Below are 125,470 nucleotides of genomic sequence, written 5' to 3' on the forward strand. Positions count from 1 at the left end.
ACGATTAGGAGACAGGAGTACCTCTTCCATGAGGAAAGCCTGAGAGAGCTGGGACAGTTTATCCTGGAGAAACAAAGGCTCACGGGGGATCTCATCCACATACAAAACCATATGAAGGGAGGGTGCAAAGAAGGCAGGCCCAGGCTCTTTTCAGTGGTGCTCAGTGACAAGTCAAGAGGCCATGCACACCAACAGAAACACAGCAGGATCCATCTAAACATCAGGAAACACTTTTTCACTGTCAGGGTGAGCGAGCACTGGCCCAGGTTGCCCACACAGGCTGTGGAGTCTCCATGCTTGCAGATATTCCAAAGCTGTCTGGGCATGGTCCTGGGCACCTGGCTCCAGATGGCCCTGCTTGAGCAGGCGCGATGGACCAGATGCCCTCCTGACGTGCCTTCCAACTTCATCCTTCCTGGGATTCTGTGAAAGACTCACACGCACATTCGCGACTTTGCAGGTGATATGTGCCAGGGCAAAGCAGAAAACTGAAACTCAGACTTTGCTACGTAAATTCAGCTCTTCACTGGCCAAGGAGGGAGGGAACAACATTTAGCACAGGAATTTATTGTTCTATATTTTAGCTATGCCCATAGCGTTGCCCCAGCCTAATGCATGTTGGACCCCAATAGAGAGGAAAGCAGGGTTTATACCTGTGGCTCAGCAGTGACTATTGCTCAGGTAATTGGTATGTACTTGTCCTATGCTGGATCAGTACATGGTTGTCCCGTACAGGTAGTACAGACGTATGGCCAGTGGTGTGTGAATCTTCATTTTTCTAAACCAATGTCCCATGCAGGCAGCAGGCTTTATCCTGGATTTGAGTCAATTGCAGTTCTGGCTGTGGTTACATGCCAGGTTTCATTGAAGGCTAAATTTTCTCTTGTTTTATCATCGGTATGGGGTGTTCTGAGTTGGGAAAAGCTGGCTTTGGTTGGGTCATCAGGTCACATTGACCCTGAGGTAAAAGCTCACAGTCTCAGGATGTGTTTGTTCTTCTAAGCAAGTGGTATTGCAGTGAGCATGTAGCCTTTCAGAGCTAGGGCCCTGATGACTGCCAGAAACAGATTTCTACAGGAGTGCTGAGGAAAACTCACTTTCCTCTTCTGCCTACACGTTTCAAAGCTGGAACTCAAGAGAGAAATATGCAAGTGATACACAAGTAATATGGGCAGGTAAAACAGTAGCACGCAGAGGACTGGGCAGAGCTATTCAGCATGGTTGTGTTTGCTGTATTTCTGGCGTCTGCTGTATTTATGGTGTGTGGTCTTCTGTTAGACCTTATGGTGTGATGTACTTTTGTAAAGTTGCAGATACAGCTACGTACGCATGTGACAAGCTTGGACAACCACGTACACGAACCCAGAGCCTGGCTTCAGAAGGATGGGCAGTAACATGCATCCCCATTTGACCGGTTGACTGGCTGCTCCCTGGAGCCTGAGAAGCCAACTGTGGGCCACAACTTGTTGCTGTGTCCAGGGTCCCTGCACAGAGTGGAGGGCAGGGAATTCAACCACAGCCAAAGGCCACTGCCAGAGGATTGCAGGGGGTCCATGGCAGCATGTTGGCAGCGCAGGAGGTCCGGAGCAAAGACTAGAGGTCTTTCCCCAGTCAGAAACCCAAGGACGCAAGAGTACGCCCAAAGCATTTCCAGCTCCCACAGCTGTCTCTTCAAAGCTCTGGCTGGCCATCAGGCCTGATGCTGTCCTTTCAGGCTCCCCAGAAAGGGCATGAGAAAGTGGAGCAGAAGAGGAGGCAGATTTGCTCCCAGAATGGTAGAAGAGCTGAGGCTGTCATGGACCTCTGCAAAAGGTCTGGTTTAACCGTCTTCCTCAAAGCAGGGACAACTAAAGTAGGTGTACTGGGTCTCCTTGGGATGGAATTAATTTGCTTCATGGAAGCCCGTATGGGCAGACACGATGTTTTGTGACAAAGACCGTGTTGATATCACACTGATGTTTTAGCTGTTGCTGAACAGTGTTCACACAGCATCAAGGCCTTCTTGTACAGCTCACCACAACCGGCCAAAGGGATATTCCATACCACATGAAACCATGTGAACCAATAAACCTGGGGGAAATAAGGAGCACGCGGGGACATTCAGAGTTAGGACATTTGTCTTTCCCAAGTAACCACTATGGGTGATGAAGCCCTGCTTTCCTGGAAAGGCCTAAACATCTGCCTGCCGTGTGGACGTCGGGAATGAATTCCTTATTTTCCTTGGTTTGCGCATGCAGCTTTTGCTTTGCTTATTAAACTCTCTTTATCGCAACACACAAGTCTTCTCACTTTTACCCTGCCAATTCTCTCCCGCCATCCCACTGTGGTTGACTACACGAGCAGCGGTGTGGGACTGAGCTGCTTAGTGGGGGTAGGGATGGCAGGCTGCCCACAAACTTGTGCTGTTCAGTTTTGAATACCTCCAAGAATGGAGGCTACACAGCCTCAGGTATTTACACACACTGACAAATCCCCCTAGCATTTCCTTCTCCACGCTAAACAAACCCAGTTCTCTCAGGCTCTCCTTGTATGTCAGATGCGGCCTTCCTCATCTTCATGGCCCTGCATTGCATTTGCTCTGGTATGTCCATGTCTTTCCTGTGTTGGGGAGCCCAGGACTGGACGCAGTAGTCCACAGTCTCACCAGTGCTGAGCTCAAGAGCAGTCCATCCCAATGAGCAGCTACAATTGCCAGGAGGCCTCCATGGATAAGCAAGGCAAGGGAAAATGCAGGCCCACTGCTGAATGGGGTGGGGACCTGGTGACACAGCACATGGAGAATGCCTGAGGTCCTGAATGCCTTATTCCCCACAGTCTTTACTGGCAAGAGTGGCCTTCAGGAATCCCAGGTCCCAGAGTCCTGGGAAAAAGGCTGGAGCAAGGAACATGTCACAGCCCACTTATCTAGTCCAGAATCAGTAGCTTTGTCTCTGATGTTTGCAGGGAGGCCAGTGCTGAAAGCATAACTAAATTCAGAATACACAACATCCACTCGCTCCTCATCCACCAAGACTCATCGTCTTACTGTAGAAGGCTTGAAATTTGGTTAAGCATGGTTTCCACTTCACAAACCCATGCTGACTGTCAGTGAGGAAGGAGAGGGTGCTGTTGGCAGAAGCTGCAACTCTTCAAGATAAGAAAAGGAATGTCCTGCTTGGAGACAGGGAAAGGATCCAATGAGGAACAAGAAGACCCCAGACCCAAATATTACTATTGGACCCAACCGTCGCATGACGGGAGGGGAACTTAGTCTGTAAGGGTCTAATTGCCCAGGGATCTCTTTGTTCGGGGTCCCTCCCTGGAGGCACCCAGCTCGAGCTGCTCTTCACCACTGTACCACTCAATATATTCACCTGGCATACGCCATGGCGGAGACACTGCTTCGGGGAAACCTAGGGTCGAGCCTGAAGGGAGAAGAAGCGCACAAGGGTGAGTGTGTGTGTGTGAGTCGAAAAGGGGCACCCGTCAGCTCAGTGGAGCTGCCTGCTGCGAAGGGACTCCGGTCCTAGCAGTTAAAGTCTCGGGTGGTGAGTGTGTGACTCCCGGGATGGTGTGTGAATGCCCGGGCGGCTGCTGCTCACTTAACAGTCTGGCACCCCAGATGGGACCTTAGGCCAGCACCCTCCGATCCTCCTACCTCCAAACATCCAACTGCAGGCAGCAGGTGTATTTACCTGGGACCTTTGGAGAGGGAGGCTCCGAAAGGTGAGTGGTAAAAATTCCCTGAGCAACCTTGAGACTAGTGAATTAGGGGGTGCGTGGCCTGATCAGCATAAATCACACAGAAGGAAAAGAAAAAAAAAAATGGGGGGGAAAAGGGGAAAAAAAAAGGGGGAAAAAAAACCCAAAACCCAAAGGCGGTGCATGGCTGGATCAGTGTAAATCGCACATAATTGAGGAAAAGAAATGGGAAACATACCCAGCGTAGAAAGGGGGACACCCTTAGCTGAGGTTTTACAGAATTGGGAAAAAAATTTATGGTACAGTCGAATTATCTAAGAAGTGCGCAACCAAATTATGCCAAGATGAATGGCCGTTTATTACAAGAATGGCAGGAGGGAGCTCCCTGCAGTCATGACCGGGGAGACATTGGAGACTGGACGATAGGTACCCACACCAGATGGATTACTGGTATGTATGGCATGCATGACCCGGGGAGAGAAAGCTTCCAGGACTAAAGTCGAAAAAGAAAAAGGGGGTAATTTTAGCAGTAGAAGAAGCTACCACACAAGAAACTCCTGTACGTAGTTCAGCCCCACCTTATGTCCTCTCTAGCTTCTGATTCTCCTCCTGTTTACCCACCGGCTGCCGGGCTCTTTCCTAGCACTATGAGTCATGTTCCTAATCCTACTGCTGTACAGCCTGGGGCCTGGTGGAGACTGGGACAGTGCTAACCTTTTATAGGCACCAGCCTTGGAAACCTAGTGAGGTAGTGGTGTGGGGAAGTACGATGGCCCGCCTAAGGGTCAGGATGCCAAGAGGTGAGCCCAGCTACTCTCGAAAATATGTGCAGAGTGGAATGTGAATTGAAGTGACACCCAAATACCATCAAGGGAACTCTTTCACCCTTTTGAAAGAGAATAAATAATCAATAAGGATGCTGAATTGCCTCAACAGGCAGGAGGAAACAGAACCCCCTGGAGAGCAAATGATCCAAACGGGCACTATAATCATGCAGGAGACCTGATGAGCCTCCTGGTGATTTTTGGGGACAACTCCAGCAAGCTCTGCTAAAATACGGAGGAATGACGCTGCAGAATTTTAATGATGCGCTCACGATTAGCGTCTTTGTGGGCCAGGCAGTGCCCGATATAGGCGATTACTTTAAAGAACACATGCCTGGGTGGCAGGGAGAGAATTTGGAAAAGATTTTGAGTATTACTGTGTTTGTATATGATGGGTGCGAGGACAGGCAAAAAGCTGAGCAGATTAAAGGGGAAAAAAAAGAAAAAAAGGCAAAAGAACAGGAGGCAAGTTTACTGGATGCGGCTTTAGCAAGGAATTTGCAAGTGAGAGATGGGAGCTGGGGGGAAGAAGACTGGATAGGAGGTCTGAGCTAAGACCAGGAAAAGAAGAAAGAGGAACGGGAAGGAATGGTGAAAAGGAGTGCTAGTATTGTGGGAACTTCGGGCATAGAGAGTGGGAATGCCCACTCTGGCCGCGGGAAAGGACGAAAGAAGGAAATGGTCACCGGGAAGAATTCCTCGGGAAGATTCGCAATCACAATGACTGGAAGAAAGAGACCCTGCGCATCTTGAAGCAGAAAGATTACAAATTTTTAATATGTGGGTAACCCAATGTGGGTAAACCAAGAGACATATTATAGGTAAAGCTGAAGGTCGTGAAGTTGAATTCTTGGTCGATACGGGAGCCACATTATCCCTTTTGAATTTTACCCCGAGACTGTCTCACACCACAGACAGAATTTTAATATGTGGAGTCACAGGACAAAGATAGCAGAATTTGAGTAAACCCCTATTAGGAATTATGAGAAACAAGAGTATATGAGGGTGATTTGTATTGGCGGGGGACTCCCCAGCATGCCTGTTTGTTAGGGAGAGATCTCTTACAGACGCTAGATGTAGAATTACACTTGTCACCTGAAGGTACAGATTTAATAATCATGGGAATGACTGTAGTCACTGGAAGCCCAAATAATGAGCTAAAAATACCGGAGGTATTGAAACCAGTACCAACAAAGCTGTAGAGGAAAACTAGCACTGATGTAGGACTACTAGTTTCAGCTTAACCCGTAAACAAACAAACAAAAAAAAACCAAAGGGAGGAGAGCCCCCTCCGGCTGTGAAACAGTATCCGATTCCTCAAGAAGCTGAGAAGAACATTCAAAAGCAAATAGACCGGTATTTAGTCAAAAAGATGCTGAAAGTGTGTGTGTGTCTCACCATATAATGCTCCTAGACTCCTCGGAAAAAAAAAAAAAAATAGATTAGGTGAAGCTGGGGACCTGGAATATCGTTTTTGTACAAGATGTACGGGTGGTTAATCAGTACATAGTGACTCCTCATCCAGCAGTGCCCCATCCCTCTACCAGACTTTTACAAATACCACATTGGGCAAGAGATTTTATGGTGATTGATCTAACCTCTGCCTCCTTTCGCATCCCCTTAGGTGTGAACAGCCAACTTTTGTTTGCCTTTACATGGAAAGAACAACAATTAACCTGGACTCCTCTCCCACAAGGCTTTGGAGCGTCTCCTACAATTTTTTTGCGAACACTGACAAATTATTTGAGAGATATAAAATTACCGGGCAAATTGGCTCTTGTACCATACGTAGACAATTTGCTAATAGCGAGTAAAGATGAGGATGCCTGTATAAAAGACACTATACATCTATGTACTGCCTTAGCAGAGAAAGGTCATCGTGCATCTCCATCCAAACTTCAGCTGTGTCAGAAGGAAGTTAAATCTTTAGGGTTTATCCTAAGGGAAGAGCAGTGAGTAATAGACTCAGAAAAGAACAGAAGCTGTAATAAAGCTTCCATGTCCAGACACAAAGAAACAGCTGCGAGGGAGAATTAACAAGATCACTGACAAAAGTAACAAGTAATGAGTAGGTAGAACCTATTGCATAGGGTCCGGAAAAGGAGCAAGCTTTTAAAACAATCAAAGGAGATTTGGCATCAGCTCCCGCTCTCGGACTCTCAGACTATACCAAACCCTTTCACTTGTATGTACATGAGCGAAAAGGATAGCCAGTGGAGTAATAACGTAACAAAGGAATGTCCTGCCCAGAGACTGGGAAAGGATCCAATGAGGAACAAGAAGACCCCAGACCCAAATATTACTATTGGACCCAACTGTCACATGACGGGAGGGGAACTTAGACTGTAAGGGTCTAATTGCCCAGGGATCTCTTTGCTCGAGGTCCTGCTGCAGAGGCACCCAGCTCGAGCTGCTCTTCACCGCTGTACCACTCCATAAATTCACCTGGCGTACGCCATGTCAGAGACTCTGCTTCGGGGAAACCTCGGGTCGAGCCTGAGGGGAGAGAAAGCGCCCGAGGGTGAGTGTGTGTGTGTGAGCGAGGGGTCGAAAAGGGGCCACCACTGGCCAAAGCTGAGCCCATCAGCTAAGCCGATGGTGCCTCTGTGAAAGCATATTTACAAGAGAGGTAAAAACCACTGCACAGTGGCTGTGAGAGAGAAAAGTAAGAAGAGCTGTGAGATAAACAACTCTGCAGACACTAAGGTCAGTGAAGAAGGAAGGGGAGGAGGTGCTCCAGGCGCCAGAGCAGACATTCCCTGGAGACCATGGTGGAACAGGTTGTCCCCCTGCAGCCCATAGAGGCCTACGTCAGAGCAGACAGCCACACTGCAGCTCATGCAAGACCCCACGCCACAGCAGTCAGATGTGCCCTGAAGGAAGCTGGTGCACACAGAGAGCCCACGCAGGAGCAAGTCTTCAGGCAGCAACTGTGGCCCGTGGGAGCCCACGCTGCACCACTCTGTTCCTGAAGGACTGTACTCTGGGGAGAGGCCCCACACTGGAGCAGTTCATGAAGGACTGTCTGCTGGGGGAGGGACCTCAGGCCAGAGCAGGGGCAAAATGGGAGGAGAAAGGAGTGGCAGAGAACAAGGGTTATGAACTGACCCCAACCCACATTCCCCAACTCCCTGCACTGTTTGGGCTGTGGAGGAGGTAGAAGACTCGGGGACGAAGGAGCCAAGTAGAGCCTGGGAAGAAGAGGTGGCTGGGGGAAGGTGTTCTTAATCTTGTCATTGCTTCTCCTTATCCTACTCTAGTTTTTATGGGCAATACATTCATTTTCCCAAAGTCTGCTGTGCCTGGGATTGGTGAGCAGCCTACCTGTCTTTATTTTGACTCATGAGCATGTTCATCTTATTTTCTCCCCTTGTCCATTGCGGAAGGGGAGTGAGAGAGCAGCTCGGTGGGCATCTGGCTGCCACCCAACGTTAACCCACCAGAATGGCAAAGGCAGGTAATGGTATCCTGGGTGGCACCAGGAGGAGTGTTGCCAGCAGGGCGACGGAGCTCATGCTTCCACGCTACTCAACACCGGTGAGGCTCCACCTGCAGTACTGGGACTGCTTCCGGGCTCCACAGGACAACAGAGACATGGACGAACTTGGGAGAGTCTGGCAGAGGGCCACCAAGATGCCAAAGGGACTGCAGCAACTCTCCTATTAAAAAAGGCTAAGAGCTGGGACTGTTTAACCCGGAGAAATGAAGGCTCGTCAGGGGATCTCAAATCAGAGATCCCTCATCATCAGCAGAGCTGCTGACTTGGGTCTGCAAGGATGAAGCAATGTGCTGGAGTCCCGGGAAAGGATACTGCAACGCTATCTGCTGCAGCTCTCTGCCAGGAGCCTGCCGGATCCAGTCCCAAGCGTAGCTGCTGTCGCTGATGGGGACACCAGAGATGTGGCAGGTAAGCGTGAGAGACTCTGAGACCTTCCCTACCATGGGGCCTGAGGCCTCTGTCTGCACCTCAGAAAGGGCACCTGCGACCCCAGGAGACAAGGATGAACCAGCAACAAGAGATCGATCAATTGCTTCACCTACTCCACCACTTCCCTGGGCTTCTGCTTGTCACGTCCGAGATCCAGAAGCTGCAAACACACAAGGATCACAAGCTCTTGCTCCCATTGTAACGTCAGATCTGGGAGAGAAACGCAGACTTCCTACTACCTGAAGAGAAGGGGCACATAAAGGCGGGGCCAGGCTCTTCCCAGTCGTTCCCAAGTGACAGCACAAGCGGCCATGGGCACAATCTAAAACACAGCACGGTCCCTCTCAACATCAGGAAACACTTCTGCACTGTCAGGGTGACTCAACACTGGCACAGGTTGTGCAGAGAGGTTGTGGAGTCTCTCTGCTTGGAGGTATTCCAAAGCTGCCTGGGCATGGTACTGATCAACCAGCTGTAGGGGGCCCTGCTTGAGCAGGGCCGTTGCACCAGATGACCTCTGGGGGTTCCTTCAACCCTAAACCATTCTGTGAAACCAGGGTTGCAAGAGCCTTTGGGCACAGAGATGGGCTGTGACCCTCCTGTACTGGGCTTCCACTGCAAGGTTTTGGGAGCCGGGCACTGCAGCGATGGCCTCTGTGATGAAGCCAGGGACTGCCTCATGCCCGACACAGCCTGTTCCAGCCAGCTCGGCAGCAGACCCGTCGCTGGCCAAAGCTGAGCCCAGCACTGAAGATGGCAGTGCCTATGGGACAACATAGCTAAGAGTGGTCCAAAGAGGGTGCAGCAGTCTGAGAAGTGAGGAAAGAAAGCGTGAGAAACGATCCTGCAAACACCAAGTCAGTGAAGGAGTGGGAGACCCTCCAGGTGCCAGAGCAGAGATTAGCCTGCGGCCTGCGGAAGAGACCCCCGTGGAACAGGGATTTCCCTTCAGCCTGTGCAAGATCCCATGCCAGAGCATGTGAATATGCCCTGACTGGAACTGGGGCCTGTGGAGAGCCCAGGCTGGAGCAGGTTTACTCTGAAGGACTATGGCCCTTGGGAAGGAGCCACCCTGGAGCCATTGGTGAAGCACTGCAGACCATGGGAGGGAGGAAGGAGCAGGAGACATGACGTGTTGTGGACTGACCCCACACCCCATTCCGCCCACGCACTTTGGGGACAGGAGGGAGAGAAGTCAGGAATGAAGGACTGAAGTTGAGCCTGGGAAGCGGCGGGGATTCGGGGGGGGCAAGGTGTTTTAAGGAGGCTTTTTGCTGTGACTCACAATTCTGCTCTAATTTAATTAGAAATAAAGTAAAATTCCCAAAGTGTGCAGTGAAGACCAGGAACGCCTGCGGTGCACAGTGGTGGCACCTGACTCCTTGGGAACAGCCCTGAGACCTGCCCTCTCCTCACCCCTGCCAACATTCACCTTCCCCACATCTAATGCACCCTGAGCTGGGCCCCAGCACCTTTCTGCTCAAGCTCAGCTGGATTTCCTGTCTCCGTGCCAACAGCACAGAAGTAGCGGGCAGAGTCCCGCGGGTGCAGGGCACGCAGGGACAGAGATGACTCGGACTGCGAATTGTCCCGGGACACCGTGGCTCGACCCTCCACTGCTGCCCCATACTTCTGCATGCTACCCAAGATGTTGATGTAGGACACCCACTCGAGTGTGCCACCGGGTGCCTGACGGTACCATAGAACATAATATTCCTGGAAGGTGAAGCCGGACCCGCGGCAGGAGAGGAGCACGGAGTCCCCGGGCGCTCGCAGCCCTCCGCCGGCCTCCACCAGCCTCAGCTGCGCCCACACCCCTGCGGACGGAGAGCGCTCGCAGCCGGGCAGGGCGCGCCCACGGCCCGACGACCTTCACCCGACGCCCCGACGCCCCCCGCCCCGGCACAGCCCCAGCCGCCACCCCCCTCTCTCCCGCCAAAGCCCCGCGCCCGGGGCAATGCCCCGCCTGCCCCCCTCGGGGCTCAGACGCGCCTGCTCCCGACACTGCGGCCCGACCCGCTGCCCGACAGCCTCCCCCTGCCCCTGCCCCTGCCTCTCCCCCTCCCTCTCCCGCCCACGCCACCCGCTCCCCGCTCCCCCGCTAACGAAGGCGAGCGCCAGGCGACAGCGCGCCCGCCGCGGCAGCAGCCGCAGCCCCGCAGCCCCGGCACGGGCACGGCCGCCCGCGGGCAGCCCCAGCCCCGGGCCCAGCCCCGGCCTCGCTCCCCTCCCCGCCCGCCTCTCACCTGCCGGCCCCGCGGCCAAGGACAAGGCCAGGAGCCACGGCCCCAGCCCGGGCGCCATCACGCCCTGCCGCGCCGGGGACGGACGGCGCCCAAGGGCCCGGCCCCAGCCGCACAGCAGCCCAGCGGACCCGCGCTCCGCACCCATCCTCATCCTGCGCCTGCCCCTGCCCCTGCCCCTGCTCCTGCTCCTGCGCGCCCCGCCGCCTCGGCCCCTCGCCGGGGCAGCGCCGACGCCTCTGCCCGCCCCCAACCCACCCGGCCCGGCCCCCCGGGGCCGCGGCCCCTCCGCGCCAGGAGAAGGGCGGGCGCGGGGAGGGACGCACCTGGGGAGCAACACCCCCATGCACCAGGGCAGGCTGGGGGCCACCCAGCTGGAAATCGCATTCTCACAAAAGCACCCAAGGGTTCTGGTGGACCACAGCTTGACCAGGAATGTGCCCTTGTGGCAGAGAAGGTCCATGGTATCCTGGGCTGCATTAGACAAAGTATTGCCAGCAGGTCGGGGAGGTGATCCTTCCCCTCTGCTCAGCACTGCTGAGGTCACACCTGCAGTACTGGCTCCACTTCTCTGCTCGCTAGTACAGGAGAGACTTGGGCATACAGGAGAGAGGCCAGTGAGGGCCAAGAAGGTGACAATGGGACTGGAGCTCCTCTTATTTGAGGAACAAATGGAACAAACCATTATGCCATTATGCAGCACGTGCAGGACAACCGAGGGACCAGGCCCAGCCAGCACGGGTTTATGAAAGGGAGAGCCTGTTTCAGTAACCTGGTCTCCTTCTATGACAAGGTGACCCGCTTAGTGGATGATGGGAAGGCTGTGGATGTTGTGTACTTGGACTTAGTAAGGCCTTGGACACTGTCTCCCACAGCATTCTCCTGGAGAAGCTGACTGCTCACGGTGTGGATGGGTGCACTCTGCGCTGGGTTAAAAACTGGCTGGATGGCTGAGCCCAGAGAGTGGTGGTAAATGGAGTCAAATCCAGGTGGCGGCCGGTCATGAGTGGTGTTCCCCAGGATTCAGTGTTTGGGCCGGTCCTTTTCAGCATCTTTATTGATGATCTGGATGAGTGAATTGAGTGCACCCTCAGTAAGTTTGCAGACGACACCAAGTTGGGTGGAAGTGTCGATCTGCTGCAGGGTAGGAAGGCACCACAGAGGGACCTGGCCAGGCTGGATCGATGGGCTGGGGCCAACTGTATGAGATTCAACAAGGCTCAGTGCCGGGTCCTGCACTTGGGTCACAGCAACCCCATGCAACGCTACAGGCTTGGGGAGGACTGGCTGGAGAGCTGTCTGGCAGAAAAGGACCTGGGGGTGTTGGTTGATAGTGCCTGTAACATGAGCCAGCAGTGTGCTCAGGTGGCCAAGAGGCACAATGGCATCCTGGCTTGTATCAAGAATAGTGTGGCCAGCAGGACCAGGGAGGTGATAGTGTCCCTGTACTGGGCACTGGTGAGGCTGCACCTCAAGTACTGTGTTCAGTTTTGGGCCCCTCACTCCAAGAAGGACATCGAGGTGCTGGAGCGTGTCCAGAGAAGGGCAACGAAGCTGGTGAAGGGTCTAGAGCACAAGTGTTATGAGGAGAGGCTGAGGGAACTGGGGTTTTTTAGTTTGGAGAAGAGGATGCTGAGGGGAGACATTATCGCTCTCTATAGCTACCTGAAAGGAGGTTGTAGCAAGGTGGGGGTTGGTCTCTTCTCCCAAGTGACAAGGGATAGGACAAAAGGAAACGGCCTCAAGCTGTGCCAGGGGAAGTTTAGGTTGGATATTAGGAGAAACTTCTTCACTGAAAGGGCAGTCAGGCATTGGAACAGGCTGCCCAGGGAAGTGGTTGAGTCTCCATCCCTGGAGCTATTTAAAAGATGGGTAAATGTGGTGCTTGAGGACATGGTTTAGTGATGGACTTGGCAGTGCTAGGTTAACGGTTGGACTCGATGATCTCAGAGGTCCTTTCCAACCTTACCGATTCTATGATTTTACGATCCTATAATGACTTTTATGGTGGCTATACGCCATATCAATGGTATTACAATAAGAATCACCCAGATTAATGAAGAAGGAACTTTGATGAAACTGAGCAAAGTGCAGCAATGGTAGAACTGGACAAGTGCAGCGATAATGGAATCAGAACTGGCTTCAGCATGCAACAGCCCAACACCACACACCATCTCTCCTGCCCTGAAGGACTGTTATGACAGGTGGAGCCCAAAGTCATGGTCTGAATGAACTCAGTGGATGTTTTAGAGGGATGGCCCATACACTAAGGGAATGCTATCTGTCTGTATATATGAAAAGACAGGAAAAGTGGTGGTGATTAATTGGAATATATTGGAAAGTGTTGGACCTGGGCATGATGCAGATGGTATAGAACAAGGGCTGGATACTGTCCTGGTTTCAGCTGGGATACAGTTAGTTTTCTTCCTAGTCGCTGGTATAGTGCTGTGTTTTGGATTTAGTATGAGAATAACATTGATAACACTCTGATGATTTAGTTGTTGCTAAGCACATCACCATGTACCAGTACTTAAAGGGTAGTTACGGAGAAGATGGAGACTCCCTTTTTCCAAGGAGTCACATGATGAGGACAAGGGGTAATGGGTACAAGTTACTCCCAGGGAGATTCTGACTGGACATGAGGGGAAAATTTTTCACAATGAGAACAGTCAGCCATTGGAATAATCTCCCCAGGGGAGTAGTTGACTCCGCTACACTGAACACGTTTAAGACTCAGCTGGACTGGGTGCTGGGCCATCTCGTCTAGACTGGGCTCTTGCCTAGAAAGGCTGGACCAGATGATCCTTGAGGTCCCTTCCAACCTGGGATTCTATGATTCTAGTGCTTACACAAGTCAAGGCCTTTTCAGCTTCCCATGCTCTGCCAGGGGCACAAGAAGCTGGGAGGGAGCACAGGCAGGACAGCTGACCCAGACTGGCCACAGGGCTATTCCATACCTTATGACCATACCATATGCTCAGTATATAAGCTGGGGGGAGTTGGCTGGGTGGCAGTGACCACTGCTCGGGAACTGGCTGGACATCAGTCGGCAGGTGGTGAGCAATTGCATTGTGCATCATTTGCTTTGTAGATTCTGCTGTTATTACTATTATTATTACTACTACTATTTTACTTTATTTTATTTCAGTTATTAAACCGCTCTTATCTCAACCCATGACTTTTCTCACTTTTACTCTTCCTATTCTCTCCCCCAGCCCACGGGGGCGGGGGGAATGAGCGAGTGGCTCTGTGGTGCTTAGTTGCTGGCTAGGGTTAAGCCATGACACTATATTACACACAGTGACCTGCTGTGACCACAAGAGAACCATTACTTAGAAAGAGACTAGTAATAACAATAGAAAAATAGAACCTCTACTGGGAATAAAAATAGAATAACAGCCATTAAATACAAATCAAACCATAAAAAATACGATAGTGCAACCATTTAATTAAGCAGTTATGGACCTTCCTCCCAGTATTGGGAACTGGAGGCTTCCTAAACAATCTTCTTCAGTTTACTGCAAATTTGGACCATGAAATACTGTCCTTGCTGGACTCTGATGAACAATGCAATCAAGCAGAGGTAGTCAGCCTACTGAATGAGCAGCTAGCTGTAGGAAGATGTGAGATTGTGTTTTACTTTGACGAGGTGCAGCTGTGCCCTTGAGGCTTGTTACAGGTTCGCAGGAATGCAGCTGTGGCCTTGAGGCTTGTTACAAACAAGTTTGTGAAACTTAGAGGCAGAAAAATAAGGATGAGATTGGATACATCCCTGAAAGAGGAATTCGCGTGCACCAGATTGAAGAACCAACAAGTAACGCTGAAGAGACGCGTGGATGAAAGACAGTAGCCAATGAAATGGGTTTTGCTTGCTCATGAACACTAGATCATATTACAAAAGGGATAGATTGTAAAAATAAAGTGTCTTCGCTTGTCTTTGCCTGAACTCATATGCGGAGTCCGTGTCTCATTCCCTTCAACTGGTGACCCCGACGTGATTCGGAGGAGGCAGCGCTGCAAGTAGCGTCCGGAGGGAACCCCAGCTGAATGACTCAAGCTGACGGCAGGACCGCGGCTTTAATCCCGGGACATCACCTTAAGAAACAGGTGAGCAGCCGGGCAGGAGTCATGGGAGCTAACATATCAGCTGAAGAAGAAGCTATAGTTAAACTTTTAATGCAGCTATTAGCAAAACAAGGAGTGAAGTATGACGCATGTAAAATAAAATTATTACTGAAGTTCGTACAAACGCAAGGGACTCCCTCTACAGTCTCTGCAGTATTTGATGTGAAAACTTGGGAACAGGAGGGTAGACGATTTGGGAGGCAGCGTCCCGAGGGGACACCACTGCCACCGAAGTCATGACCACTTTGTGATTAGTGACTGAGACCTTGTGCTAATGGCAAGCTGAAAAAAAAAAAAAAAAAGGTACAAAACGCAGTCGCTCAAGCGGCGCAGATAAGGAATGATGAACTGAGTGAAAGCAAGCCCCAAGACAAGGAAGCTCTTATAGACTTGGGGGAAAAAGAAAAGAATGAGAACTTGGGTGAAACAAACAAGGGAACAGGACTCAGACCGCCTCCCCCAAGTTCCATTCCAATGAAATCCACTCCGTCCTGTCCCCCGTGTCTGATGCAGTCGCCCGCGCCGCAGGCTGTACCACAGCCTGAGCGAGCCTTCGACCCCTGGGATCGGTGGGAGCAGCTCCGCAGTTGAAAGATGGAGAAACCGCGGGGTTCGCGTTTCCGGTGCGGGTACAAGACAACAGCAGCCACCCCCCCCGCGCCGCCGCTACCCTCCGCGCCGTTTTCTCCTTCACCTGCTCCTATGCCTTCAACACCTCTGCTGGCCCTTCCGATCCCTGCAATCAGTACCCCTCCACTTCCCCGCCCGCCCGCCCCGGCCCCTGCTGTGGCGGAACTCGTACCGCCTTTCTCTACCGCTCCTGATGCCGATACTCCACAAGCCCATAATCAATTGCCGCCCGAGGAATGGGGGGCGTCAGCCGCTGCTACAAGGTGGCAAAAGATTAGACACCAAGCATTGCAAGCGGGGGATACAGCTTTTTGTTCAGCGATAGCGTGTCCCATCATACGCAGCAATGCAAATGTCCCCGATGAGCATGAACCTTTTGGCTATAATGTTTTAAAAGATCTACGACAAACAGTTGCCATGCATGGACTGGGTTCTCCTTTTACACAATCCCTGCTATGGGGAATATTTACAAATGAAATAGTACCATTTGATATAGGCACGCTTACTAATCTTACATTGACCCCAACGCAAAAGGTGATCTTTGAAAGCACCTGGCGTACCGCCTGCCAAAACGCCACAATTCTCAATATGCAGCGACAACAAGGCGACCCTTTACAAGGGGCAGGACTCCCACAGCTTATGGGGGATCCGCCGTTAAATCACCCAACGTTACAGGCACGATTACGACCAGAGATATTAGCACAAGGCAGAGACCTTGCTTTACAGGCATTACTAAAAGTGTCGGATGCCAGAAGAGCGACAAAATCATTTACATTAATAAAGCAAGGGAGAGGAGAGGGATATATCTCATTCTTAGATCGTCTTAAAGAGGCTTTGGAAAAACAAATCGAAAATGCAGAGGCAAGACAGGTCCTGCTCTTAAAATTAGCCTTTGAAAATGCGAATACGGACTGTAAAAAAGTGCTTTTGCCTCTAAAAAATCCCTCCTTACTGGATATGATAGAAGCTACCCAAAAGGTGGGGTCAATGTCCCATAATATGGAAACATTAGCTACAGCTTTTGCCGCCGCAATGAAAGTACAGAAATCATGTTTCTTCTATGGAAAAACTGGACATTTTAAAAGAGATTGCCCACAACTAAGAAAAAGAGATACGACGAGCTCTAAACAGATATGGACTTGAAATAGCCCCTGAAAAAGTGCAAAAACCTGAGCCTTGGAAATATCTGGGCTGGAAAATCTTGCAAAAAACAATTGAACCTGCAAAAACAAAAAGGGGGAACGCCAGGAGCCACTCGAGCAGACAGACTAAGTAAAGTCGTGTATGTGTTAAGCTACCTGAATATGTCTGAAAATAATATTCCAGTTATTATCTCTCATCTTCTGTCTCTTCAATCAAAAGATTTAATAGCCACCCCCACAGAGGGCTTGATTGGAGTCGGCGGCCTTTCGCAAACCTTTCAAAGTACCCACCTGCTCAATATCAGTACCCAAGAAGGGTCTACGTTTACTGTACGGCCATATGTGACAAATTTGCCCATGAGCCTGTTGGGACGAGACGTAATGTCCCAATGCGGCTTCACCTTAAATTGCCCTGAAAATTTTCAGTAGCGGCCGTTGATGAGCGACCGACAATGAAACTTATTTGGAAAAAAGAAACACCCATTTGCATAGACCAATGGCCGCTCCCCAAAGAAAAGGTCGCTGCCCTTCAAGAACTGGTCAAAGAACAACTTCAACAAGGACATATCACTCCTACAACCAGCCCCTGGAATTCTCCTGTATTTGTTATAAAAAAGAAGAGTGGAAAATGGCGACTGCTACATGACTTGAGACAAATAAACGAAGCTATGGAAGAAATGGGAGCGCTCCAACCCGGCTTGCCCTCGCCAACAATGATACCCCGAAATTGGGACATAATCATAGTAGACTTAAAAGACTGCTTCTTTACTATCCCGCTACATCCTATGGATGCACCACATTTTGCGTTTTCGGTACCAAAAATTAACCGAGGCGAGCCAACGGATAGATACCACTGGACTGTCCTGCCTCAAGGAATGAAGAATTCTCCAACGATCTGTCAAACATATGTGGCTAAAGCCATACATCCTGTATGACTAAAATTCCCGGAAATGTACATCTATCACTATATGGACGACATTTTACTAGCAGGCCCCACGAACACCGTGGTGCGTGAAGCACTACCTGTTTTAAAATATGCATTGCAAAGCAAAGGACCGCAAATCGCACCAGAAAAAATTCAAATGGAAGCACCATGGAAATATCTTGGGTGGAAAATCTTACAACGAAGTATCCAACCCCAAAATGTGATCATTTCAGCAGACATAAAAACCTTGAATGATGTACAAAAACTATTGGGAAACATAAATTGGATTAGAGCACAGTGTGGTATTGATAACTACACATTAACACCCTTATTTGAGCTACTTAAAGGAGATACCAATATTAACGCACCACGCCAATGGAAGACTGAAGCAAAAAACGCACTGAGAATCATAAATGAAAAACTCTCACTGCAACAATGTCACCGACGACTTGAAAATTTACCCATACAATTATATATCTGCAACCAAAACCAACAGCCGCTAGCAATCATCGGACAAGGGAGAACAAAGGAATAGACCCTCGCATAATGTTGGAATGGGTGTTTTGGCCACATCAACCTGCGAAAACTCTGGCTACTCATATAGAAATGTTCACCACCTTGATAAAAAAGGGCAGAGAACGAATTGTAGAAATGGCTGGAGAAGAGCCTCATCTCATTGTCCTTCCTGTTGTAAAGGACTACTTAGATTGGTGCTTACAAAATAGTCTAGAACTTCAAATGGCCTTAGCAGGGTTTAGTGGAAAAATTGATACTCATCACCCCCCCCCCCCTAAAATGTTCACCTTTTCCAATAATGTAAAAATTGAAGAGGCGCCACTATACCAGTGGCAACGGGTTAAGGGTCAAACGGTGTTCACCGATGGCTCAGGGAAAACAGGAAAAGCAGTCATCACGTGGCAAAAAGGTGGTCAATGGCAACACAAAATAGAACAAAGTGAGGGTTCACCTCCATTAGTCGAGTTGCACGCCATTACCATGGCTTTTAGAGAATGGCCTCTAACTCCACTAAATATTGTATCAGACTCACTATATGCTGTAGGAATTGTGCAACGCCTTGAAAGGGCACAACTAAAACATATACTGAAAGAAGTCTTGTTTTTGAAGTTTAAGGAGCTATTATTCTTAATAGAACAACGAAAACATCGCTATTGTGTAATCCACATTAGAAGCCATACAAACTTACCCGGGTTCTTTACAGAAGGAAATGCACGAGCCGATTACCTAACAAACATTGCATTACATACCCCAGTACCAAACACACTCTCTCAAGCTCAATTATCGCATCAATTTTTCCACCAATCTGCCAAAGCTCTTGTGAAACAATTTGCAATCTCTATGGGGGATGCAAAACTTGTTGTGCAAACATGTCCAGGCTGTCAACAGCAACCATCCCACCCATTGTTTGCGGCAAACCCTAGGGGACTGTCCTCCCTTCAGCTCTGGCAAACTGACGTGACTCATGTACCCGACTTTGGTCGGCAGAGGTATGTTCACATTTCCGTAGATACCTACTCCCATGCAATCTGGGCCACTGCAATAACAGGTGAAACTAGCCGGCACGTACAAAGCCACTTCCGAGCTGCCTTTGCAGCGCTTGGTATTCCAAAAGAAATAAAAACAGATAATGGCCCTGCATATGTCAGCCATGCGACAAAAATTTTTCCACACATGGGGTATCACTCATAAGACAGGAATACCTCATTCCCCCACAGGGCAAGCTATTATAGAACGTGCACACAGAACCTTAAAAACTCTATTGCAAAAAACAAAAAGAGGGGGAAGCTCAGGAATCTCCCCAAAACAGATTAGGAAAAGCTATATATGTACTAAACCATTTATCGCTGCCTTTTCAACATGAAGATGTCACACCCATAGTCAAACATTTTAAAGCTATGGAGTCAGGAATGGCGCATATATCACAGGAGAAGGTGATGGTAATGATGAAAAATTTAAACACTGGATGTTGGGAAGGGCCATATTGGCTGCTAACTTGGGGTCAAGGGTATGCTTGTGTCTCAACAGATGTAGGACCTAAGTGGGTACCCGCAAGGTGCATAAGACCGGCTCTTGCATCAGATAACAAGAACGAGCAGCAGAAGACACTGAACTCTGAGAAGACTGATGGGGAATGACTTATCAGATAACTCCAAATTAATCCATAAAGCAATCAAAGATCTGAAGTTAGCAAATTACAAGTCAGTGATGGATTTGATTGGCTGAATCACTTACTAACAAGTTGTGGAATTGGCGGGTGGATAATGTCTCTAATCAAAATGGGTTTTTTCTTGTTACTAATATTTTGCGCTATAATAATGATAGTTTCTTGTCTAGTGTCTTGGGTATAGAAAATGCTATAGAATATGATTAAACAAGCTTTTGTGTTAAAAAAAAAAAAGGGGGATTTGTAGGAAGATGTGAGATTGTGTTTTACTTTGACGAGGTGCAGCTGTGCCCTTGAGGCTTGTTACAGGTTCGCAGGAATGCAGCTGTGGCCTTGAGGCTTGTTACAAACAAGTTTGTGAAACTTAGAGGCAGAAAAATACGGATGAGATTGGATACATCCCTGAAAGAGGAATTTGCGTGCACCAGATTGAAGAACCAGCAAGTAACGCTGAAGAGACGTGTGGACGAAAGACAGTAGCCAATGAAACGGGTTTTGCTTGCTCGTGAACACTAGATCATATTATAAAAGGGATAGATTGTAAAAATAAAGTGTCTTCGCTTGTCTTCGCCTGAACTCATATGCGGAGTCCGTGTCTCATTCCCTTCAGCTAGCATTGCTGTTGCTACATGGTAGGACATCTCTGGTGGTTTTACCTCCAACACCGCTGCCTTTCTAGACCTGTTCTCATGCCCATTGTTCGTTTCCCTTGCCACTATACTAGTATTAATTGCTCTGTACAGAAAAGACCTTCTGACTGCCAGGCTGCCCTGCAAAGGTGATGGAGCAACTAATCCTTGGAAGCATTTCCAGGCAGGTGAAGGACAAGAATGTCATCAGGATTCACCTAGGGGAATTCACACATGACCAACAGGATAACCAACTTCCGCGATGGAATGTCTGGCTTTGGAGATGGCAATATTGGCTACTGTGACTTCAGGAACCCTTTCAAGACTGTCTTCTGTAAGATCCTCCTAGAGAAGCTAACCAAGTCTGGCCTGGATGAGCAGACAGCGAGGTGGATCAAAAACTGTCCCAATGCCTGGGACCAGATGGTGGTGATCAGTGGCACACAGTCTAGTTGGAGGCCGGCAACTAGCGGTGTACCCCAGGGGTCAATACTGGCTCCAGTCCTGTTCGACATCTTCCTTAATGATCTGGACGATGGGACAGAGTGCACTCTCGCCAAATGTGCAGATGACACCCACCTGGGTGGAGTGGCTGATATACCAGAGGGTTGTGCTGCCATCCAGAGGGACCTCGACAGGCTGGAGAAATGGGCTGACAGGAACTTCATGCAGTCCAACAAGAGGAAGGACAAAGTCCTTTGCCTGAGAAGGAACAACTCAAGGCACCATGGAAGGCTGGGGGCTACTCAGCAGCCATAAAGGACCTGAAGGTTCTGGTGGACAACAACCTGAGCGTCACCCAGGAATGTGCCCTTGAGTCAAAGGCAGCTAATGGTATCTTGGGCTGCACCGGGAGGTGTGTTGCCAGCAGGCTGAGGGAGGTCATCCTTCCCTCCCTCTTCAACACTGGAGAGCTCATATCCGTAGTACTGGCTCCACGTCCTGGCTCTCCAGTACAAGGGAGACATGAACATACTGGAGAGAGTCGAGTGAGGGGCCACAAAGCTGATTATGGGACTGGAGAGAGAGAGCTGGTACGGTTTACCATGGAAAAAGGAAGGGCTCAGGGGGGATCTCATCAATGCTTAGAAATACCTGAAGAGAGGGTACAAAGAAGGCAGGGCCAGGCTCTTTTTAGTTGTGGCCAATGACGGGTCAAGACGCAGTGCACTCGAAACACAGGAGGCTGCTTCTGAAAAAATCAGGAAACATTTTTTCATGCTGAGGGTGACTCACAGGGACATTCCCGACTTTGTAGGTGATATGTGGCAGGGCAAAGGGGAAAACTGAAACTTGGACTTTGCTCCTCCCCTTCCAGGGAGGATGACTTCCAGAAACAGCTTTTTACAGGAGCATTGAGGAAAATACACACTTTCCTCTTTCAGCTACAAGTTTCCAAGCTGGAACTCAAGAGAGAAACATGCAAGTGATACAAAAGTAATATGGGCAGGTAAAACAGTAGCACACAGAGGACTGGGGGGAGCTATGCAGCATGGTTGTGTTTGCTGTAGTTCTGGCATCTGCTGTATTGATGGTGTTTGATCTTCTGTTAGATCTTATGGTTCTTCTGTGAAGTTGCAGACACAGCTACATATGCATGTGACAGGGTTGTACCGCTCCGTACAAAAACTCAGAGCCTGGCTTCAGAAGGAATGAGAATAACATGCATCCCCATTTGACCAGTTGACTGGCTGCTTCCTGGAGCCTGAGACACCCACTGCTGGCCACAGCTTGTTGCTGGAGGCAGGGCTCCTGGAGACAGTGGAGGGGAAAGAAATCAACTGGGAAATGATTGGTACAGGCGCTCTCTTTCTCACTCTCAGGGCTGGCAGCTTCTGCAGGCAGCCTGCAAATTACAGTATCGGTGAAAAATGGTCAACGGTATGTGGTTCAAGGGGCAGAGTGTAGTGGTGCTCACAGGAGGAGTCTTGCCCATCAGAGACCTAGGGATCCACATCACAAGTGCTCTGGAGTCAGTGTAGCCATGTTTTGTGCCCTACTGTACTGCCCGTATCACCTGACCTTCATGCCTGTGCTAGGCCACACACATCCCTTGTGGCAGGATGAACTCAGCCAACTAATCATAACAACAGAGCCTGGAGGAAGCAACCAGTTGTCAGTAGCGCATGGAGAAGACTGTGGTGAAGCAGGCTGTGTCCGTGCGGCTCATAGACAACTATGCTGTAGCAGATATCCACACTGCAGCCCATGGAGGACCCAGTGTTGCAGCAAATGGAGATGACCTGAAGGAACCTGCAGCCCATGAAGATCCCACGCCGGAGCAGGCTCCTGGCAGGAGCTGCAGCCCATGGAGAGAAGCCTAGAGAGGAGCAAGTTTTCTGGCAGGAACCGTTGCACCCACACTGTAGCAGTCTTTTCCAGAAGGACCATACCCCAAGGAGACAACCCACACTGAAGCAGGGGAAAAGTGTGAGGAAGAAGGAGTGGCAGAGCCAGTGTCAGGAACTGACCGCAATCCCTCTTCCTCATCTCCCTGCACTGCCTGGGGCAGGGAGCAGGTAGAAGTCTCAGGGATGAAGGAGTAAAGTTGAGCCAGGGAAGAAGAGGGGGGCCCAGGGTGGTGGTGGGGGGTTGTTAATTTTGTCATCATTTCTCATTATCCTACTCCATTTTAAATTGGCAATACCTTAATTCCCCCCTGTTCTTCTTTGCCTGTGATTGGTAAGCAATCTACCTGTCTATTTTGTCACAGGAGCTTTTTTATCTTATTTTCTCCTCCTGTCCCATTGAGGAAGGGGAGTGAGAGAGCAGCTTGATGGGCATCTGGCAGCCACCCAAGGTTAACTCACTGGAGTGGTGGAGGCAGCTAGTGGGATCCTGGGTGGCACCAGAAGGAGCGTTGCAAGTAGTTTGAGGTAGGTGATCCTTCCCACCTACTCAGCACTTTTGAGGTCACACCTGGAGTACTGAGTCCAGCCTCGGGCTCCCAACTACAAGAGAGATATGAGCATAGTGGAGAGACTCCAGCAAAGGGCCACGAAGAAGATTAAGTGTTTGGAGCATCTCTCCTATTAGGAAAGGCTGAGAGAGCTGTGACCATTTACCGTGGCGAAAAGAAGGCTCAGGGGGGAATCTTATCAACGTACAGAAATAGATAAACAGAGGAAGACAGGGCCAGGCTCTTTTCCATGGTCCCCAGTGACAGGACAAGAGGCAATGGCAACAAACTGAAACACAGGAGGCTCCATCTAACATCATGAATCACTTTTTCAGTGTGAGAGTGAGCAAGCACTGGCGCAGGTTGCCCACGGAGCTTGTGGAGTTTCCATGCTTGGAGATACTCCAAAGCTGTGTGGACGTGGCCCTGGGCAACCGGCTCTGCTTGAGCACGGATGTTGCACCAGGTGACCTCTGGAGGTCCCTTCCAACTTCAACCATTCTGTGAAAACACAATACCCTGGGCACAGCAGGGTAAATGGAAGCAGGCAACTCCCATCACCTGCCTTCGGGGACAAGGGACAAAGTGTGGAAATGACTCCTTTCGTACGACTTTGCCCCGACATCCTGCGCCACAGAGATCCCTGTCCCTCCAATCCCCAACCCCAGGTATTCCCTCCATCTCTTGCAGAACGTTTTTGCCCTTGTTTCCTGCAGGGCTGCAGGGCTGTCCTGCTGGGGACCAGTGCCACTGGGCTGCGTCCACTGTCCATTCCACGCTGAAGAAAGAGCAGAGGTGGGCAGTGGGAGGTGCTTGTAGGGAAGTACTGGGGCTGCAGGGACATGTGCAGGTCCTCAGGAGATGGGTCTCCTCATCCTGCTTATCTAGGATGGGAAAAACCCCATGGACAGAAGAGTCCACATAGCCAGAACAGCTTCATCTCACCTTCCCATGGCATTGCCTACATCCACTCTGTCTTTTCCCCTGTCACCCCTGCCTGGCCCACCATCGCCCTACTCTATGCCCCAGAAACAGCCCCATCACACGCTTGGTGCTGTTCTGTCTTGAGACTACCCTGAACCCAAAAGCCAAGGTGTGGTAAAGATAAAGTGGCTGGCATTGCCAGGGCACCCTTGGGTGTCGTTTCCTGCCATTCCTGCCAGGACACTAGAAGGTGTACTTCAGCTGCAGTGTGGTGATGCCCAGCTGTCCTGGTTTCAGCTGGGATAGAGCAAATTTTCTTCTTAGTAGCCGGTAGAGAGCTGTGTTTTGGATTTAGTATGAGAATGCTTTGCTTGCATGTGTGGCTTTTGCTTTCCCTCTTAAACTGTCTTTATCTCAGCCCATGAGTTTTCTCACTTTTACTCTTCCGAGTCTCTCCCCCATCCTAACAGGGGGGATGACTGAGTGGCTGTGTGGTGCTTAGTTGCTGGCTGGAGTTAAACCATGACACCAGCATACGGCAGTTATGGTTGGCATTGTGGGAAAACGTCTTGTGGGTGACAGGGCCTAGGTGGCTGCAGGAGGCTCCCAGCCCTTCCTCACAAACATGTGCCCTGTGGGCCCAAGGGGACACTGCCAGTACCAGGCCACAGGAATACAGCAGAAGACAGACCTGGAAGCACAGCACAGGCTCAGTACATGCCCTACTCACCCCTGCCTGGCAGAGCTCCTCGGCTGGATCTGGTCACCCTTAAACATGCCTGAACCCAGCAGGGATGTTTGCCCATCACTTCACTCCAACCGGCTCATGGCAACAGGTCAAGTGGAAATGATGGGAGCGGGAAACACGGCCGCCAAAGCCCAAGCGATTTGGGTGATTCTAGTGGTCCTAACCAGAAGACTGTTTTCCAGGAAGGATGGTGGTGATCCACCTCCTAAGTTGACCTGAGTGGGCGCAGGCTTGTATTGGGCTGCACATAGCTCAGGACTTTCTGCAGTGCTCTGTGCTGTACATTCCCCTGTCACAGGATGAACTCAGGAGTCAAATGATAGTGGAGCCTGGAGTTGCCACCCATGTGGTGTCAGCCCCGATGGATGTTCTTCTCTTCTACTACAGCTCCAGGTGCTGGGTAACAGTGATGTTGCTGTATCAGCTGGTGAATAAAACTGTTGCTACTGTCTCACCTCTCACTCACTCTGTAAGGATAACTTGAAACTGGACATGGAAGAAGGATGAGACTCCTCTGAATCATTGCTCAGGACAGAGCTACCCAACTGAGGACATGCCGCAGGAGTAAGTTTTTCTAGACCTGGTTAAATGTTGATAAAATTGGGCCTTGTATTGTGGGGTACAATACAATGTACAATGTGTTGTGGGAGAGTCCACATAGTCCCCAGAGTGAGAGCATTCGTAAGCCATCTGTAGTGGCTGATCATGCTATGGCTACCAAGTTCACACGGGAAAGTCCTGAAAAGGAAACCAATATCAGCCTTCCTGGGACTGTGCCCATAAGTGTCCATAATTCCTCATATCCTCCAAACAGCTAAGAATTACAGCTAGCAGTTCACTCAGAGCATGCAAAACTTTGCATGGAGAGGTGGCTGGAGTGCTAGGATTGGGAGAGGGGACCCTACGTCCTCTGGACAGTCAAACTCTGAAAGCCCGCTCCCAGCTGCTCAGTCCACCAGCGGCACAGCAAATCCACACACTGGCATCTGCAGAGGTCAGACTGCAAACAGCTGCCTTAGCAGCATTGGCCAGCATGTAGACCACAGGATGCTGGGCTGGCACGGGCACATGCCAGAGCACGTGGCCTAAATAACAGTGCGCAGCCTCCTTACATCAAAGTAGGCAACCAGCTGCTACGAAACAAGAATTGCTGAGTCTGGCCCAGGAACAGCCCTGGCACCAGAATCCAGGGCTCATGCAAAAGGAGAAACCCCATTTCCCTCCCCCCCTCCCCCTGAAGACCGTGAGCTTTTCCTCGCCTCCCCATGGGAGGAGGGTAGATCTTGCATGAGAGACAGTTTCCCTTTGTCCTTGCCAAGCTGGGAGTGGCGAGAGCCCCTTTTCTGCCCCTAGCACAGCCCCGCACCACCCCAGGAAACACAGGGAGCTCTCCAAGAGTATTGTCCCGCTGTCCTTCTCCTTGCCGTCGATCCTTCTGATGTGCTGTGCCCTTGGTACCAAACTGGCCTGTGACGCTTGTGTCCATGAAAAGGGAGGGGGTAGAAGTGGGAGAAGCAGAGAAAGCCCTGAAACAGGACTCCAACCAGAGCAGGACTGTTCACCCAGCAGAGCAACCCGTCGAGGGGGCGGTTGGGGGGGTGGAAATGGGAAACGTTACAGGAAACACCCCCGATTAGAGGTGAAGCCTGTCCATGGGCCTGCTAAGGAGGGGAGGAGAGGTGGGCAAAAGGACCTGTCTGCAGCACTGCTGGGATCAGCCCGTGGTGTGTAGTGATGCCTGGACTCTCCCGAGGCCTGCCAACACTGCCCTCCCGCTGCTGTGTGCTCAGGTGGCCAAGAGGGACAATGGCATCCTGGCTTGTATCAGGAATAGTGTGGCCAGCAGGACTGGGGCAGTGATCGTCCCCCTGTACTCAGCACTGGTGAGACCACACCTCGAATCCTGTCTTCAGTTTTGGGCCCCTCACTACCAGAAGGACATTGAGGTGCTGGAGCGTGGCCAGAGAAGGGCAACAAAGCTGGTGAAGCGTCTGGAGAACAAGTCTTATGAGGAGCAGCTGCGGGAGCTGGGGTAGGTTAGTTTGGAGAAGAGGAGTCTGAGGGGAGACCTTATTGCTCTCTACAGCTAAGTGACAGGAGGTTGTAGTGAGGTGGGGGCTGGTCTCTTCTCCCAGGTAGCAAGCAACAGGACGAGAGGAAACGGCCTCAAGTTGTGCAAGGGGAGATTTAGATTAGATATTAGGAAAAATTTCTTCACGGAGAGAGTGGTTGGGCATTGGAACAGACTGCCCAGGGAAGTGGCGCAATCACGGTCCCTGGAAGTATTCAAAAAACATGTGGATGGGGTGCTTAGGGACATGGTTTAGAGGTGGACCTGGCAGTTAGGTTAACAGCTGGAAGGCATCAGCGAAGGAACAAGACTCGCGGGGGATTTCATTGACATACAAAACCATATGAAGGGAGGGTGCAAAGAAGGCAGGGCCGGGCTTTTTTCAGTGGTGCTCAGTGACAAGTCAAGAGGCCATGCACACCAACAGAAACACGGCAGGATCCCACTAAACATCAGGAAACACTTTTTCACTGTCAGGGTGAGCGAGCACTGGCCCAGGTTGCCCACAGAGGCTGTGGAGTCTCCATGCTTGCAGATATTCCAAAGCTGTCTGGGCATGGTCCTGGGCACCTGGCTTGAGCAGGCGGGATGGACCAGATGCCCTCCTGACGTGCCTTCCAACTTCATCCTTCCACATTCATGACTTTGCAGGTGACATTTGCCAGGGCAAAGCAGAAAAATGAAACTCAGACTTTGCTACGTAAAGGCTTTATCCTGGATTTGGTTTGATTGCAGTTCTGGCTGTGGTTACATGCCAGGTTTCATTGAAGGCTAAACCTTCTCTTGTTTTATCATTGGTATGGGGTGTTCTGAGTTGGGAAGAGCTGGCTTCAGTTGGGTCATCAGGTTGCATCGAGCCTGAGGTAAAAGCTCACAGTCTCAGGACGTGTTCATTCTTCTAAGCAAGTGGTATTGCAGTGAGCATGCTGCCTTTCAGAGCTAGGGCCCTGATGACTGCCAGAAACAGCTTTCTACAGGAGTGCTGAGGAAAACTCACTTTCCTCTTCTGCCTACACGTTTCAAAGCTGGAACTCAAGAGAGAAATATGCAAGTGATACACAAGTAATATGGGCAGGTAAAACAGTAGCACGCAGAGGACTGGGCAGAGCTATTCAGCATGGTTGTGTTTGCTGTATTTCTGGCGTCTGCTGTATTTATGGTGTGTGGTCTTCTGTTAGACCTTATGGTGTGGTGTTCTTTTGTCATGTTGCAGATACAGCTACGTACGCATGTGACAAGCTTGGACAACCACGTACACGAACCCAGAGCCTGGCTTCAGAAGGATGGGCAATAACATGCATCCCCATTTGACCGGTTGACTGGCTGCTCCCTGGAGCCTGAGAGGCCGACTGTGGGCCACAACTTGTTGCTGGAGGCAGAGTTCTTGGACAGAGTGGAGGGCAGGGAATTCAACCACAGCCAAAGGCCACTGCCAGAGGATTGCAGGGGGTCCATGGCGGCATGTTGGCAGCGCAGGAGGTCCGGAGCAAAGACTACAGGTCTTCCCCCCAGTCAGAAACCCAAGGACGCAAGAGTACGCCCAAAGCATTTCCAGCTCCCACAGCTGTCTCTTCAAAGCTCTGGCTGGCCATCAGGCCTGATGCTGTCCTTTCAGGCTCCCCAGAAAGGGCATGAGAAAGTGGAGCAGAAGAGGAGGCAGATTTGCTCCCAGAATGGTAGAAGAGCTGAGGCTGTCATGGACCTCTGCAAAAGGTCTGGTTTAACCGTCTTCCTCAAAGCAGGGACAACTGCTGTTCAGTAGGTGTACTGCGTGAGGTTGGGATGCAGTAAATTTTCTTCATGGAAGCCTGTATGGGCAGCCACGATGTTTTGTGACAAAGACTGTGTTGATATCACACTGATGCTTCAGCTATTGCTGAACAGTGTTCACACAGCATCAAGGCCTTCTTGTACAGCTCACCACAACCGGCCAAAGGGATATTCCATACCACATAAAGCCATGTGAACCAATAAACCTGGGGGAAATAAGGAGCACACGGGGACATTCAGAGTTAGGACATTTGTCTTTCCCAAGTAACCACTATGGGTGATGAAGCCCTGCTTTCCTGGAAAGGCCTAAACATCTGCCTGCCGTGTGGATGTCGGGAATTAATTCCTTATTTTCCTTGGTTTGCGCATGCAGCTTTTGCTTTGCTTATTAAACTCTCTCTATCGCAACACACAAGTCTTGTCACTTTTACCCTGCCTATTCTCTCCCCCATCCCACTGCGGTTAACTAAGCAAGCAGCGGTGTGGGACTGAGCTGCTTAGCGGGGTTAGGGACAGCAGGCTGCCCACAGCCTTGTGCTGTTCAGTTTTGAATACCTCCAAGAATGGAGACTACACTGCCTCAGGTATTTACACACACTGACAAATCCCCCCCTAGCATTTCCTTCTCCACACCAAACAAACCCAGTTCTCTCAGGGTCACCTTGTATGTCAGATGCTGCCTTCCTCATCTTCATGGCCCTGCATTGCATTTGCTCTGGTATGTCCATGTCTTTCCTGTGCTGGGGAGTCCAAAATTGTACGCGGTAGTCCACAGTCTCACCAGTGCTGAGTTCATCCCAACGAGCAGCGAGACAGCTACAGATGCCAGGAAGCCTGCATGGATAAGCAAGGCAAGGGAAAATGCAGGGCCACTGCTGAATGGGGTGGGGGACCCAGTGACAGGTCCTGAATGCCTTATTCCCCTCAGTCTTTACTGGCAAGAGTGGCCTTCAGGAATCCCAGGTCCCAGAGTCCAGGGAGAAAGGCTGGAGCAAGGAAGATGTACCCTTGCACACTCCATGGCACTGAGCACTTATCTAGGCCATCAGAAATACCTTTGTCTACAACACTGCTCATAGAGACAGTGCTGAAAGCGTACCTAAATTCAGAATACACAACATCTACTCCCTCCTCATCCACCAAAACTCATCGTCTTATTGTAGAAGGCTCGAAATTTCGGTGAGCATGATTTCCACTTCACAAACCATGCTGACTCTTCCCAATCACCTTTTTGGCCTTCATTTGTTTGGCAATGGTTTCCAGAACTATGTGCCCCATCACCTTTGGAGGAACTTAGATGAGGCTGAGAGGCCTGGACGTCCTCAGATCCTCCCTCTTGACAACGGGACTGTCCTTTTCTTTCTTTCAGTCCATAGAAAACTCTCCCAATCACCATGACACGTCAAAAATTATTAAGAGCAGCCTCACAGCGACATCAGCCAGCTCCCTCAGCACTCGTGGGTACACCCTATCACTTCCCATACGGTCCTGTCCCTCCAGGTTCTTTAACTGTGCCTTGGCATTATCCTCCTCCACTGACACAAGTCTTCCCAGCTCTGGACACTCTGAAGGGGGACAGAGACCTGGGGTTCCTCAAAGCCAGGATTGCCTGCAAAGAATGAGGCAAAGAAGATCCCTCCCACATCACCTTTGCTTCACCCTCTGCTTCCTCAAGAGGAACCATTCTTGACCCTCAAGGAGGTGATCTCTGAAAATGAAGCAGCTCTCCTAGACCCCTCCTCTGTCCAGGACCATAACCCATGGGATTCTTCCAAGCAGATCCCAGAAGAGCCCAGATTCGCCTCTCCTGAAGTCCAGGGCTGCGGTCCTCCTTTTTCCATTGCTCCCTCCTCTCCGGATTCTGAGCTCAAACACTGCATGACCACTGCACTCAAGGCTGCCCCTCACCTTCACATCCACCACCAACTCTTCCTCTGATGAAGTTTTCATCAGTGCATGCCAGAAAACTGCTCGATTGCTTGTGCCCTGCTGGGCTGTCCCACCAGCCAACACGTGGTATGGCTCACGTCCCCCATGAGGACCAGGGCCAGTGAACATGAGGCTTCTTCCAGTTGTCGGAAGAAGGCCTCCTCTAGTTCTGGTTCCTGATCAGGTGATCTGTAGTAGCCTTCCACCACAATGTTACGCTGGCTCATCACATGTCCCAAAGCAGAGCTCCATGAATGCCAGCTGCTTCTCACTGAAAGGGCATGCCCCGCTCCTCGCCTTCCCAGCCTGTCTTTCCTGAACAGCCTGGCTCCATCCACTACAGCACTCCTGTCAGCTACCGCGCTGCACCTCCAGGATCCCAGAGCTCTACAGCCAAGCCAGGGAGCAAAAACTGGGCCATGCTGGACAGGAGCCCAGGCAACGTGCACTAACCTGCACTTCACCACACAGCCTCTCAAGTTCCCACAGCAGATCCTCCTGCATCAGAAATGGTCTCAGCCCTTCAACCACACTTCCCTTCACCACCTTTTCCTGCAAGCATGCAAAGGTCTCTTTCCTGCACCTGCCGTTGTGTGACACCAACCTCTCGTTAGCAGCTGCTAGAAAGAAGTGCTGAGAGATCTGTATTCTCTGTCAGTCGGTTTTTGGTCTACTCTGCTGCTGAGCTGCTCCAGGGTGAGCCTAGCACCGCAGTAATACACTGCTTCATCCTCTTGCTTTGCTGCCTGGATCTGCAGCGTGAATCTGTTCTGGGAGCTCTCCACTGATCCCTTAAAGCGATCCTGGAAACCTTCTCCATAGGAATCACCCTCCCGGCAAATCCAGTCCAGAGAGCCACGTGGCCCCTGCCGGTACCAGAACATGTAGTAGTTGCTCATGCTGGCTCCACGCATGCTGCACTGGAAGGTGACTCCGTCTCCCTCTCGCACGGCCAGTTCCCTGACGTGTTGCTCCAAGGCCACCTGGCCAGTGACTGCCGAGAGTGAGAACAAGCTATGATCACGCCAAGATTCAGCAAAGGTCAGGGTAACACTCATCAGGGCATTGTAATGGCACTGGACTACTGGGAGGACTAAATCCTTCTCTTTGAATCCAGCTGACAAAGAAGGGCAGAAAAATAGAGCTGATACCAGGAATCGGGGCTCACACAGAGGGAGACACCACGTTCCCCTCCCTCCTTTTCCCTGTCAGACAAGGAACTTTTTCTGATTTTCCCATTCAAACAGGAAGGTTTTGCACCATGGCGGACAAATCCCTTTGTCTTTGCCAAGATGCGATGGGAGGGACCCACTCTCTTGTCCCTCAAAATGCTCTGAATGAGCACAGGACCACTCACAGGCAAGTGGGGCTTGGGCCCCATGCTGCCATCCTCAACCTGGTCTTTGCAAGGTCGGTTGCAGTGCCCCATGAGCAGAGTGCCAGTCCAAGGGCAAAGCATTAGGACCCAAGTGGTGGGAGTAGCAGGCAGGTGCCCTGCCTGTCCCCACACCACAGACGAGGCAGGCTGGACAGAGGTGTCTAACTCACGGCTAGAAGAGGAGGACAGCTGTTCCCACTGTGCTCTGCAGGGATGGGTGCAGAGGTCGAGGCAGAGGCAGCTCAGGCTGTAAGCACTCATCACAGCTCTGCAGAGCTGTGCAGAGCACAGGGCCATGCACAGTTCCTGAGCAGGGGCATCACCCCTTCCTTGCACTTACCTGCGATGGGCAATAACCCCACGCACAGGGCAGTCCACATGGCCAGGCGCGCTCTGGCTCGCCTCTCGCCACCTTCACTCTGCCTGCAGAACAGCTCTGCCCACATCTCCCCTGGCTGGGCCTCTGTCACTGCAGGCAGTCCTCGTCCCTCCTAGGCACTCCCTCAGTCTATGACAACAGTGAGGGTGAGAGGCGGGGGCTGGAGGAGCGGAAGCAGTTGAAGCTGTTGGTGCACTCCTGAGTGCCTTTCACCCTGCAGGGTGCAATAACAGAGCGCTCGCTTGGCAGGAAAGCCTCTATTGAGCAAATGGTGATGTGTGGCTCTAGAGCCACCCGCAACCTTCCTCTGAGGAAGGACAGCAGGGTGCTGCTGGGACTGTGGACCTGGCCCTGGGGGTGGCAGGTTGTCCTCCCAGTGGCCCCCTCTCCCTTGGTGCTCCTGAGATGCTGCTCCTGGATGGGTCTCCCCTGAGCCCAGCTCCGCTTGGACAGGACACTCCACTGGAGATGTGCTCCCCACCCTGCTCCCTCCACTCCCGCCCACGACCCTACTCCTCCATTTCCTCCCTCGCGTTGACACTTCTCCACCTGCTTCTTCCTTGGCAAGAGCCTCCCACACCCCCAAGCAGAAAAGGCCCTACAGGGCTCTGGGCACGTGAGATCTGGCTTGTGCTTGGTGCTCAAGGTCTGGGGTAGATGTGCAGGCTCAAGCCTTCCAACTTATCTACCAAAACTCATGTGCACAGGACTCAGCGGGCACCAGGCTGTGTGGGGCTGCTCAGCAGCACAGGGACACTCCTTTCTCTGTGCTCATCCTGCTCAGCAGGAACCCAGAGCGCCCCCTAGGGCCTTTGCAGCCACAGGATGAGACACCTACTGAGCCCTGACACAGTGTCACCATCTTGACTGGGACCACCAGTTTGGGGAACATCGCCCACTCCACACTGGCCCTCCACAGACTGTCCGAATCCTTCCCCTCCCCTCACTTTTCCTGGGTGCCCCAACATGGCTCCCTGGGGAGAGGATCCAGGACAGGCGTGGGAAGGGGAGTTGCAGAGGGTAGAGGAGCCCACTGAAACTGGAGGCTTGAGGATGGGAAAAGCAGCAGGGGGATGCAGGGCTGGGGTGGCCTAAGGTGCACGGGGACACTTGCAGCTGGCCCAGCATGGTAGGACATGCCGGGTTCCCTATGGCTCCAAGCCCATGGAGGCCTGGAGTTGTGGCCCCGGCCACCCTCCACATCCTTCTTGTTGGGATTCCCCTACAACATTCCATGCTGGATCTCATTGTACACACATGAGCATATATGCACATGCAGCCAACACTAACAACACAACAAAGAGGCTGTTCGTCATGTCCAGGGGAAAAGGCACTCTGCAGCTCAGCTCCTTCTGTGGCACTGCTCGGGGGCTCCCTGAACAACATCAGGTTTCAAAACTCAATTCAGCTCTGGATTTCCATGTTCACATTTGAGTTCTTCAATGCTCGCTCTGCTTCTTCAAAAAACAACCTCTTTCCCTCTCCCTTTCTGCCTGTGGGAGAGACTGAGAAGGAAGGAAGAAGGTTAACAAGATGTTCATGGTTTGGTGTGTGCTGGTGGGAGACTCCGCTGCTGCTGCTGCTGCTGCTGCTGCTGCTGCACCTCTGTGCCTGTTTCTGGGAAAAGCCAGACCAGTCTAGTCTTGAGAAGCCTTCTTGCGGCCAACCACCAATGACCTGGATGGATTTAACCCCCCTCCTTCCACTTCTGCCCTGGCCCTGCCGGTGTTTCGAGCATGGTGCCTTTTTCCAGCTCAGTGATGCTGCAGAAATAGGTGGCCCTGTCTGCAGCTGTGGGCGAGAGCACCTCCAGCGACAGCTGGTTCCTGGAGGGGTCTGCAGAGCTGGTGACTCGCATCTGCAAGGATGAAGCAACATGCTGGAGTCCTGGGAAAGGATACTGCAACGCTATCTGCTGCAGCTCTCTGCCAGGAGCCTGCCGGATCCAGTCCCAAGTGTAGCTGCTGTCGCTGATGGGGACACCAGAGATGTGGCAGGTAAGCATGAGAGACTCTGAGACCTTCCCTACTGCGGGGCCTGAGGCCTCTGTCTGCACCTGAGAAAGGGCACCTGCGACCCCGGGACACAAGGACAAAGAGGCAGCAATAGCTCAGACTGACATACTTGGTAGAATCTAGGTCGCCTCGCTTGAGCAGGGATGTTGCACCAGGTGACATCCAGAGGTCCCTTCCAACCTCAACCATTCTGTGAAACAGGGCTGCAAGACCGTGCTAACCTCTCCTGTGTGGCACCCTCATATGCCTCCACCACGCCTGTCCATCCTAGCTGGGATGGGCATTGGCCTCGTGCACATGTGATCCCACATGGCCAGAGCAGCTCCTGCTCACCTCTCCCCAGCTACTCTCTGCCCACGCAGCTGCTCTGCTCAGGTTTCCCACATCTCACCCAGCCACAATGAGACCCCTTCTCCCTGACCCCAGGCATGGTCAGCTTGCTGACTCGCCCCTGAGATGCGCTCTGACCCCCATGAACATGCACCAGGGGAGAGCAGGAGAGGAGGAAGCTGAGGTTGTTGGGGCACCCCGCAGGTGTCCCTCACTGTGGTCCCTGCAGGGTGCAGTAGTAGAGCGCACTGTCCCCCAGCTCCAGCCCAGTGATGGTCAGTGTCCCGGAGCTCTTGTCAGCCTGGCAGGAAAACCTCTTGTGGGCAAAAGGGGCTGTGTGGCTGTAGGAGCCTCCCCGGCCCTTGCTCTGCAGCAAGTACTGCAGGGGCCCACCGGGACGCTGCCGATACCAGGCCACGTAAATATAGGAGACGTTGGAGCTGTAAGCGCATCGTAAGGTCCCGGTATTCCCTGCTCGCCACCACACTGCAGACCTCGTCGCTTGGATCTCATCACCCTGAAATGCACCTGAAACAAAAGCAGGGCTGTTCCCCCACTGCTTTGCTCTCAACTGGCACCAGGAAATGGCCTACGAGGGGGTCGATGGGAGCAGACCTTGGTGTCGATGAAGCCCAAAGTTCTTCAGTGCCCCAGGGAAGAAGAGGGCCAAGGGAAGGCAGAGAGGGGCTGCAGGCAGACAGAGTGACCAGCCTGGTTGGGTGACACAAACACATAGAACCACCTCCACAGAATAAAACTCTGCATTTGGGACTCAAGAGATGAAAATTAGAAGTGCTGGCAAAGGAGCTCCTGCAGACAGGCCAGGACCACCTGCAGTGTGCAGTGATGGCCCCTCTCTTGTTGTGAAGAGGCCTGAGCTGCCCCAGCACTCGCCTGCCCTGCAGATTGTGCACCCTGGGCCAGGCCCCAGCACCTTTCTGTTCAAGCTCAGCTGGATTTCCTGTCGCCGTGCCAACAGCACAGAAGCAGCGGGCAGAGTCCCGCGGGTGCAGGGCACGTAGGGACAGAGATGACATGGACTGGGAATTGTTACGGGACACCGTGGCTCGACCCTCCACTGCTGCCCCGTACTTCTTGGTACTACCCCAGATGTAGGACACCCACTCGAGTGTGCCACCGGGTGCCTGACGGTACCATAGAACATAATATTCCTGGAAGGTGAAGCCGGACCCGCGGCAGGAGAGGAGCACGGAGTCCCCGGGCGCTCGCAGCCCTCCGCCGGCCTCCACCAGCCTCAGCTGCGCCCACACCCCTGCGGACGGAGAGCGCTCGCAGCCGGGCAGGGCGCGCCCACGGCCCGACGACCTTCACCCGACGCCCCGACGCCCCCCGCCCCGGCACAGCCCCAGCCGCCACCCCTCTCTCTCCCGCCAAAGCCCCGCGCCCGGGGCAATGCCCCGCCTGCCCTCCTCGGGGCTCAGCCGCGCCTGCTCCCGACACTGCGGCCCGACCCGCTGCCCGACAGCCTCCCCCTGCCCCTGCCCCTGCCTCTCCCCCTCCCTCTCCCGCCCACGCCACCCGCTCCCCGCTCCCCCGCTAACGAAGGCGAGCGCCAGGCGACAGCGCGCCCGCCGCGGCAGCAGCCGCAGCCCCGCGGCCCCGGCACGGGCACGGCCGCCCGCGGGCAGCCCCAGCCCCGGGCCCAGCCCCGGCCTCGCTCCCCTCCCCGCCCGCCTCTCACCTGCCGGCCCCGCGGCCAAGGACAAGGCCAGGAGCCACGGCCCCAGCCCGGGCGCCATCACGCCCTGCCGCGCCGGGGACGGACGGCGCCCAAGGGCCCGGGCCCAGCCGCACAGCAGCCCAGCGGACCCGCGCTCCGCACCCATCCTCATCCTGCGCCTGCCCCTGCCCCTGCCCCTGCTCCTGCTCCTGCCCGCCCCGCCGCCTCGGCCCCTCGCCGGGGCAGCGCCGACGCCTCTGCCCGCCCCCAACCCACCCGGCCCGGCCCCCCGGGGCCGCGGCCCCTCCGCGCCAGGAGAAGGGCGGGCGCGGGGAGGGACGCGGGCCAGGGCCGTGGGCAGAGCAGGAGCGCCCCGCCCCGCCCCCCCAAGGCTCCTGGCCCCTGGCTCCCAGCGTGGCTCCCACGCTCTCCCGCCTTCTCGCCCAGCCCCAGCGCCAGCGCCAGCGCCAGCGCCAGGGCCGGGCTGTCGTCCCGCAGCGGCCCCTCGCAGGACCCTCCCCGTGCCCCGCACCCCCAGCCCGCCCTGGCCTCACTCCCGTCCCCAGCCCGCGGCGACCAAGACACACAATGCAGAAAGAACCGTCCACAGTTCTGTCGCCTTCTTCCACACTCCCCCTTTCCATATGGGAGATGTCCCCCTTCCCCACCGCCACTGCAGCCCTGCAAGCCCCGGATCATCCCTCCCATGTCTTGCAACCTGTTCTTGCCCTTGTTTCCTGCTGGGCTGTACAGCTGTCTTGTGGGTGACCAGTGACATCGGGCTATGTCCACTGTGCCTTCCACGTTGAGGAAACAGCAGAGGTGGGCAGTTGGAGATGCTGGTAGGGAGGTGCTGGGGCTGCAGGGACCTGCTCGGGCCCTCAGGAGCCATGTTTCCTTGTCATCCTTCCTGGGATGGGAAAGTATCCATGGACATGGGAGTCCACACAGCCAGAAGTGCTCCATGTTAGCTATCCCCACCTTTCCCCACATTCGCCCTGCCTGTACGCTTGTCATGCCTGCCTGACAAGCCTCTATGCTCCAGTCAGAGCCCTGTTACTCCCTTGGCACTCATCTGACCTGTGCCAACCCTGAACCCAAAAGCTGAGAAGTCATGAAGAGAAAGTAGTTGTAATGGCCAGGGCACCCTTGGGTGTCTTTTCTTGTCATTCCTGGCAGGACACAAGAAGGTGTCCTTCAGATCCAGTGTGGTGATGCCCAGTGCACTGCAGTTATGGTTGTCCTGGTGGCAAAACCTCTTGTGGGAGACAGGACCTAGGTGGCTGCAGGAGGCTCCCTGGCCTGTTCTCCCCACAGAACAAGCTGAGTCCTGCCTGGGCTCTGGGCTGCCCAAACCAAATTGCCTTTGCATCCCCAGTGCTACCAAACAGTGAGCACAACCCTGGGGGAACCCCATTATCATCATCATCATCATCTTCATTGTCTTAATCTTCCTCTTCATCATCTTATTCATCTTCATCAGTCATCATTATTTGATGATCTCAGGATGGTGTTAGGGGATACCTTTCACTAGTATGTAGACCTTCTTGCCTCATGGGCTGCAATGCTATTGGTCGCTTAAGTATATCTTAGTTTTACTATGCTTTAGCTTTTCTATTTATTAGTATTTTCCAAAGGAGTTGACTTTATGCTGACTGGCGTGTGTGTGTGAGGATCTCATCATTTAACCATGTGCAGCACAGAGAAGGTGTCGTGGTTTAACCCCCAGCTAGCAACTAAGCACCACACAGCCGCTCGCTTACTCCCCCCCACCGGTGGGATGGGGGAGAGAATCGGAAGGGTAAAAGGGAGAAAGCCTCTAGGGCTGAGGTGAGAACAGTATAATAATTGAAGTAAAATAAAATAGAACAGTTTAACAGGTAAAGCAAAAGCTGCGCATGCAAACAAAGCAAAACAAGGAATTAATTCACTGCTTCCCATTGGCAGGCAGGGGTTCAGCCATCCCCAGGAAAACAGGGCTCCATCACACATAATGATTACTTGGGAAGACAAACGCCATCAAGCCAAACATGTCCCCCCACTCCTTCTTCCCCCAGCTTATGTACTGAGCATGACTTCATATGGTACGGAATAGCCCTTTGGCCAGTCTGGGCCAGCTGTCCTGCCTGTGCTCCCTCCCAGCTTCTTGTGCCCCTGGCAGAGCATGGGAAGCTGAAAAGTCCTTGAGCAGTGTAAGCACGGCTTAGCAACTACTTAGCAACAACTTAGCACTACTTAGCAAGAACCAATACATCAGTGTGTTATCAACATTGTTCTCATCCTAAACCCAAAACACAGCACTATACCAGCTACTAAGAAGAAAATTAACTCTGTCCCAGCTGAAACCAGGACAGAAGGATACCCTGCCCAGTGCTGAGGCATTACAGTAAAAGCTGCTTTCCTGTTCCTTGGCTACTCTGCAAAGAGTAGAAAGATGAGGCTTTGTGGTCCATTGGGTAGCTGTGTCGAGGGCTAGGGCTGGCCAGGAGCAAAGCAGAGACATGGATTCCCTTGCTCTGCCCACAGCTGGGTCAAGACCTCGGCCAGGATGCTGTCACCCCTGTAGCACTGGGTTCTGCAGTGTCAGCTCCCGGAGGAACCGAGAGCAGGTAAGGATTGATGCTGCAACTGGAGGTTATGTCCAGGGGTGTTTGTCGTTTCTTTGAGGGGTGTTGGTTTCTGTGTGAGGAAGTGAGGAAAGCTGAGTGTCTCTGCTCATCTGCAAACAGTCCCATGGTCCTGCATTTCTAAGTCCCTGGTCTGAATACCTCTGCATAGATCGGGTCTTTGAAAAAAGTAGGGAGGAGTTGGGATGGGAGATGTTGGAAAGGTTGATATAAGAAGGAGAAGATCATTTCAGCGATGAAAGCACTGCCAAAGTTGAAAGATGCAGAGCCTCACCCCTCCCGTGCTGTTCTTGACAATGCAGATTTTGCACGAGCGGAAACGGGGCTTAGCTTAACGTGGTGTTCCAGGGCACAGTAATAAATCGCAGTGTCCTGGAAAGAGACAGTTGCTATTTCTAAGGGGGCTGTTTTATTTTCATAGACCACCATAGAGAATTGGCCATTGCGGAACTTGTCATTCCCTGAAGCTCTAAATGCTTGCAGGAGAAATGTCAAAGTTTCCCCCGGGAGCTGGCGGTACCAGAAGAAATTCAAGTTGCTGTCACTGTCCTCGGTGGTGGACTGGCAGGGCAGAACCACTCGCTGCCCAACTGTGGCTGACACCTCAGAGAAGAACTGCTTCTGTGGGTCACTTCCAACAAGACCTGCAACACAAGCAGAAATGTGTCTGCAAAGAATCTTGCTTCCTTCTCTCATTTGCTCTGTCTTTAAGGCTATGTTTGCCCCAAACCTTTCTGTCTTTCCAAAGAAAAGGAAAGTTCAGATATCTATTACCATGACCCCTCTGCATTTGTCCCTGACCTCATCATCTTGTCAGCACAGACCTCTGTGTAGCCTACTAAAACTGTGAGAAACAATAACAAGTGCACAAATACACCCACCTGACTGGATTAGCAGCACACATGCTGGCACAGCCATAGTGAAGATCATTTTTCCAGGCTCCATAATCCTTATTCCTTGGGACACTCTCAGCACACTACAGAGCAAGGCACTCTTGGCAGCACAATGAAATGACTGTATCCTGCAGAGTGTGCCGGGGAGTGTGTGACATAGTCACACCTCTGGGGTGAGGAGGGCAAGAATGAGGCCCATTCACCTTCTGCCTTTGCTTGTCTTCACAGCAGAGTGGACAGTCTCAGTGGCTTCCTGCACTTTTCCCTGGGTTTCCCTGTCCCTTCATAAGATTTACTCTGCAAGGGAACTTCTCTCCCTCGCTGTAGAGTGTATCTGCTTTTGCGTGCTCTTTGTTCGTGGGAGGGCTTTTGAAAGCATAACGGCTCCTCATAACATTCAGGGCTCTGGGAAACACAGGTGTAGTGTTATTTTTAAAAGGTTTCAGGTTTCTCTTAGTTCAGCCTCTGTTATTTTGGAAGCAGCTGTTCAGTATTTTTCCACACATGAGGACTTGGAGACAGGGGGAGGAAGCTGATAAGGGGGAAAAAAAAGGTATTTTAATGGGTGAACATATAAGTTCCTAGAATAGGGAGATGGAATCCTGATTCCGATGGGTTGGCTCAGTGCTGGCTGGGGCAGGGGAGGCTGGTGGGGTGATGGAGTGGGAGGATCTGCAGCCCCATTCCCAGTGCAGCTCTACATCTGCATAAGGGCAGGGTATGGGGCTCCCCAGCTGCTGCTGGCACAGTGGAAAGGGACTGGGACTGGGACAGGGACAGGTGCTGGAAGCAAAACCCTGGTGTTTGGAGCTGGTGAGTGGAGAAGTGCCAAGGAGCAGCCCTGGCACTGGGAACAACTGCTCCTGGGCAGCACCTTTCTTTCTCTTCAGCCTCCTGGAAGATCTGCAGCCTTTAGTGTGTTCCTCATTTTGGTGGGTACTTCGCATACAATGGAGAGGGAGCCTTCACTGCTGTGCATTTAATTCTGCAGTAATGTACTCTTCCACCAGTCAAGGCTGCAAGGTGACCTTGGCCCTGTAAATCACAGACCCTCAGCTGAAATCTGCCCAGGTGATGAGCATCCCCTGGACAAAGCAGCCACTGTTCTTGGAGGACCCAGCAGTGCCCAGAAGGTACCTGGACTCACTGCTCCCAGGTGACCAGTACCAGAAGAAGGATGGATTTCAGTGCAAGGAGGTGATGGTGCAGGTGAGAGCCACAATGGGAAGGAGCTGGTTTGGTGCAGTGCCTGTGGGAGGGCAACAAGGTACCCACACTTCCTTCTTTGGGCACAAAGGCAAAGTCCTGCACCTGGGGAGGAACAAGCCCATGCATCAGGATGTGCTGGGGACTGCTCAGCTGTAAAGCAGCTTTGCAGAAAATGACCTGGGTTGTCCTGCTGGACACTAAGTTGACAATAAGCCAGTAATGTTTCCTTGCCTCAAACAAGGAGCTCATAAAACAAATCCCGTTCTTTTGTTCTTTTGTTCTCTCTAACACTTTGGACAACAGCTGTGTCTTGGGCTGATGAGGAACAGAGAGGTGACTAGAAGCTATGCTGAGGCACTATGAATACTGAATTAAGCTAAGAACCCAAACTGTTGTCAAACCATCCTTTTTGGGGCCTGAAATCAGCAGTAATACAGTGTGAGCTTTGCAGGGGCAGGAAGAAGAGGGCTGAAGATACAGAAAGTTGTGTTTCAGTGCCTGTGCTGTGGGCAGTTCTCTGCCAGGTCTGTTCTGTTGTTGTTCAGCTGCACTCAGGCTCCTTCTGGCTCTGGCTGTTCTCTGGAGCTCACAGACAGAGCAGTGTAGAGTGTTCTTGCTGTGACTGGCAAATTCCCTCATGATAAGTGACACACAAGGACACACAAACATGCACATGCTCATACAACCCGTGTAGAAGCATGTGAAAATCTGCACTGACGAGCACTTGCACAAATGTGGACAAGTGCAGACAAGAGAACACAGGCATAAACATGACCAACTGTGCACTCAACTGGGGAAATCCTGGGGACAGTCCTAGCAGGGATTCTGGGGAGCATTCTGGGGAAGGACAAGGCCCTAAACATACTAATGCTGTTGTCTAGGTACCCAGGGAGACTGCACAGAGAGGGGAGGTGTATTGGGAGCCTTGCGGAAGACATTGTATCTGAGAAGTCAGTGATCTTGGGCAAGACATGTCTGCTCTACTGGGCCTTGCACTAAAGACTTGAGAAGCCCATACATTAGCATGAGTAGCTGCTGCAAGGGAATCTGCTGGAGTGCCCTGTGCCAGCCTGTGCTCGGCGCTGGTGGGTGTTATGGCAGAAATAACCTTCCTGCGTGTAAGGACAAGATGTATGGTTTCTTTTTTTGTTACACAAAATAAAAGGCACCAGAGCATGGGAGCAGAGCAGAAGCTCTTTCTGGATGGGATCTGCACAGTGCGTCTTGGGAAAATCCACCTGGGTCTGTACAATGCTGCATGAATCCAGGGTTCCCAGCATCTGAAGGGATGTAAGGTTTACTTGCTATCTATATTTCTCTTTTTATTTTGTCTTACTAAACCAGGTATTTTATTACGCCGTTTGTTGTCAGGCATTTCTTTCTGAGATCTGGAATGGAGCCTGCAACAAATCTCTCCCCATGCCTCTCTCGAACAGGAGTAGGCAAAACAGGCCAGCAGAATTTTCCTGAGAGCAGTGTTAGGTGGAGGATAGGGTCAAACTCAGGAGATGGGCCACTCCTTGCCAGCAGGGCCACAAAAAGACCCAAATATGTGACCCAGACTGACGTAATTTACTTGACTCCTCCAGCATATAAGAGGAGTTCTCTTCCCGCGCTGATGTGTTTTGGTCTGGAAATGCTTGGGTCTCTCATCCTGTCACGCAAAAGGTGCCTTCCCTGGGGAATGTGCCTGGCATAAAGCAGGAAATGGAAAGACAGCAATTCAGGAAGCCAAAACACAGCCCATCGCATTAGCTGGGATGCTTTGCATTCAAGATGAGCTTGTCAGAAAATAATGACCGCTGCAAGGGCTGCCTCTGGCAGCCTGGGGCAGTAAAGGTCCATGATAAAAGGCAGCCCAGCTCCTCGCTCTCTCATCCACTTCTCTTCCCTCCTTCTCTGGGGGAACTAGGTGAGTCTGAAGTCCCTTCGCTTTCTCCACTTTCCCTAAAAGGAGGTCTCACCTCAATGGACTTCTCAGCTGATACCAGCTTTGTCATATGCCAGATCTTGGGGCTGCTTGTTGTGGGAGAGGGAGAAAATTAGACATAGAGGAAAGCTGGGACTGTGGAGATGAGATGGGCCCTGGCAGGGCAAGGCCAAGAAGCCCTCATACATCTCTGCACAGCCTTCACTGCCTGGCCCTGTGTGTGCTTTGGCTTCCTCATGGTGTGGTGACAAGCTGCTCTTCACACATTCCCATGTTTTGCTTCCTTCCTGCCCTCTCTCAGGTGCATCTTGGGCACCCAAGACATGTCCTGCTACAGCCAGTGCCTGCGCTGCCAGTCCTGCGGCCCGACCCCACTGGCCAACAGCTGCAATGAGCCCTGTGTCAGGCAGTGCCAGAACTCCACCGTCATCATTGAGCCTCCTGCTGTGGTGGTGACCCTGCCTGGCCCCATCCTCAACTCCTTCCCGCAGAACACCGTTGTGGGATCCTCCACCTCTGCTGCTGTTGGCAGCATCCTCAGCTCTCAGGGAGTGCCCATCACCTCTGGGTGCTGTGACCTCTCCTGCATTACCAGTCGCTACTGTGGCAGCAGATGCCCCCCCTGCTAAAAGTGCTTACAACGGCCTCAGATAAGGACCCCCAGGAACTCAGAGCATGATGCTGGACAGACGATCAAAGTTTGTGCCGTTGTTTGAAGAGCAGCTGACCATCTCTGGCTTGCCCTGCAAGGGCAGACTGGAAGGGACCAGCCTGGGCTCTCGGAAAACATGGCCAATGTCTACCTTTCCTCTCTTCCACTCACCCTTTTCTCTCTTTTCTTTGCTGCTGTCTTGTGCTCCCCTCAAAGCCTGCTGCGAGGACCCCAGAAACCAGCCTGGAGTGACCTGCTAGGCTGTCTCCCTTTGCTGGGCAGGTCGACAGGAAAAGGGAAAGAGATTCTTGGCTTCTCCTGCTCCTTCCCGCACAGGGAACCTCCACTTCGAATGACCTAATTTCTCGCTAAACTGAGAAGAGTGGCTGATACACCAGAGGATCAGGCTGCCATCCAGAAGGACCTCAATAGGCTGGAGAAATGGGCTGACAGGAACCTCCTGCAGTTCAGCAAGGGGAAGAGCAAAGTCCTGCACCTGAGGAGGAACAAGCACATCAGGATGTGCTGGGGACTGTCCAGCTGTAAAGCAGCTCCGCAGAAAAAGTTGTGGGTTGCCTGCTGGACACCAAGTTGACGATGAGCCAGCAACGTGCCGTTGCCTCAAAGAAAGCCAACAATATGTTCTGGACTGCATGGGGAGGAGAGTTGGCAGAAGGTCAAGGAAGGTGATCATTCCCCTCTACTCAGCACTGGTGAGGCCACTCCTGGAGTACTGGTTCCAGTTCTAGACTCCCCAGTGCAAGGCAGCTATGGAAGTAGTGGAGAGAACCCAGTGAAGGGGCACAAAGATGATGAATGCAGGGGAGCATCTCTGCTAGGAGGAAAGGCTGCGAGAGCTGGGTCTGTTCAGCACAGAGAAGAGAGGTCTCAGGGGAGATCTTATCAACATGTATAAACACCTGAAGGGAGGGTGCAAAGGAGATGGAGCCGGGCTTTTCTCAGAGGTGCCCAGTGACAGGACCACAGGCGATGGGCACAGGCTGAAACACAGGAGGCTCTGTCTGAAACATCAGGAAACACTTTTTTTATTCTCCCTCCTTGGAGATATTCAAAAGCCATCTGGACATGGTTCTGGGGAACCTGCATTAGATGGCCATGCTTCAGAAGGGTGGTTGGACAAGATGATCTTCAGAGGTCCTTTCCAACCTCAACCATTCTGTGATTCTCCAAAAGGGTTTTTATGAAATAACTTTTCCCACAGTTTCTAAGCCCTTCCAGGATAGCAGAAAAGGGATGCTTTCAGCACATGCCCATGATCAAAAACCGTAGAGGAGGCTTTTAAATTTTCAGTCAGTACTCTCATGCTGTAGACCACCATGTCTTCCAAAGGAGCCTTGGTTTTTATTACCCACTTCTGCTTGTTCCTGGTGATAGAATGCTGCTCTATCACAATCTTTTTAGGGTCGTCACTGTCTGGATTTACATCATAATCCAACACAAGATTCCTCAGTGCCTCAAAACTGATTTTTCCTCTATTTGTTGCATCTAGAGTGATGCCTTTAACCTTTAACAACACTTCCTTCAGACTGCAAGTGGCTGTAGGATTTAGGGCCTGATGACATAAACTCCACAACATTCTCATCTGGCAGACACTTGCCCGTCAACTTGCCTAAGCAGTCGCCAAGCAGGGAGGTCCCAGTCCCCTGGACAACTCATAAGTATCATAGAGTCTGTGTCAAGATAAAGGCAATGGTCTTGCCGGAAACTTAAGAAATTGTAAAGCTCTAGGTGTGCATATGCTGTTCTGGAGCAAGCTACAGAAATGTTAGTATTGTACTCTAGGGTCATGCGCCCTTTGGCATGCTTCCATGAGACAGTGGCCACATCCTCATCAATAAAGTCACAAGAGGACATATCGTAAGCTGGAGAAAAGAGGTAACCATACAACTCATCTGGTTGTCTTACGATGTTTGAGTAGGCTGGATCTCTGTCCAAATTTTCCCCACAGAGAATCTAAAAAGTTTTGCAATGTCATGTTTTGCAATGTTTTCTTACTATGTTCAGGCCGCAAAATGGCATCTTATTTTGGCCTGTCATCTTCAACATACTCAGCTTTTTTGTCATCATCTGTGCACCAAGCTGGGTAGCCTGAAGCTTTGTGCTTCTGGTGGAGGTAGAGTTTTATATAGTCTGAGAAGAAAACGCTCATGGTGGGGTCATGGAATCATGGCAGACTGCTCCTCACACACACCTGTGCTCTGATTCCTCTCTGCCCTCTCTCCCAGGTGCACCTCCAACCCAGAGACATGTCCTGCTACAACCAGTGCCTGCCATGCCGGCCCTGTGGCCCAACCTCGCTGGCCAACAGCTGCAATGAGCCCTGTGTCAGGCAGTGCCAGAACTCCACCGTCATCATCCAGCCCTCCCCCGTGGTGGTGACCCTGCCTGGCCCCATCCTCAGCTCCTTCCCACAGAACACCGTTGTGGGATCCTCCACCTCTGCTGCTGCTGGCAGCATCCTCAGCTCTCAGGGAGTGCCCATCACCTCTGGGTGCTGTGACCTCTCTGGCATTTCCAGTCGCTACTGTGGCAGAAGGTGCCTCCCCTGCTTCACTACTGTGCTGTGGGAGACATGGGGAGAAGAGCCAGGTCTGCAGCCAGGGACCCCCGCTGGCCCACTGCTGGCACCAGCACTGGGACAGAGACAGAAACTCCCTGCAACAGTGGCAGCAGCGGGGCAGGATTCGCAACCGGAGCAGTGGTGGTGTCCAGCAGTGCCCGGGAAGGAGCAATTGCCCCCACTGGCCCCGCTGGCTCCCGGCAAGGAGCAGCGCCTTTCTGCTCTGCACAGGGAGGCGGGCAGCAGAGCTCCTCCTGCCCCCGGGCAGCCGGGCAGCCCTCGGTCCTGTCGCAGGGACCGGCCACTGCTGGCATGGAGCATACAGGGCCTCTGCTCAGGCTGCTGCCTTTCCCCACTGGCTCAGCTAAGGGAGCCCTGAGCAGGTGCTTTCCTCTGCTCTGTAAACTCAGGGACTCCAGGGCTGAGTTGCTAATGCAAAACTTGACTTAGGAAAGACCAACCAGAAGGGGTTTTGCATTTTGTTACTTTGTAAAAGCTCGGATATACAATTAAAAACTGCATGGTACAGGCTTTCAAGGAGCTTTCAAAATAATCCTGCTAGCATTAAAAAGTCATCCCATGGAGTCAGGAGTTCGGGGTCCACACTGACAGGAGAAGGGGATGTTGTGGTCACAGGCACCTTCAAGCACTCCTCACAGTGGCTCAGTGTTGAGACCATGAGCTTGTTTTACAGGATTCAGAACCTTTGGAGTTGAGGCCCAGGAGACAAGGTAAAAGTGTGGACTGGACACACTGAGTGCAGCCTCACGGGAAGCCAGGTTCCTACTTGATGAGTGAGTCAGAAAGAGATTGGCAAAGTTTCCCTAAGGGGCTGGAAGTCTGAGGTGAGTGAGAGCTGGAAGGAGGCCTCTGGAAAGAGACTGTGGGCTCCAGCCAGTCCCTGGAACTCTGTGTGGCTTGAGTAGCTGACAGAGCAGTTCAAAGCTCATGGTCAGAGGCTTCAGTGGCACAGAGTGAAGGATCAGCCCTGCAACTTGTCCCAGCTGGACTTCATAACTGTGTTTCCAGGGAGCTACTGGCAAGTGGACAAACAAGGCCTGGACAACCAGGCATGGCCAGGTGAGCATGCAGATCAGTCACGTGTTCACATGGGATCAGCCCCTCTCATCCTTGTTCTCCATCTGTCTTCCCATGATTTCTCCAGGCCAAACTGCCTTGATCCTTCCCCTTCCCTGTCTCTGCTGCTTTTGCTAGGCACCCCATGTCTTGCACCATCCTAAAATACTTTCTCCGCTGCATCCCATAATGAGTTCTGATTCCACTGTAGGCAGAAACACCTCTGAGTTTATAAGATGATCCTCTCTTCTCACCCTTCTGGAAGGTCTCACCTCCAGACAAGGAGTCAATTGTGGTACCTGGAGGGATGGGGAGAAGATATTTGTAAGGAAGAGGGTTGTGTGTCCTCTTGCCAGAGAGAGGTGGTGTGTCTGACTCTGGGTAGGATGTTTACAGCAGGTGCTATTTCCAGAGACACTTGAGAAGAGAGAGAAACCCCCTGTAGGGAGAGGAAGTCAGACTCCTGCTTCCTGGTGCCTTTGACTGTTCCTGGTTTTACCTCCTTTCAGACACCACTGAGCGACAAGGAGCATGTCGGAGGCTTCAAGGGGGGCTGTCTCCATCCTCAAGAAAGGTGGGTGCAGGCCCTTGTCTCTGGCTGGGCACTGAATGGCAGGAGAAGTTCAGCATGGACACTGCTCCCTTGCTGGGGGCTGGTTGCGCTGGTTGTGATGTCCAGGAGGAGCCAAAAGCAGGAGAAGAGCCTGCAGCCTCCTATTGCCTGACAGCAGACTGCTTGATCTCTTCCTTCAGGCTCCTACAGGAATTCTCAGGTGCCCCAGGCCCCTTTGGCAATGAGACCTGGAGCTGAGAGGCAGCGTTTCGACACCAGGGTATGTCTGCCTGAGAGAATGCCCAAGCACCTTCTGACTGGGACGGTGGTGAGAAGCCCAGCTGTGGCCTCACTGCCCCAAAAAGAACCACGCAGTGCTGAAAAAACTCCCTTTAGCCCTTGCAAACCTGCAACACAGTAAGGGTCACAGTTTCTGGGGAGCCCAGAACTGGAGCCAGCACTCCAGACGTGGCCTCACCAGCGCTGAGGAGAGAGGAAGGATCAGGTCCCTTGTCCTGCTGGCAACGCTCTTCCTACTGCAGCCCAGGATGCTGTTGGCCTTCCTTGCCACGAGGCCGCATTGCCACAGCAGACTCAGGAACGACCCTGAGCCACTGAAACTGAACGGGACAGAGCAGTGAGTATTCAGGAGACGTAGCCCAGCTGCTTGTCCAGCTCTTACTCTTCCCTCAGCGACCACTGTAGGAAAAGAGGCTCTTGTTTGGAGACATGACTTCTCCTGTGACATGGTTTAGCTGGTGAGCGGTCTAGAGCAGAAGGCTTATGAAGTGTGGCTGAGGGAGCTGGGGTTGTTTAACTTGGAAGAAAGAAGGGTGAGGGGTGACCTTCTCGCTCTCTACAGCTACCTGAAAGGAGGTTGTAGCAAGGTGGGCGTTGGTCTCTTCTCCCAAATAACAAGGGATAGGGCAAGAGGAAATGGCCTCAAGTTGTGCCAGAGGAGGTTTAGAGTGGATATTAGGAAAAATTTCTTCATGGAAAGGGTAGTCAGGCATTGGAACAGGCTGCTCAGGGAAGTGGTTGAGTTCTCATCCCTGGAGGTATTTAAAGCACCTGTAGATGTGGTGCTTAGGAACATAGTTTAGTGGTGGACTTGGCAGTGCTAGTTTAGCAGTTGGACTTGGTCTTAAAGGTCTTTTCCAACCTAAACGATTCTATGATTCTACCAGGGGAGATCTCATCAATGTGTACAAGTATCTGATGGGAGTCTGTGAGAATGTGGAGCGAGGCTCTTCTCCGTGGTGTCCAGTGACAGAAGAGGAGGCATTTGGCACAAAGTGAAACACAGGAGGCTCTGTCTTAACACCAGGAAACAGTGTTTGACAGTGAGAGTGAGGAAGCACTGGCACAGGATGCCCAGAGAGGTTGTGGAGTCTCCATCCCTGGAGACATTCAAAAATCATCTGGACATGGTCTAGGCAACCAACTCCAGGTGAGCCTTTCTGAGCAGGGTGTTGGACCAGGTGACCTCCAGACATCCCTTCCAAATTCACCAATTCTTTGTTTCTGTAACACGAGACATGAGGATAGGCTGAGAGAAACAACGTTCTTCAGCCTTCAAATGAGAAACTAAAGGAAGAATTTTTTTAATCTTCTAACACTTGACTGGAGTATGAAGAGAGGAGGGAGCCTCTGGAGCCAAACTTGGAGGATAACCTTTTGGTTTTACCCATGAGGTTGAAGCATGGATGTAGATGGATCCCAGTAAGAATGGCACTCTGGCTGCATAAGGTGTTGATTAAAATACCATGAACTGGAAATAACACAAGAAGGAAAAGGGGGATAGCACAGGAAACCTTATGCCCCTTCAGATGCTACCAAATCCTAATTATGGATCATGAAATGGACCTCAACTCACAGTTTGTCACATGGTGCAAATCCTGCCCGTGCTGATATTCAGTGACATTGTCATCTTTGGATTTTTCATGGGAATTTCTTAGAAATAGACGACTCTATTTATCATTTCTACTGTTGAGCAAAATAACATTTGTATGAAAACACGGTGTTTCACTCCTAAAGACAAGAACATGCTTGTGACATCACTGCCAAGTGTGAAGTGATATATTCAGCACAGCACAGCACAGGTCTGTGCCCACTCAAGTCAGCTGCCATGTGGATCCCTAACTTATAGAGTCATAGAATGCTTTGGGATGGAAGGGACCTTTAAAGGTCATCTATTCCATCCCCCCTGCAATTGGCAGGGACATCTGCAACTAGATCAGGTTGCTCAGAGCCCCATCCAACCTGGCCTTGAATGTTTCCAAGGATGGGGCATCTACCACCTCTCTGGGCAGGCCTGCACACCTGTGTAACAGCTGTGCAGGGAACTGTTTCAGGGGTAGGGGGCATATAGGTGACCTGCCCTTGCTACCCTTGCCCTTGGGTGCAGGCCATGCCCCCTCATTCTGGGGACAGGTAGGAGGATGAGGAGGACAAGGTCTGGGGCTGTTTTAAAGGTCTTTTCTCAGACCATTATCACTCCTGCAGCCTTTGAGGCCATCTTCTGACAGAGCTTCTCTTCCCAGCACAGGGCTATACAAAGCAGGAGGATCTCCCTTCTTCACGGGCATGCAAGCTGCTGACTTCTCAGAGCCTCCAGCAGCACTGGGATCCTCACTGGGGGACAGCAGTGGTCAACCTCCCTGTTTACAGGACATGCTCTGAGGTCAAGAGGCCATATCTAAGCAGGGATGTCAAAATACAGGGCTTGGTCACCACTGGCCGTGGAGAAGCTGAGTATGTCTTCCTCAGCTCCAAGAGACAGTGTCGGGAAAGGCTCCACTGCCCTGTGTCCCACCTTCCCCTTCCTCTTCCACTTGTGCCCCCACCTTACCCCCTGCCTTTATTCCTTGGCAACCTAAGACAATGTCCACCAAGAAAAGGATTATGTGGAGGCAGAGGTTGGGACGCAGAGAACTTGAATGACTCTGAACAGGAAAATGAGATCACTTCTAGAGGAGGGGGCCAGAGCAAGGAGAGCACTAGCAGCTCTAGAAAGTCTGTGCCCATTGCCCACAGTAGAGATCCCACAGGGCATCCATCTGCCTGCGCCACGGAAGGAGAGGGGCCAGCAGATCCCCCACATTGGCTCTGGGGGTCTTACAGCCCAGAAGAACAGAAGATAAGAAAGAGATGAGAGAGAGTGGAAGGCAAGGAAGTTACACTTTGGTCATGTTTTCAGAGAGCCCCAGCTGCCCTCCTTCGGAAGGGTAGTACTGGATGCTCAGCCTCTCTGAAATCAATGGCCAGGAGCTCTGTCCTCAGTCTGGCATCAAATTCTGGGTTCCTAGGGGTCCTTGTCTTGACTGTCCTGGGGCGGGGGGGTGGGGGGGGGCGCGCACCTTCTGCAGCGCTGCAGCTTTTCGGACCCTTTATGAAGAGGAGTTTGGGGCTTTGGCCTGGAATCTGATGGTACCAGAGGATGAAGTAATTCGATTGTATCTTGGGGTGTGAGCAGTTGATGCTAATGCTGGTACCCTCGGAGGTCTCTGCCAATGGCTCCTCTTGCACCTGGGCTCTGCCTGCAGCCACTGCTGAGATAAGAGAAGCAAAGGCCAAAGATCATCAAAGGTCGTCCAGCTCTGATGGCCCTTTTCCCAGAGAAATCTTTTCCTCAAGAAACAGTCAGGAACAGTGGCAGTGAGACAGAGTCAGACCGGAGCGGGTGGGGATGAAAGAAAGAAATAAAGTCAAAAGGGGGAAGGAATGAGTGACTTTGTTTCCTGTTTTTGACTCATTAAAGTTCTGCTGCATTCAAGCCTGGCCTTCATGTCCTCCTTCCCTCTCTGGACACTCCCCAAGCTGCCAAAGGAGAAGGGTGCTGGTCAGGGGTGGAAGGGGGTGAGGGCACAAGGAGACCCTTCTGCATTCACAGAGGCATGGGAGGTTTTCACACCCTGCAGAGGCTCCTCTTTTGGGCACCACGCCTTGGAGCTGAGGAAGTCACCCCTGGCTGCTCCGCTGCCAGTGAGCATCAGGCCTTGCCTTGCTGTGCCTCTGCCCACAAATGCCCAGAAAGGCAGGAGGCCCTGAGGGGTCAGCAGCGCCATGAGCTCTTGAGGAAGGGCGTTCCTCTTGCTATGGCTGGAGCTTTGCTGGGGTGGCAGGGAGGGGGTGTGGGGCTCTGGGAGATGATTTCCTTGGCAGAAGGGCAGGCATGGTAAAGCAGGGAAGAGCCTTTGGAATGGCCCATAGCTGCTACTGCTCCTTCCTCTCCCCTCCACCACCCAATGGAGAGGCCATGGCCAGCAGGCATGGGCAGGAGTAGCAGGGAAAAGTTGCCTATGCGTTGCGGCTGGAAACTGGAGCTAAGCATGTGGGAGCTGCGGGCTGTCAGCACAGAAATGGGGACAGTGAAAGGGTGTACTTCTGAGGGAGAGCAAATTGCTCTGATACAGAGCATGCAGGAGAACGTGAAGATCAACAGGGATGAGGGTGCTGGGTGCACTTCCCAAGAGAGCTGCAGGCAGGTGCAGAGTTCTGGACGGCTTCCTTGGTCCCCCCAGAGAGTTTGTGCTCAGGAATTGCCTGCCATTCTGCGGGGAGAGGATTCTTTTACTGTAAATCTCATCCCTCCTGACTTGGGGAAATGTCTCTTGGCAACCACTGCAGTCTCATATCCTATTTCCTGCATGAAAACCCAGATGTCCTTACAAAACTGTACAAGTGGAAGGATGGAAGTCCTTACACCCATGTCCTCCATCAAGAGCAAATTATGGCTCGTGCAGTACATGTCAGGATGGCTGAAGGCCAGAAACTTTATAACGGCATTTCACTTGCATGCCTGAATTCCTTTTTCCATCGTCATGCTATCAATAATCAGCAGCAGCAGCAGCACAGTTGGACTTCGTAACCCTACTGCACTAAACCTTGTCATAAGCAGAAGGTTCCTCAGGTCCTTTGCAATGATGATACCATCTGCAGTTGTCCTTGTAGAAGAGGGAGGGATGGCATTTCTTCTGACAGACAAGTAAGCCCTTCGGCCAAAGCACTGCCAGAGCTCTGCTACTGGCTCTTAGCGTGACCTCTAGGTTGGCTGCACAACCAAGGAGGTCTTGGAAAGGTAGGAAGAAGGCACAGGATCCATGCAGGTTTTACACTTCAAGGTAAGGGCATTGTAGTCAGAGGTTATGCTTTTTTAATGGTGATTTAAATCACGTTGTGGCTCTGCTTTGCGGAAGGCAGGCACTGAGCTGTCTCAGCCTGTGCTTCCCATTTCACTGCTGTGGCCTCTTTCTATGGCCCATTCACCTACATGGGAGCCCCTGTCGAAAGCATCACTACGCAGAGCAGTGGCTGTTCTTTGTATTGTTCTCACTCCCCTACTGAATCCCTTGATTCACACCCGAAGAAACAAGGATGCGAAAGCTGCTCTCAGCAGGTTCAAGAGCTGGTGTTTGTTCACATGAAGGAAACAACTGGCACGGTGCCGTCACCCTAACCCAAAGATCACAGTACATCAAGGAGTTAGTGACCCATGTAAAAGAGAACCTGAAGAGGCCCTGGCCTCTGCTGTGCCGAGCTTGGCCTTCAGGCCCATGTTGTGCTGCACAGATCCCATGGCCAGAGGACAAACTCAGCCAGTGGATTGTAACCCATGAACCTGTAAGCAGCTTCTGCTCGGTGCCAGTGATGACCTTACTTGTGTGTCCTTGCCTGTTTCTAAAGTGCAGTAAGAGGTTCTCATGTGAACATTGTTTCTGTTTGACAGCAGAAATGATGAATAGAGCTGTTTGATTTTATGAAAAATCCTCTAAAAGCTTGACTGACCAAAATGGGGTAACCCTTTCTTGGGCAGGATCTGCGTGGTGTGCTGTGCCCTAATTGGAGCCACCCAGTTGACAGTACATAGCTTAGGACTCCTAGCATCTGAAGGATGTAGGGTCATCTATACTGCCTTCCCTTTCTTCATAGTCTTAGTCTAAGAAATGGCATTTAAAGTGATACTTTACAGAGACTGGGTTCCTTTCTTATGGGAATCAAAACAAACCAGCAGCTCCCTGTGCAAAACATTTGGTGTAGTTGGCAGGTCCCAGCTGGAAATGCCTTTGTAGAGAAAGGATAGTGAAGAAGAGACAGACTGAATGCCTGACTGGCCCTGCACACAGCCGTGGGGGGCCGTCATAAGGCCCTTGGCCCAGGTGGTTTTCCTGGTGAACTGGGAAAGTGAGGAGGAATTAGCTGAATGTCCCAGCCCACCTGAAGTATTAACTTGTTTCAAGAAACACAGGGTAGGGCAAGGAAAAGGGAAGACAGACCTGTGCTGTGTTTGTTCTTACTACTGTGCTTAAAGTGCATATGGGGATGTTTGGAGCTGCAGCAGTGGCCTGACATGAGATGCAGGTGCAGAGCAGCTCAAAGGGGTCTGGGCAGCAAATGGTGGGATGGGGGCATGGGGCAGGGGGTGCACGGCGTGTCATCCTCCCTTCCCTGCAAACAAGCCCAGGAAGGGATGTTCCCTCTTCAGAACGGGGACAGGGATGGGCACGGGCGGGAATGAACATATCCCTCGTGTTCTACTTGTAACACTGTGGAGCTAGCATAATAAGCAACGGGTTATGGCTCTGCTAGATACTGGGGCAGAAGTAACCCTAATTCATGGAAATCTGCCTTATTACCCCAAGAATAAAGTGGTGAATGTTAACAAAATCAGGGTGAGGGAGGGGCAGAAGAATTGTCTTGAAAAGTCTTTCTAACCTTGCAGCTAGATTAAGGGTGGCAGGGAGTGCAGTTTACCTTGGTGATGAGAGAAGAACCAGCCCCAGCACTGTCTTGTAGCAATCCTGGAGTGTGAATGCTCAGTGGCCACCTTTGGGCAGCAGAGCTGGTGCTGGGGGACAGACCCAATGCCAGGCTGAGGTGCTGCATGCAACTGCTCACAGGATGGGCGCTGGTGCCAGTGAATTTAAGGAATAGGATCATGACACATCTTTGCAGACTCCTTGTAGAACTGCTTATGGCGGTAGGCCTTTGTCCAATACGGTGATCGTTTGGTGGGGTGTGGGGTTTTTTCCATATTCAAGCAGACGCATGTGTTTCATTTGCCTCAAGGGGAACAATACAAATTCCCCAACAGCACACATACCCATGTGAGTGCATGCCTGTGAGTGTGCGCACCTACCCCTGTGTGCATATGGGTGTGCGTGTGTGTGCAGCCATGAGGATACGCCAAAGGTCTTGCTAAAGTCAAGGTACACCACAGCCAGTGCCCCTCCCCTTCCCCACAGTGCCAGTCACCTCCTCATAGCAAGCAATGAGGTTGGTCAGGCATGATTTGCCCTCAGTAAATCCATGCGAGCTGCTCCCAACCCCCTTCTTGCCTTTCCTGAGTTTAGAAGAGGCTTCTGAGAGTGTTTGCTCCACCTTCCTTCCAGAGACTAAGCAGAGACTGTCCTGTCAGCTCCTGGAACCCCCCTGGATGCATCCCAAGTGATCCCACCAACTTGTGTACGTCCAAATGATAATAAGAGCTCCTTAATTCTTTCTTCTTCTACTGTGGGTGTTGCATCATTTCCAGAGAGTCTGCTGGGACGCTCAGGGATGTGGTAGGCCTGAGGAGAAGCCATAGCAGTAAAAACTGAGGAGGAACAGGCATTGAATACATCAGCCTTTTCCCTATCAGTTGTCATCAGGCTGCCACCCTCACTGAGCAATAAGCCCACATCTAATCAGCCTTCCAAGCACCTCCATTCCCTGGTTAAACCCCATACCCATGTCCAAGGTATTCGAGGACAGATGGATAGGAGGGAGAGGGTTTTTGTGTGGGTGAATGGGCTCAAGCTGGGCATGTTACACTCATCAGCTGCATAGGTCCTTCACACCAAGTGCAGATCAGTCTCCCCTCAACCACATTGAAGCCTTGGACACGGGACTTGCAGAAGATGTCTCTGTCAAGTCCAACACCTGTGTGGTGGCCCTGGACAATGTAGACAGTCTCTCTGTGGGTGTGAATCTTCTCAACTAACTCAGGATGCCTAGAGGTCGAGACTTGTGTGTGTGTGTGTGTTGTTTAAGCCAGCTGTCTCGTCTATCTTGAGGGTCAACAGAAGAAAACTAGGTGCTTGTAAGGCATGGATTGCCTGATGTGTATGAGACAGGGTGAACTGAGGCTTGACAGTGCCTGTTTCTCTCTACTGATGATCAATGGGGCAAAGGTGAGTAGCTACTTGGAGACACAGCTGCTCTGGAGGCAGGGGAGATTAATTTCCCCCTACTCATGTCGTGTCTGGCTTTGCGCTTAGATCTTTACTTAGATCTTCACTTCAATGAGGCCTGAAGACATAGGCCTTAACTGTGGTTAGAGGCTTGGAAATGAGGTAGGTGAATCCCTTACCTTACTCTCTCTGTAGTCTTGTGTCCATGGTTGCCTTTATTTCTCTCCCACCCTGGAGGTTTCAAGACCATGTCAGTATCCAGCACCAAATACTTGACACTTCCAGTCTCCTGAGACGTGGCTATTTCAGACATCCTCTGCATGTCAGCAACTGGCCACACTTTAGAGAACTGTGTTGCTGTTCTTTGATTGGCCTGTGTGAAGAGAGAGCATCATCCATCTCCAACAGAGCCATGTGATCCCCCAGAGATCAAACTCCCTGTGGCACACAGAGGGTAAAACAGAAAACCATCTCCCCAGTGTGGCCAGTTTGAGCTTCAGAGTGTGAATAAGGTGGGTGTGGGGATGATTTCATGCTAACGATGCTGGTGACTCTCTGATGTATGCTCTCACTATATGGAGTTAATCTGCAGAGACTTTACATTGTGTGTGCACACAAAGCTCCCCTTTGTGGAAGTACAGCGGTGGCCATGAGGGGGAAAGAAAATTGGGAGCACAAGCTGTCAATACCTACCAGGTGGATGGAGAGAAAACAGGGTCAGGCAATTGTGTACAGGCTGAAGTGAGTTGGCAAGGTGAGAGCTGCTCATCTGCACTTCTCCTGACATCACTGCATCCAGAGCCCCTCCAACAAATCAGCCTCTTCCCAATGTTCTCCCTCAGCCAAGGGGACCATGGCTTCATCTGGAGGATGGTGCATGAAGAGATGTCATTTGGACCAGTTCCATTGGCTGAGCTGGTGAGTGAAGCCTGCCCAAGACATAAAGCATAGACTTCTAACGCCTAGCATGGTTAAGGAGAGCTGGATTTAGGGGGATTTCTCTGCTCTTTAGCCACATGGGATTTCTGGCATGGAAATTCCTAAGGAGGAAGAAAGGAGAGAAAGGGTTCATTCAGACAGTGGTCCAGCTCTCTCTGTCTTAGACACCACCTGAGGATGAGATTGGTTCTCCTCTAGAGAACTGATCAAGAATCCTCCCTTGTCTGCAGGGAGAGCATAGATTATACCCTGCATTTTGGCTGGCTTCGCAGCAGAGCTGCCTTGGGGGGGGGTTCAGCTCAGAGAGTTTTGCATTCAGCCACTGAGGCATGGATATCTCTGCCCAAGTTGAGATGTCTGACTTATCCTTCTGACCTTCTTGCTAGGCTCCTGCCTTAGTCCTCAGAGACAACCTGGCACTTTCAGAGGGCTGTTGGCCATGTATATGAGGGAAGATGAGCCATGTCTCCCCAGTGCCTTTTCTCTGTCCATTGAGAAAGAAGGAGGGTAAGCTGAGGAGTTGAGATAGGAGTATTTCATTGTAGGTCATTCAACTTGGTCAGCAGAAATCCTTCCCCTGACTCTGAGATGGCAAAATTACAAAGAGATGAACCCTACCCCTAGAAGCTATGCTGAGAAGCAGATGTCAGTGGAGGTAATGCAGGTGTTTCCAAAAGCTTCCTGTGCTGGGACTTGGAAGAAAGCAAATATACAAGACCATGAGTCCTTGAGCAATGACTGTCAGACTAGCCTGCTGCGCTGTGCCACTGCCACCTCAGTCAGAAGCCCTTGTGATAAGCTGACCTAGAAGAGGTGAGAAAATCTCTTCCAGTGCCACGTTATCATGACAGTTTTCCAATCCCTCAGTCTCATTTGGTGAAATCACAACTCCATATTGCCTGCCGTGAAGAGTGTGGGTATGTTATTCCCTTCCTCACTGCAACAGCCTTTCATGTAGCTGGAGACCCTCAGCCTGCTGTCCATAGTTTCCTAAATGGGATTTTCGTCTGCAAACGCTAAAAGAGTGGAGGAATTCATCCTTCTTGGCTTCCCAGGCATGTGGCATTTCCGAGTCTCCCTTGTGGTGGTATTTGCACTGACGTACTCCCTGACAGTAACAGGCAATGCATCCATCATAGCCCTTGTGCTGACGAACAGGAACCTCCGTACCCCAATGTACTTTTTCCTCTCTAATCTCTCCTTTCTGCAGATCTGGTACACTACGGGTGTTGTTCCCAAAGCCATAGGAGTCATGCTATGAACTAGCCAATCATCTCCTTCAGTGTCTTCAAACTCTGCTTGTTCTTTCTTCTCTCCCTAGGCTCCACTGAGTGTTTTCTCCTGTCTGTCATGGCCTATGACTGCTGCTTAGCCATATGCTACCCCTTGACATACAGCTCCCTCGTGAGCAGTGTCCTCTCTGCTCGGCTGGCGCTCAGCTCCTGGCTGGGAGGTTTTCTGGCCGTCTCACTGCTGGCCTTTCTGACATCCAGGCTGACGTTCTGTGGGCCAGAGGTCATCAATCATTTCCTCTGCGATATAGATTCCTGCCTTGCCCTCTCCTGCAGTGACACGTGGCCCGTGGAGCTGGCAGCATTCCTAGTCTCCATTAATTGTTGTGGTGGCCTCCTGTGTGCTCACCCTGGTCTCCTACGTATACATCATCTCTTCCATCTGGAGAATCCAGTCAGCCCATGGCCAGAAAAAGGCCTTTTCCACTTGCTCTGCCCATCTCAGTGTCGTCACGATCTGGTACGGCTCCACCATGTTCCTGTACGTCAAGCCATCGGCCCAGAACTCCCTGGATCGGAACAAACTCCTGAATACCTTGAACACGGTTGTAACTCCTTTGTTGAACCCCTTCATTTACACACTCAGGACCAAAGAAGTGAAGCAAGCTCTGGGGCGGGCTTTCCAGAAAAAGGGAAGTGGCTTTTCAAACGGCCTCAGTGGGAGCAAACAGATTCATCCCCTCCCTCCCACAGCTTCTGCCCTGCAGAAGTTCCTCACCAGAGTGTAAGTGCACCTGGGCATCCCAGGTAGGGAGAAGCCACCAGTTCCCCAGGCAGCTCATCTCACTCACCTCACAGCCATCTTAGGCTGGGCTGAGCCTCGATTCTAAAGCTCCCACCTCCCTCTGTTCGCTCCTGGGGAAATTCAGAATGCCTCACAGTGCTCTAAAGACCATCGCTTGGAAAGGATCACAAACCCCATCCAGAAATGTTCTCCAGCAGAACACTGGAGGAGTGGTCCTCCCACAGGTTTGTATTCCAGTTTCCTAAGTGCTTCATTTTGTCAGGGATTCACTTGAATCCCCTAAGGAAGACCCAGCAGCTGGCTCGATGCTTTAGGAAATGGGCAGGTATTTCTCCATTGAGTCTGACATTTTCTGGCTGTATCTATGCCCCATTCTTGTGGCTGTTTCATCAACTCATGATCTGGTTCAAGATAACATTTGGCAATGTCTGGCATCTCTACCTATAGCCATTATTCCTAGCATAAGAGCGTCAACAAAATTTCCACTGTCCTTCCTTCCCTGTAGCCACTAGCTGAATGTACTTTTTAATTTTTAATTAAAAATATGCCAAGTGCTATGTTTCACGCTAGATGTGTCAGGGCATTTCCACATCAAAAACCCCACACCAGTTTTTAACAGTCCATCGTTCCACCCGTTCTGGGCTTTGTTGTGGAAACACTTCAATGTGATTGGCAAAGCCCCCAAACTGCAGCGCTGTGAAATGCTGGCTGGGGAGCAAGTCTCTCTTTACACTCATTGGGAGGACATTAGCCCTTCCAAAGGGCACTTGCTTTTCCCCTTCCCATTTTCATTTCAGAACAGATGAATCATGTTCTCCAAGCTCTTCTTTCTGCACACTGACAGCGAAGGGAGCCCGTGTGACCACTTCCGAAGGAGGAGGCATCAACGTGGCCAATACACTTTTATGAGCAATGTGGGATTGATGACACCTGAGTGTAGAGCTCTCCAAGTGAGATGACTGAGTCCAGACTGCACGTCTACTCCTCCCTTCTGGCAGCAGTGGTGCTTCTGGAGGTGATTCACCAACCTCCTGCATCCACCTGTGCTGGGCACTTGGCTCGTAGACCTGCAGGCAGGCCCAGGCACCAGTGCCCAAGGACAGGCTGATGCCCACCCTTGTCACCTGTCTTCTCTTTCTCAGTGGCATGTGGGAAAATCCCTGCGCCAGCCCACTGAGGCTGGAGAAAGAGTCTGGGCCCAGATATGTCCTCAAGGAGCCATCGCTGCTTGTCATTCCTTGCTTTTGGGGGAGAATTGTGTCTGTGGAGTGTTGAAGCCCTCTGCAGCTCTGGAGAGCAACCCAAAGCAGGAACTGAACAGTCCAAGGGACCTGAGACACAGCGGAGTGCAGGACACTGAGGGCTGCCGTCAATTCCCCATCAACGCTGCCTAGAGCCCTCTGAGATAACTAGGGGCATGCAAAGCCTCCAAGAGGGCTGGCAGAGCAGAGCCACATCACTGGAGAGAGGCAGGCCATCCTGGAGGAGCAGTGGGGCAACAACCAAGTACCCTAGGCTTTCTCAGGGGAAGTGAATGATGCTTCATGAGCAATGGAGTCTAATTCATAGGGTGGGATCCAGCTGGAAAGCCAGCACCCTCCAGCTGAACTCACATGCAGTGCTGGGGTGGGATTGCCAGAGAAGGGATCCCCGGAACCAGGAAACAAGATCACAGAGCTGTGGTTACCATCTGTTGGACAGACAAACTGGCATGGACTCGGGGCCGTAGGGGTTCCTTGCAGCTGAGCACTGGTGATTTCCCTGAGAAGGAGATAGGAAGAAGAGTGGGACCACTCTCTGGCAGTGAATGAGTGCAGGAAGGGTTTGAAAAGAGAATCTTGTCCAGCGTCTGGCTGATGGCTCTTTTTCACTTGCTGACACCCAGATGCAGGGCAAGGAAGGGCTCCTCCCTTCTTGGGCTGCTTCGGCCACCTGGCAAAACCATAAGAGCAGTTGTGCCTCCTGCCACAAGCTTTGCTCTCCAGCTGTGGCCATCAGTGGAGGCAGAGGGAAAGGGAAGAAGCAAACAAGCTGATAGGTCACTTGCCCTGAGTACTCACTCCAGTGTCCCAGCTCTTTTAAGCAGAGGGCATTTACAAGCCTGGCTTGGCTTGTTTAGGGTGCAGCCACCAAGTCAGCTTTCTTGGACTCTTTTCATCATCACAGACCCTGGATGTAGGCGCAGCTGTAAAAGTCACGCTGGCACGTGCTTCAGAGCAGCAGAGGCTGAGGAGGCAGAGGCCCAGCCTCACCACAGCCCCCAGGTGCCACCGCTGGGCAGGCTGAGCTCAGAGCTACAGGCAAGCAGTGGCAGGGAGGGAACCGCTCCGCACAGCACCCCCACCCTTCTGTGCAGTGCTGCAAGCTGTGGGCACCAGTGTGGGCTCAGTGCACAGAAATAGGCAGCGCTGTCCTGGAGCTCGGCATCCCGCACTTGCAGAAGCACCTGGGAGGTCTCCACAGACAGCACGGAGGAGAACCTCCCTGAATTCTCCTGAGGTTTCCATCTGTCCACCTGCAGCAGCATCTGAGGGGAGTGGGTCTGGCGCTGCTGGTACCAGAGGATGTAGGGATTGCTATAGCTGGTGGTGAAATTGCAGTGCAGAGTTGCCTTGTGTCCCACCTGGATGGTCATTGCTGGTGGGAACTGGAGCACGGAGTCCTTTTGGCCATGACCTGTAAAGCCAGAAAGGGCTTTCAGCTTTGCTTGCCTGTCTACCTGTCCGTCTACCACTTCATCAGCTTTTCCTAGCCTCTGCCAGGCTGAGCTCTTTGTCCCTGCACATTTCTTGCTGCAGCTTCTTGCCACTCCTCACCCCCCCCATCATCCTGCTTTGCAGCCATTCCCACTGCTCTTTCAGTCCACTGATTCTCTCCCTATCTGCCTCTGAGCTGTGTTAACTGCTCGTCTCTCCTTCAGCAACAGAAGACGGGAGCTGTTCCTCTCCCTCCTCTCACCATATCTTCTTGCTCTAACAGTTCCTCCATATGGCACACCGCATCCTCTGCCCTTGCCCTGCCCTTGTACGGCATTTCAGCTATTCTTGCATTGAGTTCTTCTCTGTTTGTCCCCCAAGGTTTACGACCATCCCTACAGAGATTGGCAGCATTCACCCCAATACATCTAGGAGAGACGCTCCTCCTATATGCTGCATCGCTCCATTCCCTGGCATCTTTCCCTCTTTCAGGCTTCATCTCTGTTAGCAGGACATGCAGGAATGCTCAGGACCTGCAAATTGAAGGTGAGATCTTATTCCTCCTCTGATGCCCATTACCCCTGACATCTCCCAGATTATAACCCGTACCCGCCTGCAGCCCCTGCTCTCCCTACAGAAACACTCCCAGATCCCCCAGGGAGTCAGCACTCACGTCTGCCCACTTCCCTACCACCAGCTGCACAAACCCCCAGCCTGAAAGTCGCATCTCACCAAAGTCTGCCAGTGCCACCAGAGCTGCCAGGAAAATCAGGACCATGTCACGCTGTTCCTTCATGGGGTGCCCAGGGACCTGCCAGCAGGAGGGACCTGATGCTTGCAACTGCACCTCTTCTGCCTCTGGCAGATCAAAGAGGCCTCCAAAGCACAGCCCAGAGGGTGGAGCAAACCCCTCTCCCTGCTGCTCCAGGCAGGCCTCTTTGGGTCTGTGCCCCAGCCTCTACCACAAGAAGGCTCTCTAGAGAGACAACAGATGCATGGTTTAAGTACTGTCCAGCAGACGGACAGGCATCCCTTGGCATCTTCTCCTGACATCAACCACCTAGCCAGCTGCACAGGCCTGCACCCAGATCTGCAGGAGATGGAGAAGGCACCCCTGCACCCACCCATGCCCACCCTGTCCCTGGGACTGCCTGCATGGAGAGAGGACCAGGCGTACACTCAAGTGCCTGGACCCAGGTCTCGCACGCTCTCTCCCTTTGCCTCTGGCTGTAGAGGAGGCACCTGAAGAGAAACATCTCTGGAAAGAGCATCTGCTGCAGAAACCAGCTGCACAGGGACAGACACACTCCCACACTCTGGCAGGGGGAGGACACGGCAACACAGCTCCCTGTTGTACAGGCAGTCCCTCTGTGGCCCCCCGCCTACCCCCATTACCCACAACCTCCAGCTGCTTGTCCCACCCTGGGCCCAGAACCCCACTACCCGGGCAAGCAAAAGGGCTACTGGATTTTAATGTCTTGTGCTGTCTGCTGCCTGGAGCAGGGCTCCTCTGCCACTTCTCACCCAGGGCCCTTTGCTCTCACAGCTGGCAGGGACTTCAGGGAGCAGGTTATTAGCACAGCAGCCCCCATTCACAGCCCCACTCCCACAAGGCCTTCAGGGTGCCATCAGTGTTCAGCTGCACTCAGGATTCTTCTGACCCTGGGAACCTGCTGCTCTGTGGTTCATGGAGAGAGAAGTGGAGAGTGTCCCTGCCATGAGCAGCACATTCCCTCGTGATGAGGGACACACAAGGTCACACACACACACACACACACATGCTCTTGCACATTGGTGTGGAATCATGCACAAATTTGTTCTCCCATGTGCATCCACACAAACACAGCTACACACAAGTGCACACAAGACAGGAACACATGTAGGAATACAGCCAGCTACGGCCTCTGCTGAGGAGAGCCTGGGACAACCATGGCAGGACTAGAGCATTGCGTGTAATGCAGGCCCCAGGCATGCCCATGGCATTGCTTGTGTGCTCACAGACTGCACAGAAAGGAGACGAGTCAAAACAAGCCAGAAATTTTTCCCGAGGGCAGTGTTTGGCAGGATGGGGTCAAAACCTGGCAGCACAATGCACACATCTGGAGAGGCAACAACAAGTGACCATCAGCGTGAGCTGAGGAGGGAGGGAAAGAGATGGACATGGCATGTCCTCATGCCTGGCAGCTCTTGGACATCCAGCTGAGGATTGCTGGAGCCTCTTCCTTGACAACACCACTTCAAACTGCCCCACCAGAGTCACCCAGGCTGAGGTCACTTGCCTGCCCTGAACCTGTCCAGCACTTGAGCTGAGTCATCTGCCAGCACTGCTGCATTCCTGCCCTAGAAATCCTGGAGCCTTTCATCCCTGTGCTCAGAAGAAGCCTTCATTGGGGATGGACATGGCCCAAATGTGGAAATGAAAAGGCAGCAGTGCTGGAAACCAAAACACAGCCCATATCATGAGCTGCGATGCTTTGCATTCAAGATGAGCTTGTCAGAAAATTGTTACCTCTGCAAAGGGTGCCTCTGGTCCTGCAGCAATGGAGGGCAGGTATAAAAGCCAGCCCAAGTCTCTGCTCTCTCATCCACTTCTCCTGGCTCCTTCTTGGGAATCAGGTGAGTCTGAAGTCCATTCTCTTCTTCTTCCAAAGTGAGATCTCTCCTCGATGGACATCTCAGCTGATACTGTCTTTGTCCTGTGCCAGGCGCTGGAGCTCCTTGTCATGGCAGAGGGCTGTGGGGAGAAGGTGTGCTAGAGAGAGGCTGTGATGTGGCTGAGGGGGCTCTTGGTTTAGGAACTAGCAGACAGTCATCCTGGGCCAGGCTGCTCTCAGTAGGGTGATGTAGGTCCTGGCACAGTTTCCAGCTCACCATAAGTAGTGAAATTGGCTGCTCCTCACACCTGCCTGTGCTCTACTTCTTCCTTCTCCTCTCACCCAGGTGCACCTGCAGCCCAGAGACATGTCCTGCTACAACCAGCGCCTGCCATGCCAGCCCTGCGGCCCAACCCCACTGGCCAACAGCTGCAATGAGCCCTGTGTCAGGCAGTGCCAGAACTCCACCGTCGTCATTGAGCCTCCTGCTGTGGTGGTGACCCTGCCCGGACCCATCCTCAGCTCCTTCCCACAGAACACCTTTGTGGGATCATCTACCTCCGCTGCTGTTGGCAGCATCCTCAGCTCTCAGGGAGTGCCCATCACCTCTGGGTGCTGTGACCTGTCTGGCATTTCCAGTCGCTACTGTGGCAGAAGGTGCCCCCCCTGCTAAAGCCACTCGTGACAATCCAGACCAGTACCAAAGAATCCGTGCCTAGATTCTGGACTGAGGACAGAGCTCCTGGCCATTGATCTGAGTCAGCTAGTAGAGTCGTGCAGGCTTCCTGGGGACCAGCTGGACAGAAAACTCTCTGGCAACATAGCAATTCTCCTCCTGACTGCCTCTGAGAGGCGATCTTGGCAAATGTGTCTTTACAAGGTGTGTACAAGCTTTCATCCTATCTCCAGGAGTTCTCCTGCACGCCAAAAAGTTCCTCCATTTGGTCTGGAGGGAAATCCTCTACAACAGCCACCTGAAGGTTTTGGCCACATCTACTTCATTGTCTCATGTCTGTGTTGAACTCGAGCTCCTGACTGTGCGGGATGGCTTCCGAGTACCGGAATAGATCCCCTTGGGGGAAACGAGGGAGAAGCTTGGAAGAAGCCAGATGCCGTTTCTGATGCCAATGCTTGATGCTGGTGCCAGTACTGATGCTGGTGACAACACCTCGCGGCAGGGGAACCTCCCCGGGGCCTGTGGCTGGGCGGGGCTGGGTGGGGCAAGGTGGTCCCAGTGAGCAGAGCAGCAGCTCCCCATGGCAGGCATGGCTGGGGTTGTCATAGAATCATCTAATCATAGATCATAGAATCATAGAATGGCTTGGGTTGGAAGGGACCTCAAAAGACCATCTAGTCCAACGCCCCTGCCATGGGCAGGGACATCTCTCACTCGACCCCGTTGCTCAAAGCCCCATCCAACCTGACCTTGAGCACTTCCAATGATGGGGCATCCACAACTTCTCTGGGCAATCCGTTCCAGTGTCTTACCACCCTTATTGTAAAAACTTTCTTCCTTCTGTCCAACCTAAATCTACCCTCTTCCAGTTTAAAACTGTGTCACGGTTTAACCCTAGCCAGCAACTGAGCACCACACAGCCGCTAGCTCCCTCCCCCAGTGGGATGGGGGAGAAAATCTGAAGAGTGAAAGTGAGAAAACTCGTAGGCTGAGATAAGAACACTTTAATAATCGAAATTAAAAAAAAGTAAAAATATAATAGGAGAAGTAACAATAATAATAATAACAACAACAACAACCACAACAGCATCCAAAGTAACTGAATCACAATGCAATTGCTCACCACCCATCGACTGATGCCCAGCACATCCCCAAGCAGCAGTCAGTCCCCCCCACTCAACTCCCCCAGCTTATGTACTGAGCATGACCTCCTATGGTATGGAATAGCCCTTTGGCCAGTCTGGGTCAGCTGTCCTGCCTGTGCTCCCTCCCAGCTTCTTGTGCACCTGGCAGAGCATGGGAAGCTCCAAAGGCCTTGACCAGTGTAAGCACTACTTAGCAACAACTAACACATCTGTGTGTTATCAACATTATTCTCTTCCTAAATCCAAAACACAGCACTATACAGCGACTAGGAAGAAAATTAACTCTATCCCAGCCAAAAGCAGGACAAACCATTACCCACTGTCCTGTCCGTACTGGCACCAAGAGTATTGGATATCTTCATTTATATCTTAGACAGTTTGCAGGTGACACCAAGCTGAGAGGTGCAGTTGGTACTCTTGAGGAAATGGATGCCATCCAGAGGGACTTGGACAGCCTTGAGGACTGGGCCCACATGAACCTCGTGAAGTTCAACAAGATCAAGTGCAAGGTCCTGCACTTGGGTTGGGGCAATCTCCAATATCAGCACAGACTGGGGGATGAATTGATTGAGAGCAGCGCTGCAGAGAAGGGCTTGGGGGTACCAGTGGTTGACAAATGGGATGTGAGTCAGTAATGCGTGCTTGCGGCCCAGAAAACCTGAGCTACATCCTGAGCTACATCAAAAGACGCGTGGCTAGCAAGTCAAGGGAGCTGATTCTGCCCCTCTCCTCTGCTCTCGTGACACCCCACCTGGAGTACTGCATCCAGTTCAGGGCTTCCCAATAAAGACAGACATGGACCTTTTAAAGTGGATCCTCCAGGGGTTGACCACAAAAAAGAGCCGAAGGCTGGAACACCTCTCCTGTGAAGAAAGGCTGAGAGAGCTGGGATTGTTCAGCCAGAGAGGCTGAAGAGAAGGCTCCAGGGAGACCTCATTGTGGTCTTTCAATATGGAAAGGCAGCTTCTAAGAAAGATGGAGAAAGACTTTTTACCAGGGCCTGTAGTGAGAGGACAAGGAGTAATGGTCCATCACAGCAGCAACTGCTGAGCTCACCAGCCAACGATGCAAAATCCTGACACACGCCCATGCTTTTTACACACACGGTACACATCTATGATGGCTGCCTGGTGGCTAACAACAGCAGCAGCTGCTTTAGCCTAAGCAATGCTGCAGCTGCTTTCTGAGAAGCTTTCTACCAAGCCCATCTGGCTGGCACCTTGCTTCCTGATGCTGCGCTTGCAGAAGAGCACAGCCAGGAGCTGGACTCCTTCCAAGGGAGGCAGGTCACAGGTGGGGGGAGCTGAACGGGAGCTTTCCAGGCCAGGTGAGGACCCTTGGAAAATGCCAGTCCTTCTGGGAGGCTCTCAGGGCACCAGGCTTGTCCTCCTGGTGCCTGTGCAGTGCTGGGCACACCCTCCTGCCAGGACTCCTGTGGCTCTGGAGGCTGCTCCAGTGCTAAAAGCAGATGAGGAGACAGACTTCTCAGCAGTGCTGCTCCATGAGCTCTAATGAGCCAGGTTAACTGACGGATGCCAGGGCTTGGCTCAGGCGGTTTGAAGTCTCCTCCTGACGCCACCTGCTACTTAATATTGGTTTGGCTTTTGAAGAGAGGCAACTTCATCAGGCCAGCTTCCTTTCTGGTGTCCCGGCCTCAGCCTTTGCAGCTGCAGGGCATGTGGCTCAACCCCAGACACACCACCCTTGGCTCCCACGTGAGCGTGTCAGGGCAGCACCTCTCCCTGCATTGAAGCTGGAACAGGTCCCAGACCTCCACAACCACCCTACGCTGATCACCAGGGATGGGCTGCATCTTGTCAGACTTTGGGATTCCTTTGAGTTGTAAAGCGCAGAACCCCTGGAGCTGCAGCAAGAGCTTTGTCTCTCATGCATAGACTTTGCAGGTGGCTGGGTTGAATGTTCAAACAAGACCCTGTGGCTTGGGCCCCAGTACACCTTCTCTCTTTCCTGCAATGAGAACACAGTTGATTGAACTACTTCTGTCCAACCCCCAAAAGCCCCAAAGCCCTCTGCTGTCATGAAATCCACCATGGATGGCTGGTGCCTGATTTACCTTCTTGGCACTGGGCTTTCAAGGACTTGTGGAAAGTTGTCAGGGGCACAGAGGCAGAGAGGTGGCCGGTGGTTTTCAGCGTGTGGGGAGGGGCTGTGCTTCCTCATGTGCATATGCATCTGTCTGTGCCTGTGGGCGTATTTGTGCCTGGGTGCTTGCATTTGTATGTTCATTTGCAAATGCACAAGTGAGAGTGAGTGTCTGCCGGGGTGTGTGTGAACAAGTGCATTTCTGTGTGTGTCTGTGCACGCGTCTGTGTACACGCACAGTTTTGCAGGTGACCAAGTAAGTGTGTGTGTGGTGTCAGTGCGCACGTGTGTGTATGGGCATCTGTCTGTGCAGACGTGCCTGTGTATGTCTGTGTGCTTGTACATGAGCATGTGCATATGTATCTACATGCAAGTGTGAGTGTGCAAGTGCGTCGAAGCACACGCAACCACTTATGTGATGACAAGTCTCAGGGGTGAATGTGTGTGCATGTGCAGGGGTTCCTCTGTAAATGGCTGTGCATGCTCATGGATTAACATGTGTGCTGACATGTGAGTGAAGGGAGGATGGATCTCCTGGCCATTCTCTTTCAGAGAGGCTGGGCATCCCCGTCTCTCCTGGCAAAGTAAGGCTGGAAGAGATGAGCCTGAAAGCACAGCCCATGTCTGCCTTCCTCTCCTTCTGCTCTCTCCTCTCCCTCCCACCTCCTTGTTGCCTTCTGATCCCCTTTGGCCTACCCACGCCATTCTAGGGGGGATCTGTTGCACCCTCCCCTCCTCAGTGCAAGCCAAGGGACGCTCTGCAGCAACTCTGCTACAGCCAAAGGGCACCACATCTCGACTCTCCCTGGTGCTCTCTTCATGCTGGCACTCCACTCGGAGTGACTTTGTTTTCGTCCTTTGTGTCATGGAAGTTCTGCTGCAGCCCAGCCTCTTTCTTTGTGGTGTCCTTCCCTCTGTGGACACTCTCCCAAGTGCTCAGTGAGCAAGGTGTTAGTCTAGGGTGATCAGAGTGGAGGCAGAAGAGGATTCTTCACCTTTCCCAGAATGCGGGGAGTGTGGGACACAGTGCTGTGGGCCCTTGGAAGGCACTGTTCCTGGGAAGTGAGGAAGGCTCCTCCAGAGCCAGTGGCCTGCCTTGCTTTGTCTCTGCCTAGAAATGCCTGTCCAGGAATTTGGTCTGGCCAGCGGAAACCAGGGCAGTTACCACCATGCAGAGCGCCTGGGCCTTTGGCAATTGGGGCTCTTCTGTGTGATTTGCTTTGCCCCTCAGGCACCGACTTTGCACTTGGACTGTCTGAGCATCTGGAGAGAACCTGATGGCTTGACTCAAAGCCTGTTTTTCGCTTGATTGACTAGAGCAAATAAGCCCACAAATCTCTACACAAATATCCCCCAGAGCTGGAGGTCTGCTATGTGCGGGTTGTTTGGATGGTGTCTCTCGGCTTCACTGTGACTTGTCCTCCTTGCTGGGTGACGGTGCTCTGCCCCATGGTGCCTGGAAGAAAGCAAGGGTCAGCAGCTGTGCAGGGAAGGGGTCTGGGAAGCAAACCAGGAGTGGATGCAAAACCCTGGTGGAGAAGGCTCCCTGTCCCTTGCCCTGCAGTAAATTCCTGAGGCGTGGGGACAGGCAGGTAGAGAGTTGTTTTGGGCAGGAGCTCAGAGCTCTCAGCCCAGCGCTGGACCCTGAAGAGAGCTGTGCTCGCTCCCTGCTCCTGCTCCTGCTCCCTGCTCCTTCTCCTCCCGCCCAGAGAACCAGGGAACAGCCTGTCATGCCTAACATGAGTGTGTGTGCTGGCACCAGCTCCCCTCCAGCTTGTTGAGGTGCCCGTGGAGCTAGGGCAAAAAGATCCATCCTGCTTCCCCAGCCCTGTCATCTCAGAGGGCTCCTAGCTCCCTGAGCATACACACAGCTGAGCTTGAAAAGAGGGAGCCCTGGCTGTTTTGTGAACCAAGAGAAAACTGGAAGCTATGGCAGGTATGTGCCAGGCAGGAGACAGAATGGGACAGCCTATGAATGTCAATGGGATGAGAGCTTTATAGTCCCTGGGGCAGCTTTGACAAACTCTGCTACTTTGCATTGGAAAGGGAGAAATGTGGGGCTGCAGAGACAGCTCAGGTCTCCTGTGGTGACAGCAGGTGGATCAGAAGAGAGAGGCAGGGAGAGGTGGACTGAAGGGGAGAGAAAAGCAGGAGAAGGGGTGTGAGGTCTCTCTCCTCTCTCCTTTTGAGCAGCAAGAGCATCTTGAGAGAAGGTGTGCAAAACCACAAATGTGAGGTGACATTTCCCAGCACTTTCCTGTAATTTAAGAGTAGTTCTCTGCATGATCCTGATAAGGCTGGCAAGGGTTTCCTGGGGAAAAGAAGAAGTATGCATTTCTAGGAAGCCAGGACTTACCCAGCAGTTGTCCCAGGAAAGCGGTGAGGACGAGATATCCGAGGTGCATGGTGAGACCGACCCACCTGTTTGTTGAGTGAGAGAGAGTCAGAAAACCACCTCCCAGCCCCGAGGTAACAGAGCTGCCAGAAACGACTCTCTTCCTCTCAAAGGAAGAAGCGGGGAAGAGAAGCGATCTGTTCTTCCTGTGCCTGAAAGGCTCCTCCTGGGTTTCTCCCTCCTCCAGCAGCAACACCTGTGGCTCCCTCAGCCAAAGCCTTTCTCAACATTTCCACAAGGAGGGCTCCTGGGGGCGCCAGGGGTCCCAGTCTTGGGAAGAGGCTGTTCCCAGGCAGCTCACAGTGGAGTCCTCACCTCCCCAGCTACAAGCCCCTGCTCTTCTGCACACCCACTGCTGGGCCATTTCGGAGGTCAGGGGTTTCTTCCCCAACGAGCTTTCATAGCTTCCCCTGGGGGCCTCAGCTCTCTGGGGATGTTGCTCTTTCTTCTGGGAACAGAAGTCTCTTCTCTTTCTCTCCCTTCTCCCCTTTCTTTCCTCAGCTGCCTGGGAACAATGTCTCTCCCTGAAATCCCCCCAAATAGGAGAGGAACCCTGCTGTGCAACAGCCCAGGGGTTCTGGCTGTGTCTTGTTCTGCTGGGATAATCCACCGTGCGAGAGAGGAACCTGGCTCCAGCGCTGCTGCTAGATGCCACAAACGCAGAGATGACAAGGCCAACCTGCTCCTACTCTAGGGGAAAGGGTGAGGGGTGTTGTGGTTTAACCCCAGCCAGCAACTAAGCACCACCCAGCCGCTCGCTCACTCCCCCCCCAGTGGGGTGGGGGACACAATTGGAAGGGTGAAAGTCAGAAAACTCGTGGGTTGAGATAAGAACACTTTAATAATTGAAGTAAAATGAAACAGAATGGTAGTACTAGTAGTAGTAGTAGTAGTAGTAGTAGTAGTAGTAGTAGTAGTAATAATAATAATAATAATAATAATAATAATAATAATAATAATAATAATAATAATAATAATAATAATAATAATATAATACAATAATAATATGCAAAGGAAGTGATACACGACACAATTGCTCACCACCCACTGACTGATGCCCAGCCCGTTCCTGAGCAGCGATCACTCCCCCCCCGGCCAACTCGCCCCAGTTGTATACTGAGCATGACATCATACGGTATGGAATAGCCCTTTGGCCAGTCTGGGCCAGCTGTCCTTCCTGTGCCCCCTCCCAGCTTCTTGTGCGCCGGGCAGAGCATGGGAGCCTGAAAAGTCCTTGACTGGTGTAAGCACTGCTTAACAACAACTAACACATCAGTGTGCTATCAACATTATTCTCATACTAAATCCAAAACACAGCACTATACCAGAGACTAAGAAGAAAATTAACTCTATCCCAGCTGAAACCAGGACAAGGGGTCAGCAGGGATGAGGGATCAGTGGGTCACTCCCACTCCCGGGGAGCACATGGGGCACCCATTGGAGTGCTGCACTGTGAGGGGTGGGGATAGGGTAGCCCTGCTCCTCGGAGCCGAAAGGGCTTGTGAAGGGGTGGGGGTACAGCGGGTGGGGACCCCTACTCCCCTGCCCTTTCCACATGAACTCCAGAGGGATCCCATGCACCAGTCATGGCAGAGATAACAAACTGCTCATTATCGTTAAATCAACCTGACCTGAGTAGGCACAGATCTGTGCTGCGCTGAGCTGTAGATGTCACTTGGCAAACTTGGCAGCATTGCCACAAACACGTCCTTTTCTTGATCCAGGTGTGAAGCACCCTGTTCTCATATAAATGTCTTTTTGCTCAACGGTACAAATTAGGAGTGGTTTATTCCTGAGAAAATCCTACAAAAACTGAACAGACGACAATGCCAGCAAGTCTCAGCACAGGCAGGATTTGCACTAGGTGCTAAACCCCATCTCGAGCTCCACCTCATGCTCCATAACTCGGGGTTCCCAGCATCTGAAGGGGCATCACGTCACCCGTGCTGTCCCCTTTTACCTTCTTGTGCGATCTCCAATTAATGGTATTTTAATCAACACTCTGTGGAGCAAGAGACCCATTCCTACTGGGATCTATCTACAATCATGCTCCACCCTCATCATGAAAAAAAACACAATTCCAAATTTCTAATAGGAATTTCTGCTCTTCCAGGTTGTATGCATTGCCTTTCTCTCTATTACTGTGCTCAAGAAGAGTTGGGCTCCATCTGGCTCTTCATCCTCCAGCCAAGTGTCAGAAGCATCAAAAAACTCTCTCTTAAGCTTCTCTTTTGAAGGCTGAAGAAGGCCAGTTCTCTCAGACCCTCCTCATGCCTCGTGTTCCAGAAACACAGAGCTGGTAAAACTGCAAGGGACCTCTGGAGGTCAGTGGGTCCAAACCCCACCTCAAGAAGGGTGCCCTAGAGCTGGTTGCAAAGGGCCACGTCCGGATGGATTTTGAGTATCTCCAAGGATGGAGACTCCACAACCTCTCTGGGCATCCTGTGCCAGTAGTCTCTCACCCTCACAGTGAAAAAGGGTTTCCTGGTGTGCAGACAGAGCCTCCTTTGTTTCAGTTTCTGCCAAATACCTCTTGTCCTGTCACTGGACCCCATGGGGAAGAGCCTGGCTCCGCCTCCTTCACAGCCTCCTGCAGGTGTTTGTACACGTTGATGAGATCTCCCCTGAGACTTCTTTTGCCTTTGCTGAACAGGCCCAGCTCTCTCAGCCTTTCTCCAAACCAGGGATGCTCCAGTGTGTTCATCCTCTAAGGGGCTCCTCACTTGACTCTCTCCAGTACGGCAATATTTGGTAATATCAGCCTGTGACATGTTTTTCCTTCCCCAGTTGCTGGCACTCAGACCTTGCTTACACCCCAGTCCCTCCAGCTGCTGGCACTCAGACCGACAGGCCCTGTGACCAGTCACCCCTTCTCCAGTTGCTGATACTGCTAGCACACCCCCTGGCCCATCCAGTTGCTGGCACCCAGCCCTACAACCCCTATGGCCCTTGCTTGTTTGCTCACATCTCTCTCTCACACCAGTCTCTCCAGTTACTGGCACTCACAGTTGGGAAGTTGCACAGAAGGGTGGTTAGGAAAGGATTTGATAAGAAGGCAGGGGGGACTGTTGCGCTCAGGCACAGGGCTCATCCCAACAAGTGCACTGACCAGCCCCTGATTAGGTGCAGGTACCTCTTTTCATCCTTCCTCCTCTCTATTGCCTCCCCTTGCTCCTCCCCAGGCCCCTCTTTCCCCCCACCTTTGACCCTGCCCCTAAGCGGTCCTTAACAGCTCTTGCCTAGTCCTGCAGGATCCCCCTCAAACATCCATCATCCTCCTGTGCCTCTTGTCACTTCCTGCCACTTACAAAGCTCAGCCTGTCCCACTTCAAAGCTACACCTGCACGTTCCTAATGGCCCATCAATTAGCAGCTGCAGAGCTCTGGTCTCCCTCCTTGTCTCCCTTATCACTTACTCAGAGATGGGTGTCCTGGTGTGCTTTCTTTATCACTTTCCCTTTTACTTCTGCTGCCCTTTGAAAGGAAAAGGCACTTGATCTGACAGCCTTAGTGAACCAGCCACTCTCACCTTCCTCATGCCCTGACAGCGGCCTCTGCTCAAGTTCCTCAGGTGAGCGAGTTCCTCAAGGTGCTGAAAGGCTCCTGGCCCCAGAGACAACTGGGTCTTTTGAGTCAAGGCTCTGGGGGGAAGCCCCATGTTGAGCTCAGTCTTTGAAGTGTCTCCCTGCAACCCCTGCAGCAACACTAAGCCATGGCAGTCACTTTTCAGGATGCCCGAGAAGTCACAAACATGAAGGAAAGGGAAAGCTTGGCCAAATGAGCAATCAGTTTCAGATGTAACGTGGGTATGCAAAAGAACTCGGGTCACTTGGAATGTGTGGAATGAGATGGTCTGCACTCCCAAATTCCAGCTTCTTTATTTTTGACCCACCCCATCTGTCCTGCATTTCCTGCAAGACCCTGAAACCTCTCTCACAGGTCTTTGTGCAAATCCCAGCATAAGAATGGAGCTGAAGTGCAAACCATCGCTTTCTTACCCATCCAGGTTGGCATGGGGCTTCTCATCCACCTGCCAGTACCTCACAGAGACACTTGTCGCCAGGTGCCTCACTCTCTTTGCCTCCTTCTCTTTCCTTCTGGCCCATCTCTCCTTTGGACATATTCCTCATCCCCTCGCTTCCACAAAGCCTGAACTTTCTTTGTCACCTCAGAAGGTCTCACTGCCAACACCTGCTGTTGTGGCCTACTGAGGTGACATCACTCTAGTCCTTAGAACATGTTGGCCTGCACATCCCGGGAATGCAGCTACCAGCAGTTTTAGTGTTGGGCAGAGAACCCAGAAGGACTCAGGGCCAGAGGCAGTCCCCCAGGCCAAGCACTGCTGAGTCCTCAGAGCCATGAAAAGCAGGCAGACGGCTCAAGCAGTGGAATATGAACTCTGGTCCAGTGCCTGCCTGATGGGTCTTGCTCACCTGCTGAGGCTGTCACTGATCCTCAGGTGCAGGGCTAGGAGGACATTTTCCTTCCTTGGGCTTCTCTGGCTAGGAGGTAAAGCCACAGGAGCAGTCATGGCTCCCACCATGAGCCCCCTTTCTCCAACACTGCTCATTGCTGGACACTGAGGGAAGAGTAAGAGCTGGACAAGCAGCTGGGCTACGTCTCCTGAATACTCACTGCTGTGTCCCGTTCAGTTTCAGTGGCTCAGGGTCGTTCCTGAGTGTGCTGTGGCAATGCGGCCTCGTGGCAAGGAAGGCCAACAGCATCCTAGGCTGCAGTAGGAAGAGCGTTGCCAGCAGGACAAGGGACCTGACCCTTCCTCTCTACTCAGCGCCGGTGAGGCCACGTCTGGAGTGCTGGCTCCAGTTCTGGGCTCCCCAGAAACTGTGACCCTTACTGTGTTGCAGGTTTGCAAGGGCTAAAGGCTGGTTTTACAGCACTGGGTCGTCCTTTTTGGGGCAGTGAGGCCACAGCTGGACTTCTCACCGCCCTCCCAGTCAGAAGGTGCTTGAGCATCCTCTCAGGCAGACATACCCTGGTGTCGAAACGCTGCCTCTCAGCTCCAGGTCTCATTGCCAAAGGGGCCTGGGGCACCTGAGAATTCCTGTAGGAGCCTGAAGGAAGAGATCAAGCAGTCTGCTGTCAGGCAATAGGAGGCTGCAGGCTCTTCTCCTGCTTTTGGCTCCTCCTGGACATCACAACCAGCGCAACCAGCCCCCAGCAAGGGAGCAGTGTCCATGCTGAACTTCTCCTGCCATTCAGTGCCCAGCCAGAGACAAGGGCCTGCACCCACCTTTCTTGAGGATGGAGACAGGCCCCCTTGAAGCCTCCGATATGCTCCCTGTCCCCACAGGGGATTGCTCTCCATGCTTAAACATCTCAACTCTGAGCCACTGTGGCACTGAGCACTTGAAGGCCTGTGACCTCGACATCCCCTTCTGGCAGTCTGGAGCCTGAACTCCTGACTCCACGGGATGACTTTGTAACTCGAGCAGGATCCTTTTGAAAGCTCCGGGAAAGCCTGTAGCTGGAGGACTCAGTTTTAAACAGTATATCCGAGCTTTTACAAAGTAACCAAATGTGAATCCCCTTCTGGCTGGTCTTTCCTAAGTCAAGTTTTGCATTAGCAACTCAGCCCTGGAGTCCCTGAGTTTCCAGAGCAGAGGAAAGCACCTACTCAGGGCTCCCTTAGCTGAGCGAGTGGGGAAAGGCAGCAGGCCAAGCAGAGGCCCTGTATGCTCCATGCCAGCAGTGGCCGGTCCCTGCAGCAGGACCGAGGGCTGCCCGGCTGCCCGGGGGCAGGAGGAGCTCTGCTGCCCGCCTCCCTGTGCAGAGCAGAAAGGCGCTGCTTCTCGCCGGGAGCCAGAGGGGCCGGTGACTGCACTGCTCCTGCCCGGGCACCGCCGGACACCGCCACCGCTCCACTCGCGATTCCTGCCCGCCACTGCCTCTGCCACTGTGGCTGGGGATTTCTGTCTGCATGCTGCTGGGAGTGCGGGATTTCCTAATTGCCCCATTCCTAATTGTCTACTTCAAAAGCCCAGAGAGCCTGTTAGTGGTAATAGCAGCCTTGAGTGGAGATCGTGGTGCAGGCCCTTGGGAAGGGCAAAACCACTGGGCATCTGTCCCCTCTGAGACGCCTTTCTGAGACACTGCTGGCAGGCCTTTCCAGCCAGGCCAGAGGATGCCACGTTACCCAGAAGGCTCGGAGCCCTCTGTGGGGAAGCAAGAGAGCCCTGCGGGAAACCCCCTACTCCCCTCCCTGCCTGGCACAGACCGTCTGGGTCTCCGTGGGCAGCGCTGCCCGAGGGGGGCTCTTTGGTGCCTTCAGGAGCACGGATCCGCAGCAGCCCTCAAGGAGAAGAGGTGCTGAGCCCCGGCACTGGCTCCAAGGAGGACCTGGCGGTGGCGGTGGCGGTCGGGCGGGGGAAGCGTCCCGGGGCCCGGGGCCGGGCGGGGCGAGGCGGGGCGAGGCGGGGCCGGCGGGCGGAGCGGCAGCGCCCCCTGGCGGGCCCGGCCGGGGCTGTCCCCCCGCCCCCGCCGGGCCCGCCCGGCCCCGCCCGCGCCGGTTCGTGCCCGGCCGCAGCCCCGGCTCCTCTCCCCGTGCCTCCCACGGCGCAGTAATACACCGCCGCGTCCCCGCGCCGGGGCCGGGCGAGCCACAGGGCGCTGGACCGGCGGTCTGCCGACACCCACAGCCGCCCCGCCGGGGACGGCACTGCTTTCTCTCCAGTGAAACCTGTTACAATGTGGTGCGGTGCCTGGTCTGGAAGCTGACGGTACCAGTGGATATAGTCGGCGGATTTTATGTTGGGGTGCGAGCAAGTGATGTTGATGGCGGTGCCCTCGGAGGTCTCTGCCGACGGCTCCTGCTGCACCTGGGCTCTGCCCGCAGCCACTGCCGAGGAGAAAAGAAGAATCACTTTGCTTCAGGAGCAAATGTCATGCTGCAGGTGGCAGAAGACAGCAGTGGAGAGACGATGGGGATATGGTCCAAAAACCATTCACGGTCTGAACACAATGGACGGAGAGATGATTTCTCCGAGGGACAAGAATGGATGAGGGATATTTGCGACAGTCAGAATGAGGAAAAGGAGAAGGGAATGAGGAAAAGAGATTGGGTGGGAGAAATGGATGGATGGATGCACAGACGAAAGATTGTAAGAAATGGAGAAACAGAGTAAGGCAGGCAGTCTGGGACGGAACGAGCACATTGGGAGCAGAAGGGATGACTGCAGAAGGGAGGAGAGAGGGAAACTGAGGCCCATGAAGGCAAGTTGTGGGCCCAGCCCCGGCCCCGCGCAGCCCCCGGCCCGGCCCCCCCCCAGCCCCGCCAGCCCCGCGCACCCAGCAGCACCGCGGCCAGCCCCGCCAGCCCTGCGCCCCGCCACCGCCGCATCCCGCCGCTGCGCCGCCCGCGCCTCGCTGCCCCCCGCCAGCCCCGGCTCTCGGCTCCGGCCCGGGCGCCTCCTCTCCGCCGCCTCCTCCCCTCCCCTCCTCGCCGTCGCCAGCTCCGCCCCGGGGCTGAGCTCTGCGCCACCATGGGCGTGCGGGGGTCAGGGAGGGCAGGGGCAGAGTCAGAATGCAGGTGAGAAGGGACCTCCAGAGGTCATCTAGATCAATCCTGTGTTCGGAACAGATCCCATTAGATCAGGTTACTCAAGGTCTCATTCAGTCCAAGTTAAACAGGAGGGAGATTGCACAACCTCCCTGGGGTTACTTCTTTTAGCCTGTTGCTTAATTGGATTTCTCCATGCTTCAGCTGCTGTCCATTGCCTCTAATTGTTGAAGTGACTCAGTGTCTGACATCTCAGCTGATACTGTCTTTGTCCTGTGCTGGGCGCTGGCGCTCCTTGTAATAGCAGATGGTTGTGGGGAGAAGGTGTGCTAGAGAGAGGCTGTGATGTGGCTGAGGGGGCTCTTGGCTTAGGAACTAACAGACAGTCAGCCTGAGCCAGGTTGTTCTTTCTGGGAAAATGAAGACCGTGTGGCTCCTGGCTGAGCCTCCAGCTCCCCACTCAGTAGTGGCCTCAGCTGCTCCTCACATGTGCCTGTGCTCTGCTTCCTCCCTGTACTCTCCCCCAGGTGCACCTCCACCCTCAGGACATGTCCTGCTACAACCAGTGCCTGCCATGCCGGCCCTGTGATCCAACTCCGCTGGCCAACAGCTGCAATGAGCCCTGTGTCAGGCAGTGCCAGAACTCCACCGTCGTCATTGAGCCTCCTGCTGTGGTGGTGACCCTGCCTGGCCCCATCCTCAGCTCCTTCCCACAGAACACCGTTGTGGGATCCTCCACCTCCGCTGCTGTTGGCAGCATCCTCAGCTCTCAGGGAGTGCCCATCACCTCTGGGTGCTGTGACCTCTCTGGCATTTCCAGTCGCTACTATGGCAGAAGGTGCCTCGCTTGAAAAAGATGCTGGGAAAGCCCCAGAGAGACCTCTCAAAGAATTCAGAACATGCTGTTGTGCAGGGGATCAAGATTTTTCAGTGTTGTTACCGGGACAGCTGAGTGGCTTTGCCTTTCTCTCCCTTTTCTTTGTTTGCTTTGGTTCCTCTTGGCAGCAAGGTGCCACCAAGGCCAGCCTGGTGGGGACCATCTGTCTCCTCTCCCTCTATGGGGCAGGCAGACAGACAGACATCATGCAGGAACTTCTCCACAGCAAAGGGCCTCAGACCCTCAGCTGCCCCTGGGACTCTCTGCACTGGCAGCCCCACTTGGAGTGACTTTGTTCCCCTCTTTTGATTCATTAAAGTTCTGCTGCATTCAAGCCTGGCCTCCATGTGCTCCTTCCCTCTCTGCACACTCCCCAAGCTGCCAGGGGAGAAGGGTGCTGGTCAGGGGTGGAAGGGGGTGAGGGCACAAGGAGACCCTTCTCCATTCACAGAGACATGGGAGGTTTTCACACCCTGCAGAGGCTTCCTCTTTTGGGCACCATCCCTTGGAGCTGAGGAAGTCACCCCTGGCTGCTCCGCTGCCAGTGAGCATCAGGCCTTGCCTTGCTGTGTCTCTGCTCACAAGTGCCCATAAAAGCAGGAGGCCCTGAGGGGTCAGCAGCGCCATGAGCTCTTGAGGAAGGGCGTTCTTCTTGCTATGGCTGGAGCTTTGCTGGGGTGGTGGGTGTGGGGCTCTGGGAGATGATTTCCTTGGCAGAATGGCAGGCGTGGTAAAGCAGGGAAGAGCCTCTGGAATGGCCCATAGCTGCTACTCCTCCTTCCTCTCCCCTCCACCACCCAATGGAGAGGCCATGGCCAGCAGGCATGGGCAGGAGTAGCAGGGAAAAGTCGCCCATGCTGCTGAATGCGTTGAGGCTGGAAATTGGAGCTAAGCATGTGGGAGCTGCGGGCTGTCAGCACAGAAATGGGGACAGTGAAAGGGTGTACTTCTGAGGGAGAGCAAATTGCTCTGATACAGAGCATGCAGGAGAACGTGAAGATCAACAGGGATGAGGGTGCTGGGTGCACTTCCCAAGAGAGCTGCAGGCAGGTGCAGAGCTCTGGACGGCTTCCTTGGTCCCCGCAGAAAGTTTGTGCTCAGGAATTGGCTGCCATTCTGGGGGGAGAGGCGTCTTTTACATCTATATCTCATCCCTTCTGATCATTGGAAATTTTTCTGGGCAGCCACTGCAGTCTCATATCCTATTTCCTGCATGAAAATCCAGATGTCCTGACAAAACTGTACAAGTGGAGGAACAGAAATCCCCACAGCACTGTCCTCCACCAAGAGGGAATTATGGCTAATGAAGCATGTCTCAGAATGACTGAAGACCAAAAACTTCAGTCTCTCTTCTCCAGTGTCTTCCTTCCAAAGATGCTGGAGAGCTTCCTCAGACCAGGGGGCATATCCATCTCCTTCCACAGCTGCATGGCCCAGCTGTACTCCTCGCAGTGGCTGGGCAGAGGCCAATGCTTCCTCTACACTCTCATGTCCTATAGCCACTGCTTGGCTATCTGCAACCCTCTGTGCTATGGGGCCATCGTGCAACGGACTGTGTGCGTCTGGCTGGTGGCAGGGCCATGGCTGGCCAGTTCCCTGCCTCCTGCTCTGCATACAATAATCACCTCCCATTTGATATACTGTGCACCCAGGCACATCGGCCGCTTCTTCAGTCATCCGCCAGATCTCCTGGCCATGGCTTGTGCTGGCACTTCTGCCAACAAGGCTGTGATCACATTCAGTACTGGTGATGTGACCCTGGGCTGCTTCCTTTTCATCCTCACTTCTTACAGGTGTGGAGCAAAAGCCATCCTGGGGCTATGCTGGGCAGAAGGCAGGCACAGAGCTGTCTCAGCCTGTGCTTCCCATTTCACTGCTGTGGCCGGTGTGTGTTCACCTACATGGCAAGTGACCTCAAAAGGGTCACTAGACAGAGCAGTGGCTGTTCTTCACACTGCTCTTACTCCCCTGCTGAACGCCTTGATTTACACCCTAAGAAACAAAGATGTGAAAGCTCCTGGTATTTGTTCACACGCAAGAAACAACTGGCTGGGCTGTAGTGTTTGACAGTAGAAATGATGACTAGAACAGTTTCCTTTGATGAAAATGATCGAAAGCTTGACTGATCAAAATGGGGCAAGTCTTCTGTGAACAGGATCTGCACAGTGTCCTGTGCCCTGTGGAAAGGGCAACACTTTTCTACCGTGGGAGTGACGTAGCACTGGAATAGGTTGCTGAGTCTTCCTCCTTAGAGATATCCAAAAAGCACCTAGACATGGTCCTGGGCAAATGGCTCGAGGTGGCCCTGCTTGAGCAGGGGGGTTGGACCAGATGACCTCCAGGGGTCCCTTCCAACCTCAAACACTCTCTGGTTCTTGCATTCTGTGAGAGCTGCTGCTGTAGAGCAGCTCAGGGTTCCCAGCACCTGAAGGGATGTAAGGTTATCTGTACTATCCTCTCCTGCTTTTCTAGTCTTAGTGCTAATAAATGGCATTTTAAGCAATGCTTTGAAGAGCCTGAGTGCCTTTCTTACTGGGATCAGGCAGTACCCTTGCTGGTGCCCCAGCCTCAGTGTTTGCAGCCTGTGGGGAGTGTGGCTTGTCCCAGGCACACCACTCCCTGCAGCCATGTGAATGCTGGCACCGCTCCCTTTGCAGAGCTGGACCTGGTCCCACACCCCCATGTCTCCCTTAAGGAGATCACTGAGGACAGCTGGGAGCATCTAAGGCTGGAGGAATACTTTTCGCTTTTCATGGGGGAATTCTTTCTCTCTGCAGCAATATGGACGTTCTCTAGTTCTTATGTCACCCTTTATACACACAGACCTGGGACATGGAGAGCCTCCATGTCTGGCAAGCCCATGGCAGATTTCACTCCACTGTGGTTTCTCTCTCTTTTCGAGTGAGAAAACAGCTGACTGAACCACTGTCAACCTCTTGAGCTCACTAAAGCTGATGGTGCCTGATTCCTTGCCTTAACTGGAGGGTCTGAAGGACTTGGCTAGAGTCATCCTGGGAGGCTGAGAGCTGGCATCAGGCATCCTGGTTCTCAGTGGTGTGTGTGCATGTTCATGCTCACATACATGTTCATCTGGCTGTGGTCGCATGTGCTTTTGCATGTCTCTGTGTGTGTGTCTGGAGTAATGCACATGTAAGTGTGAGTGTGCACAAATGTGTTTGTGTGTGTTTGGGCACATCTCTTCATGGGTGTGTATGTGTTTTAGCACATGCATGTGCCTTCATGCAGGTGAGTATGGACAGGTGTGACATTGGTTGGCATATATGTAGGAGTGTGGCAGGGTGTGTGTGGATATGTGCTTTTATGTGTGTACATCTCAGTCCATGTGCGTGCACGTAAATCTATTTATAGATTTTTTTTAAATCTGTGCAGGAGCACGCATATGTGTAAGCATGTGTGAATATCTGTGCGCACATGTTGGCATGGGGGGTGGCTGTGCCTCTGTCTGCACATGGACACCTTTGGAAATGTGTGTGCACACACCTCTTTATAAGTGCACACGTATGACTTACTCTTTGGGTGCGTGCAAGCTCAGACGTGTGGTTGTGCTCATGTGTGTGAGATTGTGTGTGCACACATCTGTGTGTGTGTGCATGCCTGTGAGTGTGCATACCTACCCCCGTGTGCATACGGGTGTGCGTGTGTGTGCAGCCATGAGGGTACGCCAAAGGTCTTGCTAAAGTCAAGGTACACCACAGCCAAGTGCCCCTCCCCTTCCCCACAGCGCCAGTCACCTCCTCATAGCAAGCAGTGACGTTGGTCAGGCCTGATTTGCCTTCAGCAAACCCATGTGAGCGGCTCCCAACCCCCTTCTTGCCTTTCATGAGTTTAGAGAGGGCTTCTGAGAGTATTTGCTCCATCTTCCTTCCAGGGACTGAGCAGAGACTGTCCAGTCAGCTCTCTGAATACCCTTGGATGCATCATCCAATGAAGTTTTGTATGTCCAAATGGTAGTAAGAGCTCCTTACTTCTTTCTTGTGTTGTGAGTGCTGTTTCATTCCCAGAGAGTCTGCTGGGAGCCTCAGAGATGCGATGGGCCTGAGGAGAAGCCATACCAATAAAAACTGAGGAGAGAGAGGCATCAAGTACGCCAGCCTTTTCCCTATCTTTTCTCACCAGGTCCCCTTCCTCATCGATCAATAAGCCCACCTCTACTTAGCCTTCCTTTGGCTGCCAGTAGACTTGCAGATACCTCTCTCGAGTCCCTTCACCTCTCTTGCAAGTTTCCACTCCGGCTGTGCTTTGGGTTTTCCTGACTCACCTTTCCACATCCTGGAGTGACCACCCACGTGCTCTCAGGAAGCTGTCCTTGAAGGTTAGCCAGCTCTCCTGGGACCCTGTGTGCCCCGGGGCAGTTTCCCATGACATCCTGCCAGGTAAGTAGGTCCCTGACGACACTAAGATGTGCTCTTCTGAAGTGCGGGGCAGTAATCCTCCTGGTTGTCTTGGTCAGTCCTCTGAGGATCTTAAGCTCTGCAGTCTCATGGTCATTGCAGGGAAGGCTGCCCTGGAACTTTACATCATCCAACACTTCTTCCTTACCTGTGAACAGCAGGTCCAACAGAGACTCTCCCCTAGTCCATTCCTGGATTGCCTGCATCAAAAATTAGTCTTCGGTACACCCCAGAAATGACCTGGTTTACTTGTGCCCAGCCATTTTCTTCCTGCAGCAGACACTGAGGTGGTAAAAGGCACCCATGAGTACCAGGGCCTGTGACTGTGAGACTTTCCCCAGCTGCCTGAAGAAGGCATCATCTGCCTCCTCTTCTTGAGCAGGAGGTGTGTAGCAGACACGTAACTCCACCACCACCTGTGCCACAGGGGAAGTGCGAGAGCCTCCTGGGGCATGCTGTCCCCCATGCATACTGCTTCTACCCTTTGGGCCAACCCTGCTCTTCAGACCATGGTAGACCTCCAGCTCCATACCTACTTTAAATTCCTCCTTCCCAGTTTAGCACGCATTTGCAAAGACACTCTTGCCTCACCTTGTCAAACACATTGCACCAGTAGGACCAGTCAAACCCTCCAAGAGGGTCCTGTGAGGACAGAAACCACAGATGCTGAGTGCTGCCGCAGCCCTGCTCCTGCAATGCATGCTGCCCAAATGAGCTCTCAAGGCTGTCCTACCAGCCCCTACAAGCACCTCCATCCCATGCCTAAACCCCATATCCCTGTCCAGGCTGCTCTAGGACAGATGGAGAGCAGGGAGAGGACTTCTGTGCCAGCAAATGAGCTCAACCTGGGCACATCACTCTCATCAGCTGCATCTCCCCCTCACACCAGGTGTAGATCAGTTTTCTCTCAACCACACTGAACCCTTGGACACAGGACTTGCAGAAGATGACTCTCTCAATTCCAAAACATGTGCAGTAGCCGTGGACAGTGTAGACCGCCTCTCTTGGGGTGTGAGTCTTCTCAACTAACTCGGGATGCCTAGAGGTCGAGATTGGTGTGTCTGTGTGTGTGTGTTGTTTAAGCCAGCTGTCCGGTTTATCTTGAGGGTTAACAGAAGAAAAATAGGTGTTCGTGGATTGCCTCATTTGTGTGAGGCAGCACCTTTTGAACAGGCTGAACTGAGGCTTGACAGCACCTATTTCTCTCTGCTGACGATCAGTGGAGCAAAGATGAGTAGGTCACCTGGAGACACCTGCTCTGGAGGCAGAGGAGATCAATTTCCCCCTACTGAAGTCTTGTCTGGCTTTGCACTTAGATCTTTACTTAGATCTTCACTTCAATGAAGACTGAAGACATAGGCCTTAACTGCAGTTAGAGGCTCAGAAATAAGATAGGTGAATCCCTTACCTTACTCTCTCTGTAGTCTTGTGTCCATGGTTGCCTTTATTTCTCTCCCACCCTGGAGGTTTCAAGACCATGTCAGTATCCAGCACCAAATACTTGACACTTCCAGTCTCTTGGGACGTGGCTCTCACGTCTTGGGACGTGAGGGAGCTGGCAGAGGAGCTGGCTAAGCCACTCTCCATTATTTATCAGCAATCCTGGTCAACCGGGGAGGTCCCAGATGACTGGAAACTAGCAAACGTGATGCCCCTCTACAAGAAGGGTCGGAAGGAGGATCCCGGGAACTACAGGCCTGTCAGCCTGACCTCGGTGCCGGGGAAGGTCATGGAGCACATCATCTTGAGTGCCATTATGCAGCAAGTGTGGGACAACCGAGGGATCAGGCCCAGCCAGCATGGGTTTATGAAAGGGAGATCCTGTTTCACTAACCTGGTCTCCTTCTATGACAAGGTGACCCCCTTAGTGGATGAGGGGAAGGCTGTGGGTGTTGTCTACTTGGACTTTAGTAAGGCCTTTGACACTGTCTCCCACAGCATTCTCCTGGAGAAGCTGGCTGCTCACGGCTTGGATGGGTGCACTCTACGCTGGGTTAAAAACTGGCTGGACAGCCGAGCCCAGAGAGTGGTGGTGAATGGAGTCAAATCCAGGTGGCGGCTGGTCATGCATGGTGTTCCCCAGGGCTCAGTGTTGGGGCCAGTCCTGTTCAATATCTTCATTGATGAGCTGGATGAGGGGATCGAGTGAACCCTCAGTCAGCTTGCAGACGACACCAAGTTGGGTGGAAGTGTTGATCTGCTGGAGGGTAGGAAGGCCCTACAGAGGGACCTGGACAGGCTGGATCAATGGGCCAGGGCCAATTGTATGAGGTTCAACAAGGCTCAGTGCTGAGTCCTGCACTTGGGTCACAACAACCCCAGGCAAGGCTACAGGCTGCGGGAGGAGTGGCTGGAGAGCTGCCTGGCTGAAAAGGACCTGGGGGTCAGCCGCCTGAACATGAGCCAGCAGTGTGCTCGGGTGGCCAAGAGGGCCAATGGCATCCTGGCCTGTATCAAGAATAGTGTGGCCAGCAGGACCAGGGAGGTGATCGTGTCCCTGTACTGGGCACTGGTGAGGCCGCACCTCAAATACTGTGTTCAGTTTTGGGCCCCTCACTCCAAGAAGGACATTGAGGTGCTGGAGCATGTCCAGAGGAGGGCAACGAAGTTGGTGAAGGGTCTAGAGCACAAGTCTTATAAGGAGCGGCTGAGGGAGCTGGGGTTGTTTAGTCTGGAGAAGAGGAGGCTGACGGGTGACCTTATTGCTCTCTACAACTACCTGAAAGGAGGTTGTAGTGAGGTAGGGGTTGGTCTCTTCTCCCTAGTAACGAGTGATATTACGAGAGGAAACGGCCTCAAGCTGCGCCAGGGGAGGTTTAGGTTGGATATTAGGAAAAACTTCTTCACCGAAAGGGTGGTCAAGCATTGGAACAGGTTGCCCAGGGAAGTGGTTGATTCTCCATCCCTGGAGGTATTTAAAGAACAGATAGATGTGGTGCTCGAGGACATGGTATAGATGCACTCGGCAGTGATAGGTTAACGGTTGGACTCAATGATCTTAAGGGTCTTTTCCAACCTTGACGATTCTATGATTCTATGATTCTATGATTCTTTCAGACATCTTCTGCATGTCAGCAAATGGCTTCACAGAGAGCACTGGGTTCCTGACAAGGTCCACATACCACAGCTGCAGGCAGGAGGCAAACACCCAGCCTGACAGCCACTTGAGCGCATTGCATTGCTGTTCTTTAATTGGCCTGTGTGAAGAGAGAGCATTATCTGCCTGCAACAATTCCATGAGATCCCCCAGAGATCAAACTCCCTGTGGCACACAGAGGGGAAAACAGAAAACCATCTCCCCAGTGTGGCCAGTTTGAGCTTCAGAGTGTGAATAAGGTGGGAGTGGGGATGATTTCATGCTAATGATGCTGGTGACTCTCTGATGTATGCTCTCACTATATGGAGCTAAACTGCAGAGACTTTACACTGTGTGTGCACACAAAGCTCCCCTTTGTGGAAGTACAGCGGTGGCCGTGAGGGGGAAAGAAAATCGGGAGCACAAGCTGTCAATACCTACCAGGTGGATGGAGAGGAAACAGGGTCAGGCAATTGTGTACAGGCTGAAGTGAGTCGGCAAGGTGAGAGCTGCTTATCCACGCTTCTCCTGACATCACTGTATCCAGAGCCCCTCCAATAAATCAGCCTCTTCCCAATGTTCTCCCTCAGCCAAGGGGACCATGGCTTCATCTGGAGGATGGTGCATGAAGAGATGTCATTTGGACCAGTTCCATTGGCTGAGCTGGTGAGTGAAGCCTGCCCAAGACATAAAGCATAGACTTCTAACGCCTAGCATGGTTAAGGAGAGCTGGATTTAGGGGGATTTCTCTGCTCTTTAGCCACATGAGATTTCTGGTATGGAAATTCCTAAGGAGGAAGAAAGGAGAAAAAGGGATGCCCTGGGAAGTGATGCAATCACAGTCCCTGGAAGTATTCAAAAAACATGTGGATGTGGTGCTTAGGGACATGGTTTAGAGGTGGACCTGGCAGTTAGGTTAACAGGTTGGACTCGATGATCTCTGAGGTCCTCTCCAACCTTAATGATTCTGTGATTCTAAGTTGGACCTGAGCCCAGGCAGACGAACAATCAGGAGGGCAGATGTGCTAAAAAACTTTCAAAATGCACACAGCTCTTGTTGGAAAAAAGGTCTCTTTGGGACACCCCTGTGGGACATCAGCAGGCGTTGGGGGATGCGGTCTCAAATCCAATGTCCCTTCCCTCCCAGGGGCAGTTGCTGGGCACTCGGACCTAGATTGCAATGCAGGGCATGAAGGTCCTTGTGGGCTGAAGTCCAAGGCAGGCATCAGCTCTTTGGCTTTCCCTGTGCAAGCCACAGGGTCTGGCCTTCCGCTCACAGCACAGCCACATCAGGCTTCATGTTCCTTCCATTTGGGACCTGTTTGGTCCAAGGTCTCAGTCCCTCCCTGACACAGCACAACGCCAATGAACTGTACAAGTGCATTTGGCATTGACATAGACATGAGAGGGGGCTGTGTCCCAACCCAGACACCACTGAGACTATTGGAAGCAGACGGACAGCACATGGTCGGCAGGATTCCTCAGCCTTTCTCCTTGCCCATAAAGCCAACCCCATCCTTTTGAACTCTCTAAGACTGGGGAGAGCAACTGAGTCCTGGCCTGGAGAGGCAGGCAGGGAGCACTGCCAGCCGTGCTGAGGCACTCCCACTATTGTTACACTGAACTAAAAGAAAGGATCCAAGCTGGAGGGAAGCTGTTCTTGCTGGGGTCTGGAATTGACAGCAGCGGAGCCTGAGCTCTGGAGGGGCAGGAAAAGGAGGTGTCAGGAGGCAGGGGCTGCATTTCAGTGCCTCTTCCCTCGACAGATCTCTAGCAGGCTGGTGCCATCACCATTCAGCTGCACTCAGGCTTCTTCTGACCCTGGGAACCTGCTGCTCTGTGGCCATCATGAAGAGAGCAGTGGAGAGTGTCCCTGCCATGAGCAGCACATTCCCTCGTGATGAGGGACTCAAAAGGACACACACACACACACAGGCTCATGCACATTGGTGTGGAATCAAGCACAAATTTGTTCTCCCACGCGCGTTCTCACAAATCCAGCTGCACACAAGTGCACACAGGACAGGAACACACATAGGATCACAAGCAACTGTGGACTCTGCTGAGGACAGCTGGGAGCAACCGTGGCAGGGCTAGAGCACTGTGGGGAAGGACAAGGCCCCAGGCATGCCCATGGCATTGCTTGTGTGCTCACAGACTGCACAGAAAGGGGACAAGTCAAAACAAGCCAGAAATTATTCCTGAGGGCAGTGTTCGGCAGGATGGGGTCAAAACCTGGCAGCACAATGCACACACCTGGGGAGGAAAAACCATATCATCATCGTGAGCAGAGGAGGGAGGGAAAGAGATGGACATGGCATGTCCTCATGCCTGGCAGCTCTTGGACATCCAGCTGAGGATTGCTGGAGCCTCTTCCTTGACAACACCACTTCAAACTGCCCCAACCAGAGTGACCCAGGCTGATGTCACTTGCCTGCCCTGAACCTGCCCAACATTTGAGCTGAGTCTTCTCCCAGCACTGCTGCATTCCTGCCCTCAAAATCCTGGGGCCTTTCATCCCAGTCCTAGGAAGAAGTCTTCAATGGGGAATGGGCATGGCCCAAATGTGGAAATGAAAAGGCAGCAGTGCTGGAAACCAAAGCACAGCCCATATCATGAGCTGTGATGCTTTGCATTCAAGATGAGCTTGTCAGAAAATTGTTACCTCTGCAAAGGGTGCCTCTGGTCCTGCAGCAATGGAGGGCAGGTATAAAAGCCAGTCCAGGTTCCTGCTCTCTCATCCACTTCTCCTGCCTCCTTCTCCTTGGGAACCAGGTGAGTCTGAAGCCTCTTCTCCTCCTTTTCCAAAGTGAGATCTCTCCTCAATGAACACCTCAGCTGATACTGTCTTTGTGCTGGGCGCTGGAGCTCCTTGTCATGGCAGAGTGTTGTGGGGAGAAGGTGTGCTAGAGAGAGGCTGTGATGTGGCTGAGGGGGCTCTTGGCTTAGGAACTAGCAGACAGTCAGCCTGGGCCAGGTTGTTCTTTCTGGGAAAATGAAGACCGTGTGGCTCCTGGCTGAGCCTCCAGCTCCCCACTCAGTAGTGGCCTCAGCTGCTCCTCACATGTGCCTGTGCTCTGCTTCCTCCCTGTACTCTCCCCCAGGTGCACCTGCAACCCAGAGACATGTCCTGCTACAACCAGTGCCTGCCATGCCGGCCCTGTGGCCCGACCCCACTGGCCAACAGCTGCAATGAGCCCTGTGTCAGGCAGTGCCAGAACTCCACCGTCGTCATTGAGCCTCCTGCTGTGGTGGTGACCCTGCCTGGCCCCATCCTCAGCTCCTTCCCACAGAACACCGTTGTGGGATCCTCCACCTCCGCTGCTGCTGGCAGCATCCTCAGCTCTCAGGGAGTGCCCATCACCTCTGGGTGCTGTGACCTCTCTGGCATTTCCAGTCGCTACTGTGGCAGAAGGTGCCTCCCCTGATGATAGAGATGCTGGGAGACCCCTCAAGTCAGAACTGGTGCTGGGCAGAGGATTGAGGTTTTGGATTTGTTTTAAGTATAGCTGAGTAGCTATCGCCATCTTTCCCTTTTCATTGTTTGCTTTGGTTCCCCTTGGCAGAAAGGTACCATCAAGGCCAGCCTGGTGGGGACCATCTGTCTCCTCTCCTTCTATGGAGCAGGCAGACAGACAGACATCATGCAGGAACTTCTCCACAGCAAAGGGGCTCAGACTCTCGGCTGCCCCTGGGACTTTCTGCACTGGCAGCCCCACTTGGAGTGACTTTGTTCCCCTCTTTTGATTCATTAAAGTTCTGCTGCATTCAAGCCTGGCCTCCATGTGCTCCTTCCCTCTCTGCACACTCCCCAAGCTGCCAAAGGAGAAGGGTGCTGGTCAGGGGTGGAAGGGGGTGAGGGCACAAGGAGACCCTTCTCCATTCACAGAGGCATGGGAGGTTTTCACACCCTGCAGAGGCTTCCTCTTTTGGGCACCATGCCTTGGAGCTGAGGAAGTCACCCCTGGCTGCTCTGCTGCCAGTGAGCATCAGGCCTTGCCTTGCTGTGCCTCTGCTCACAAGTGCCCAGAAAGGCAGGAGGCCCTGAGGGGTCAGCAGCGCCATGAGCTCTTGAGGAAGGGCTGGAGCTGCTCTGGCATGGCAGGGAGGGGGTGTGGGGCTCTGGGAGATGATTTCCTTGGCAGAATGGCAGGCGTGGTAAAGCAGGGAAGAGCCTCTGGAATGGCCCATAGCTGCTACTCCTCCTTCCTCTCCCCTCCACCACCCAATGGAGAGGCCATGGCCAGCAGGCATGGGCAGGAGTAGCAGGGAAAAGTCGCCCATGCTGCTGAATGCGTTGAGGCTGGAAATTGGAGCTAAGCATGTGGGAGCTGCGGGCTGTCAGCACAGAAATGGGGACAGTGAAAGGGTGTACTTCTGAGGGAGAGCAAATTGCTCTGATACAGAGCATGCAGGAGAACGTGAAGATCAACAGGGATGAGGGTGCTGGGTGCACTTCCCAAGAGAGCTGCAGGCAGGTGCAGAGCACTTGACTGCTTTATTGGTCTCCCCAGAGAGTTTGTGCTCAGGAATTGGCTGCCATTCTGTGGGAAGAGGCATCTTTTACCTCTAAATCTCATCCCATTTGACCGGTGGAAATGTCACTTGACATGTTTTCTCACATGCACGTGCCTTCATGCAGGTGAGCGTGGATGTGTGTGTGGCATTGGTCTGTATACACGTAAGTGTGTGGGCATAGGGGTGTGTGGATATGTGCTTCTATGTGTGTACGTCTCTGTACATAAGCGTGCACATGTATCCGTATGCAAATATACATGTGCAGGAGTATGCGTGTGTGTAAACATGTGTGAAGATCTGCGTGTACATGATCGTAAGGGGGTTGACTGTGCCTGTGTCTGCAGATGGGCTCAGCCTTCCAAGCAGCTCCTCTGGGGACAGAAGCCAAAGCTGCTGAGTGCTGCCACACCCTGCTCCTGCCATGCCCGCTGCGCAAATGAGCTCTCAAGAAAGAGGGATTCTCTTCTGACTTTGGTGCCATGCTTTGCATCTCGGCTTTAGTAAATATAAGTAATTAAGGGGTTATGAGTGAAATGGATCAGGGTCTCTTGTCTCCATATGTCCTTCCAGCCCTGTGGGACCAACTCAGATTCCAAAGACGTCCTCGTGTAGAGGCTCTTTCAGCCCAAACTCACTGCCCTGGAGGGAAGGTCCTCACAGAGCATTCTTTGTTACCAGAATAATTCATAGAATCATAGAATGGTTTGGGTCGGAAGGGACCTTGAAAGACCATCTAGTCCAACCCCCCCTGCCATGGGCAGGGACATCTCTCACTTGATCAGCTTGCACAAAGACCTATCTAGCCAGACCTTGAACACTTCCTATGACGGGGCATCCACAATGTCTCTGGGCAACCTCTTCCAGTGTCTCACCGCCCACATCATCAAAAATTTCTTCCCTATGTCCAATCTAAATCTACCCTCTTTCAGTTTAAAACCATTGCCCCTTGTCCTGCCACTGCAGGCCCTAGTAAAACATCTTTCTCTCTCTTTCTTATAAGCCCCAAGTGTCCCCAGAGCCTTCTCCTCTCCAGGCTGAACAACCCCACCCCTCTCATCCTTTCCTCATAGGAGAGGTGTTCTCAACCTCTGATGATTTTCATGGCCCTCCTCTGGACTCACTCTGACAGACTCTGCAGACTCTTCCCACAGTCAGAGACGAGACATCCGCTCACACAGGGGAATTATCCCATCCCAAAGCAGACGTGCACAGTAAACGGGACAAATCATCTTTCTGGAGACACTCATCCTGCAATTGACCAATGGTGGCCTCTGAACTTCCTCCCGAGCTAGCATAACCGCACAGCAGGGCCTGCATAGCTGCTCACGTGTGCATGGCTTCCTCCATCATGCAATCAGAAGCGAACCCACAGGCTGTCCCACCAGAGCCTACAAGCACCTCCATCCCATGGCTAAAGCCCATACCCGTGTCCACGGAACTCAGGGACAGAAACAGAGCAGGGAAAGGGCTTTTGTGTGGGTGACTGGGCTCAAGCTCAGCTGCGTCTCCCACTCTCAACAAGCACAGATCCGTCTTCCCTCAGCCACGCTGAACCCTTGGACACAGGACACACAGAAGATATCTCTGTCAAGTCCAACTCTTGTGAGGTGGCCCTGGACAGTGTGAACAACCTCTGCCAGTCTGCCTTGAGTCTTCTCAATTAACTCTAGATGACTACAGGTCTAGATGTACGTGTGTTTGTATGCATGCGTGTTGTCTAAGCCAGCTGTTTAGTTCATCTTGAGTGTCCTTTGCTGGACTCCTCCAGCAGGTGAGCTGAGTCCTCTGCCCACGCTGATGTCTTTTGCTCCGGAAATGCTTGGGCCTCTCATCCTGCCACGCAAAAGGTGCCTTCCCTGGGGAATGTGCCTGGCATAAAGCAGGAAACGAAAAGACAGCAATTCAGGAAGCCAAAACACAGCCCATCGCATTAGCTGGGATGCTTTGCATTCAAGATGAGCTTGTCAGAAAATAATGACCGCTGCAAGGGCTGCCTCTGGCAGCCTGGGGCAGTAAAGGTCCATGATAAAAGGCAGCCCAGCTCCTCACTCTCTCATCCACTTCTCTTGCCTTCTTCTCCTTGGGAGTCAGGTGAGTCTGAAGACCTTTCTCCTTCTCCACTTTCTCGAAAAGGAGGTCTCACTTCAGTGGACCACTCAGCTGATGCCAGCTTTATTCCATGCCAGATTTTGAGGCTACTTGTCACGGGAAGTGGGGGGAAGGTTAGATATGGAGGGAAGCTGGGACTGTACTGAGGTGGCTTCTGGAGGAAGGGGCTAGGCTACTATGCAGCTACTGCTGCATAACACCTGGTGGCTGTTTTGAGGCCAAGAAGCCCTCATCCATCTCTGCACAGCCTTCACCTCCCAGCCCTGCGTATTCTTTGGCTTCCTCATGGTGTGGTGACAAGATGTTCCTCACACATCCCCATGTTTTGCTTCCTCCCTGCCCTCTCCCCCAGGTGCACCTCGGACCCCAAGACATGTCCTGCTGCGACCAGTGCCTGCCATGCCGGCCCTGTGGCCCGACCCCGCTGGCCAACAGCTGCAATGAGCCCTGTGTCAGGCAGTGCCAGAACTCCACCGTCGTCATCCAGCCCTCCCCCGTGGTGGTGACCTTGCCCGGACCCATCCTCAGCTCCTTCCCACAGAACACCGTTGTGGGATCCTCCACCTCCGCTGCTGCTGGCAGCATCCTCAGCTCTCAGGGAGTGCCCATCACCTCTGGCTGCTGTGACCTCTCCTGCATTACCAGTCGCTACTGTGGCAGCAGATGCCCCCCCTGCTAAAAGTGCTTGCAACGGCCTCGGATAAGGACCTCCAGGAACTCAGAGCATGATGCTGGACAGACGATCAAAGTTTGTGCCGTTGTTTGAAGAGCAGCTGACCATCTCTGGCTTGCCGTGCAAGGGCAGACTGGAAGGGACCAGCCTGGGCTCTCGGAAAACATGGCCAATGTCTACCTTTCCTCTCTTCCACTCACCCTTTTGCTCTCTTCTCTTTGTTGTCCTGTGCTCCCCTCAAAGCCTGCTGCGAGGACCCCAGAAACCAGCCTTGAATGACCTGCCTGCCTGTCTCCCTTTGCCGGGCACATCGACAGATGCCCTGTGGGAACTCTGCCACAGGAAAAGGGCAACAGATTCTTGGCTTCTCCTGCTCCTCCCCGCACTGGTGGCCTCCACTTGCACTGACCTCATTTCCCTCTTTACACTCATTAAAGAATCGCTGCAAATCCCATCTTTGTCCCGTGGATTGTCTTTCCATCTGCATACTGACTGCTGAGGGAGAAAGCCATTGCTTTGGGGGGAAATTAGGAGGGGACACAGGGGGACCCTTCCTCACTCCTAGAGGCATTGGAGGGTGGGACACACTGCAGCGAGTCCTCTGAAAGAGGCACTGCCTCTTGAAGCTGAGGAAGACATCCCTCCTTACTCCACAGCCAACGGCCATCAGTCCTTGCCTTGCTGCGCCTCTGTCAGAACTACCCGCTTGGCCCTGCAGCACGTCATGTGAACAGCAATCCTGACAACTGCTGTCCTCCAGAGAGGAACCGTGGGCACGTGGGAGTCCCCAGGGAGGTCAGCATTCCCACAAGCTCTTGGGGAAGAGTGCTCCTCTTGCTCTTGGGTGGAGCTGTGCTGGGCACGGAGGCTCAGAAGACTATGTTGCCAAAGGCTGGCAGGAGTATGGCATTAGCCAGGAAATGAAAAGGGAGCATCCTGGAAAACAACCACCCAGCCCATGTCATTAGCCGGGATGTTTTCCGTTCGTCATGAGCACCTCTAGAAAATTGCCACTTCCGTAGAAGCTACGTGTGGGCCTGGGGCAGGTCAGGGCCACCATAAAAGCCAGCCCATCTCCTCGCTCCCTCATCCCCTTTTTGACTCCTGGGGTTATCTTCCCAATGGTGCTCTCTTTCCTGAAAGCACCATAGCCTGTTTAAAACACAATGCTACGGATATTGCTTTCCAGAGGAAACAACTGCAGCATCTCCCCCCCTCCATGGCCTATGGACACCACATCACCGTAACAAGGGATTACCTTCTGAACAGATTTCAAAACTCTATTCTAACAATCGAGGACAGAATGGTCAGATGCTGATGCGTTTGGTCAAATATGAAGATGGAGGTTTCCCCATGACCACAGCTACGCAAAATATGTTTCCAAAGACCCAGACCAGCACCGCTTTTAGCGCTTTTCAGAAATGTGTTCTGTAAGGAAAACTTACAACCCAAGGGCAAGGCTGAGTGTGTGCTCTTGAAGCTCAGCCCAGCCCAGCCTGCCCCAACATGTTGTTGACATGGACCCTACAGACAGTAAAGTCTCAAGATTTGAGGAATCTAACCACCCCATGGTGGGGGGTGAGGGTGGACTAGATGACCTTTTAAAGGTCCCTTCCAACCTAAACCGTCATATGATTCCATAATTCGATGAATGTTTTTGTTTCAACAGTAAACATTTCAGGGTGCGCCAGTGGGTTTGGGGGATCTTCCTCTTATTAGGTGGTGTGTGGGATGCTTCTCAGCCCTCCTCAGTCCCTTGTAGTTGTTCCCAGATAACTGGTTGTTGTCCCGGGACAGAAGATGGCACATTCATCACAGGTTGCCAGAAAAACATTCCAGCCTCTAGGTGTTCTCAGGCTAGATGGGCTGCAAGACTGAAGGATACATTGGACTAAATCAAGCAGGCTGGACCCCTTCATGCCACCTCCTCTGTACACAAAGCGTCTCTGGTTTTCCCAAGAAGAAATATGCTTGTGCTGCCCTAGTTGACCTTGGAGCACTTGCACATTCTTCCAGTACCATGGATGCACACAATCACGCACTTCCTGAACAACACGGCTGGAGTCCTCAGGAGTCTCCAGGGACGTCTCCACCTCTGTCTTGTTTTCCATTGGAAAAGCAGGAGTTATTTTCCTCTCTTCCTGACTACTCTGCTTCTTGTGCACCAAGTGCTTCCGAAGAGCAGCTGTGTAGACGTTAGCTTTCTTGTAGGCCATCAAACGTGGTTTCTGGAGAATGTCCCTCCATTCATCATCCCAAGAGTAGACTGTACCAGCCCTCATGCCTTCCCTGGGTAATGGCAACACCTGTAGCTGCTCCAGCTGCTTTGCAGGCACCAGATAATTTTTTTCCACAGAGCCCATCCCTGCTTTACCAGAAGCCCCATGCTGAGCAGAGGATCAGGCTGCCATCCAGAGGGACCTCAAGAGGTGGAGAAATGCGCTGACAGGAACCTCCTGCCCTTCAACAAGCAGAAGGGCCAAGTCCTGCACCTGAGGAGGAACAAGCCCATGCATCAGGATGTGCTGGGGACTGCCCAGCTCTTTAAAGCCGCTTTGCAGAAAAAGACCTGGCTCGTCCTGCTGGACACCAAGCTGACAATGAGCCAGCAATGTGCCCTCGCCTCAAAGAAAGCCAGCAGTGTTGTGGGCTGCATGGGGAGGAGTGTTGCCAGAAGGGGGAGGAAGATGATTGTTCCCGTCTCCTGGGCACTGGTGAGGCCACTCCTGGACTACTGGTTCCAGTTCTAGACTCCCCAGTACAAGGCAGCTATGGAAGTAGTGGAGAGAACCCAGTGAAGGGGCACAAAGATGATGAATGAAGGGGAGCATCTCTGCTAGGAGGAAAGGCTGCGAGAGCTGGGTCTGTTCAGCACAGAGAAGAGAGGTCTCAGGGGGGATCTTATCAACATGTATAAACACCGGAAGGGAGGGTGTGGTTGGGTGACCCTGGCTGGATGCCGGACGCCCACCAAGCCGCTCTGTCACTCCCCTCCCTCAGCTGGACAGGGGAGAGAAAATATAACAAACGGCTCGTGGGTCGAGATACGGACAGGGAGAGACCACTCAGCAATTACTGTCAGGGGCAAAAGAGACTCGACCTGGGGAAATTAATTTACTTTATTACCAATCAAATCAGAGTAGGATAATGAGAAATCAAACCAAATATTAAAACACCTTCCCCCCACCCCTCCCTTCTTCCTGGCCTTAACTTCACTCCCAATTTTCTCTGCCTCCTTCCCCCAAGAAGCACAGGGGGATGGGAAATGGCGGTTGCAGTCAGTTCATAACGCTTCCTCTCTGCCACTCCTTCCTCCTCATGCTCTTCCCCTGCTTCACTGTGAGGTCCCTCCCATGGGAGACAGTCCTCCACGAACTTCTCCAACGTAAGTCCTTTCCAGGGGCTGCAGTTCTTCACGAAATGCTCCAGCGTGGGTCCTTTCCAGGGGATGCAGTCCTTGAGGAACAGACTGCCAGCTTGGGTCCCCCATGGGATCACAAGTCCTGCCAGCAAACCTGCTCCAGCGTGGACTCCTCTTTACAGGGTCAGAGGACGTATGAGAAGCCTGCTCCAGCACGGGCTCTCCAGGGGGTCACAGCCTCCTTCAGCCCCATCCACCTGCTCCAGCGTGGGGTCCTCCACAGGCTGTAGGTGGATATCCTACAGCCCTCCACAGGCTGTAGGTGGATATCTGCTCCACCGTTATCCTCCGTGTGCTGCAGGGGAACAACCTGCCTCTCCATGGACTTCACCACAGACTGCAGGGGAATCTCTGCCCCAGCTCCTGGAGGACCTCCTCCCCCTCCTTCTTCACTGACCTTGGTGTCTGCAGAGTTGCTTCGCTCACATATTCTCACTCCTCTCCTCCAGCTGCTGTTGCACAGCAGGTTTTTTCCCCTGTCTGAAAGATGTTATCCCAGAGGCACTAGCAACATTGCTGATTGGCTCAGCCTTGGCCAGCGGCGGGTCCATCTTGGAGCCAGCTGGCATTGGCTCTGTCAGACACGGGGCAAGCTTTGAGCAGATTCTCCCAGAAGACACCTCTGTGGCTTCCCTGGTGCCCAGTGACAGGACCACAGGCGATGAGCACTGGCTGAAGCCCAGGAGCCTGTGTCTGAAACTTCAGGAAACACTTTTTTTACTGGTTAGGGTGACTGAGCACTGGCATGCATTGCTCAGAGAGGTTGTGGCTTCTCCCTCCTTGGAGATATTCAGAACGCATTTGGAGAGCTTTAGGAGGAAGAGAATTGGAAGCAAGCAGTGCAGCCCACCTGGCTGGGAAGGTGGTTACAAGTGAAGAGTGGAGCAAGTTGGGAGGGAGGGAGGGAAAGAGAAAGACAGGGCACATCCTCAGCCAGGGAAGCCCTTGGGTGACCAGCCAAGGATTGTAGGGCTGGGAGCAGCTGGGCCCCTTCCTGTCAATGTGACCCCAGGCAACCCCACCAGTTTGCCCCAGGCCAACATCACTTCCTTGCATTGGATCCATCCAGGACTTGAGCTGCATCTTCTGCTGGCACTGACACATTCCTGCCCCAGAAAACCTGGGGCCTCTCAAGACCAGCACTCAGAAGAAGCCTCTGTGAGGCAACGAGTATGGCATTAGCCAGGAAATGAAAAGGGAGCATCCTGGAAAACAACCACCCAGCCCATGTCATTAGCCGGGATGTTTTCCGTTCGTCATGAGCACCTTGGAAAATTGCCACTTCCGTGGAAGCTGTGTGTGGGCCTGGGGCAGGTCAGGGCCACCATAAAAGCCAGCCCAGCTCCTCGCTCCCTCATCCCCTTCTGTCACCTCTTTCTCCTCAGGAACCAGGTGAGTCTGAAGCTCTTGCCCCATCTCCTCTTCTCTTCCTGCAGATGTGTGGTCCCCCATCCTATGCTAGGTTGTCATGAGGGGTTAAAGACAGGTGAAGGTCTGACTCCGAGAGTGATTGGCTGAGTGAGGTCTTAATTGAAGAAGCAGGCAGCAGCCTCATTGGGCCTAGTGACACTTTGACCATGCCTGGGTGAGGCCCAGAAACCCTTCTGCGTCACTGCTTCGTTTCTACCTCCTGGCTCAGCAGGCGCCTTTGAAATGCTCGTGGTAGGGAGATGGACTCCTGGCAGACTGCTCCTCACATGTGCCTGTGCTCTGATCCCTCTCTGCCCTCTCTCCCAGGTGCACCTCCACCCTCCAGACATGTCCTGCTACGACCAGTGCCTGCCCTGCCAGCCCTGTGGCCCGACCCCGCTGGCCAACAGCTGCAATGAGCCCTGTGTCAGGCAGTGCCAGAACTCCACCGTCGTCATTGAGCCTCCTGCTGTGGTGGTGACCCTGCCCGGACCCATCCTCAGCTCCTTCCCACAGAACACCGTTGTGGGATCCTCCACCTCCGCTGCTGTTGGCAGCATCCTCAGCTCTCAGGGAGTGCCCATCACCTCTGGGTGCTGTGACCTGTCTGGCATTTCCAGCCGCTACTGTGGCAGAAGGTGCCCCCCCTGCTAAAGCCACTGGTGACAATCCAGACAAGGACCCCAGGAATGCAGGCCTAGATTCTGGACTGAGGACAGAGCTCCTGGCCATTGATTTTGGAGAAGCTGAGCATGCAGTGCTGCCCTTCCAGAGGAGGTGCAGCTGGGCCTCTCTGAAAACAAGGAGTAACTTCCTTGCCTTCCACTCTCTCCCATCTCTTTCCTCTCTTCTGTTCTTCTGTTCTTCAGTTCTTCTTCTGACCCCTCTCCCTCCATGGGGCACACAGATGGATGCCCTGTGGGATCTCCACTGTGGGTGATGGGCACAGACTTTCGGCAGCGGCCAGTGATCTCCCACCACCACCAGCTTCCTCTCTAAGGGAACTCATTTCCCTCTTCAGAGGCATTGAAGTTTTCTGCATCACAGCCTCTGCCTCCACATATTCCTCTTATTGGTGGACATTGTCTTGAGTTGCCAAGGAAGAAAGGTATTGCCTTGGTTGTCGGGGGATAAGGTGAGGGAACAAGCGAACACAGGGTAGTGGGTCCCTTCCCGTCCCTGTCTCTTGCAGCTGAGGAAGACATCCTCAGCTCCTCCACAGCAAGTGGCCATCAGGCCCTGCATTCTGGCGTCCCTGCTCAGATACGGCCCCTTGGTCTCAGAGCAAGGGTAGCAAGGAGATGTCACCGCTCCACCCGCCCCGCCCCAAACAGTTCCCTGCACAGCCCAGCAATAACACCGATGGGCAGGGCTAAGGCAACTCCCACTTTGATGTGGAACTCTGCCTGCTCAGGCCACACAGCAGGGCCCTCGTGCCTCCCTCACACACCCCCAGCTCCCACCACACAGGGCACCCCAAGGACAGCAGCCAGTGCCCAAGCCCCCACGGCTGCTCGCTGGTGCCTGGCCTTCCCCCAGGCATGAAGCAGCTTTCCCCAAGGCCAGCTCTTCTCCCGGCAGGGCCTGTTGACCACCTCTGCCTGGTGGTCTGCTCCCCCACTGAGATCTTGGATAGAGCTGTACAGCGTGGTACCACTGCAGAAGAAATGAGGCAGAGCTGGGGGAAGTCCATGAGGGAGGGAATGAGGAGGGCTCCAAGGATGGACAGAGTGCACTGGGGAGAGCACGTCCTCCACATCCCAGCACACAGCCACGCACCAGCTGGAGGGTGCACAGGGTGGTTCTGACTATGGTCCAAAATTGTTAGAATCATGCAATTCCAGGAACGACTCTTGCCAGATGGCATGTTGTTGATGTTTTTCATCTTACTTTGAACTCTGACCTCTGAGGGACACATCCTGGAACAGCTGTTCTAGGAGACAGGCCTGCAGCAATACCTGAAGAAGCAATGTGCAGGAGAGAAAGCCATCAAGCTAAGAGCAGCAGCAAGGAACCATTGCCCAAGCAGCCCCCGCCTCCTGCATTGCCCATTTCCTCTCCAAAGCCATGTGCAGAACAACCACAGAAGCCATAGTGAAAAGGAGGGAAGCTGAGATCCCCCATTCCAAGTCCCTGCTCAGAGCAGGTCTCGTTACATCAGGCTGGCCAGCGCTGTGCCTGTCAAGGCTTGAAAATTTCCAAGGCCGGAGCCTGCACAACATCTGTGGACAGTGCATTCCAGTACTTGAGAATATTCAGGGTCAAAAAAAGGTTAGAAATCAATGGAGTTGCTACTAGCTAAGTAGAATTTCCCAGCTTCCAAATTGCATCTGGAGCCCCGCGACTGCCCTGGAGGCTGCCACTGGACTCACTCCCACATGTCAGTACCTTTCCTCCGTACCAAGGAGCCCCAAACTGAACACAGGACCCCAGGCACGGTCTCATGAGTGAATCAAGAGAGGAGAAGGATCACTTCCCTGCGTCTGCTGGCTGCACTTTTGCTAAGAGGTCGCAGAGTGCAGTTGGTCTGCCTTGCCCCAAGGGCACACTGCTGACTCACCTTCAGCCACTGGCCACCAGGCATCCCCTGCCTTCCCAGCTGTCTCACCTATAACCTCTGCCTCCAACAGACCAGGCTGCTCAAAGCCCCATCCAACCTGACCTTGAGCACTTCCAATGATGGGGCATCCACAACTTCTCTGGGCAATCCGTTCCAGTGTCTTACCACCCTTATTGTAAAAAATTTCTTCCTTCTGTCCAACCTAAATCTACCCTCTTCTAGTTTAAAACTGTGTCATGGTTTAACCCTAGCCAGCAACTGAGCACCACACAGACACTAGCTCCCTCCCCCAGTGGGATGGGGGAGAAAATCTGAAGAGTAAAAATGAGAAAACTCGTAGGTTGAGATAAGAACACTTTAATAATCAAAATAAAAAAAAGTAAAAATATAATAGGAGAAGTAACAATAATAATAATAACAACAACCACAACAACAACAACAGCATCCAGAGTAACTGAATCACAATGCAATTGCTCACCACCCATCGACTGATGCCCAGCACATCCCTGAGCAGCCGTCACTCCCCTCCACTCAACTCCCCCAGCTTATGTACTGAGCATGACCTCCTATGGTATGGAATAGCCCTTTGGCCAGTCTGGGCCAGCTGTCCTGCCTGTGCTCCCTCCCAGCTTCTTGTGCACCTGGCAGAGCATGGGAAGCTCCAAAGGCCTTGACCAGTGTAAGCACTACTTAGCAACAACTAACACATCTGTGTGTTATCAACATTATTCTCTTCCTAAATCCAAAACACAGCACTATACAGCGACTAGGAAGAAAATTAACTCTATCCCAGCCAAAAGCAGGACAAACCATTACCCACTGTCCTGTCCGTACTGGCACCAAGAGTATTGGATATCTTCATTTATATCTTAGACAGTTTGCAGGTGACACCAAGCTGAGAGGTGCAGTTGGTACTCTTGAGGAAATGGATGCCATCCAGAGGGACTTGGACAGCCTTGAGGACTGGGCCCACATGAACCTCGTGAAGTTCAACAAGATCAAGTGCAAGGTCCTGCACTTGGTTTGAGGCAATCTCCAATATCAATACAGACTGGGGGATGAATTGATTGAGAGCAGCCCTGCAGAGAAGGGCTTGGGGGTACCAGTGGTTGAAAAATGGGATGTGAGTCAGTAATGCGTGCTTGCGGCCCAGAAACCCTGAGCTACATCCTGAGCTACATCAAAAGACGCGTGGCTAGCAAGTCAAGGGAGCTGATTCTGCCCCTCTCCTCTGCTCTCATGACACCCCACCGGGAGTACTGCATCCAGTTCAGGGCTTCCCAATAAAGACAGACATGGACCTCTTAAAGTGGGTCCTCCAGGGGTTGACCACAAAAAAGAGCCGAAGGCTGGAACACCTCTCCTGTGAAGAAAGGCTGAGAGAGTTGGGATAGTTCAGCCAGAGAGGCTGAAGAGAAGGCTCCAGGGAGACCTCATTGTGGTCTTTCAATATGGAAAGGCAGCTTCTAAGAAAGACGGAGAAAGACTTTTTACCAGGGCCTGTGGTGAGAGGACAAGGGGTAATGGTCCATCACAGCAGCAACTGCTGAGCTCACCAGCCAACGATGGAAAATCCTGACACATGCCCATGCTTTTTCCACACACGGTACACATCTATGATGGCTGCCTGGTGGCTAACAACAGCAGCAGCTGCTTTAGCCTAAGCAATGCTGCAGCTGCTTTCTGAGAAGCTTTCTACCAAGCCCATCTGGCTGGCACCTTGCTTCCTGATGCTGCGCTTGCAGAAGAGCACAGCCAGGAGCTGGACTCCTTCCAAGGGAGGCAGGTCACAGGTGGGGGGAGCTGAACGGGAGCTTTCCAGGCCAGGTGAGGACCCTTGGAAAATGCCAGTCCTTCTGGGAGGCTCTCAGGGCACCAGGCTTGTCCTCCTGGTGCCTGTGCAGTGCTGGGCACACCCTCCTGCCAGGACTCCTGTGGCTCTGGAGGCTGCTCCAGTGCTAAAAGCAGATGAGGAGACAGACTTCTCAGCAGTGCTGCTCCATGAGCTCTAATGAGCCAGGTTAACTGACGGATGCCAGGGCTTGGCTCAGGCAGTTTGAAGTCTTCTCCTGATGCCACCTGCTACTTAATATTGGTTTGGCTTTTGAAGAGAGGGTATTTATCTTAAGTCGATTGAACTACTTCTGTCCAACCCCCAAAAGCCCCAACGCCCTCTGCTGTCATGAAATCCACCATGGATGGCTGGTGCCTGATTTACCTTCTTAGCACTGGGCTTTCAAGGACTTGTGGAAAGTTGTCAGGGGCACAGAGGCAGAGAGGTGGCCGGTGGTTTTCAGCGTGTGGGGAGGGGCTGTGCTTCCTCATGTGCATATGCATCTGGCTGTGCCTGTGGGTGTATTTGTGCCTGGGTGCTTGCATTTGTATGTTCATTTGCAAATGCACAAGTGAGAGTGAGTGTCTGCCGGGGTGTGTGTGAACAAGTGCATTTCTGTGTGTGTCTGTGCATGTGGTTGTGTACACGCACAGTTTTGCAGGTGAGCAAGTAAGTGTGTGTGTGGTGTCAGTGCGCACGTGTGTGTATGGGCATCTGTCTGTGCAGACGTGCCTGTGTATGTCTGTGTGCTTGTACAGGACAATGTGCGTATGTATCTACATGCAAGCGTGAGTGTGCAAGTGTGTAGAAGCACATGCAGCTGCTTGAAGGGATCAGCCTGGAAGCACAGCCCATGTCTGCCTTCCTCTCCTTCTGCTCTCTCCTCTCCCTCCCACCTCCTTGTTGCCTTCTGATCCCCTTTGGCCTACCCACGCCATTCTAGGGGGGATCTGCTGCACCCTTCCCTCCTCAGTGCAAGCCAAGGGACGCCCTGCAGCAACTCTGCTACAGCCAAAGGGCACCACATCTCGACTCTCCCTGGCGCTCTCTTCACGGTGGCACTCCACTCGGAGTGACTTTGTTTTCGTCCTTTGTGTCATGGAAGTTCTGCTGCAGCCCAGCCTCTTTCGTTGTGGTGTCCTTCCCTCTGTGGACACTCTCCCAAGCGCTCAGTGAGCAAGGTGTTAGTCTAGGGTGATCAGAGTGGAGGCAGAAGGGGATTCTTCACCTTTCCCAGAATGCGGGGAGTGTGGGACACAGTGCTGTGGGCCCTTGGAAGGCACTGTTCCTGGGAAGTGAGGAAGGCTCCTCCAGAGCCAGTGGCCTGCCTTGCTTTGTCTCTCCCTGGAAATGCCCTCTTGAGCATGTCCTGTGGCTGGGGAGCCTGGCCAGTGGTGTCCTTGAGTGAGCAGCCTGGGGACTGCAGCAGGCCAGTGGGAGGCTCGCAGCCTCCTCTTGGGGATGGATGTTCCTCCTAGTCTGCACGGAGCTCTGCTGGGAGGCAGCCTGGCAGAAGATGACCTTGAAGGCTAGCACAATTCCCTGTGCAGAGGGGCAGGGAAGCAGCAGAGAGGCACAGCTGGAAGAGAGGCTGGGGCTACTGCCTGAGCGTCCCAAGGGTGGCCAGAAGCTTTCCAAATTACTGCTTTTACCCAGAGAGGGCTTGGAGCATCTTCCCACTGTGGAAGGGGACCTATCGAACTGCTGCAGGAATGCATTGGGCTTGCTGGAACGCCTTCGCCCAAGGCCTTTTGCAAGGGTTGGTTTGGCAGCAGAGACTTGACCCACTCTCTGACCCCACACAGCTTCCAACTCCTCACAAGCAAAGCCCAAGAGGAGAGGGAGGAAAAGCTACTGAGAGGGGAGGCAACTAGTTCAACACAGACATGTGAACTGCAACGCTGATACACTGATACCAAATCTCCTTTTCCTCCCAGCTGCTATTTGGGGAGGGGTGTTGGCTTTTGAAGAGCATGCATTTACCTGCAGAGAAACCTGGGAGCAACTTCATTAGTTCAAGCTCATTTCTGTGTGCAGACCTCAGCGTTTGCAGCCTGCAGGAAGCTGGGCTGGTAGCAGACACACAATCCTCTGCTGCGGCATTGCTTCTTGCATAGGAGGTGGGGGGCTCATTCCAGACTCCCAGGTCTCCCTGAAGGAGATCACAAAGACCACCAGGGAGTGTTGCAGAAGTCACTTTTTCGCTCCAATAAGAATCCAAAGACCTGTTGAAGCCTTAGACTGCAAGCTGTGAACTTTCACCCAAATACGCTGACCATATGCTGAACTCCTGCCTAGCTACATGAAGGAAGGCCCTGAAACTGGTGCAAACCAGGAAGATAAGGTAGCCAAAACCATCGGCAGAAGCTGCAGCTCTTCAAGACAAGAAAAGGAATGTCCTGCCTGGAGACAGAGAAAGGATCCAATAAGGAACAAGAAGACCCCAGACCCAAATATTACTATTGGACCCAACCATCCCATGAGGGGAGGGGAACTTAGACTGTAAGGGTCTAATTGCCCAGGGATCTCTTTGTTCGGGGTCCCTCCCTGGAGGCACCCAGCTCGAGCTGCTCTTCACCGCTGTACCACTTCATAAATTCACCTGGCGTACGCCATGTGGGAGACTCTGCTTCGGGGAAACCTAGGGTCGAGCCTGAGGGGAGAGTGTGTGTGTGAGTGAGGAGTCGAAAAGGGGCACCCGTCAGCTCAGTGGAGCTGCCCGCTGCAAAGGGACTCCGGTCCTAGCAGTTAAAGTCTCGGGTGGGGTGTGTGCGGCTCCCTGAACGGCTCCCTGAACCGCTCGGGCGGTTGCTGCTCCCCTGACAGGAGGCTGTCATGCCTTCTTTGTTCCTGCCAGTGGGGTAGAGGAGACACCTGCTGCTATGAGGCTGAGGCTGGGGCTGTCTCCCCAGAGAGCACAGGGGAATGAGGGCCCATGGGTGCCCCATGCTGGGAGCTGCCTGGCTTGAGCTTCCCTCTGTGGACACTCTCCCAAGCGCTCAGTGAGCAAGGTGTTAGTCTAGGGTGATCAGAATGGAGGCAAAATGGAGTTCTTCACCTTTCCGTACTCTGGTACGGGGAGTGTGGGACACAGTGCTGTGGGCCCTTGGAAGGCCCAGCTGAGATGAAGTTAATTTTCCCCATAGACCTCATACTGCTGTGCTTTGTACTGATAGCTGGAAGGGTGTTGGTAACACACCAGTGTTATGGCTGCTGCTGAGCAGTGCTCGCTCAGCATCACGGCTGTATCTTGGGAGAGGATGTAGCCAGGACAGCTGACCCAGACTGACCAAAGGGATATTCCATACCGTATGACGTCCACGCAGTGATAAAAGCCACGATAATGGGGGGGGGGGGGGGGGGAGGGCATTCATTGTTTTACAGTGTTGGCCATCCCGAGCAACTGCTATGTGTGCTGGGGCCCTGCTTCCCAGGGGTTGGCTGGACTTCACTGCTGATGGGAAGTAGAGAATAAAATCTTTTTGTCTTCCTTTTGCTTTTCTGCACCTGGCCTTTACCAATACTTTCATTAAACTGTCCGTATCTCCACCCACGAGCCTTTCATTATATTTCCTCTCCCCTGTCCAGCCGAGGAGAGGGAGTGATAGAGCAGCTTTGGTGGTCTCCTAGCGTCCAGCCAGGGTCAACCCACCACAAAGGCACTGTTCCTGGGAAGTGAGGAAGGCTGCTCCAGAGCCAGTGGCCTGCCTTGCTTTGTCTCTCCCTAGAAATGCCTGTCCAGGAATTTGGTCTGGCCAGCGGAAACCAGGGCAGTTACCACCATGCAGAGCGCCTGGGCCTTTGGCAATTGGGGCTGTTCTGTGTGATTTGCTTTGCCCCTCAGGCACCGACTTTGCACTTGGACTGGCTGAGCATCTGGAGAGAACCTGATGGCTTGACTCAAAGCCCGTTTTTCACTTGATTGACTAGAGCAAAGAAGCCCACAAATCTCTACTAAAATGTGCTCTAGGGGCCTCTGAATGCGGCTGGCGAGTGCTTGATGTACTTAATTAGTCCTGGGCTCACAGGAATTTACTCACACTGGTTATGCAGGGCTGAGAGCAAGCCCCTGGCATCCTGATTCCCAGCAGGCTCTGCCCTACAGTCAGGATCAGCCATCTCCAGAGCCACCAGCACTGGCAGGTTTCAGAAAGAGGAGCTTGCCCTGCAGATGCCTGGGTGCACAGGGCAAGCAGAGCTGCCAGGGCAGAGCTGAGGGCCCCTGCACCCAGGATCAGCCTTGCACAGACACATCCCCCCCTCCCCGGCCTTGTTGCACAGCCAAGGAAGCTCCCTGCACCAGGGGGTCTTGCCCAGCACAGAGGTACAAGGCACTGTCAGAGACCTCGACTTCCTCCAGGCTGTATTTCCCCGTGGTGTTCAGCAACGCGGTGAGACGGCCGCTCTGCTTGGAGCCAGCTGCTGCCTGACACGAGACCAGTTGGAGAGTCTGGCCTTCTGTCTGCTGGTACCAGAGCAAACCCCCAGAGCTGGAGGTCTGCTATGTGCGGGTTGTTTGGATGGTGTCTCTCAGCTTCACTGTGACTTGTCCTCCTTGCTGGGTGACGGTGCTCTGCCCCACGGTGCCTGGAAGAAAGCAAGGGTCAGCAGCTGTGCAGGGAAGGGGTGTGGGAAGCAAACCAGGAGTGGATGCAAAACCCTGGTGGAGAAGGCTCCCTGTCCCTTGCCCTGCAGTAAATTCCTGAGGCGTGGGGACAGGCAGGTGGAGAGTTGTTTTGGGCAGGAGCTCAGAGCTCTCAGCCCCGTGTGGACCCTGAGGAGAGCTGTGCTCGCTCCCTGCTCCTGCTCCCTGCTCCTTCTCCTCCCGCCCAGAGAACCAGGGAACAGCCTGTCATGCCTAACATGAGTGTGTGTGCTGGCACCAGCTCCCCTCCAGCTTGTTGAGGTGCCCATGGAGCTAGGGCAAAAAGATCCATCCTGCTTCCCCAGCCCTGTCATCTCAGAGGGCTCCTAGCTCCCTGAGCATACACACAGCTGAGCTTGAAAAGAGGGAGCCCTGGCTGTTTTGTGAACCAAGAGAAAACTGGAAGCTATGGCAGGTATGTGCCAGGCAGGAGACAGAATGGGACAGCCTATGAATGTCAATGGGATGAGAGCTTTATAGTCCCTGGGGCAGCTTTGAGAAACTCTGCTACTTTGCATTGGAAAGGGAGAAATGTGGGGCTGCAGAGACAGCTCAGGTCTCCTGTGGTGACAGCAGGTGGATCAGAAGAGAGAGGCAGGGAGAGGTGGACTGAAGGGGAGAGAAAAGCAGGAGAAGGGGTGTGAGGTCTCTCTCCTCTCTCCTTTTGAGCAGCAAGAGCATCTTGAGAGAAGGTGTGCAAAACCACAAATGTGAGGTGACATTTCCCAGCACTTTCCTGTAATTTAAGAGTAGTTCTCTGCATGATCCTGATAAGGCTGGCAAGGGTTTCCTGGGGAAAAGAAGAAGTATGCATTTCTAGGAAGCCAGGACTTACCCAGCAGTTGTCCCAGGAAAGCGGTGAGGACGAGATATCCGAGGTGCATGGTGAGACCGACCCACCTGTTTGTTGAGTGAGAGAGAGTCAGAAAACCACCTCCCAGCCCCGAGGTAACAGAGCTGCCAGAAACGACTCTCTTCCTCTCAAAGGAAGAAGCGGGGAAGAGAAGCGATCTGTTCTTCCTGTGCCTGAAAGGCTCCTCCTGGGTTTCTCCCTCCTCCAGCAGCAACACCTGTGGCTCCCTCAGCCAAAGCCTTTCTCAACATTTCCACAAGGAGGGCTCCTGGGGGCGCCAGGGGTCCCAGTCTTGGGAAGAGGCTGTTCCCAGGCAGCTCACAGTGGAGTCCTCACCTCCCCAGCTACAAGCCCCTGCTCTTCTGCACACCCACTGCTGGGCCATTTCGGAGGTCAGGGGTTTCTTCCCCAACGAGCTTTCATAGCTTCCCCTGGGGGCCTCAGCTCTCTGGGGATGTTGCTCTTTCTTCTGGGAACAGAAGTCTCTTCTGTTTCACTCCCTTCTCCCCTTTCTTTCCTCAGCTGCCTGGGAACAATGTCCCTCCCTGAAAACCCCCCAAATAGGAGAGGAACCCTGCTGTGCAACAGCCCAGGGGTTCTGGCTGTGTCTTGTTCTGCTGGGATAATCCACCGTGCGAGAGAGGAACCTGGCTCCAGCGCTGCTGTTAGATGCCACAAACGCAGAGATGACAAGGCCAACCTGCTCCTACTCTAGGGGAAAGGGTGAGGGGTGTTGTGGTTTAACCCCAGCCAGCAACTAAGCACCACCCAGCCGCTCGCTCACTCCCCCCCCAGTGGGGTGGGGGACACAATTGGAAGGGTGAAAGTCAGAAAACTCGTGGGTTGAGATAAGAACAGTTTAATAATTGAAGTAAAATGAAATAGAATGGTGGTAGTAGTAGTAGTAGTAGTAGTAGTAGTAGTAGTAGTAGTAGTAGCTGTAGTAATAATAATAATAATAATAATAATAATAATAATAATAATAATAATAATAATAATAATAATAATAATAATAATATACAAGAATAATATGCAAAGCAAGGGATACACGACACAATTGCTCACCACCCACTGACTGATGCCCAGCCCGTTCCTGAGCAGCGATCACTCCCCCCCTGCCCAACTCGCCCCAGTTATATACTGAGCATGACATCATACGGTATGGAATAGCCCTTTGGCCAGTCTGGGCCAGCTGTCCTTCCTGTGCCCCCTCCCAGCTTCTTGTGCGCCGGGCAGAGCATGGGAAGCTGAAAAGTCCTTGACTGGTGTAAGCACTGCTTAACAACAACTAACACATCAGTGTGTTATCAACATTATTCTCATCCTAAATCCAAAACACAGCACTATACCAGAGACTAAGAAGAAAATTAACTCTATCCCAGCTGAAACCAGGACAAGGGGTCAGCAGGGATGAGGGATCAGTGGGTCACCCCCACTCCCGGGGAGCACATGGGGCACCCATTGGAGTGCTGCACTGTGAGAGGTGGGGATAGGGTAGCCCTGCGCCCCGGAGCTGAAAGGGCATGTGAAGGGGTGGGGGTACGGCGGGTGGGGACCCCTACTCCCCTGCCCTTTCCACATGAACTCCAGAGGGATCCCATGCACCAGTCATGGCAGAGATAACAAAACTTCTCATTATCGTTAAATCAACCTGACCTGAGTAGGCACAGATCTGTGCTGCGCTGAGCTGTAGATGTCACTTGGCAAACTTGGCAGCATTGCCACAAACACGTCCTTTTCTTGATCCAGGTGTGAAGCACCCTGTTCTCATATAAATGTCTTTTTGCTCAACGGTACAAATTAGGAGTGGTTTATTCCGAAGAAAATCCTACAAAAACTGAACAGACGACAATGCCAGCGAGTCTCAGCACAGGCAGGATTTGCACTAGGTGCTAAACCCCAACCTGAGCTCCACCTCATGCTCCATAACTCGGGGTTCCCAGCATCTGAAGGGCATCACGTCACCCGTGCTGTCCACTTTTACCTTCTTGTGCGATCTCCAATTAATGGTATTTTAATCAACACTCTGTGGAGCAAGAGTCCCATTCCTACTGGGATCTAGCTACAATCACGCTCCACCCTCATCATGAAAAAAAACACAATTCCGAATTTCTAATAGGAATTTCTGCTCTTCCAGGCTGTGTGCATTGCCTTTCTCTCTATTACTGTGCTCAAGAAGAGTTGGGCTCCCTCTGGCTCTTCATCCTCCAGCCAAGTGTCAGAAGCATCAAAAAGCTCTCTCTTAAGCTTCTCTTTGGAAGGCTGAAGAAGGCCAGTTCTCTCAGACCCTCCTCATGCCTCGTGTTCTAGAAACACATTGCTGGTAAAATTGGAAGGGACCTCTGGAGGTCAGTGGGTCCAAACCCCACCTCAAGAAGGGTGCCCTAGAGCTGGTTGCAAAGGACCACATCCGGATGGATTTTGAGTATCTCCAAGGATGGAGACTCCACAAACTCTCTGGGCATCCTGTGCCAGTAGTCTCTCACCCTCACAGTGAAAAAGGGTTTCCTGGTGTTCAGACAGAGCCTCCTTTGTTTCAGTTTCTGCCAAATACCTCTTGTCCTGTCACTGGACCCCATGGGGAAGAGCCTGGCTCCGCCTCCTTCACAGCCTCCTGCAGGTATTTGTACACGTTGATGAGATCTCCCCTGAGACTTCTTTTGCCTTTGCTGAACAGGCCCAGCTCTCTCAGCCTTTCTCCAAACCAGGGATGCTCCAGTGTGTTCATCCTCTAAGGGGCTCCTCACTTGACTCTCTCCAGTACGGCAATATTTGGTAATATCAGCCTGTGACATGTTTTTCCTTCCCCAGTTGCTGGCACTCAGACCTTGCTTACACCCCAGTCCCTCCAGCTGCTGGCACTCAGACCAACAGGCCCTGTGACCAGTCACCCCTTCTCCAGTTGCTGATACTGCTAGCACACCCCCTGGCCCATCCAGTTGCTGGCACCCAGCCCTACAACCCCTATGGCCCTTGCTTGTTTGCTCACATCTCTCTCTCACACCAGTCTCTCCAGTTACTGGCACTCACAGTTGGGAAGTTGCACAGAAGGGTGGTTAGGAAAGGATTTGATAAGAAGGCAGGGGGGACTGTTGCGCTCAGGCACAGGGCTCATCCCAACAAGTGCACTGACCAGCCCCTGATTAGGTGCAGGTACCTCTTTTCATCCTTCCTCCTCTCTATTGCCTCCCCTTGCTCCTCCCCAGGCCCCTCTTTCCCCCCACCTTTGACCCTGCCCCTAAGCGGTCCTTAACAGCTCTTGCCTAGTCCTGCAGGATCCCCCTCAAACATCCATCATCCTCCTGTGCCTCTTGTCACTTCCTGCCACTTACAAAGCTCAGCCTGTCCCACTTCAAAGCTACACCTGCACGTTCCTAATGGCCCATCAATTAGCAGCTGCAGAGCTCTGGTCTCCCTCCTTGTCTCCCTTATCACTTACTCAGAGATGGGTGTCCTGGTGTGCTTTCTTTATCACTTGCCCTTTTACTTCTGCTGCCCTTTGAAAGGAAAAGGCACTTGATCTGACAGCCTCAGTGAACCAGCCACTCTCACCTTCCTCATGCCCTGACAGCGGCCTCTGCTCAAGTTCCTCAGGTGAGCGCGTTCCTCAAGGTGCTGAAAGGCTCCTGGCCCCAGAGACAACTGGGTCTTTTGAGTCAAGGCTCTGGGGGGAAGCCCCATGTTGAGCTCAGTCTTTGAAGTGTCTCCCTGCAACCCCTGCAGCAACACTAAGCCATGGCAGTCACTTTTCAGGATGCCCGAGAAGTCACAAACATGAAGGAAAGGGAAAGCTTGGCCAAATGAGCAATCAGTTTCAGATGTAACGTGGGTATGCAAAAGAACTCGGGTCACTTGGAATGTGTGGAATGAGATGGTCTGCACTCCCAAATTCCAGCTTCTTTATTTTTGACCCACCCCATCTGTCCTGCATTTCCTGCAAGACCCTGAAACCTCTCTCACAGGTCTTTGTGCAAATCCCAGCATAAGGATGGAGCTGAAGTGCAAACCATCGCTTTCTTACCCATCCAGGTTGGCATGGGGCTTCTCATCCACCTGCCAGTACCTCACAGAGACACTTGTCGCCAGGTGCCTCACTCTCTTTGCCTCCTTCTCTTTCCTTCTGGCCCATCTCTCCTTTGGACATATTCCTCATCTCCTCGCTTCCACAAAGCCTGAACTTTCTTTGTCACCTCAGAAGGTCTCACTGCCAACACCTGCTGTTGTGGCCTACTGAGGTGACATCACTCCAGTCCTTAGAACATGTTGGCCTGCACATCCCAGGAATGCAGCTACCAGCAGTTTTAGTGTTGGGCAGAGAACCCAGAAGGACTCAGGGCCAGAGGCAGTCCCCCAGGCCAAGCACTGCTGAGTCCTCAGAGCCATGAAAAGCAGGCAGACGGCTCAAGCAGTGGAATATGACCTCTTGTCCAGTGCCTGCCTGATGGGTCTTGCTCACCTGCTGAGGCTGTCACTGATCCTCAGGTGCAGGGCTAGGAGGACATTTTCCTTCCTTGGGCTTCTCTGGCTAGGAGGTAAAGCCACAGGAGCAGTCATGGCTCCCACCATGAGCCCCCTTCTCCAACACTGCTCATTGCTGGACACTGAGGGAAGAGTAAGAGCTGGACAAGCAGCTGGGCTACGTCTCCTGAATACTCACTGCTGTGTCCCGTTCAGTTTCAGTGGCTCAGGGTCGTTCCTGAGTGTGCTGTGGCAATGCGGCCTCGTGGCAAGGAAGGCCAACAGCATCCTGGGCTGCAGCAGGAAGAGCGTTGCCAGCAGGACAAGGGACCTGACCCTTCCTCTCTACTCAGCGCCGGTGAGGCCACGTCTGGAGTGCTGGGTCCAGTTCTGGGCTCCCCAGAAACTGTGACCCTTACTGTGTTGCAGGTTTGCAAGGGCTAAAGGGAGGTTTGTCAGCACTGGGTCGTCCTTTTTGGGGCAGTGAGGCCACAGCTGGGCTTCTCACCGCCCTCCCAGTCAGAAGGTGCTTGAGCATCCTCTCAGGCAGACATACCCTGGTGTCGAAGTGCTGCCTCTCAGCTCCAGGTCTCATTGCCAAAGGGGCCTGGGGCACCTGAGAATTCCTGTAGGAGCCTGAAGGAAGAGATCAAGCAGCCTGCTGTCAGGCAATAGGAGGCTGCAGGCTCTTCTCCTGCTTTTGGCTCCTCCTGGACATTACAACCAGCGCAACCAGCCCCCAGCAAGGGAGCAGTGTCCATGCTGAACTTCTCCTGCCATTCAGTGCCCAGCCAGAGACAGGGGCCTGCACCCACCTTTCTTGAGGATGGAGACAGACCCCCTTGAAGCCTCTGACATGCTCCCAGTCCCCGCAGGGGATTCCTCTCCATGCTTAAACGTCTCAACTCTGAGCCACTGTGACACTGAGCACTTGAAGGCCTGTGACCTCGACATCCCCTTCTCCTGTCAGTCTGGAGCCTGAACTCCTGACTCCACGGGATGACTTTGTGACGCGAGCAGGATCCTTTTGAAAGCTCCGGGAAAGCCTGTAGCTGGAGGACTCCGTTTTAAACGGTATATCCGAGCTCTTACAAAGTAACAAACTGTGAAACCCCTTCTGGTTGGTCTTTCCTAAGTCAAGCTTTGCATTAGCAACTCAGCCCTGGAGTCCCTGAGTTTCCAGAGCAGAGGAAAGCACCTGCTCAGGGCTCCCTTAGCTGAGCCAGTGGGGAAAGGCAGCAGGCCGAGCAGAGGCCCTGTATGCTCCATGCCAGCAGTGGCCGGTCCCTGCAGCAGGACCGAGGGCTGCCCGGCTGCCCGGGGACAGGAGGAGCTCTGCTGCCCGCCTCCCTGTGCAGAGCAGAAAGGCGCTGCTCCTCGACGGGAGCCAGCGGGGACGGCGGCTGCACTCGCTCCTGCCCGGGCACCGCCGGACACCGCCACCGCTCCACTCGCGATTCCTGCCCGCCACCGCCAGTGTGGTGGGGGATTTCTGTCTGCGTGCCGCTGGGAGTGCGGGCATTTCCTAATTGCCCCATTCCTAATTGTCTACTTCAAAAGCCCAGAGAGCCTGTTAGCGGTAATAGCAGCCTTGGGTGGAGATCGTGGTGCAGGTCCTTGAGAAGGGCAAAACCACTGGGCATCTGTCCCCGCTGAGACGCCTTTCTGAGACACTGCTGGCAGGCCTTTCCAGCCAGGCCAGAGGATGCCACGTTACCCAGAAGGCTCGGAGCCCTCTGTGGGGAAGCAAGAGAGCCCTGCGGGAAACCCCCTACTCCCCTCCCTGCCTGGCACAGACCGTCTGGGTCTGCGCTGGCAGCGCTGCCCGAGGGGGGCTCTTTGGTGCCTTCAGGAGCACGGATCCGCAGCAGCCCTCAAGGAGAAGAGGTGCTGAGCCCCGGCACTGGCTCCAAGGAGGACCTGGCGGTGGCGGTGGCGGTCGGGCGGGGGAAGCGTCCCGGGGCCCGGGGCCGGGCGGGGCCGGGCGGGGCCGGGCGGGGCGAGGCGGGGCCGGCGGGCGGAGCGGCAGCGCCCCCTGGCGGGCCCGGCCGGGGCTGTCCCCCCGCCCCCGCCGGGCCCGCCCGGCCCCGCCCGCGCCGGTTCGTGCCCGGCCGCAGCCCCGGCTCCTCTCCCCGTGCCTCCCACGGCGCAGTAATACACCGCCGCGTCCCCGCGCCGGGGCCGGGCGAGCCTCAGGGCGCTGGACCGGCGGTCTGTTGCCACCGACATCCGCCCCGGCGGGTTCTCCACTGCTTTCTCTCCAGTGACACCTGTTACAATGTGATGCGGTGCCTGGTCTGGAAGCTGACGGTACCACTGAACATACGTGCTCCCCTGAACGTTGGGGTGTGAGCAGTTGATGCTGATGGCGGTGCCCTCGGAGGTCTCTGCCGACGGCTCCTGCTGCACCTGGGCTCTGCCCGCAGCCACTGCCGAGAAAGGAGAAGGAAAGGCCAAAGATCACCAAAGGTCGCCGAGCTCCGATGCCTGTTTTCCCCGTTGGACGGTCAGGAAGAGTGGCCGTGAGACACAGGCAGAGCAGAACGGTTGGGTATAAAGGAAAGAAAGAAGGAAAGCAAGAAAGAAGGAAAGCAAGAAAGCAAACAAGCAAGCAAGAAAGCAAGAAAGCAGGCAAGCAAGCAAGAAAGTAGCAAGAGGGAAGGAACCACTAAATATTTTGTATGGAAAGACACAGAGGAAAGGAAGGAAATGGGAAGGGCTGATGAAGGAAGAGAGCGATGTGTTTGCTGAGGGAATGTGGGATGGCAGCAGAGGGAGGGAGGGACGGGAGGGTGGCTCGGGGGCAGAGGTCCGTGAAGAAGCCAGAGGGGACGGCAGTCTCGAGGGACCTGCGGGGGCCACCCCAGGCTCAGCCCCGGCCCCGCGCAGCCCCCGGCCCGGCCCCCCCCCAGCCCCGCCAGCCCCGCGCACCCAGCAGCACCGCGGCCAGCCCCGCCAGCCCTGCGCCCCGCCACCGCCGCATCCCGCCGCTGCGCCGCCCGGGCGCCTCCTCTCCTCCGCCTCCTCCCCTCCCCTCCCCTCCCCTCCCCTCCCCTCCCCTCCCCTCCCCTCCCCTCTCCTCTCCTCTCCTCTCCTCTCCTCTCCTCTCCTCTCCTCTCCTCTCCTCTCCGTCGCCGCCAGCTCCGTCCCGGGGCTGAGCCCTGCGCCGCCGCCGCTCGGGGGCTCGCCCGGCCTCTGACGGCGCAGGGGCTCTGCACGCCCACCGCTTTGCCTCCTGCCAAATGCACTCTCCCCGGCCTCCAGCAAGGACGCCCCAGCCACAAGAAGCCTGCCCAGCGCCACCTGCAGCCTGGGGCAGCCCCAGGGCCTTGGCCCAGCACATGGAGCAGCTTCCCAGAGCTGTCTCCGAGCTGCGGGGCTGGAAAGAGCAGCCACTGCTTTCCTGCGGATGGCAATGAGCAGCTTGAGAGCCTCCCTTCAGCTGCCTCTCTGCAGTCCCAGCACGATGCTGAAAAGTTGTGTTGTGGCAGAGGGGGTGTGAAGACAAATGTGAGGGACCTCCAGAGGTCATCTAGATCAACCTCCAATCGGAACAGATCCTATTAGATAAGGTTGCTCAAGGTCACATTCAGTCCAACCTTGAACAGCTCCCGGGATGGAGATTGCACAGCCTCCCTGGGAAACCCGGTCCAGGTCTTCTGATTTCTTTTAGCCTACTGCTTAATCAGATTTTTGCATGTTCTAGTTGCTGTCCTTTGCCTCTGCTTCTTGAAGGGACTCCGTGTCAGCTGGACCAGAGTCTAGGTCCATCGTCTCTGTCTCCTCTGAACAAGTAGTTGGAGAAAGCAAGAAGGTCTCCCCTGAGCCTTCCCTTCTCCAAGATGAGCAGGCCCAATTGTCTTGGCTCTTCTCGCATTGCCAGACCCCTGTCCACCTTGGTGACCTTTGTTGGTCTCGCTTCAGTATGTTGATAGCCTCCTTGGACAGGGGAGCCCCAGCCTGGATGCAGTACTGCAGATGTGGTCTCACGAGGGCCAGAGGGGCAGGGTCACTTTCCTGGACCTGCTATCAGCGCTTTGGCTACCACAGCTCAGGATGCAGTTGGCTGCCTTTGCTGCAAGGGCAGGCTGCTGTTCCATGTGTCTCCTAAAGCCATGCATCCTTTCCTGTGGCTCTGCTCCCTAGGCAGCGAGTCCCCAGCCTGCATGACCAAATGGGCTGGCTCCTCCTCCAGGTGCAAACCCTTGTCCTTGCTCTTTTTGACCTGCATGACGTTCCAGGCAGCTAGTTTCTTCAAGGTCACTAGTCTTTGAACCTGGTAGTCCAGCCAATTTTCCACCCCGCCTTGTCATCCTCTTCATAAGCCCATTCACCACCAGTTTGTTCCTAAAGGAAGTATGGGAAGAGGGTGTCAAAACTCCTTCTGAACTCCAGGTACACAGGTCCCCTGCCCTTCTCTTCTCCACAGTGCCCATAAGCACGGAGGCTGGCCCTCAGCTACACTAGAGCCTCAGCTCAGAAGCAGCTGCATGGAGAGGGGAATCAGCCCTGCCTGAGCTCCCCCAGAAGGCCTCCCTGGCAGGGATCGCACTAAGGTCGCTATGGGGAAGGGCTCAAGTCCTCAGCTGCATTGTCCCAAGTTGTGTCATTGCCACAAAGGCTGAGGAGAAGGCTGAGGTACTTAGTGCCTTCTTTGCCTCAGTCTTTAATAGTCAGACTAGCTATCCTCAGGGTATTCAGGCCCCTGAGCCAGGACGTGAGGATGGGAAGCAGAACGAAGCCCCAGTAATCCAAGAGGTAACAGTTGGCGACCTGCTCCTCCACCTGAATGCCCACAAGTCTACGGGGCCAGATGGGATCCACCCGAGGATACTGAGGGAGCTGGCGGAGTTGCTCACCAAGCCACTTTCCATCATTTACCAGCAGTCCTGGTCAGCCGGGGAGGTTCCTGATGCCTGAAAGTTAGCAAATGTGACACCCATCTACAAGAAGGGTCGGAAGGAGGATTCTGCGTACTACAGGCCGGTTAGCCTGACCTCGGTGCCGGGGAAGGTCCTGGAGCAGATAGTCTTGAGTGCCATCACGCAGCCCGTGCAGGATGACCAGGGGATCAGGCCCTGCCAGCATGGGTTCATGAAGGGAAGGTCCTGCTTGACCAACCTGATCTCCTTCTATGACAAGGTGACCCGCTTGGTGGAGGAGGGGAAGGCTGTGGGTGTTGTCTACCTGGACTTTAGTAAGGCCTTTGACACTGTCTCCCACAGCATTCTGCTGGGGAAACTGGCTGCTCATGGCTTGGATAAGTGCACTCTTCACTGGGTAACAAACCGGCTGAATGGCCAAGCCCAGAGAGTGGTGGTGAATGGAGTCAAATCCAGGTGGCGACCAGTCATGCGTGGTGTTCCCTAGGGCTCAGTGTTGGGGCCAGTTCTGTTTAATATCTTCATTGAGTGCACCCTCAGTAAGTTTGCAGATGACACCAAGCTGGGTGGAAGTGTCGATCTGCCTGAAGGCAGGAAGGCTCCACAGAGGGACCTGGCCAGGCTGGATGGATGTGCTGAGGCCAACTGCATGAGATTCAACAAGGCTCAGTGCCGGGTCCTGCACTTGGGTCACAACAACCCCAGGCAATGCGACAGGCTGCGGGAGGAGTGGCTGGAGAGCTGCTTGGTGGAAAAGGACCTGGGGGTGTTGGCTGACAGCTGGCTGAACGTGAGCCAGCAGCGTGCTCAGGTGGCCAAGAGGGCCAATGGCATCCTGGCCTGTATCAAGAATAGTGTGGCCAGCAGGACCAGGGAGGTGAGAGTGCCCCTGTACTCGGCACTGGTGAGGCCGCACCTCAAGTACTGTGTTCAGTTTTGGGCCCCTCACTCCAAGAAGGACATCGAGGTGCTGGAGTATTTCCAAAGAAGGACAGCGAGGCTGATGAAGGGTCTGGAGCACAAGTCTTACGAGGAGAGGCTGAGGGAGCTGGGGTTGTTTCGTTTGGAGAAGAGAAGGCTGAGAGGAGACCTTATCACTCTCTACAACTACCTGAAAGGAGGCTGTAGTGAGGTGGGGGTCGGTCTCTTCTCCCAAGTAACAAGTGATATGACAAGAGGAAATGGGCTCAAGTTGTGCCAGGGGAAATTTAGATTAGATACTAGGAAAAATTTCTTCATGGAGAGAGTGGTTGGGCATTGGAACAGACTGCCCAGGGAAGTGATGCAACCACAGTCCCTGGAAGCATTCAAAAACTGTGTGGATGTGGTGCTTAGGGACATGGTTTAGAGGTGAACTTGGCAGTTAGGTTAACAGGCTGGACTCGATGATCTCCGAGGTCCTTTCCAACCTTAATGATTCTATGACTCTATGATTCTAAGCTGGACCAGAGCCCAGGCAGACAAACAATCAGGAGGGCAGATGTGCTAAAAAACTTTCAAAATGCACACAGCTCTTCTTGGGGAAAAGGTCTCTTTGGGACACCCCTGTGGGACATCAGCAGGCGTTGGGGGATGCGGTCTCAAATCCAATGTCCCTTCCCTCCCAGGGGCAGTTGCTGGGCACTCGGACCTAGATTGCAATGCAGGGCATGAAGGTCCTTGTGGGCTGAAGTCCAAGGCAGGCATCAGCTCTTTGGCTTTCCCTGTGCAAGCCACAGGGTCTGGCCTTCCGCTCACAGCACAGCCACATCAGGCTTCATGTTCCTTCCATTTGGGACCTGTTTGGTCCAAGAGCTCAGCCCCTGCCTGACACAGCACCAGGCCAATGAACCATACAAGTACATTTGGCATTGATAAGGACATGAGAGGGGGCTGTGTTCCAACCCAGGCACCACCGACACTGCACTGCAAACAGATCCACTCAGGGATGGCCAGCACATGGTCAGCAGGATTCCTTAGCCTTTCTCCTTGCCCACAAAGCCAACCCCATCCTTCTGAACTCTCTACGACTGGGGAGAGCAACTGAGTCCTGGCCTGGAGAGGCAGGCAGGGGGCACTGCCAGCCGTGCTGAGGCACTCCCACTATTGTTACACTGAACTAAAAGAAAGGATCCAAGCTGGAGGGAAGCTGTTCTTGCTGGGGTCTGGAATTGACAGCAGCGGAGCCTGAGCTCTGGAGGGGCAGGAAAAGGAGGTGTCAGGAGGCAGGGGCTGCATTTCAGTGCCTCTTCCCTCGACAGATCTCTAGCAGGCTGGTGCCATCACCATTCAGCTGCCCCAGGCATGCCCATGGCATTGCTTGTGTGCTCACAGACTGCACAGAAAAGGGATGAATCAAAACAAGCCAGAAATTTTTCCTGAGGGCAGTGTTCAGCAGGATGGGGTCAAAACCTGGCAGCACAACACACACACCTGGGGAGGAAAGAAGTGATCATCAGGGTGAGCTGAGGAGGGAGGGAAAGAGATGGATGTGGCATGTCCTCATGCCTGGCAGCTTTGGGCATCCAGCTGAGGATTGCTGGAGCCTCTTCCTTGAGAACAGCACTTCAAACTGCCCCACCAGAGTCACCCAGGCTGAGGTCACTTGCCTGCCCTGAAGCCGTCCAGAACTTGAGCTGAGTCGTCTGCCAGCACTGCTGCACTCCTGCCCTAGAAATCCTGGGGCCTTTCCTCCCTGTGCTTGGAAGAAGCCTTCATTGGGGAATGGGCATGGCCCAAATGTGGAAATGAAAAGGCAGCAGTGCTGGAAACCAAAGCACAGCCCATATCATGAGCTGTGATGCTTTGCATTCAAGATGAGCTTGTCAGAAAATTGTTACCTCTGCAAAGGGTGCCTCTGCTCCTGCGGCAATGGAGGGCAGGTATAAAAGCCAGCCCAGGTTCCTGCTCTCTCATCCACTTCTCCTGCCTCCTTCTCCTTGGGAACCAGGTGAGTCTGAAGTCCCTTCTCTTCCTCTTCCAAAATGAGATCTCTCCTCAGTGGACATCTCAGGTGATATTGTCTTTGTCCTGTGCTGGGCGCTGGAGCTCCTTGTCATGGCAGAGGGTTGTGGGGAGAAGGTGTGCTAGAGAGAGGCTGGGATGTGGCTGAGGGGGCTCTTGGTTTAGGAACTAGCAGACAGTCAGCCTGGGCCAGGTTGTTCTTTGTAGGAAAATGAAGACCGTGTGGCTCCTGGCTAAAGCCTCCAGCTCCTGACACAATAGTGAACTTGGCTGCTCCTCACACATGCCTGTGTCCTGCTTCCTCCCTGTCCTCTCTCCCAGGTGCACCTGCAGCCCAGAGACATGTCCTGCTACAACCAGTGCCTGCCCTGCCGGCCCTGCGGCCCGACCCCACTGGCCAACAGCTGCAATGAGCCCTGTGTCAGGCAGTGCCAGAACTCCACCGTCGTCATCGAGCCTCCTGCTGTGGTGGTGGCCCTGCCCGGACCCATCCTCAGCTCCTTCCCACAGAACACCGTTGTGGGATCCTCCACCTCCGCTGCTGTTGGCAGCATCCTCAGCTCTCAGGGAGTGCCCATCACCTCTGGCTGCTGTGACCTCTCTGGCATTTCCAGTCGCTACTATGGCAGAAGGTGCCTCCCCTGAAAAAGATGCTGGGAAAGCCTCAGGGAGACCCCTCAAGGAACTCAGAACATGCTGCTGAGCAGAGGACTGAGGTTTTGGATGTGTTTTAAGAATAGCTGAGTGGCTTTGCCTTTCTCTCCCTTTTCTTTGTTTGCTTCAGTTCCCCTTGGCAGCAAAGTCCCACTAAGACCGGCCTGGTGGGGACCATCTGTCTCCTCTCCCTCTATGGGGCAGGCAGACAGACAGACATCATGCAGGAACTTCTCCACAGCAAAGGGCCTCAGACCCTCAGCTGCCCCTGGGACTCTCTGCACTGGCAGCCCCACTTGGAGTGACTTTGTTCCCCTCTTGATTCATTAAAGTTCTGCTGCATTCAAGCCTGGCCTCCATGTGCTCCTTCCCTCTCTGGACATGCCCCAAGCTGCCAGGGGAGAAGGGTGCTGGTCAGGGGTGGAAGGGGGTGAGGGCACAAGGAGACCCTTCTCCATTCACAGAGGCATGGGAGGTTTTCACACCCTGCAGAGGCTTCCTCTTTTGGGCACCATGCCTTGGAGCTGAGGAAGTCACCCCTGGCTGCTCTGCTGCCAGTGAGCATCAGGCCTTGCCTTGCTGTGCCTCTGCTCACAAGTGCCCAGAAAGGCAGGAGGCCCTGAGGGGTCAGCAGCGCCATGAGCTCTTGAAGAAGGGCGTTCCTCTTGCTATGGCTGGAGCTGCTCTGGCATGGCAGGGAGGGGGTGTGGGGCTCTGGGAGATGAGTGCTTTGCAGAAGGGCAGGCATGGTAAAGCAGGGAAGAGCCTTTGGAATGGCCCATAGCTGCTACTGCTCCTTCCTCTCCCCTCCACCACCCAATGGAGAGGCCATGGCCAGCAGGCATGGGCAGGAGTAGCAGGGAAAAGTCGCCCATGCTGCTGAATGCATCAAACATGGAAATTGGAGCTAAGCATGTGGGAGCTGAGGGAAACGGTGGAAACACTTCAATGTGATTGGCAAAGTCCCCAAACTGCAGCGCTGTGAAATGCTGGCTGGGGAGCAACTTCTAAAGGGCACTTGTTTTCCCCTTCCCATTTTCATTTCAGAACAGATGAATCATGTTCTCCAAGCTCTTCTTTCTGCACACTGACAGCGAAGGGAGCCCGTGTGACCACTTCCGAAGGAGGAGGCATCAACATGGCAGATACACTTCTATGAGCAGTGTGGGATTGATGACACCTGAGTGTAGAGCTCTCCAAGTGAGATGATTGAGTCCAGACTGCACGTCTACTCCTCCCTTCTGGAAGCAGTGGTGCTTCTGGAGGTGATTCACCAACCTCCTGCATCCACCTGCTGACAGCCAGATGCAGGGCAAGGAAGGGCTCCTCCCTTCTTGGGCTGCTATGGCCACCTGGCAAAACCATACGATCAGCTGTGCCTCCTGCCACAAGCTTTGTTCTCCAGCTGTGGCCATCAGTGGAGGCAGAGGGAAAGGGAACAAGCAGACAAGCTGATAGGTCACTTGCCCTGAGTACTCACTCCAGTGTCCCAGCTCTTTTAAGGAGAGGGCATTTACAAGCCTGGCTTGGCTTGTTTAGGGTGCAGCCACCAAGTCAGCTTTCTTGGACTCTTTTCATCATCAAAAACCCTGGATATAGATGCAGCCATGAAAGTCACGGTGGCACGTGCTTCAGAGCAGCAGAGGCTGAGGAGGCAGAGGCCCAGCCTCACCACAGCCCCCAGGTGCCACCGCTGGGCAGGCTGAGCTCAGAGCTACAGGCAAGCAGTGGCAGGGAGGGAACCGCTCCGCACAGCACCCCCACCTTTCTGCGCAGTGCTGCAAGCTGTGGGCACCAGTGTGGGCTCAGTGCACAGAAATAGGCAGCGCTGTCCTGGAGCTCGGCATCCCGCACTTGCAGAAGCACCTGGGAGGTCTCCACAGACAGCACGGAGGAGAACCTCCCTGAATCCACCCGAGGGTTCCGTTTGTCCACCCGCAGCAGCATCTGAGGGGAGTGGGTCTGGCGCTGCTGGTACCAGAGGATGTAGGGGTTGCTATAGCTGGTGGTGAAATTGCAGTGCAGAGTTGCCTTGTGTCCCACCTGGATGGTCATTGCTGGTGGGAACTGGAGCACGGAGTCCTTTTGGCCATGACCTGTAAAGCCAGAAAGGGCTTTCAGCTTTGCTTGCCTGTCTACCTGTCCGTCTACCACTTCATCAGCTTTTCCTAGCCTCTGCCAGGCTGAGCTCTTTGTCCCTGCACATTTCTTGCTGCAGCTTCTTGCCACTCCTCACCCCCCCCATCATCCTGCTTTGCAGCCATTCCCACTGCTCTTTCAGTCCACTGATTCTCTCCCTATCTGCCTCTGAGCTGTGTTAACTGCTCGTCTCTCCTTCAGCAGCAGCAGATGGGAGCTGTTCCTCTCCCTCCTCTCACCATATCTTCTTGCTCTAACAGTTCCTCCATATGGCACACCGCATCCTCTGCCCTTGCCCTGCCCTTGTACGGCATTTCAGCTCTTCTTGCACCCAGTTAGCCTTCTCTGTTTGTCCCCCAAGGTTTACGACCATCCCTACAGAGATTGGCAGCATTGTATCCAATACATCTAAGAGAGACGCTCCTCCTATATGCTGCATCGCTCCATTCCCTGGCATCTTTCCCTCTTTCAGGTTTCACCTCTATTAGCAGGACATGCAGGAATGCTCAGGACCTGCAAATTGAAGGTGAGATCTTATTCCTCCTCTGATGCCCATTACTCCTGACATCTCCCAGATTATAACCCGTACCCGCCCGCAGCCCCTGCTCTCCCTACAGAAACACTCCCAGATCCCCCAGGGAGTCAGCACTCACGTCTGCCCGCTTCCCCACCACCAGCTGCGCAAACTCTTGCCTCATTCTCCCCAGCCTGAAAGTCGCATCTCACCAAAGTCTGCCAGTGCCACCAGAGCTGCCAGGAAAATCAGGACCATGTCACGCTGTTCCTTCATGGGGTGCCCAGGGACCTGCCAGCAGGAGGGACCTGATGCTTGTAAATTCACCTCTTCTTCTGCCTCTGCCAGATCAAAGAGGCCTCCAAAGCACAGCCCAGAGGGTGGAGCAAACCCCTCTCCCTGCTGCTCCAAGGACTGCAAACCTGCCAGCACTTCCCTTGCAATACAACTCCAGCTGCCACAACGGTCCCCAGCTGGGGCAGGGAAGAGGCCTGAGCCTTTCCTCTCTGCCTCTGAAGCCTGTGAACATGGACTTTCACAGCTGTCTCAGCTCCTACAGCCTCCCTGGGGCCACGCTGGGCCCAGGACCTCATGCCCAGAGGCCTCCTTCCAGCTCTCGCTCACCTCAGACCTTCAGCCCCGCAGGCCAACTTAGCACATCTCTTGGTGCCTCACTCCTGAGCTCTGACCTTGACTCGCACCTCTGCCTTGCAGCAAGTGCCCAGCTCAAGCTTCTCTCCTGTCTCCTGCACTTCACTCCAACACCAAAGGCTCTCAGGCTGAGGTTAAGGGCAATCCTCTGCAACAAGCTCCATGTCCCGAACACTACCCGCTGTGGGATACACTTGAAGGTGCCTGTGACAATCAGTATCTCCTCCTCACGGTGGTGCCGAGGCAGAACTGCTGGCTCTGCAGGATGCCTGTCCAACACCAGCAGGAGCGCCTTGGAAGTGGGCTGTGGAGCTGGAGGGTTCAGTTTGTAATTGTGTATCTGAGCCTGCTTACAAAGTTCCCAGTGAAAAGGGGCTTTAGAGTGTAACTATAAAGGTTGTAACTCTTATACAAAAGTCTTGAAGTAAGGAGTCTTGCAATCTCTCAGCAAAGGACAGTTCCTGATAAGAACAGAAACTTGTCCTAAAAACCAGCTGAAACCGACCCTGCAGTTTGGACAAGAGTCAAGGAGCAGCTGAGTCTGCACAAGAACAAGGGGTTACTAGCGGTGACGAAGAAGAGTCATCAGCCTTCATCCCCACGACCCCCTGCGA

At 53.2% G+C, this 125,470-nt stretch overlaps 7 protein-coding genes, 3 pseudogenes and 1 gene segment (V, D, J or C); 9 read left to right on the top strand and 2 right to left on the bottom strand.

The window, feature by feature from the left end:
- The first annotated feature begins 43,415 nt into the window (after nucleotides 1-43,415).
- LOC104015997 (feather keratin Cos2-3) lies at nucleotides 43,416-43,721 on the top strand. The gene has a single exon (XM_009468805.1). It carries the CDS (start codon nucleotides 43,416-43,418, stop codon nucleotides 43,719-43,721), a length of 306 nt encoding a protein of 101 aa, XP_009467080.1.
- A 2,290-nt stretch (nucleotides 43,722-46,011) lies between these two features.
- LOC104015998 (feather keratin Cos2-3-like) lies at nucleotides 46,012-49,254 on the top strand. Its single transcript, XM_087778616.1, has 3 exons — nucleotides 46,012-46,323; nucleotides 47,912-47,976; nucleotides 49,143-49,254. The coding sequence occupies exons 1-3, from the start codon at nucleotides 46,012-46,014 to the stop codon at nucleotides 49,252-49,254; spliced, it is 489 nt and encodes a 162-aa protein (XP_087634742.1).
- Nucleotides 49,255-58,059: 8,805 nt separating this feature from the next.
- On the top strand, nucleotides 58,060-59,085 carry LOC148052638 (olfactory receptor 6F1-like). Its single transcript, XM_087778617.1, is given in 3 exon segments — nucleotides 58,060-58,333; nucleotides 58,336-58,676; nucleotides 58,678-59,085. Coding segments are annotated over 3 exon segments (1,023 nt in total).
- A 1,700-nt stretch (nucleotides 59,086-60,785) lies between these two features.
- LOC148052639 (T cell receptor alpha variable 38-1-like) lies at nucleotides 60,786-62,654 on the bottom strand. The segment is given in 3 exon segments: nucleotides 60,786-60,863; nucleotides 61,447-61,778; nucleotides 62,531-62,654. Coding segments are annotated over 3 exon segments (474 nt in total).
- Nucleotides 62,655-64,338: 1,684 nt separating this feature from the next.
- LOC148052640 (feather keratin Cos2-3-like) lies at nucleotides 64,339-65,065 on the top strand. The gene is made up of 2 exons (XM_087778649.1): nucleotides 64,339-64,409; nucleotides 64,735-65,065. Exons 1-2 carry the CDS (start codon nucleotides 64,339-64,341, stop codon nucleotides 65,063-65,065), a joined length of 402 nt encoding a protein of 133 aa, XP_087634775.1.
- An 11,956-nt stretch (nucleotides 65,066-77,021) lies between these two features.
- Nucleotides 77,022-78,123, bottom strand: LOC148052641 (uncharacterized). Its single transcript, XM_087778618.1, has 2 exons — nucleotides 78,016-78,123; nucleotides 77,022-77,566 (listed from the first exon to the last, which is right to left on the bottom strand). Exons 1-2 carry the CDS (start codon nucleotides 78,065-78,067, stop codon nucleotides 77,022-77,024), a joined length of 597 nt encoding a protein of 198 aa, XP_087634744.1. The 5' UTR covers nucleotides 78,068-78,123.
- Nucleotides 78,124-78,774: 651 nt separating this feature from the next.
- LOC148052642 (feather keratin Cos2-3 pseudogene) lies at nucleotides 78,775-79,290 on the top strand (annotated as a pseudogene).
- A 7,877-nt stretch (nucleotides 79,291-87,167) lies between these two features.
- LOC148052643 (feather keratin Cos2-3 pseudogene) lies at nucleotides 87,168-90,019 on the top strand (annotated as a pseudogene).
- A 3,112-nt stretch (nucleotides 90,020-93,131) lies between these two features.
- LOC148052644 (feather keratin Cos1-1/Cos1-3/Cos2-1-like) lies at nucleotides 93,132-93,897 on the top strand. Its single transcript, XM_087778655.1, has 2 exons — nucleotides 93,132-93,200; nucleotides 93,571-93,897. The coding sequence occupies exons 1-2, from the start codon at nucleotides 93,132-93,134 to the stop codon at nucleotides 93,895-93,897; spliced, it is 396 nt and encodes a 131-aa protein (XP_087634781.1).
- Nucleotides 93,898-99,070: 5,173 nt separating this feature from the next.
- Nucleotides 99,071-99,376, top strand: LOC148052645 (feather keratin Cos2-3 pseudogene; annotated as a pseudogene).
- Nucleotides 99,377-120,805: 21,429 nt separating this feature from the next.
- On the top strand, nucleotides 120,806-121,694 carry LOC148052646 (feather keratin Cos2-3-like). The gene is made up of 2 exons (XM_087778674.1): nucleotides 120,806-120,895; nucleotides 121,220-121,694. The coding sequence occupies exons 1-2, from the start codon at nucleotides 120,806-120,808 to the stop codon at nucleotides 121,541-121,543; spliced, it is 414 nt and encodes a 137-aa protein (XP_087634800.1). The 3' UTR covers nucleotides 121,544-121,694.
- Nucleotides 121,695-125,470: the final 3,776 nt, after the last annotated feature.

Source organism: Nipponia nippon, unplaced genomic scaffold (genome assembly GCF_047370975.1).
Source record: "Nipponia nippon isolate SJK-2023a ecotype South Korea unplaced genomic scaffold, ASM4737097v1 scaffold_45, whole genome shotgun sequence".
In the NCBI taxonomy this organism is placed as follows: Eukaryota; Metazoa; Chordata; class Aves; order Pelecaniformes; family Threskiornithidae; genus Nipponia; species Nipponia nippon.

Excerpts from the sequence above, each read along its gene's own strand:
- LOC104015997 (XM_009468805.1), top strand. The coding sequence starts at position 43,416 with ATGTCCTGCTACAGCCAGTGCCTGCGCTGCCAGTCCTGCGGCCCGACC.
- LOC104015998 (XM_087778616.1), top strand. The coding sequence starts at position 46,012 with ATGTCCTGCTACAACCAGTGCCTGCCATGCCGGCCCTGTGGCCCAACC. Across the intron at positions 46,324-47,911 it reads GCCTCCCCTGCTTCACTACT|ACACCACTGAGCGACAAGGA; the intron begins GTGCTGTGGGAG and ends ACCTCCTTTCAG. Across the intron at positions 47,977-49,142 it reads TGTCTCCATCCTCAAGAAAG|GGGAGATCTCATCAATGTGT; the intron begins GTGGGTGCAGGC and ends TGATTCTACCAG.
- LOC148052640 (XM_087778649.1), top strand. The coding sequence starts at position 64,339 with ATGGAGGGCAGGTATAAAAGCCAGCCCAAGTCTCTGCTCTCTCATCCA. Across the intron at positions 64,410-64,734 it reads CTCCTGGCTCCTTCTTGGGA|CCAGGTGCACCTGCAGCCCA; the intron begins ATCAGGTGAGTC and ends TTCTCCTCTCAC.
- LOC148052641 (XM_087778618.1), bottom strand. The coding sequence starts at position 78,067 with ATGCGGCGGTGGCGGGGCGCAGGGCTGGCGGGGCTGGCCGCGGTGCTG. Across the intron at positions 77,567-78,015 it reads GCTGGCCGCGGTGCTGCTGG|TGGCTGCGGGCAGAGCCCAG; the intron begins GTGCGCGGGGCT and ends TCTCCTCGGCAG.
- LOC148052644 (XM_087778655.1), top strand. The coding sequence starts at position 93,132 with ATGATAAAAGGCAGCCCAGCTCCTCACTCTCTCATCCACTTCTCTTGC. Across the intron at positions 93,201-93,570 it reads TTCTTCTCCTTGGGAGTCAG|GTGCACCTCGGACCCCAAGA; the intron begins GTGAGTCTGAAG and ends CCTCTCCCCCAG.
- LOC148052646 (XM_087778674.1), top strand. The coding sequence starts at position 120,806 with ATGGAGGGCAGGTATAAAAGCCAGCCCAGGTTCCTGCTCTCTCATCCA. Across the intron at positions 120,896-121,219 it reads GGGAACCAGGTGAGTCTGAA|GTGCACCTGCAGCCCAGAGA; the intron begins GTCCCTTCTCTT and ends CCTCTCTCCCAG.